We start from the raw sequence: 140,764 nt of genomic DNA on the forward strand, positions 1-140,764 counted from the left end.
TGTTGGCGGCAGTGTAATGAGAAAGTTTCCTACGTGAATCCGAGCAACGCTAGGCATACTACACAGATTTATGAAATCGGCGCGTCAAGCGGGGCGCCGAACTCTAGGATCAAAGTAGGCTTATTCATCATACATCTCGCCAGTTGATATATCCGTTTAGTCGCGATGGAATTTGAGGGACACATTCCCGTTTCCTTGAACAAACAAGAGAGGAACAACATTGGAAAGGCCTCGAAAAGGAAAGAAAGTATAGTTGGTAACTTTTTACAAGAGAAGTATTTCTGACCGTAAATCCACACGTCATCATTGTATGTTTTGCGTAAAGTACTCATTAATTAAAAAAATCGTGGGGTCAAAATTAATGACAGTATTATCAAACTGTCACCCTTGGAAATATAGCTTTCACTTTCTTGCAATTTGCCCACTGTCATGCAATTAGAGCTTTTTGTTCTCATGTTAATGTGTTTCTTGATCAAGTGGGGTTCATCTGTACACGGCTCCCCCAACTTGGGCTGCCCTTAAAATAAAAAAAAAATTGAACCGAGACACGAGCAGATGCCGACCACGAAAACAAGAAGACATCCCAAGTGTCATGTGAATTCCTGCCCATGTTCCACTGCTCCTCCACATGCAGCACCATCCTCCTCGCCATATCCGCCTCTGTCCGGACCGATAACAACAAACAGAAGACGAAGCGAGCAGCATTCGCAGATGGGTGGTGGCGATGCTGCCGTTGTTTTCTTGATGTACACACGAGGGGGTTCGTCTAGGGTTTCTGCATTTTCTTTTTTTTTAGACTTGCGGGTGTGTCTCTGTCTCTGTCTGTGCAGAGAGAGAGAGAGCTTTGGATCGTTTCAGCTGCTATTTCTGACTCTCTTTCCTGCTTCCTTAATTCAGGACGGATCCACATGGATCCCGAACATGTTCGCCCACGAACATCTCACTCGCCCGTTCATCGAACCCGTCTAGGGTTTTTCAGGTTCGGTCCCCCCCGTTCCACGTGTCCATCTTTTGCTTGCTCTGACGGCCATGCGGAAGATCAGTTAATACATTATTGTTCCGTGATTCCAAGTATATCCAAATTGAACGGATATAAAAGACTTTCGTGCATGTGGTGAAACGAAAGGCCAGGAGTCAAATATTCAACGCCATCGATATTAATTACCCTCAACGGTATCCTAAAAATTGGCCAAAACGAACATTAGAAGGGATGTCGAGTGTTAGGGTCAGTTGCACAACCACAACGGAATAGAGCATAGAGATGAGAAAGAAAAATTGAATTACTCTGGTCTATCTTTAGATTAGGACTACCTCAAATAGAGAATTCTATTATTATTAGCACATGCATCTTCTACATACAAATCTCAATTGACAAGAGAAGTAGATTATATATAAACAACCACAAAAAAAAAAACCCTAGGAGACAAGAAGGCCTTAGACCACTCGGTTATTATTCATGGGTCCAAATCCAAACTATCAATAAAATACGAATCAAAATTATAAAAGTTATATAGGGAGTATAAATCACACCTCGATATGATGGATTCGTGAGTTTATTTTATCTGTTAAAAGAATTGACATCGCCGTACGAGGGCAGGCGGGCATTTAGTTCGGCCTCTCTTGCTAGCCAACACAAATTAGTTCATGTTCGAGCTGTATTTGTTCGCATTTTAACTCGTATTTTTGCCCAGCACATGATATGGGGTAAGGTGTTTCATCGTTTTCGCGTCTCGAAAAGCATCGATGGGAGCGTGTCGTGTCGTGTCTGATCAAGGTGAATTAACCGTCGCAAATCATTGTCAAGATAAGCTGGAGGAGAAAGGAAAACGACAGAGGAACTGGGGGGAAAAACAGCAGAGAGGCATCATATGAAAGATCAACAGCGACGGAGATGAAAAATGACTCGGACCTCTTGGATTACAGCTATGTAGAACCTTGGACTGGAACAGAAACCTGCCCGGGTCAAAAGCCAAGGCGTGCGTCGCGGTCGGGTCGGGCCCCGCCAACCATGAAAGCGCGTGAGGTGGGACCCAGGAGATAACATGGGTGATTAGGATTAGGGTTTTAGAAACAAAGATAACTTGTCAAGCGGGTAGCGAGTTTCGTGGGAAACGAAAACTATAGACAGGTTTTTAAATTTCGCCGACGGGATAAGGAAAAAAAAATCAGTTGCATTGTTAAAAAAAAAATATTGCGATTTACTTATTTTAGTAGGATTGTATCACTGTTTTCTTAAAGAGTTTTTGTTTCGCCTTTGTCGGAGAAGACAACACATTTCGGCATATTTCTTGTACATTTATCTGTGACATGATCTTCCGTATGTACATTAATCTCATCGCAATCTCAAGACATACTTTTTACCAAAGTTCCAGTTAATATATTGATCTACTTTTAAAGCATGCCCTCTCAGGTGACGATGTTACGTAGAAGAATCGATATTCTTATGGAAGCAGATATATAGACAACCCAAAACATGACATAGATCTATGGTATATCGAATTTTTTTATAATTCGGGATAGGAGTGCAATGGGAGGCCATGAAATACCCCGCAAATTCCTATGAACCGATTAAGTTTAAGCCTTGATCTTAACTAATTTGCATGCAATTGGCCGACTTTGAACCCGAGCCGAAATTCCCCGAAACGTGTCAAACAACCATTTTTAGCATGTTCGACAAGGGAATAATGCAAATTCTCGGCACTAATCTTTTTCATAAATACTCTCTCTCTCTCTCTCTCTCTCTCTCTCTCTCTCTCTCTCTCTCTCTCTCTCTCTCTCTCTCTCTCTCTCTCTCTCTCTCTCTCAATCAAACCGTTTCATGCAAACCAAAGGACATGGGTCAGGTCGATTTCAATAGCACGGTCTCCTTCGTCGAACGCCCCACAAAAGTCTCGTCTGTGTTGGGATAAGTTTAAGAATTAGAGTTCATATCACTATCATGAACGTCATACCCATTTTTGTACATACTCATGCGCAGCTTGCATGCAACAACACTACACATGCTTTCGTGAAAGTATATATATAAAATCTCTAATTATCTTCTGATTTTACAGATGTTTACACACTTTGAAAGCTCCACCACCGTGTGAGAACCTCTCTCCTTCTTTTAGGGTTCCTTGATCTGCTTAAATTACGCTGGAGAGATTTTTGGAGATATACGCTTAGTTGTTTCCACTTCATTTTTGTGAAAATGACATTTGTTCGTAAGACTTTTCTGAGTTCAACATGTTGGCGCCCACGCATACACTTGGTTGAACGTTTGTACCTTGACGAGCGTGCCTTGAAGACTCGAGTTGGACAGATTGGAATATAGGTGGAATTAAATCCCATCCGGTAAAAAAAAATTCCACACAAAGTCTTGATATTTCTTTGCTAATGTAATTCGATTCTCGAATTGCCAACCCCAACCCGTGAAGCGAGACAAAACCGATCTTATTAAAGATTACTAGGAAGAAAATATCCCGAACTATTGTGGGGGAAGAATTAGATTCGAGAATGAAGATGTGTTGAGGAGGTTTCGATATTTATCCGATGATTTTGTAGTCGTTCACCAACTTTACAATAAAACGTTAATCGACGGGATCAAAGATGGGCCGAGCCCACGAACGCACATGGACGCATGGTGCTCGGAGTAATTTTTATTATTTTGTGTTATAATCTATACAGTTCTATGTACGTAATAAAATTGACCTAAAACCTTGTAATACTAGAACTTAGCTGTTTGTAAATACTAAATAGTATATAAATATGACGTTCTTAACTTTATATATTAACACGTCAAGATGAAGAACTAAACAATTCTTCTTGACGCGGTTTGGTCAGCAAAAAGGAAGCAAAACAAAGAAAGAGATGACTTAAGGGCCGGGGTTGATGTGATAGAAAATCTGTGTCTTTGAAGTTCCCCCCGCAGTCTATGGGATTTGCACAGCCTGGTCTCTTTTCAATATTCTCTTTTTTGCTTTCTGTTTTTATTTGATGAATTCATAATATCTATATTATATATTATATATGTATATATATGATATATATATATATAAATAGAGAGACCACACACCATTTCCTTATCATTGGCTTGCTAATTGAAAAGGATGGCGTCCCTTTCCGTTCCATGTGCATATGTTGTCCCCGTTTTGTCTCATTCTCCACATACGTAGCATCCAATGAAGACCAAGAACAACAGAAGATGACAAACTACATGACCCAACAACTACGTATCGATCAACATACGACGTTAATGATTTTGAAGAACAAATGGTTTTGGAGAAGTCGGGTGCCAACTGTGTTCGATTAGTTCCTAGATCGATGCAAATCATCATGTATATAAAAGGGATTTGAGAAACTAATAGTGTAATAGTGTAACAGTGCAATATTAACCATAAGTATTATAAATGGCAAAAAATGTATGGCAATTATGGCGGGACCCACATCTAATCTTATGCTTAGCATTCTACCGTTATATTGTCATACTGTCATGCTAGCATGATCCTATATAAAACCCTAAATCGCCTTTATAATCTGTTTGATTCAGTCTACTTGATATTCGTCGAACTCTCTAAAAAGCCCGAATTCGGCCTTACACAGGACTAGTCACATGGGCCTTGATTCGATTATCTTATGTCGAATTGAATCCCTTTATTTAAGGCAAACCCTACCACGGCTCATCGATCGCGTCACATCTGTATAAGCATATGACACGATTGATGAGCCATGGCCCAAGCGCCTCGGCAAACTTGTGAACGGCGGTTCTACGACTTTGTATGTCTACACCGGTCTTCACTGTTCATATCATGTTCTAGAGCCGACACCATCGCAACATAACAACGATCCATGTCGCAAATTATTTTCCTAATAAATCTTATTACCATGTATTCGCGAAATTCCTAAATCCCATTTTGTATGGAATTGATTGCGTCTCATGGTTGCAAAGATGGTGTATATTTTCTCGCATGAGGGTGATTGGCTACAATCGACTAGTTTGGTCAACATATGGTTAAGATATAGTAAATGCATGTGGGTGAATAATAGCGAGATCATTTAAAGGGACCCTTTGACAAAGCATATGTTGCAACGACCTCGGATGTTTTTTCCTTTTTTAATTTACTATTTTTGGTCCTAACCTAAAGCAAACTCCAAAATGCCAAATCCATGCCATGTGCACTCGATTTTAATAATGTTCAGTTCAAAAAATTAGGGTGATCTTTTCAAAGCCGCGTTGTGGCTTTGCTTTATACAAATTGGCCACTAATTTAGCATTAGCTCGAGAAATGATTCCTCGGAAGATTCTATGGACATGCAACTGAAAATATAGGCAACTAACCTAGCTAGTCCTTCCTGGTTGTTAGCCCAAACCAAAGCGAGATGAAATAGAAATAACATGGCAATAGGAATATACGCGCGAGGATATCAAAAAGCGATCGCCGAGATTCAAGTCGTCGCCTCGCCTAAGCCCCGATACTAAATTAGGCAAGTCTTTCGCTCTTTAAAATTTAACTTTTCGATAATCATCGGCACGTGCACATGCGAAACTTAGTGGCGGTCGTGAAAATTTTATGGCGACCTTCGAAAAGGCGGTCTAAGTTATAGTTCGGCATTATGGTTTCTTGGTACAATTGAAATTCAAGTGATGTGCAACGTGATGGTTTGACTACGATGACGATGGAGGGGAAGAGTCGTTGGTTTTTGCTGCATGTCTTGAGGCCTTGTCTTATGCGATCCATGATTGGTCGACATCATGGGTCCACTAAAGATGAGGCCCGTGAATTCACAGTAGAGGATAGGAATCTTGGGAAATTGTTTTCTCTTCTTACCTTCGGCCCAAAATCTTTGATGGGTTGCAAAACGTGCATGATGAGCTAGGAAAAGTTCCAATTTTAGGAGCAGAAGGTCCAAGCTGTTACCCTCCTCTCGACCGGACAATTTTCAGCCATAGCTTCGAAAAGCGAGTGATGCGACAAGGCACAGTGACGCGAATGATCTCTGAACTTTGACGTAATATATAATTTGACCTTTAATTATAAATTTGTTCAACGTGGTCCATAAACTTTAGCCTAATATGCAATGTCATCCATGATTTATTAATTTATTCAATGTAATCTTTGGGCTTTTAGTGCATGTTAAATTTAGTTTATAAACTGTATGAAAATATTCACTTTGTCCTTCTATTAATTCAAATTTAAAGACAATATTGAATATTTTCATGCCATCCAAGAACTAAATTGAACATGTACTAAAAGTCTATAAACTAAATAGAACAAATTAAACGTTCAAGGACGACATTACCATTAGGCTAATATTCAGAGGTCATATCGAACAAATTTAAAGTTTATGGACCACACTGTATATTGGGCCAAAATTCAGGAGCTTAAAATCCTAAGAAAACCCAACTTTAGGTACAATCTCAATTCTATCCTAAATTATCTCATGAAAAAACCCAACTTTAGGTCATGTTCCAATTCTACCAACCAATCACAACTTTGCTCTAAAATTTTTTCAGTATCTTAAAAAACCACTTACTTTTACTCGAGTCACAAATCTCCCCGTTAACCATCCGTTCAAAATTTATTATTGACAACCGAGAGATGGAAAACTTCGAAGCACGAACTGTTCGAGCGTCCCAAACCTATTGTCTCGAGGCAAGAGCTTTCCAACCATGAGAGATGGAACACAAGAGATTGAAGACCAAGCACAAAATTGAAGATTCACGAGCGAGATGGAAGGAAGACCCTCTTAAGAGTAAGAGCAATTCAAGAAAGTTAATATAAATTATTCTACTTTTTTACCAAAATTTTAAATCCAAGAATACATTGTTTGGGCCGATATAAAAACTCATCTCCAAAAGACATCTTCTTAGATATGAGATTTGGGGAGAAACTAGAGCAATGGCGGATGGTTAATGGGAGCAAATTTGGAACTCAAGTAAAATGAGATGATTTTTTACGAGACAAAAAAATAGGGTAAAATTGAAACGATTTTTATGAGACAAAGAAAAATTATGGAAGAATTGGAACTATACTTAATAGTTGTGAATTTTTTATGAGATATAAAATAAAAATTATGGTAGCAATGGGACTTGGGCTAAAGTTAAGAGCTTTTTAGGATATTAGATCAAAATTTAAGAACTATTTGTTAGGATACACGTGTGAGTTGTATTAGAGAAGTCCCACATCCGATAATTGATGTGGTGTGGAGCGGTTAATATATCTTAGTTGGCCCATAACTCATTGGCTTAAGCTTTTGAGTGAAGATGGGTCCAACTAGATATGTTGACGGGCTCGGACTTGAGCTCCCTCTTAGTGATCTCCCGGGCGAAAGTATCGAACTTCTGCGCGCGCGCCCTTCAAATGGTATCAGAGCCGATGGTTGATTGGTGGCCCATTCCCAATATATATCGGTGTTTGGTGAATATCTCAAGAAAGGAATCTAGTGGCCAACGCGGTTTCCGGGTCGGTAGGCGTTGTGGTGTAGCAATGCGGGCCCGATGGGCGTTGATGGAGATTCAAGTTGAGATAAGTCCCGATAGGTGTTGATGGAGAGCCGATGGTTGATTGGTGGCCCATTCCCAATATATATCGATGCTCGGTGAATATCTCAAGGAAGGAATCTGGTGGCCAACGCGGTTTCCGGGCCAGTAGGCGTTGTGGTGTAGCAATGCGGGCCCGATGGGCGTTGATGGAGATTCAAGTTGAGATAAGTTGGTGTGGAAAGATACTTGGATTAAGGGGGAGCAAAACCTAATATCGAAGCTCACACGTGAGGAGGAGATTGTTAGGATACACGTGTGAGTTGTATTAGAGAAGTCCCACATCGGATAATTGATGTGGTGTGGAGCGGTTAATATATCTTAGTTGGCCCATAACTCATTGGCTTAAGCTTTTGAGTGAAGATGGGTCCAACTAGATATATTGACGGGCTCGGACTTGGGCTCCCTCTTAGTGATCTCCCGGGCGAAAGTATCGAACTTCTGCTGCGCGCTCCCTTCACTATTTATGTCATTTAATCGGCAACTCCCGCTTATGAAAAGCCAGAGCATCTTATCAATGTCGACATAAACTTCGGAGAGAGAGAGAGAGAGGGAATATCGACATGGACCGAGATCGAGCCCGACCCAATCGGCCTTCGATCTGGTTCATGAGCAATGGCGACGGGCCAATGAGAATGATTTCTTCACGACGACGGAACGCGCTCTGATGGACCGACGCCCATTAGGCCCATGTACATATCGAGCGTCCGCGTTCCCCGCGTCTCTTCTCCTTCCTTCTGCTGCCGTTTTAGGGTTTTGGGTCTCTCTCGTCTCCACTCTCGCAGGACCTCGCGGCAGCTCATCAGGGACCAAAGATGGTCTCTCTCCCTCCCTCCTCTTTACCCTCTGAGTTTTCCATCGAGTTTAATTTCGTGCTTTTGGACTGTTGATTTTGGAAGAGATTGATTCCGGTTTTCTGAAAATGGTGCCTTTTGTATGACAGCCGTCGCACAAGTCGTTCATGATCAAGAAGAAGCTGGCGAAGAAGATGAGGCAGAACAGGCCCATCCCTCACTGGATTCGCAGGAGGACCGACAACACCATCAGGTTCGATCCATTCATTTCGTTGCCCCTGTTCATGTCTTGTTTCAAAAAAGCTGTCTTTTTTATTTTATTTTATTTTATTTGTGCCTAATTTGTCTCCCTTTTTTTTTTTTTTTTTTGCACCTAAATCGTTGTTCAGGTACAACGCGAAGCGCAGGCACTGGCGCCGCACCAAGCTTGGATTTTGAGGTGTTTGAATGGAAGATGCTTTTGCTTTGGTTAGAGCTGTAGTTGTTGCGAAAGACCTTGATGCTTTTCTTAATTATTCGCCATTTAAGACTTGTAAGGAAGCGAATGGCTGCTTAGATACGGTGCGGCTTTGTTACTCTAGAGCATTTTTTATACCAGATGATCTGCGAATTGTGGTAGTTTCTGTTACTTCATGTGGTTTTGATAGATAGTGTTAGGGATGGGATAGAGTATACTCTAGCGTTGATTCAATTTTAAGTCTTGTTTAGCTAATCCCCGTATCAACTTGGCACCTTTGATCGATTCTGCTAATGATTGGCATTATCTTCTTAGTTAGATGAAACTTCTAGGCTTGTGTTGGACCTGCTTTTCCCGTTCAGTGTTTGTTGAGGTCTTGGTGCTTGTCCTCATGGTGCAGTAGTGATCATTGGTGGTCATTCATCCAGACATTGGGGAGTTTCTAGTCTCGTCAATTTTGAAGAATCTTCACTTATGCGGGTAGCATATGGTCGTGATTGAAGTGCCCGGTTTCGCCTATTAGCTGGTTTACTTGTAATCAGTTCACTAAGATCTTTGGTAGCTCCAAATCAAGTCTGGATGCAAAGCGCGTTCTAGCATTCGGGTTCGGGATTTATGGCTGTGTGGTTATTCTTAGTGGAGATATGCTGTGATGGCAAGCGTTGTTTTAGTGTTGTTGGAATGAAAGTCTATTGCGACTTTGCATTCGTCTTGTATTTAACGATACTCCATGATTCACCATAGCGATTGTTCTGAACTACGAGAATCATTATTGCTTGCAGCTTCTGATCTATAACGGTCGTAGCTTTAGTTTGCAAGCTTGTTCATAGCGGAATGAAGATTCGATGGAGATGACTGTACCGAAAACTCTGTGAGAATCCTCATTGTTTTGATGAGTCTCAAGAGTTAGTAATGACAGGTCTACGAATGTTGAAATTCTCGACCTCGTGTTTCTACTATGACTATCGCACTCCAGGTAGTGATGATGTTATGTAATTGATTGTTGAATTTGGTTGCATTTCCTGAATGTACCACCATTCCTCCATGTTCCTTGTTATGTCTTTTGAATGCAGTCTGCTCCGTAGCTCTTGAAAATGGTCGTGTTCATTTCGACTGACTGATGGTTGTTTAACCATCAAATTGGGTATAGTGAGAAGAATTAAGTGGAGGTAAAGGGGTGACCTTGGCATGGACGCTCGATTTGGACAAGAGTGATTAACATGACTTCTCTTAATTGGGAGCAGGGTCCAATTCCTTTGGAAAGCACCAACTTTTAGATTGGGTTTTTTTTTTTTTTGCCCTGAATTTTGTTTTTGTTGTCTTGTAAAAAAGCTTTGATTTCCAGTTGGTATTCAAATTTGGATCCTGCCAAATTACTGTCGAATGATACTGTTGAAGTTTCTACGTCTCCTTTCATGTGTTCATCTTCATCCCAAGTTCGATGCCAAAAAACTTATTGATCGTGAAGAAGAGCGCCTATGTGCAGAGTCTAAAATTTGTGAGCTAAAACTCAAGCTCTACACTTATACCGAGCTCAGACCTCAAGCTTCTCCTTAGTGCAGCCACGAATCTCAAGGCCGCCATGGCTGCTCAAGCTTTGAGCATGCGGCCATAGACACATGGGGCTTCGAGCATGGGCGACTATTAGGGCTGGCAATATGGGCCGAGTGCCCATTTTCTAACTCAGATTTAAGGAGCCCAATTTTAAATGGGTGACTCGTTTTTTTGTAAAAATGGGCTAAAATGGATCGAGAAAATTTAAGGCCCAAATAACAGGTCAAATATGGGTCACTTAAGTGATCCATATTTTAACCCATTTTTTTGAAATAGAGAACACCCATGGCCACGAGTCCAACTCCATGAACGCGACCCTGACCCTCTTGACTTTCCTTCCTTTCGTTTCACTTCGTCTCCGTTTGCATCTTCTTCACCGAGGTCTGAGACTTAGAGCAACGAACACAGAAAGGAAGAACTGGTTTTGTGATCCGTGACTTCAATAAGTGGCTTCACTTCGTCTCCATTTCTCTTAGCTGTTATCAAATCTTCGATTGTTTGATTTCAAGGTGCGCGTGTTTGATTCTATAGGTTTCTGATTAGGGCGTGGGTTTCAATTGAGCTCACGCATATCTGAAATTGATTTTGGGCGTTTTTTGGTCGCAGACTCACGGGGGTTTGCTTTCGAGATATCGGACCCATTGGATCCATTTGTGAGGCCTTGTGAGTAGTGAAATTCTTACGATTTTTAAGTTCTTTTTCAATTTATAGACTTTTACATTTCTAATTTTATTTACTAATTTTTCTACTGTTTAATTTTTTTTTAAAAAAAATTGATGTGAAGGTTTTATTCGAATAATATATAAGCTTAAAGTGGGTTAAATGTGTGCGTATTGGTTTTCCTGGAATGTTAAAAGTGTTTTGGTAATATGGGTCGGATATGGGTCGGGTCGGATATGGGTCATTGATTTTGCATTAGATGAATATGGGTCAAAACACGTTAAATGGGTTAATATGGGTCGCACCATATTCGACCCGATTCAAATCCAATTCGATCTACCCATTTGACACCTCTAGCAACTATGGATATGTTAGCCCAAGCTTAGAGCTAGCTGCTGCCATGGCTACTCGATTTGAGCTTGTGGGCATATCGCTTGATTACAATGATTTGCGCTCGTGAGTGGGCACGAGTTTGAGCTCAAGGCTATGACCGCTCCAGTTTTGAGCTAGCCACGACTGCTCAAGCTTCGAGTGTCGAAACTCAAGCGGCGAACCCAACACCCAAGCAGCCACGGCCACAAGCTTGAGTGGCCATGGTTGACGCAATGAAGATGATTGAAGGTGAAAAAAAAATTGGGGGACCAGCAGATACGGCCGAGATATGAGCACCGACTAAAAGTTAGTGTTGTCTTATTAAGGGAAAACACCAACAAAAATCCTAAACTATGTACACTGTGACACATTTATCCTAATTTTTTTTTGTGATATCAAAAATTCCAAACTTGTACCCGTATTTTTATGACACAAAAAATTTCAAACTTATACCAAGGTGACACATTTACCTTAAATTATTTTTTTGCTACATAAAAAATCCAAACTTGTAGGCTTGTGACATATTTGCCCTAAATTTTGAGGTAAATATGTCATACGGATACAAGTTTAGGATTTTTAGTGTCACAAAAAAAGTTTGGGGTAAATGTATCATACTAATATAAGTTTGGGATAAATGTGTCACAAAGGATATAGTTTGGGATCTTTTATGGCTTTTTCCCTTTTCTTAAAAATGTGAAGTTTGCTGTCAGAATTATGACCAGACAACAACAACAACAAAAATGCGGGTGAATGTTTCGGGTCCCAAACGATGTCGCTCTGAGGTGCAGAGTTTCAAACTCGGATATGTAATAATCATAATTATTATGGCCTTCCTTTGATAGGCAAGGACAGCTTAGTTAGGTTGTGCTAAGATGTTGAACCCTCTTTTTTTTTGGGTCGAAATGTTTAACCTTATGATGTGAGGAAGGACTTACTGGCAGTTTCATGCTTGTCCAATCATTGAAAGAGTTCGACCCAAAAAAAAAAAAATCATTGAAAGGGAGTAGAAATATTACAAAGACCAAGAGGGAAAGATAGAAAACAGTGGGTCAAACTTCAAAGATAATATTAAAGAAAAATTTTAAATAAGGGCCTCAAGACCGTCATTTTTTTCAAATGAAAACTTGAAGTGAATCTTGTTACAAATAAGAATTTGAAGTACCTTCATTTTCTCAAATAAGTGCTTGAAGCGGCCGTATCGGTCTCAAAGAAAGGTACGACCTTGTCGGCCGAAGAGCATTTTTGTCCTCTAGTTTTTTTGAATTTTTTATTTTTTTATATTTTCTTTTTCCCCCTTCCCTCTGCTGGCCATGGCCAACCTTGAGCAACAATCGCCCTCGCGTGGGCTGGCGAGGATGAGGGTTGCCCTCACCTGAAGTAGGCGAGGTCGGCCCTCGCTTAATGTTGGCTAGGGCAACCCTTTCTCCGATGGTTAGAATAGTCACATGCTCGCCGACCGCCCAAAAGTTCTTATTTGATACTATTTGGCCACTTCGGACCTTTATTTGAAACGAAGTTCACTTCAAACCCTTATTTGAAAAAATGATAACATTTCATACTATTATTTAAAATTTTTCCTAATATTAATAGGGCCACAACACCAGGTCTACTTCCGTCTCACCCAACTTATAGTAATTTGAAAGACGAATCGTTTCCATACAAGAGTCATGCATTTGCGACATTGGGAATCATTACATTCTCATGGCGGTAAAACGGATGCAAACTCTATTAATCATCTAACTGGAGAGATTTGTGAACACGGTCGATATACTCATCCTCCACATGACACCGCAATCAGCCGGTAGCTCTTCAATGCTTGGAACCCGCCGGATTAGATACAAAATTGACTCTTATCATGCCTAGACTTTGCTAAAGACTAATGATCTAGGATAATCTAAGGGTAACCGATTTTAGGGTGAATACGATCAAGACTAAAATTCCAGGAACCGACCTGTTCCATGCTTCACTTGAGAGTCCGGCCTAATTTTAAGTAACATAACCATTATCTAAGTGGTGTTGTGGTTATTGGATTTCCTAGATTTCTTAAATTTGAAACCTACTTACATTATATCTTTTATATGACTTTTTAAATAAAGTATAAAAAAGCTATAAAAAAAAAAAGGGCCCGAAACTAATTCTACAAGGCCAATTTCAGGATAAAACCAATAATTCAGGGTATAAGAATGGGGAATTGAACCGGTCAAGGTCGATTCCCAAATTGTTTATCCAAGAACCTATTCAGTCCCCATTCGAATCAGCCAGTAACAGGTCGGATAAAGCCGGTTCGATTTGGTTCTTGGATTGAACCAGCTCAATTCCTCACTTTTTCAATGATCAATCGAGAGCCAACGCATCGAGCTTGTCTGTTTTGGTCAGAAGCAAAAATTCTCTTTATCCCCTGACTTTATGAAGGCATATCATTTGTCGGGGCAAACCGTGAACGAGTGGCCAACATTCACTTCTACAAATTGATGTGAAGTTGACTCTTCTGGGCCTAGCCTGCCCAAGAAAAAGAATGCTTCTCCATCAACAAGGCGTGCCATTTATGGAGCAATAGAGAACAGAGAACTACCATACGAGATTTGAACGACAACATTAATCCCCACAAAAGGTCTAATGAGTGGACAAGATTCGCTTATGGAAACGTTGTGCAGAACAAGAACACATACGAAATCGTATGCGTCGTATTCGTCCACGTGCGGTGTGTAGGTACAGTGTACAGTAGCGGCACTGACTGCTTCTATGAATGATCTCATGTCAATCCTATTGTGCCCGTGACAAAATCTAATTCCCACCTGCCTGTAAGCCAACTGAAGTTTTCTCCTGAAATACAGCAGGCTACTTGTTTTAGGAAGAAAGCAATTAATTATCAGGGTAAAAGCGGAACAAGAAAGGAACACCAACTAAATACTTAACCAGCGATTCAACCGAGTTTCGCCTGCCCATCCCGTCTTCGGTTTTGTCGTCTCTCTCCCTCTCTCCCCAGGTGGGCTCTTTGTTCTGGTCTTGATCCGTGGTTAAATGTCTCGAACTTTATCCGGTTCATTTCGTTTTTGCGCTCGGATTGCCGAGTCCTGAGTTGCACTGGTTAGATCTCTTGATCGCCATTTGATCGTGGCAGATCAATTGGGTAATCAACTGATCGGTCTGAATCCACATTTGTTGCAGCTTTTGCGCGAAACACATCGGTTTGGCTTCAGGGTTCGCAGTTCTTGAATCAGATGGCTTCCGCAATGCTCTCTTTCGCGTCAGCTGCCGCCTCCGCTTCAGCTTCACTGCCAGTGCATGAAAATCTCAAGGTACTTCTCATTTCATTTTAGTGAACATGGTGGTTTCATCTCGTAGATTTCTTTTCTGCTTTCTTTTGTGATGGTTGAAATCGGAATGCGTCGTTTTTGGTTTTTCTCTGTTTTTGCTGTTTTCAGTGTTGTGTGTGGTGGTTTCTCTGTATTATTTTCAATGCTTAATTTGGGTAAATCACACTGTTCTTGTTTGTCTTCATTAGGGGAAAACAAAGATTGGAAGTGTTAATTTCGGCAGTAGTGTGCAAGAGAGAAACCCATTTGGCAAAACTAAGGTATGGTGCTTGTGATCTCCTGTCATTCATCATCTCTCTAACTTTGCAATTCTCTTTCTTGGTGTTGCTCTAGTGACCTGGCTATGCGTTGACTATCAATTATGTGTCTTGAGCATGCTTTTGTTTGGCTGGATGAGTAGTATGATTGTGTTTATTCAGAGTGTCAATGTTGTCCTTGTTTCTCTTCCTCAATTTTGTGGATATCAAATATTTTATTAATTTCTCTATGTCTGAAGGTGGTGAAACCTGATTAATTCTTATTTCTGGTTTTGAAAGCAAGCCCGCTTTGGGAGAGTGATGATGAGTATAGATGTGTAGCATCACATCAGGATGATCATTAAGTCTCGTCTGATCATATCTCGTAATTTCGATTTCTTAGTTTGGATCATCTCTTCTATGCAGCATTTTGGTAGGGTATCTATGACTGTTGCAGTTAATGTTTCTCGATTTGAGGGCATAACAATGGCCCCTCCCGACCCGATTCTTGGGGTTTCTGAAGCCTTTAAAGCAGACACGGATGAAAAGAAGCTCAACCTTGGAGTCGGGGCATATCGGACTGAAGAATTGCAGCCTTACGTGCTTAAAGTTGTCAAGAAGGTGAGTTTTCTCGTTCTTAATTAGGCAGTGAATGATTCATTATTTTACCATGGTTCAATGCTCTCTGTCTTCTGTGAGCTTCATTTTTCTTGGAAACTAGACTTCAGTCTTAATGATTCAGAGCTTCTTGTATATTTTGGTTTTCCTTCTAGTCAAGTTGATTTAAGCATGGATTCTGCTACTTTGTAGGCTGAGAATCTCATGCTGGAGAGAGGGGAAAACAAAGAGGTACACAATTCTCTGACTTATATCAATCTTCTGGTTTCACTCTATCAGTCTGAGATTATTCTGATGTTATTTTGATCTGCAGTATCTCCCAATAGAAGGTTTAGCCGCATTCAATAAAGCAACTGCAGAGTTATTGTTTGGAGCAGAAAATCCAGTGATAAAGCAACAGAGAGTATGTCTGCATTTTGTCTTTCCCAACCTCTTTGCATGGAGTTTTCTTGTAAATCATCACCTCTTGCAATTTTTTTCCAGGTTGCAACTGTTCAAGGTCTTTCAGGGACCGGTTCCCTTAGGCTGGCTGCTGCTCTTATTGAGCGGTACTTTCCTGGAGCGAAGGTGTTGATATCATCTCCGACTTGGGGTATGTGCTATTGCCTCTTGAATTTTTTCTTTAATTATCTCGGTGGATAAAATGGTCATGTCAACTACAATTCTGCAGGAAACCACAAGAATATTTTCAATGATGCTAGAGTTCAGTGGTCTGAATACCGATATTATGACCCAAAAACAGTGGGATTGGATTTTGACGGGATGATTGCTGACATTAAGGTTAAGTCCCTATAGTGAATGCTGCCTGCTTAACCTCATATAGCTGAATAGCATATCCAAATGAAAACTTGACACCGGACATGGCCCTGTTTTTTTAGGCTGCGCCAGAAGGATCTTTTATCTTGCTCCATGGCTGTGCTCACAACCCAACTGGCATTGATCCAACCCCTGAACAGTGGGAAAAGATTGCCGATGTCATTCAAGAGAAGAATCATATACCTTTCTTTGATGTTGCTTATCAGGTATTAATCACTTGTGATTGAGATTTCAATTAATTGAGCGTCTTACATGCCCTCAGATGAGGGTGTTGCAACTCAAAGAAAGAGCTTCTTCTTTTCGAAGAGCTGAATCTTTCCACAGACTATGAACTAAGTTTAATTTTTCCCTTCTTGGAGGTTCTACTATTGATTTTACCTGGACTATCATATGCATTATAGGGATTTGCAAGTGGAAGCCTTGACGCTGATGCTGCATCAGTGAGACTGCTTTCTGCTCGAGGCATGGAGCTTCTGGTGGCTCAGTCTTACAGTAAGAATCTGGGTCTTTATGCAGAGAGAATTGGAGCAATCAATGTTGTCTGCTCATCTGCAGATGCAGCAACAAGGTACATGGATCTTTGCTTATCGCATGATGAAAGCATAGTTTGCCTGCTTATCCAACTTTTATGCCCATTCCTTGTTTTCAGGAATATACTCAGTAGATTTGTCCAAAATTTTCTCTGACCTCGACAAGTCCAATTTTATTCTTATGTTCCATTTCTTTGTCACAATCATTCTTTTACATTAACCGTTAGGGTCGGATGAAGTAAATGCAGCCTGTTTGTTCAGTGTGAAGTATGTGTTAAAATGATGGTGTTCCCTTTAAGAATGTGACAAGGTTTAAAAGCAACTTGAATGACAAGAATTTTTGGTAACACTGTAGGCAGCGATCTAACTCTAGATGTTGCTGTAGAAGGGTGTCGGTAGATTAGATGAGCTTCTTCGAGCACTTTATAGTTATTAACTGGCATATTGCTTCTTGATTAACTGCTAATGTGATGGCGCCCTACATTCTCAGGGTGAAGAGCCAACTGAAGCGGCTTGCTCGGCCAATGTATTCTAATCCTCCTGTCCATGGGGCTAAGATTGTTGCGAATATTGTCGGCGATCCAGCTCTATTCAATGAATGGAAGGCAGAAATGGAGATGATGGCCGGAAGGATCAAGAATGTGAGACAAAAGCTATATGACAGCCTCTCTGCCAAGGACAAGAGCGGGAAGGATTGGTCATTTATACTCAAGCAAATTGGCATGTTCTCATTTACAGGCTTGAGCAAAACTCAGGTAATTTCCCTTCACAAGTTGTTACACTCTGTGGAAATAATTCTCTTGTTTGTTGCACATTTCGAAGTGAATCGTGTCATCCTTCCTTGTCTCTATGTGATCCGATCAAAGGGGATCTAAGGGGATCTCGCTGACACTGGTCATCCTTCCCTGCCTTTTTACTTTAAAAAACAAAAAGGAAGTTCCTCGTATGATCCATCATGCTGTCATCATCCCAATAGTTATCTTTCATTGTTGCCCTTTCAGAGCGATAACATGACAAACAAGTGGCATGTCTACATGACAAAGGACGGAAGGATCTCCTTGGCTGGATTAAACTTGGCGAAGTGCGAGTATCTTGCAGATGCCATCGTGGATTCATATCACAACGTCAGTTGAGTCTCAGAGACAAGGAGGAGGTAATTGTATTAGGAACCTTCGAAAGTTTTGGTCATGGGATACGGCGTAGTGGAAAACTGGACAACAATAATTCAGCAAATAATGTAATCTTCAGCAACGCTTCAAAATAATTGTGCTTGAAGTCTCAATCTTTGATGGGGATTAAGCCCCTAGTTCAGAGGAAGTTCAATGAAAATTTTGAGTTCTCGTGACAAGGTTTTACACTGGTCTGAGTCCAGTTCAGTTGTTGCCTCTTTACAAATCTGCTTTTATGCCGATGATATAAGGACATAAACCTCATAGGCAGCACTTCGACATGCAAGTGCTTCTCTCTCTTTCCATCAGGCGAACTGCCCGTGAAGATGAGCTATGATGGGTTAACCATGTCGGCCAAGTTCTGCTGGTGGATACAAATGGGAAGAGGTGTACTTCTGGATACTGCCTGAATCTCCACGCTTAATATTATCTTGGTACTTCTCACAATTCCCTTGTCTGGGGATGGCATGGAACTGTTGCTTGAATGGAGTTGGAGATTTCAGATCCCCTCACTCACCACCTTTTGGTCACCACCACACCAGTAGTGACCACGTCTTAATGTCAATCCTGTGCTTTTCGACTATCATCCGCATAGGATACTGATTCGAATCTGTGCGACGGAACATTTCCTGGACTAATCATCAAAATGAGAGCAGACAGAAGCGCAAGCAGCTTACTAAATGTAACTAATCTACAGTCGCCTAGAACAAAAATTATTGTCCGCCTGACTAAGACTTTCTTCTGTACAGCGGCGTCTTGCTGATGATGTTAGAACGTTCATCTCTCTCTCTCCTATCAAACCAATTCTCTTTCAACATAAGCTGCTGAAGATTTCTTGACTAAGCCAGTACTTCCTTGAGAAGACCGTATCTCCAAGACTATTAATAATTCAGAAAGCGGGTAGCATGCTGATCGCTACAAGAGGAACGAGAGAGTGCAGTGGATCTGTTATCGGTGGCCGGTAGATCGGTTCTGGTTGCAGACACGAAACGGCAACAGCATCTGCCTGCTTATATTTTAAAGCCTGGGTTTTAATAATGCCAAAACAGTGATGATAAGCACATGGCTTTCTTACCTAGATGGTCAAGTTCTATATGAAGCAAGAAGCAGAATTCATCATCATAACATGTCGACAGCGGATTTCATGATTAATCAACAAGAAAAGGGCTGTATTATCACAACCTAAATCATCTTCTGTCCCCATGTTAATAGTGTGAAAATTCAAGATGGAAATTTGCAATATTTTACCAACTCCAGTTGTGAATTTTACCTTGGCATTGAAGTCAGCATCTAGGGGTATGTCACCTGATTTCAGATCTCTGTGGATGACTGGCGGGTTGCAGTGCTTATGCAGATACTCTAAGCCTCTGGTCAACACAACCCGAATTTTATCTGAGTGACCCTAGAGTCTCAGCAAGCTGTGTCTTTCTCCATCCGTACATGCCATGTCAATTCTTGACCCATTTGAAGACCCTGATGGACAATTACAACAACGAAAAAGAATCGCTTCCATCGTTATGACTGCAATCAACCTCTATTCAAATTGGACGACGAAAAGTTCTTTACCAGTAAGATTGTCCTGAAAAATTACGGGAGTCGTCATTGCTTGTGGCTTCTGACGAATAAAGGTTGCAGCTTAGTTTGCAAGCCGTGTTGTAGCGGAATGAGATTCACTAGAAGAAATAACTGTACCAGAAATTCGTGAGAATCCTCGTCAGTATGACAGGTTTGCAGCAGTCCAGGTTGTGATGATATTGTGTTGTGAATTGTTGAATTCGCTCGGATATCCTGGATGGACTACCATCCTTCATGTTCTGTTCATGTTTTTGGATGCTGGTCTGCTCTGTAGCACTCATCCAGTTTCACAATAGTCAGAGGAAAGGATTTCCATTTAGAATTGCTACTCTCAGGATCGCTCTATGCCACCGTCCGCAGGCCGATATTGTTCATAGCTCGCAATACGGTCAGGTCCGCCTTGTGTTTTCCTTCCAGGAGATCCTATGGACCTTCAAAATCGTTAAAAATGAGAACTGGGTGAAAGTAAGTATTCGGACAATAGTGATTCGTGCAACATCCTCTTAATCGGAGAATAGTAAGATTAATCGAGGGTAGATGTTTCCGGTCTCAAACGACATTGCTCTGAAACGGGGAGTTTCGATTCAGGAGGCTGCTTGGTCTGAGACGAACACTGAACAGGATTGCAAGTGCGGCGATCAGCATGAGCGACTGAGCGACGAAGCGGCAATTCATTCCTAGTGGCAAAGTCTGAAGAAGAATGATGGCTGGGCTGGTGATGGGTGTATGCAATGTTGAGCTGAAGCTTCATGCTTGAGTTCTCTTGCAGCTGAAGAATTTTTCATGAGTTAGTAATCGCTAAATACTACATTGCACATGCTAAGCAGTTATAGGAAGTTCAGAAACCAAAGTTTTCCCTTCTTTTATTGGTTGTCGTATTAAGTTGGCATTAAGGATATTTTTTGTGTGGGGAAAATCAACTAATCAAACCTAAACTTTTTCGTGAAATTCGATTCTAAATTAATTTAATGTTGTTAATGTGATCCTAAAATTTTTCGTGAAATTCTAATGTAATCATTCCGGCTAATTTTGGCTTGATAATGTTGACGTGGCAATCTTGTTATCACCAGTGATCCCGTTGAAACAAATGAGAAAGCGAATACAGAACACAAGGATTTACGTGGTTCGATCAAGGTAATCTACGTCCACGGGCGAGGCAAAATGAAATTCCACTATGATCAAAGAGAGTACATATTACGTAAGTCAGTCTTATCGACCGAACAAAAGTACACAGCTCACTAGTCTCTCACATAAGGAAAATCCTCAATACCAATCGAAAAGAAACCCTAACCGCAGTATAAAATAGAGCTCAAAAATTTTTCTTAGGGGCGTTGCCCCCGAACCCCCATACATATTTGTTCGCACTGCAAAGGAGATTTGTTTGCTTGCTCCGAGTTGGGCCTATCGGCCCAACTCTCCGCGTCACGAACTAAATCTCAATTTTTTCTCCACTTTTTGGGCCGCACAAAAATATGTCGGGTCGGGTGATAAACCGGACCAGGTACATAAAATTCAAGACATATTTAACATATCCTAAGTGGCACGGCTAGAGATTTGACATTGACAAAATGATGGGAAAATTACCAAAAAAATTCTTAAATCTATTGCAATTGTATCAATTCAGTCCTGAATTTTTTTTTATCAATTCAGTTCTAAACCTCTTTCATTCATGCCAATTCAATCCATCCAACCAATTTTAGCTGGCCGGCACTAACGTGGACTTTTTTAAATAACATTTTAATAATCTTTGAATTTTTTTGTGATTTTTTTCTTTTCTTTTCTTTTCTTTAAATTTTTTTTTTTACTTAGGGCCAACAAAGGTCACCGGTCAACCCTCACCAGAATTAGGCAAGGGCCGAGATGCCATCACCGGCCACAGGCAAGGGCTTCCCGGCCCTAAGTCCAGAAAAAAAAATAAAGAAAATAAAAGAAAAAATGGTAAAAAAATTTGAAGAATTATTAAAATATTATTAAAAAAAGTCAACGTCGGATTACCGGCGAACATGTTAGTGTTGAGGTCCTCCTTCCTCCTTCCGACTATCACACGAATTCGAGAAAAAAGTGTTAGAAAAATCTTAAACCTATTATATTAGTCCTAAATCTTTTAATGATGTTAATTTAGTTATAAACCTTTTGACCTAGAGCCAATTCAGTCATTCTACTAATTTTGGCGGGATATTGCCGACGTGGACATCGGACAGCCTACGTGGCACGGTCTGCGCTAACATAGACATTTCTCTAGCTCGACTTGGCGAGGTTGACCCTCACCCATGCGATGGCTGGCTCACCGGACACCGAAGGATCTTTAAAAAAAAAAAAAGATAGACAAAAAGAAAGACATATTAATAAAATATTATTTTAAAATGTCCTCGTCAAGATCGACCGTTCCACGTAGGCCGTCCGACGTTCACGTCAACAATATCCGGTCAAAATTATCTAGAAGGGCTGAATTGGCTATAGGTCAAAAGGTTTATGATTAAATTGGCATCATTAAAGATTTGAGATTAAATTGACACAATTGTAAAAGGTTTAAAACTTTTCTAACATTTACGACCCGACGTCGGTCGATAGCTCTTCAATGCTTGGAGTCCAACAAGTTAGATGCGAAATCGACTCTGGCATACCTTCCAAGTGATCGCGCAAGGCCCTATGCTTATAGACGAATCATTTCCTTATTTTGGTACCCATAGCTGATCAAGGCATACATTACTTCTTCGAGCAAAAACAATTACGTATTCTATCATTCATCTAACTGAAAATCTTGAGATCACGATCGATCTACTCAATGCGACAAATGCAATTCTGGTGGTCCTAGAGCCAACACATCAAACCAAAATCTTGAATCGAGCAATTTCTTGTTTTGGTAAGAAACAGAACTCTCTCTCTCTCTCTCTCTCTCTCTTCATGCGAAGCCATATTATTTGTCCGAATACACAGCGATCGTGTGGCCAATATTTACTTTGACAATAGACACTTGTGAAAAACTAACGAAGACGCTCCTATCATCCTCGGAATAAAATATTAGGATAAGTAAGGAAACTCGTCCAATTTGCCTTTAGACTTTACTAAATCTTCCGCTTATTTCACAAAAAATAAGTTATTTAAAAAATATTTTCCTAAAAAAATCACCCATATCGCATACCAAAACGAACAAACGAAATGTATTTTCATGGTCCGCGAAAATTTTGAGACAAAAATTGTTGCCGGTAACAAAAACATTTAGCGTTAACTAATTATTTCGACCGATATAAGCGATTAGTTTTAGGAAAATATTTTTTAAATATCTCGTTTTTTCCAAAACAAATGAAGCCTAAAAGACAAATCTTGCTCTTGCCCCTCTCACAAGACTATTTGTTTTTTTCAGCGCTGCTTCTTCCATACCCTCTCAAACAAACTTTTATTCATGTTTCTCTTCTTCTGAATTAGTTTTCATCGTTCAAAGAGTTTAACCACTCCTTGTAATCTGAGCAAGCGTTAAAATTACATCAAAGTAGAGAAATGTTAGTCTTAGTGGCACATTGTTCACTTTATTTCTCCTAGATTTTCTTGTGATCGTGAATTTTTCGACTTTGATTTCCAATACAAACAAATATACGAAAAATTACTCAAAAGATTGAATATTGCAGTTCGATGTATTTATTACATAAGATTCATATTCCACTGTCATTAGTCTGGACACTTTGATCCTTACAACTACATGGGTAAGTAGGAAAAGTCTAAATGTGCATGTTAATAATCAAACAATTGAATATCGGTCATTCTTAATGGTTAAAACTTTCAATCTAACTCTAGAGCTTTATTCACAATGGATTGAATTATTTTTTGTAGGGCAGTCACTATGGAATAATTTTTTAGGAAATGTTTTCTATTGAATGTGCATGGTGATAACGGATGTATAGAATTTTTAATATATTTAACTCTATCGTTATGACCAAACAAAGAAATGACTCTATCCCATTTTTAATTTCCGTTTTTTTCCTGAATATCTATTGGAAATCATGTGTCAAAAAATAAATAACAATTGGACTGAACAAAATGAAAGTTGAACAGTTAAAATACACCGACTTAACACGTGTTAAGTTTTTAATTAAACCAATATTCATTAAAAATAGTAGATTCTCTCCACTCTTACTTACATTTTGGTTTATTCTTGTAAGGATTAATATCACGAAAAAAAAACCCTAAACTGGTATGCATGTGACAAATTTACCCAAAATTAATTTTTTGACTATCAAAAATCTAGAACAGTACATTTGTAATAAATTTACTCTCTACTAGTTTAGTTTCCTTTAAATTGGGTTAATACCATGAAAAAAACTCTAAACTAGTACACATGTAATAATCGGAGGGTATAATCCCCAAATTGGTATATACCCATCAACTGTCACACGTCATCCAACTTAACAATTTGAAGGTAAAATTAAACGGAAACTAGTGGGGGGTAAATCAGTCATAGGTGTACCAGTTTAGAGTTTTTTATGGTCAAAAAATTAGTTTTCGGTAAATTTGTACAGGTGTACCATTTTGAGGTTTTTCATGGTGTTAACCATTTTCATAATAATATGTTTTGTATTACAGTTTAATATATATACACACAACTCATAAACACAATAAATAGTTGAATGTCTCCCAAATCAACTATTTTTTCTTTTTTTAGATAAAAGGACCAATTTCGTCCCAAATTGAAAAGAAAAGAAGAAGAAGAAGAAGAAGAAACCAAACAAAATGGGGGGTGTAAGGCAAGAAATAATTAAGCTTGCATCACGAATGGACCCCCATTTGACTTGGTTGTCCTTGTGCGGACGGAGTTGCAATTGAAAATTTTCTTAAATCCCAACAGCATAAGCTAAAGTGGGAGTCCGCAAGGGATGATACTGTCTATTCAAAAGTGGCAGGGATTCCTGCTGTCATATTTAGGCTTTAGATAACATGTAAAACCTATATAAGAGTATATGGTTCGTTTATTTCTTTTTCTTATGCTTTCGTAGATAGCGATGATCTCCATATTACTCAATCATTTTATGACGGAGAAATTACCAAAAAAGTCCTAAATCTATTACAATTGTGTCAATTTAGTCCTAAATGATTTTTTTTTTGTCGATTCAGTTTTAAACCTTTTGGAATTGTGTCAATTCAGTCCATCCGGAGCATTTTGGCCGGCCGGCGCTGACGTGGACGCCAAGCGGCTGATGGCCTAATATTTTAATAATTTTTTAAATTCATTTGATTTTTTTTTCCTTTTTTTATTTTCTTTTCCTTTTCTTAATTTTTTTTCTTTCCCCTTCCCTTCCCTTCCCTTCCCTGTTCCTCGGCTTCAACTTTCTCTTCGTCTGTCCATGGGCTTCAACTTCACCAGAACGCCTACAAGAAGGAGAGGCAACCGCTCAATCGCACCAAGCTACAGGCCACCCGCCATGCGACTGTCTACGCCCACGACCCCATCGTCTCTGCTTCTGCCCCACCGCCGTACCTCTTCACCGCAGCTGCCGCTGTGCCCCCGTCGTGGTCTATGTGTCGAGGGCCGCCGCACCGATCCACATCACACACAGCTGCATGTTCGTCGGATCTCGGCGAGGCTCTCGCCGGCCTCGCCATGGCCGGGCAAGGAGAGGCCGAGCCTCGCCAGATCAGATCTGGGCTAGCGAGGTTAGCCTTTGCCCGACCATGGCGAGGCCAGTGAGAGGCTCACCGGTCGTCCTCTGGCCAGTCGTCGGCTGCTGGAGTTAGAACGGGAAAGGGGAAGGGGGGAGGTAGAACGGGGAGGGGGAAGAGAAAAAAAAATGAAAAAAAAGGCAAAGCATAAAAAATTCATAAAAAATTAAAATATTAGGTTACCGGTGTCCACGTCAGCACCAGCCGGTCAAATTTACCGGATGGATTGAATTAGCACAATTACAAAAGGTTTAGAACTGAATCGGAAAAAAAAAAAAAGTTTATGACTGAATGACACAATTGTAATAGGTTTATGACTTTTTTGGTAATTTTCCCAATTTCCATTGTCCAAAGTGACGATGATGTTTGTAGTTTTGAAACATAAGAAGGGCATTTTATACGAACAGTGAAGTTGAAGTTCACGAAGTAAAACTTTTTCTCTTTAGTGAACGTCAAAACATTCTCAATAAAGAACTCTAGCGAACAGATCATGGTGAAATTCATTGCTTGCTTATACCGGAATAGAAATGGTTCGAACAGTTACTGACATGATCGTGATCAGCTTTAGCCAAAAAGAGAAAGGCAAGATCGTAATCAGGATGATGCAAATCTAAGTTTTTTCCATTTTCCCGACGAAAATTGCTATTGATGCTGACCATCCGAATTGTCAAGCTATTCTTCCGACTTTTATTTGTTTGCAGTAAATTGAGATGGACGTCTCTAGCTTCTTAACTTGGTAGCTCTTCAGACGTGGACATCCAATTTCTTGGCGGCCACTTCATACTGCATGCATCCGATGGAGACGGAGATCGAGATCGAGAGATAGTTTTAGGGTTTTGAATGAATTTTTAACAAACATGTGTTCTCTTCATTAAGGGTTTCGTACTTTATGATATGAACGTCGCTTTTCTTAACTTAAGAGAGTTTAAGATTTTGTATAAATCTCTAATAAACGTGCGAGGGTATTCTATCCAATTACGGTTTCGTCCTTCATGATACGAACGTCACATCTCTCAACTTCGCTCGCTTGCGGGACGAGAGCGCTTCTCGTCCCTCGTAAGATGACGACCTCCATTAATTGAGGGTCGTTGGCAGCTAAGGTTGCGCATGGTAACACTTCTGGTTCAAAAATCAACTTCCGGTTAGAAGTTGATTTTTCTATTTCTTCTCAAAAGCAAAAACTGATTTTTTTACTTCTATTCCGTAAGTCATTTCTTATCGGAGAAATTCGGCCGGTAACGATTGAAAATTTTTACTTTTGAAATATTATTAACACAAAATATTCTATGAAAAATTATTATCGGCAATCGAAAAATTTCCACTTCATTTTTTAAGTTTTAAATTTCTTTAAAAATAATTTTTATTATTAAAATATTATTTAATTTTAAAAAAAATTATTATTTATTTTTTACTATAGCAGCCGGAGGCGACTTAGCGGCGACGACCAATGCGGTGGTCGATGGTTGGCGGCAAGGGGTAGCGGTTGGCGGCGGTCGTGGCCGACGAAGATTGGCGATTGGCGGCCATCACGGCTGTCGAAGGTTGGCGGTGGGCGGTGGTCGGCAAGCGCGGGCAGCAATGGGCAGTGGCCGGCGGAGGTCGGTGGTGGTTGGCCATCGGGAACGGCCGGCGAGTGGCGACCGGCGGAGGTTTGCAGTGGGCGAGGGCATGCGATGGTCGGTGATTGGCCGTGGTCGTGGGCGACGCCCGGTGGAGGTCGGCGATGGGCGGCAACAGAGGTTGGCGGACGTGGGTATGATCAAAAAGATGGTGATGGCCTAATAAAAAGATTGTAAGGAGAGAAGTACTTCTTGAGTTGGAGAAGTAATTTTTTTTTTAACTTCTCAAATTGAGAGAAAAATAACTTCAGAAGTGGAAATTCACTTCAGAAGTGGAAATTTCTTTCAAAAGTAAAATTTTTTACCAAACAGATTTTTGCTTCAGAAATTACATTACTAAACGGATTTCTGCTCTAGAAGCACTTCCGGAGCAAAAATCCACTTCCAAAAATGTTATCATGCGCACCCCTAAGGTAGCTAAGCACATGCCGCTTCCCTCTCTTTGATAATTGCATCAATGCTCATCCTTTGCTTTTTTATTTCCATCTTCTCGCAACGCCCCAAAACTCTCCCATTGATGTGCCTCCCCCCGAAGTGGACGAGCAAGATCAAAGACTCGTCTCGTCTCGTCTCCTCTCGTCTTTCCTCTTCATCTAAACAAAGGGACTTACCATCTCATTTTTCTTGTCTTCACCGCCATAAAATTTGTAATTTAGCGCTTGTGGCCCATTGCGCAAAACCAAAATTTAACGCTGTGAGCTTTGGTACGCAGCACAATGTCCGAACTCACACGTCATAATAAACAAAGCATAGCTCATGCTACAAGAAATAATGAAACTTTGCACGAATGGCTAGGGTTGGTTCATCCAATTCCTCACAAACTGATCTTTCATCGTCATTTGCGGCGGGATACCTGATCGCCTTTGCAATTTAATCGTCGAGACTCCGGAACGAACTTGGTGGCGTGAAACCCTGGAGGTGAAGGAAGAGCACCATGACTTCCGAAGCCCTCATCAGGTGAGTTCGAAACGTTACTCACAAGTAAATTACACACCCTCACGTTTTTCCGAGTGGCCGTTCTTGGATTTGGCCGGCTTCGTACGGCATATGCAGTGGTTTGACAAAATGGACATTCGTGTTTCGTATCCTTTGTCATTTCGAGTTCAAGAAGCATTGTGGAGAGGAGATTGTCTTGAAATAACTCTAAGGACATGACATATATATCGGCAATTATTTTGCATATTCCACAAATCCATGCCCAAAGGCATTGAGATACCCGAACTCAATCATTGTCAAACTACGTGTAAAACAGAAAATATTGCCAGCTTTTGGGGCCAAGTCAAGATTGAACAGTCGGATAATAAGATGTCGGGCATCCATCGTCCTCGTAAGAATATCGGAGAAATTATTAAAAAAGTTCTAAATCTATTATAATTGTGCCAATTCAGTCTTAAATATTTTTTTTTACCGATTCAATCCTAAATCTTTTGTAATCATACCAATTCAGTCCATCCGGCGCATTTTGGCTGGCCGGCACTGACGTGGACGCCGGTCGGACAATGGCCTAATATTTTAATAATTTTTTAAATATCTTTGATTTTTTTTATTTTTTCCTTTTTTTTCTTTTTATTTTTTTTTTCTTTCCCTTTCCCTTCCCTTCCCTTCCCTTCCCTGTTCCTCGGCTTCAACTTTCCGTTCGTCTGTTCATGGGCTCCAACTTCACCAGAACGCCTACAAGAAGGAGCGGCAACAGCTCAAGCACACCCAACTTCAGGCCACTCGCCACGCGACCATCTACGCCCACAACCCCATCATCTCCGCCTCCGCCACACCTCTTCGCAGCCGCTGCCACACCCCCGCCGTGTTCCACGTGTCGAGGGCCGCCACACCGATCCACATCACACACGGTTGCGTGTTCGTCGGATCTCGGCAAGGCGAGGCCGAGCCTCGCCAGACCAGATCTGGCGAGGCTCGACCTCTCCAGATCTAGGCTGGCGAGGCTTGGCCTTGCCCGGCCAAACCATGGCGAGGCCGGCGAAAGGCTTGCCAGTCGTCCTCTGGCCGGTTGTCGACTGCTGGAGTAAGAACGGGAAAGGGGAAGGGGGGAGGTAGAACGGGGAGGGGGAAGATGGAGGGGAAGGGGAAGAGAAAAAAAAGAAAAGGTAAAGAATAAAAAATTCATAAATTTTTTTTTATTAAAATATTAGGTCGCCGGCCGGCTACATAAGATTGACTAATGGTGATTATGGATGGAAGGCTAACGATGATAAAAATTGGGATAAAAGTAACAATTGCAGGTTTTTTGTGAGACAAAAAAAAAGTTTTGGATATAATTGGGATATATGCTAAAGTTGAGAGTTTTTTTGGTACTAGGCCTGTATAATTGGGACAAAAATAAAAGTTTGGCGTAGAATTGGAACAAATGTAAAAGTTGAAGGTTTTTTATGAGATAAAAAAAAGTTTCGGGTAGAACTGTCACAAATAATAAAGTTGGAGGTTTTTTTTGGGTATTGGGCCAAATTTCAAGATAGAAACAATCAATCGTCAAGGAAAAGCAGAACAAGAAAGGGCCATCAACCCCTATTTAAACCAACGTTCCGGACGATCTTCGCATTCTCATCCCCTCTACGTTCTTGTCGTGCCTCTCTCTCGCTATCCAAAGTTAAGAGTCTTGAACTTTTTGGGTTCATTTGCTTTTACACTCGCGTTATGAAGCACTGATCTCCACTAGTTTCGTCTCTTGATCATCATTTGCACGTCGCAGACCAGTTGGTTAATCAACTGCTCTCTCTGAATCTGAATTTCTTGTAGCTTCATCAGTTTGGCTTCGTAGTTCATAGTTTCCTGAATCGGATGGCTTCCAAAATGCTGTCTCTCGCTTCCGCTCGCACCCCAGCTTTAGCTTCACTGTCAGTGCAGGAAAACCTCAAGGTACTTCCTATTTCAGATTTTGTTACCAGCAACTAATCATCGGTCAGATAACCGACGTGACGGATATTACAAACACATTCGAGTCGCGGACGGTGTTTAGCTATCGCAACTCGCAAAACAATCTATCAAACTCGTAAAAGGAATGACACGAGTCTTTCTTGCAAGATTTAATCGGCTTCGAACAACAACTCAGTTCTTTGTAGACCAAATTCCACGGAGAACAATCGCCTCGTATAAAACTTGATGCCGTGACACAAAAAATCATGCACACTATGAGTGTAAATCAACAGACCTCACAAAGAAGCATTCCTGCATACTTGCGCGCATTCATGAACAACCGCGCATTAAGACTCCCACAATCCGAATATATTCATATGCATCAATGTGAGCACCCTCTTCTCGTGCCGACTTCAAGTAGGGTTTGATTTCAGTGTATTCCCTTTTAGATCGAGCTCGAGATATATTTTAACAGTATTCATTAACATTGCATTTCCTCTCATAGTAGATCTCTCTTCTAATTCTTTTTTGCGATGGTTAAAACCAAAATGCGTGCTCCTGCCTTTTTCTAGGTTTTTTTGCTGTTTTCAGCGTGCCGTGTGGTGTGTGATGTCCTCTACTTGTTAATCCAATGCTTAATCTGGGTGAATCACACTGATTTTGTCTGTTTTCACTAGGGGAAAGCAAAGATTAGAAGTGTTAGTTTCAGCAATGGTGTGCAAGAGAGAAACCCATTTGCCAAAACAAAGGTATGGTGTTATGATCTCCTGTCTTTCATCAAGTTTCGATTTTGTCCTTCTTTCTTTTCCTTATATTATGGATTATAACCACAAAATTAGTTTCTTTTTCTTCTGAAGGTCGCATCTTTTGAGCGATGAAGTTCGATTCATTCTTGTTTCTAGTTTTGAATCCAAGCCCGCTTTGGGAGATTGGCTATAAGTATAGATGTGTAGGGTCACATCAGGATGGTTACTAGGTCTAACATTGTGATAACTTGTAATTTTGATTTCTGAGTTTGGATCATCTCTTATTCAGCATTTTGGCCGGGTATCTATGACTGTTGGTGTTAATGTTTCTCGATTTGAGGGCATTACGATGGCCCCTCCCGAACCGGTTCTTGTGGTTTCTGAGGCCTTTAAAGCCGACATGGATGAAAGGAAGATCGACCTCGCAGTCAGGTCGTATCTGACTGAAGAATTGCAGCCTTACGTGTTTAAAGTTGTCGGGAAGGCGAGTTTTCTCGATCTTCATTTGCCAGTGAAAGATTCATTATTTTACCATGGCTCAATGCTCTCTTTCTTCCGCGAACTTCACTTTCCTTGAAAGGACTTCATGCTTGATTCAAAGCTTCTTATTAGTTCTTTGATAAAAGTTTATCTAAGCATGGATTCTGCTACTTTGCAGGCCGAGAGTCTCATCTTGGAGAGAGGGGAAGACAAAGAGGTACACAGTTCTCTGAATTATATCAATCATCTGGTGTCGTTCTATCGATCCAAGATCATTCTGATGTACTTTTGATCTACAAGATCTGCCAATTGAAGGTTTGGCTGCGTTTACTAAAGCAACCGCCGAGTTATTGTTCGGAGCAGAAAACCCGGTGATAGAGCAACAGAGAGTATGTCTGCATTTTGGTATTAGCCGGCCGCTTCGCGTAGAGTTCCCGTGGAAAACTAAATCTGTTGCTCTTTTTTTCCAGGTTGCAACCATTCAAGGTCTTTCGGGGACCGGTTCGCTTAGGCTGGCCACTGCTCTCATTGAGCGGTATTTTCCCGGAGCGAACGTGTTGATATCATCTCCGACATGGGGTATGTGCTACTGCCTCTTAACTTATTCTTTAATGACCTCCGAAGATCAAATTGTTATTACAACCGCAATTCTGCAGGAAACCACAAGAGTATTTTAAATGATGCTAGGGTTCCATGGTCCGAATACCGATATTACGACCCGAAAACAATGGGATTGGATTTCAAGGGGATGATTGCTGACATTAAGGTTAAGTCCCTGTGATGAGTGATGCCTGAACCACCTCATGTTTACTAAGTTGAATGGCATGTCCAAATGAAAACATAACACGGAACATGGCCCGGCTTCTTGAGGCTGCCCCGGAAGGATCTTTTATCTTGCTCCATGGATGTGCTCACAACCCAACCGGCATCGATCCGACCCCCGAGCAGTGGGAAGAGATTGCTGACGTCATTCAAGAGAAGAATCATATACCTTTCGTCGACGTTGCTTACCGGGTATTAATCTCTTGTGATCGAGTTTTCCAACCGATTGCGCGTCTCGCATGCCCTCGGATGCGATGAGGGTGTTTGTAAATCGAAGAAAGAGCTGTTGCTTCTTTGGAAAGTGCTGAATCCTTGAACGGACTCTCTGAAACAAGTTTGATCTTGTCCTTCTTGAGGTTCCCTTTAAGAATTTTCATTTGGACTTCATCGTAAGCGTTCACGGGGTTTTGCAAGTGGAAGCCTCGACGCCGACGCCACATCGGTGAGGCTGTTTGCTGCTCGAGGCATGGAGCTTCCGGTGGCTTAGTCTTACAGCAAGAATCTGGGTCTTCATTCAGAGAGAATTGGAGCAATCAACGTTGTCCGCTCATCAGCTGATGCAGCAACAAGGTACCCGGATCTATGCTCTTCACATGATGAAGAGCGTAGTTTGCCCGCTTTATCTTCCGGTCCGTGCCAATTCCTGCTTCCAAGCATTAGCTGCGTAAGCTTGAATACTTTCCTTTCAAATTGTCCTTTGAGATAGACATAGCTCAATTCACAAATTAGAAGTTACAAACAAGTAGCTGCTTTAGATTATCAAAAGCTGTATCATTTATCGGGATTTTTAAGCATGGAAATACTACTTATCAATTGCTTTTGTTCCCTCTCTAAATAAATTTCTAGGTCCATCCATGCATGGAGCGCCGTCTTTGGAACTTCGAATTTATTTGCAACCATGCATGCAATCTTTGATTATATGGGGATTTAATTGGTTTTTGGGTATCAGATTGCCAAATACTATATTATTTTTGTTATAAATTACTTTTGATTTCACATATCTATTTATCCAAAATATAAAAAAAAATGTAAATTTATCAAGTTTCGGGCTCCCGCATATTTAATTAGGATGCGTTTACGATTCTTGTTTCGAAGCCCGACTCGGATTTGGGACGGGCGCAATTGTTATTCAGGACAATTTCAAGTTTAAAATAGGGTCAGGCCCCCCATATCTACTTTGTTGCGATCTCTAACTAAGATAAATTAGTAAAAGATTGTAGACATTTTATGCTAGAGGGAACTGAACTTAATATTGATGGATCCATATGAGACGACTTAGAGTCCATGTCGCAATTGCATATGACTAATTATTCTGAAGGAAAAGACAGAAAAAAATTTCATACCTATTAGTTTCAAAAGATGTAGAATGATTGCCGCCCTATTATGCCTCAAAATATTTTATCGGTAATGAGACACGTTATTGACAAGGAGCATTATTGTAATTTTGTGACATAGTTTGTTAATTTAATCAACTTTAAGCATAGTAATATTGCATTAATTTGCAAGTGTATTGGCCATGATCATTATGATCTTTTGTTTAAATAATTACACAGATATAGATCTAATAAAGTTTTTCCCCCCCCATTACAAGTATAGCTAACGAAGGATGTAGAACGCGACAATTAAATCAAATTTTTTTAGTATGCTTGTTTAAATGCGGCCTGTTTGTCTGGTTTGAAGCTTGTGTTCAATTTGAAAGTGTGCCCTTTAAGGATGTCATGAGGTTTTAAAGCAACTTGAATGACAAGATAGGTGTTGGTACTTGGTAGATTAGATGAAGCTCTTCAAGCACCACCTTGTAGTTTTTAAATGGCATTTTGCTCTTTGATTACCCGCCAATATCATGGCGCCCTACATTCTCAGGGTGAAGAGCCAGCTGAAGCGGTTTGCTCGAGCGATGTACTCTAATCCTCCCGCCCACGCGGCCAGGATCGTCGCTACCATTGTCGGCGATCCGGCTCTGTTCAACGGGTGGAAGGCAGAAAGGGAGATGATAGCTGGAAGGATCAAGAATGTTAGGCAAAAGCTATACGACGGCCTCTCTGCCAAGGACAAGAGCGGGAAGGATTGGTCATTCATACTCGAGCAGATTGGCATGTTCTCATTTACAGGCCTGAGCAAAGCTCAGGTAACAATCTTCCCGTATGACTATGTAGCATGTTTTCGAAATGAATCATGTCATCCTTCCTTATCTATACGGAACCCTTAATAGTATCGGCCAAAGGGGATCGCTCACTCCGGTCGCCCCTCTCCTGCCTTTTTACTCGTGTCATTCATCGTTCATCATTCATTGTTCCCTTCATAGTTATCTTCTTCTTTTTTTTTTTTTTTGCCCTCGAACAGGTCGAAAATATGACGAAGAAGTGGCACGTGCACATGACGGAGGACGGAAGGATCTCCGTGGCCGGATTATCTTCGGCCAAGTGCGAGTATCTTGCAGATGCCATCCTTGATTCGTATCACAACGTCGGCTGAGGCTCTCGGAGACGAGGATGAGGTAATTGTAGTAGGAACCTTAAAAAGTCTCGCCAAAGTCCAATGCTGCCATGGAATATGGCTTACCGATAATCGGGCAACAATAATTGGGCAATAAAGTAATTTCAGTACCGTTCGGAATAATTGTACTTGAAGTTTCAATTTCTGATGGGGATTAAGCACCTTAGTTCCCTGCCATGTTTAGGGTTGGAGAAGCCTAAATCAAAATAACATATAAGACATATGTAAGAGTGTATGGCTTGTTTTCCATGTGGTGTATCTCTATAATGTATAGTAGCATTGGCTACTTCTATGAAGTGATCTCTCTTTTATTTCTTTTCCTTTTTTTTTTTTTTGGGTAGATGGTGTTGATCTCATATTACTCAATCATTTTATGATTGCGTTAGCACCAAAAAAATACTCGACTAGGTATCAAGTTTGACCGATTCCAAATCAGGTGCGCCAATTCCTTTTCGAATATCGTGTGGTGTTTCTGATTCTGGCTATGGTGTTCACTAGGTGTGCCATTTTCGTGGCTTACACGTTACTTTATGAAATCTTTCATCTCCTTAGTACAATTTGCATTGCCGGCAACATTGTTCCAACAATTGCAAATTTAAGTTCTTTATCATTTTGCTTTTGTTTCGAAAATCAATGAAAGAATTCTTCACAATCTCTGTCGATTCACTGGAATCCATCAAAAAGGTTCGAAACTGAAAGATATTTCCCTCTCATGGTGAAATAGCTTGTGACCAGCCTAACTCCACCTGCCTAAAATGAAGCTAAAATACAGCATGCCACTCGTGAAAATTTAAATAAGGGAACAGTCAAATTATCAAGTAAAAGCAGAACAAGAAAGCACCATCAACTACTATTTAAATTTTAACCAACGTTCCGAACGAGCGAACTTCGCCTTCTCGTCCCCTCTATGTTCTTCTTCGTTAATCAATTAAGCGGTCGAATAAGCGACACAATGGAGATTATACAAGCACATTCAAGTGGCTGACAGTGTCTAGCTAGCTCGCAAAACTATCTGTCTATCCATCTCATAAAGGAATGACACGAATCTTACTTGCAAAGATTTAATCAGCTTTCAAACTTGATGCCATCATAAAGTCCTCCACTTTTGAGCGTAAATCAACAGACCTCACGAAGAAGCACTCCTGCACACTAGCACGAGCTTGTGAACAACCACGAATCAAGACTCCCACAATCCGAGCGTACTCATATGCATCAATGTGAGCACCCTAGTTCAGAGGAAGTTCAATGAAAATTTTGAGTTCTCGTGACAAGGTTTTACACTGGTCTGAGTCCAGTTCAGTTGTTGCCTCTTTACGAATCTGCTTTTATGCCGGTGATATAAGGACATAAACCTCATAAGCAGCGCTTCAACATGCAAGTGCTTCTCTCTTTTTCCATCAGGCGAACTGCCCGTGAAGATGAGCTATGACGGGTTAACCATGTCGGCCAAGTTCTGCTGGTGGATACAAATGGCAAGAGGTGTCCTTCTGGATACTGCCTGAATCTCCACGCTTAATATTATCTTGGTACTTCTCACGATTCCCTTGTCTGGGGCTGGCATGGAACTGTTGCTTGAGGATTTGAATGGAGTTGGAGATTTCAGATCCCCTCACTCACCACCTTTTGGTCACCACCACACCAGTAGCGACCACGTCTTAATGTCAATCCTGTACTTTTCGACTATCATCCGTGTTGCGCGGAACAAGCGATCGAACAATAAAATAGACAGAACAAGAAAATAAATCGGACACCGGATGTACGTGGTTCGGTCGAAGAAACCTACGTCCACGGGGAGAGCAGCAACGAATTCCACTATAGAACGAGCGATACACGGAGATTACAGAACCACACTCGAGTCACTCAAACACTCTCGGTGTTTTCCCAACCCCAATTACATTTAAGAATGCACACAGTATTTAGCCTCCAATTCCTAACGAAACAATCTCTCAAACTCGTAAAGGAATTACACAAATCTAACCTCAAGATTTAATCGGCTTCGACACTTGAATTCTTGACGTAATTCTGCGAACAAAAACTTCACTCGTCGGATGAACGGCACAAAAACATGCACAAGCACTCACATAAGCGGCGCTTCAAGACCTTCGTACGTTCCACTTCACCCGACTCTTGAGTATCTATTTATATACTGTTAACTTCTTGGACCCCTCAATCAGAAGAGAATCCGCGTCCAATATCTCCAAAGAATTCGGTCAACGAAAGTGCAAAGTCCAAGATTCCCTTTAATTTTATATTATTTCTTTTCCTTTTTCTTGGCTGGCGCATGTTGGCTTTCCTTATCCGACTTCTGCAACAAGCCAATTTGTTTTTTGACTAAAAAGTCAGACTCCAAGATACGAAGTCCAATATGGACTTTGCTAATTCACTCCACATCCGAATTAGCCCAAAAAATTTCAAACAAACTTTATCCAATCTTGATCGCACCTTCAAAATAATATCCGTTATCTTTAAGATAACTTTCACAATCAAGATAGATTTTCGCTTTGGGCTTAAACTCGAGACATATTTCAACAATCCGCATAGGATACTGATTTGAATCTGTGCGACGGAACATTTCCTGGACTAATCATCAAAATGAGAGCAGACAGAAGCGCAAGCAGCTTACTAAATGTAACTAATCTACAGTCGCCTAGAACAAAAATTATTGTCCGCCTGACTAAGACTTTCTTCTGTACAGCGGCGTCTTGCTGATGATGTTAGAACGTTCACCTCTCTCTCTCCTATCAAACCAATTCTCTTTCAACATAAGCTGCTGAAGATTTTTTGACTAAGCCAGTACTTCCTTGAGAAGACCGTATCTCCAAGATTATTAATAATTCAGAAAGCGGGTAGCATGCTGATCGCTACAAGAGGAACGAGAGAGTGCAGTGCATCTGTTAGCGGTGGCCGGTAGATCGGTTCTGGTTGCAGACACGAAACGGCAACAGCATCTGCCTGCTTATATTTTAAAGCCCGGGTTTTAATAATGCCAAAACAGTGATGATAAGCACATGGCTTTGTTACCTAGATGGTCAAGTTCTATATGAAGCAAGAAACAGAATTCATCATCATAACATGTCGACAGCGGATTTCACGATTAATCAACAAGAAAAGGGCTGTATTATCACAACCTAAATCATCTTCTGTCCCCATGTTAATTGTGTGAAAATTCAAGATGGAAATTTGAAATATTTTACCAACTCCAGTTGTGAATTTTACCTTGGCATTGAAGTCAGCATCTAAGGGTATGTTACCTGATTTCAGATCTCTGTGGATGACTGGCGGGTTGCAGTGCTTATACAGATACTCTAAGCCTCTGGTCAACACAACCCGAATTTTATCTGAGTGACCCTAGAGTCTCAGCAAGCTGTGTCTTTCTCCATCCGTACATGCCATGTCAATTCTTGACCCATTTGAAGACCCTGATGGACAATTACAACAACGAAAAAGAATCGCTTCCGTCGTTATGACCACACTCAACCTCTATTCAAATTGGATGACGAAAAGTTCTTTACCGGTAAGATTGTCCTGAAAAATTACGAGAATCGTCATTGCTTGTGGCTTCTGACGAATAAAGGTTGCAGCTTAGTTTGCAAGCCGTGTTGTAGCGGAATGAGATTCACTAGAAGAAATAACCGTACCAGAAATTCGTGAGAATCCTCGTCAGTATGACAGGTTTGCAGCAGTCCAGGTTGTGATGATATTGTGCTGTGAATTGTTGAATTCGCTTGGATATCCTGGATGTACTACCATCCTTCATGTTCTGTTTCATGTTTTTGGATGCTGGTCTGCTCTGTATCACTCATCCAGTTTCACAATAGTCAGAGGAAAAGATTCCCATTTAGAATTGCCACTCTCAGGATCGCTCTATGCCACCGTCCGCAGGCCCATATTGTTTGTAGCTCGCAATACGGTTAGGACCGCCTTGTGTTTTCCTTCCAGGAGATCCTATGGACCTTCAAAATCGTTAAAAATGAGAACTGGGTGAAAGTAAGTATTCGGACAATAGTGATTCGTACAACATTCTCTTAATAGGAGAATAGTAAGATTAATCACCGGTAGATGTTTCCGGTCTCAAACGACATTGCTCTGAAACGGAGAGTTTCGATTCAGGAGGCTGCTTGGTCTGAGACGAACACTGAACAGGATTGCAAGTGCGGCGATCAGCATGAGCGACTGAGCAATGAACCGGCGATTCATTCCTAGTGGAAAAGTCTGAAGAAGAATGATGGCTGGGCTGGTGACGGTTGTATGTAATGTTGAGCTGAAGTTTCATGGTTGAGTTCTCTTGCAGCTGAAGAATTTTTCATGAGTTAGTAATCGCTAAATACTACATAGCACATGCTAAACAGTTATAGGAAGTTCAGAAACCAAACTTTTCCCTTCTTCTATTGGTTGTCGTATTAAGGTGGCATTAAGGATATTTTTTCTATGGGGAAAATCAACGAATCAAACCTAAACTTTTTCGTGAAATTCGATTCTAAATTAATTTAATTTTGTTAATGTGATCCTAAACTTTTTCGTGAAATTATAATGTAATCATTCCGGCTAATTTTGGCTTTATAATGCTGCCGTGGCGATCTTGTTATCACTAGCGATCTTAAGTGACACGGCCAGAGATTTGACATTGACAAAATGATGGGAAAATTACCAAAAAAAAAACTCTTAAATTTATTACAATTGTGTCAATTTAGTCCTAATTTTTTTTTTGTCAATCGGTTCTAAACCTTTTTTCATTCATACCAATTCAATTCACCCGATCAATTTTGGCTGGCCGGCACTAACATGGACTTTTTTAAATAATATTTTAATAATTCTTTGAATTTTTTTGTGATTTTTTTCTTTTCTTTTCTTTTCTTTAAATTTATTTTTTGGACTTAGGGCCAACGAGGGTCACCGGCCAACCCTCGCCGGACCCAGGCAAGGGCCGAGATGCCCTCGTCGGCCACGAGCAAGGGCTTCCCGACCCTAAGTCCAAAAAAAAGAAAAATTGAAGAAAAGAAAAGAAATAATCATAAAAAAATTCAAAGAATTATTAAAATATTATTTAAAAAAATTCCACGTCAGATTACCGGGGCACATGGTAGTGTTGAGGTCCTCCTTCCTCCTTCCAACTATCACTCGAATTCAAGAAAGTAGTGTCAGAAAAGTCATAAACCTATTATATTAATCCTAAATCTTTTAACGGTATTAATTTAGTCCTAAACCTTTTGACCTAGAGCCAATTCAGTCATTCTATTAATTTTAATAGGATATTATTGACGTGGACGTCGAACAACCTACGTAGCACAGACCGCGCTAACGTAGACATTTCTCCGGCTTGGCTTGGCGAGGCGAGGCTGGCCCTCACCCATGCGATGGCTGGCTCGCCAGCCACCAAAGGATCTTAAAAAAAAAGATAGACAAAAAGAAAGCAATAATAATAAAATATCATTAGAATATTATTTAAAAATGTCCACATCAACGCCGACCTTCCCACACAGGCCGTCCGACATCCACGTCAACAATATCCGGCCAAAATTATCTAGAAGGACTAAATTAGCTATAGGTAAAAAGGTTTATGATTAAATTGGCACCATTAAAGATTTATGACTAAATTGACATCATTGCAATAAGTTTAGGGCTTTTTCGACATTTGCGACCCGACCTCGGTCGATAGCTCTTCAATGCTTGGAGTCCAACAAGTTAGATGCGAAATCGACTCTGGCATACCTTCCAAGTGATCGCTCAAGGCCCTATGCTTAGAGACAAATTATTTCCTTATTTTGGTACCCATAGCTGATCGAGGCATATATTACTTCTTAGAGTAAAAACAATTATGTATTCTATCATTCATCTAACTGAAAATCTTAAGATCACGATCGATCTACTCAATGCGACAAATGCAATTCTGGTGGTCCTAGAGCCAACACATGAAACCAAAATCATGAATCTAGTTTTGGTAAGAAACAGAGAAACAAAATTATCTCTCATCGAGGCATATATAACTTCTTTAAGTAGAAACAATTACGTGTTCTATCATTCATCTAACTGAAAATCTTGAGATCACGATCGATCTACTCAATACGACAAACGCAATTCCGGCGGTCCTGGAGACAACGCATCAAACCAAAATCATGAATCGAGCAATTTCTTGTTTTGGTAAGAAACAGCACTATCTCTCATCGAGGTATACGTCACTTCTTTGAGTAAAAACATTTACGTATCCTATCATTTGATGCGTTGGCGGTCCTAGAGCCAACACATCAAACCTAGATCTTGAATCGAGCAATTTCCCGTTTTGGTAAGAAACAGAACTCTCTCTCTCTCTCTCTCTCTCTCTCTCAGCCTTCATGCGAAGCCATATTATTTGTCCGAATACACAGCGATCGTGTGGCCAATATTTACTTTGACAATAGACACTTGTGAAAACTAACGAAGACGCTCCTATTATCCTCTGAATAAAATATTAGGATAAGTAAGGAAACTCCTCCAATTTACCTTTAGACTTTACTAAATCTTCCGCTTATTTCGCAAAAAATAAGTTATTTAAAAAATATTTTCTTAAAAAAATCGCCCATATCGCATACCAAAACTAACAAACGAAATGTATTTTGAGACAAAAATTGTTGCCGGTAACAAAAACATTTAGCGTTAACTAATTATTTCGACCGATATAAGCGATTAGTTTTAGGAAAATATTTTTTAAATATCTCGTTTTTTCCAAAACAAATGAAGCCTAAAAGACAAATCTTGCTCTTGCCCCTCTCACAAGACTATTTTTTTTTTTTCAGCGCTGCTTCTTCCATACCCTCTCAAACAAACTTTTATTCATGTTTCTCTTCTTCTGAATTAGTTTTCATCGTTCAAAGAGTTTAACCACTCCTTGTAATCTGAGCAAGCGTTAAAATTACATCAAAGTAGAGAAATGTTAGTCTTAGTGGCACATTGTTCACTTTAGTTCTCCTAGATTTTCTTGTGATCGTGAATTTTTCGACTTTGATTTCCAATACAAATAAATATACAAAAAATTACTCAAAAGATTGAATATTGCAGTTCGATGTATTTATTACATAAGATTCATATTCCACTGTCATTAGTCTGGACACTTTGATCCTTACAACTGCATGGGTAATCAGGAAAAGTCTAAATGTGCACGTTAATAATCAAACAATTGAATATCGGTCATTCTTAATGGTTAAAACTTTCAATCTAACTCTAGAGCTTTATTCACCTTCGATTGAATTATTTTTTGTAGGGGAGTCACTATGGAATAATTTTTTAGGAAATGTTTTCTATTGAATGTGCATGGTGATAACGGATGTTTAGAATTTTTAATATATTTAACTCTATCGTTATGACCAAACAAAGAAATGACTCTATCCCATTTTTAATTTCCGTTTTTTTCCTGAATATCTATTGGAAATCATGTGTCAAAAAATAAATAACAATTGGACTGAACAAAATGAAAGTTGAACAGTTAAAATACACGGACTTAACACGTGTTAAGGTTTTAATTAAACCAATATTCATTAAAAATAGTAGATTCTCTCCACTCTTACTTATATTTTGGTTTATTCCCGTAAGGGTTAATATCACGAAAAAAAAAACCTTAAATTGGTATGCATGTGAAAAATTTATCCAAAATTAATTTTTTGACTACAAAAAATCCAAAACAATACACATGTAACAAATTTACCCTCCACTAATTTAGTTTCCTTTAAATTGGGTTAATACCATGAAAAAAAACTCCAAATTAGTACACATGTAATAAACGGAGGGTATAATCCCCAAATTGGTATACCCATCAACTGTCACACGTCATCCAACTTAACAACTTGAAGGTAAAATTAAACGGAAACTAACGGGGGGTAAATCGGTCATAGGTGTACCAGTTTGGAGTTTTTTATGGTCAAAAAATTAGTTTTCGATAAATTTGTCACGGATATACCAGTTTGAGTTTTTTGTGGTATTAACCATTTTCATAATAATATGTTTCGTATCACGGTATAATAAATATACACACAACTCATAAACACAATAAATAGTTGAATGTCTCCCAAATCAACTATTTTTTTTTTTTGCCGATTCAATCCTAAACCTTTTGCAATTGTGTCAATTCAGTCCATCCGGAGCATTTTGGCCGGCCGGCGCTGACTTGGATGCCGCCCGCCCGCCCGTCCAATATTTTAATAATTTTTTAAATTTCTTTGATTTTTTTTATTTTTTTATTTTCTTTTCCTTTTCTTATTTTTTTCTTTCCCCTTCCCTTCCCTGTTCCTCGGCTTCAACTTTCTCTTCGTCTGTTCATGGGCTTCTACTTCACTAGAACGCCTACAAGAAGGAGCGGCAATAGCTCAAGCACACCCAGCTGCAGGCCACCTGCCACACGACCGTCTACGCCCACAACCCCATCGTCTCTGCCTCTGCCCCACCGCCGCACCTCTTTGCTGCAACCGCCGCTGCGTCCCCTCCATGGTCTACATGTTGAGGGCCACCGCACCGATCCACATCACGCACGGCTGCGTGTTCGTCCGATCTCGGCGAGGCTCTCGCCATGGCCGGGCGAGGCGAGGTCAGCCTTTGCCCTGCCATGGCAAGGCCGGCGAGAGGCTAGCGAGGTCATCCTCGGCCGATCGCCGGCCACTGGAGTTAGAACGGGAAAGGGGAAGGAGGGAGGTAGAACGGGGAGGGGGAAGATGGAGGGGAAGGGGAAGAGAAAAAAATGAAAAAAAGGCAAAGAATAAATATAAAAAAAATTATTGAAATATTAGGTCGCCACCCGGCCGGCCGGCGTTCACGTCAGCATCGGCCGGTCAAAATTTAGCGGATGGACTGAATTGACACAATTGTAAAATATTTAGGACTGAATCGGCATATAAAAAAAAGGTTTAAGACTGAATTGGCCAATTGCAATAAGTTTAGGATTTTTTTGGTAATTTTCCCGATTTCCATTGTCAAAAGTGACGATGATGTTTGTAGTTTTGAAACATAAAAAGGGCATTTTATACGAATAGTGAAGTTGAAGTTCATGAAGTAAAACTTTTTCTCTTTAGTGAACGTCAAAACTTTCTCAATAACGAACGCTAGTGAACACATCATAGTGAAATTCATTGCTTGCTTATACGGGAATCGAAATGGTTCGAACAGCTACTGACATGACCGTGATCAACTTTAGCCAAAAAAAGAAAGGCAAGATCGTAATCAGGATGATGCAAATCTAAGTTTTTTCCATTTTCCGCACGAAAATTGCGATTGATGCTGACCGTCCGAATTGACAAGCTATTCTTCCAACTTTTATTTGTTTGCAGTAAATTGAGATGGACGTCTCTAGCTTCTTAACTTGGTAGCTCTTCAGACGTGGACATCCAATTTCTTGGCGCCCACTTCATACTGCATGCATCCGATCGAGATCGAGAGATAGTTTTAGGGTTTTGAATGAATTTTTAACAAACATGTATTCTATTCATTAAGGGTTTCGTCCTTTATGATATGAACGTCTCTTTTCTTAACTTCAGAGAGTTTAGGATTTTGTATGAATCTTTAATAAACGTGTGAGGGTATTCTTTCCAATTAGGGTTTCGAGGGTATTCTTTCCAATTAGGGTTTCGTCCTTCGTGATATGAACGTCACACCTCTCAACTTCGCTCACTTGCAGGGCAAGACCGCTTCTTGTCCCCCGTAAGATGACGACCTCCATTAATTGAGGGTCGTTGGCAGCTAAAGGTGGCTAAGCACATGCCGCTTCGCTCTCTTTGATAATTACATCAATGCTCATCCTTTGCTTTTTATTTCCATCTTTCTCGCAACGCCCCAAAACTCTCTCATTGATGTGCCTCCCCCCAAGTGGACGAGCGAGATCAAAATCATCAAAGACTCGTCTCATCTCGTCTCTCCTCTTCATCGAAAGAAAGGGACTCGCCATCTCATTTTTCTTGTCTTCACCACCATAAAATTTATAATTCAGCGCCTATGGCCCATTGTGCAAAACCTAAATTTAACGCTGTGAGTTTTTTGGTACGCAGCACAATGTCCGAACTCACACGTCATAATAAACAAAGCATAGCTCATGCTACAAGAAATAATGAAACTTTGCACGAATGGCTAGGGTTGGTTCATCCGATTCAGCACAAACTGATCTTTCATCTACATTTGCGGCGGGATGCCTGATCGCCGAGGCAATTTAATCGTCGAGACTCGGGGAGCGAACTTGGTGGCGTGAAACCCTGGAGGTGAAGGAAGAGCGCCATGACTTCCGAGGTCCTCGTCAGGTGAGCTCGAAACGTTACTCGCAAGTAAATTACACACCCTCACGTTTTTCCGAAAGGCCGTTCTTGGATTTGGCCGGCTTCGTACGGCATATGCAGTGGTTTGACAAAATGGACATTCGCGTTTCTTATCCTTTCTCATTTCGAGTTCAAGAAGCATCATGGAGAGGAGATTGTCTTGAAATAACTCTAGGACATGACATATGTATATCAGCAATTATTTTGCATATTCCACAAATCCATGCCCAAAGGCATTGAGATACCTGAGCTCAATTATTGTCAAACTACGTGTAAAACAGAAAATATTGCCAGCTTTTGGGGCCAAGTCAAGATTGAACAGTCGGCTAATAAGATGTCGGGCATCCATTGAGCGAATTAAGAAAATGAAATTCTTCGTACTCGTAAGAATATCGGGAAAATTATCGAAAAAATCTTAAATTTATTGTAATTGCGTCAATTTAGTCCTAAACTTTTTTTTTCGATTCAATCCTAAACCTTTTGCAATTATGCTAATTCAGTCCATCCAGCGCATTTTGGTCGGTCGGCACCGACGTGGACGCCAGCCGGCCGACGGCTTAATATTTTAATAATTTTTAAATTTCTTTGATTTCTTTGATTTTTTTTATTTTTTTTGCCTTTTTTAATTTTTTTTTCTTTCCCTTCCCTTCCCTTCCCTGTTCCTCGGCTTCAACTTTCTCTTCGTATATTCATGGGCTTCAACTTCACCAGAACGCTTACAAGAAGGAGCGGTAACACCTCAAGCGCACCAAGCTGCAGGCCACCGGCCACAACCCCATCGTCTTTGCCTCTGCCCCACTGCCGTACCTCTTCGCCGCAGCCATCGCCGCGCCCTGGCTGTGATCTACGTGTCAAGGGCCGCCGCACCTATCTACATCACGCACGGCTGCGTGTTCGTCGGATCTCGGCGAGGCGAGGCTCGACCTCTCAAGATCTAGGCTGGCAAGGTCAGCCTTTGCCCGGCCATGGCGAGGCTCGGCCTCGCTCGGCCCGACCATGGTGAGGCCTACAAAAGGGTCGCTGGTCGTCCTCTGGCCAGTCGCCGGCTGCTGGAGTTAGAACGGGAAAGGGGAAGGGAGGGGTAGAACGGGGAGGGGAAGGGAAGAAAAAAAAAAGAAAAAAAAAAGGCAAAGAATAAAAAAGATCATTAAAAAATATTAAAATATTAGGAAGCCCACCGGCTAAAATTTTTCGGATGGATTAAATTGGTACATTTGCAAAAAGTTTAGGACTGAATGGATAAAAAAAAGTTTAGGATCGAATTGGCACAATTACAATAAATTTAGGATTTTTTTTAGTAATTTTCCCATTTTATGAATGTGTTAACACTAAAATAATAATAATAATAATAATTAACCTTTATGGCCGACGAGCAGAGCTCGGTGGAGTTAAATTGGTTGGCAAAGTTATGAACAACAAGGGCTTGCAAATCGTGACCGCGTGTTGAAGCGGAATGATCACGAATGGAAGGAAGAGCTGCTAGGATAGCCCGATTCATTAGACCCCGTCAAAACTAAAGAAATTTAACTCTCATGGTGAAATAGCCTGTGACCAACGCAACTCCACCTGCCTAAAATCAAACTAAAGTACGGCTGGCCACTTGTCTTGAAACAAAATTTCAAGGGTCTAATACCCAAAAAAACCTCCTAACTTCAGCATTTGTAACAATTATATCCAAAACTTTTTTTTGTCTCATAAAAAATCATCAACTTTTATTTTTGTCCCAATTCTACAGGTCTAATACCTAAAAACAAATCCTCAACTTTAGCATATGTCCCAATTATATCCAAACATTTTTTTTGTCTCATAAAAAATCTCAACTTTTATTTTTATACCAATTCTACCACCGTCACTCTTCCGTCCGTAATCACCATTAGTTAATCTTATGTGACTTGAGTTTTCTCGTCGAACTTACCAATGAATCTTCGAAATTTAGAAACAGTGGGTTTTAGGGATGATGAGGTTTTAGATCGTTAGTCCAAATATCTCCATGTCTAGCCATTTTTTTGGTCTTTGAGTGTCGAGAAAAATATGAAACGTGTTATCTTGAGTGACTCTATATCCCCCAGCAATATATAAGGGAAGCAAACTACAGAAGAGAAGTTCACGAGTTTTTTCATGTCGGCTTTACTCAAGTGTAATTCATTAATAACGTGAAAATGCCACATAGGATTAACTAATGGTAATTATAGATGGAAGGCTAACGAAGATAGAATTAGGACAAAAGTAGAAGTTGGAGGTTTTTTGTGAGACAAAAAAAATGGATATAATTGGGATATATGCTAAAGTTGAGAGTTTTTTTTTTTTTTGTACTAGGCCCGTATAATTGGAACAAAAATAAAAGTTTGGAGTAGAATTGGAACAAATGTAAAAGTTAAAGGTTTTTTTATGAGACAAAAAAAAGTATTGGTAGAGCTGTCACAAATACTAAAGTTGGAGGTTTTTTTTGGGTATTGGGCCAAATTTCAAGATAGAAACAATCAATCGTCAAGGAAAAGCAAAACAAGAAAGGGCCATCAACCCCTATTTAAACCAACGTTCCGTGTTGAATTATAACGCGCGGAAACTAATCAGGATCTTATAAATAAATCAATGCAAAAGCACAGAAAAATAACGATGAACGATAAAGGACACCAGAGATTACGTGGTTCGGTCCGAATATCGGTACCTACATCCACGGAAGAGCCAGCACGAATAATCTACTATAATTGAAGAATCGGAATTACAATCGCTCAATACGCTCATGTTTCTCACACCTAAATTATATCCAAACCCTAAGTGTTTATAAATAAAATAACTTATAAGTGGATATAATAAACTCACGAAGCATAAATCACGTTTTCGCGGCTCCTTCGTACGGTCCAAAAATAAGAACATCGTGGTACGTCCTCTTTTCCTCTTTGGCGACGCAGTGCTCTGTACCGAAGGAAAACCCACGTCTTTGTTGTGCGGCTCTTCTTTTTCTCGTGCGATAAGTGCAGGCTTTCAAATAAAAGCCAAGCCTAGACTTTTTTTCATTCTTTTACTTAGTGCTGGGCACACGCTTTTCTACCAAGCTGCCGTGAAATCTGCTTGTTTTCCTTTGAAGATGCTGGCCATGCCTCCCAATATATGATATAATATAGGAAACTAGTGGGCTCCCTTCTTTGTACGATTAAAGAAAGAAGTCCATCATCAGAAGTCTTCTCTTCTTTATCTTCTTGCATTTGTTCAAATTACCGAAAGCTCGAGTCATAATTAGCATTCCGGACGATCTTCGCATTCTCATCTCCTCTTCTTGTCGCCTCTCTCTCGCTCTCCAAACTAGTGGGCAGTTTTTTGGGCTGCTGAGTACCGAAAAGAATATGAAACGTGCCATCTTAAGTGACTCTCTACCCCCCAGCAATATATGAGGAAAGTAAACTACAAAAGAGAAGTTCATAAGTTTTTTCATGTCAGCTTTACTGAAGCGTAATTCATTAATAACATGAAAATGCCACATAGGATTAATTAATGGTGATTATGGACGGAATGCTAACGATGATAGAATTTGGACAAAAGTAGTAGTTGGAGGTTTTTTATGAGACAAAAAAAGAGTTTTGGATATAATTGGGATATATGATAAAGTTGAGGGTTCTTGTGGTATTAGGCCGGTATAATTGGGACAAAAATAAAAGTTTGGAGTAGAATTGGAACAAATGTAAAAGTTGAAGGTTTTTTGTGAGGAAAAAAAAAGTTTTGGATAGATACTAAAGTTGGAGGTTTTTTTTGGTAGTGGACCAAATTTCAAGATAAAAACAATCAATCGTCAAGGAAAAGCAGAACAAGAAAGGGCCATCAACCCCTATTTAAACCAACGTTCCAGACGATCTTCGCATTCTCATCCCCTCTACGTTCTTGTCGCGCCTCTCTCTCGCTCTCCAAAGTTAAGAGTCTTGAACTTTTTTGGGTTCATTTGCTTTTACACTCGTGTTATGAAGCACTGATCTCCACTAGTTTCGTCTCTTGATCATCATTTGCACGTCGCAGACCAGTTGGTTAATCAACTGATCTCTCTGAATCTGAATTTCTTGTAGCTTCATCAGTTTGGCTTCGTAGTTCATAGTTTCCTGAATCGGATGGCTTCCCAAATGCTGTCTCTCGCTTCCGCTCGCACCCCAGCGTTAGCTTCACTGTCAGTGCAGGAGAACCTCAAGGTACTTCCTATTTCAGATTTTGTTACCAGCAACTAATCATTGGGTCGAATAACCAACGTGACGGATATTACAAAACATTCGAGTCACGGACGGTGTTTAGCTATCGCAACTCGCAAAACAATCTATCAAACTCGTAAAAGGAATGACACGAATCTTTCTTGCAAGATTTAATCGGCTTCGAACACCAACTCAGCTCTTTGTAGACCAAATTCCACGGAGAACAATCGCCTCGTATAAAACTTGCTGCCGTGACACAAAAAATCCTGCACACTTTGAGTGTAAATCAACAGACCTCACAAAGAAGCATTCCTGCATACTTGCACGCATTCATGAACAACCACGCATTAAGACTCCCACAATCCGAATATATTCATATGCATCAATGTGAGCACCCTCTTCTTGTGCCGACTTCAAGTAGGGTTTGATTTCAGTGTATTCCCTTTTAGATCGAGCTCAAGATATATTTTAACAGTATTCATTAACATAGCATTTCCTCTCATAGTAGATCTCTCTTCTAATTCTTTTTTGCGATGGTTAAAACCAAAATGCGTGCTCCTGCCTTTTTCTAGGTTTTTTTGCTGTTTTCAGTGTGCCGTGTGGTGTGTGATGTCCTCTACTTGTTAATCCAATGCTTAATCTGGGTGAATCACACTGATTTTGTATGTTTTCACTAGGGGAAAGCAAAGATTAGAAGTGTTAATTTCAGCAATGGTGTGCAAGAGAGAAACCCATTTGCCAAAACAAAGGTATGGTGTTGTGATCTCCTGTCTTCCATCAAAGTTTCGATTTTGTCCTTCTTTCTTTTCCTTATATTATGGATTGTATCCACCAAATTAGTTTCTTTTTCTTCTGAAGGTCAAATCTTTTGACAGGTGAAATTCGGTTCATTCTTGTTCCCAGTTTTGAATCCAAGCCCGCTTTGGGAGATTGGCTATAAGTATAGATGTGTAGAGTCACATCAGGATGATTACTAGGTCTAACATTGTGATAACTTGCAATTTTGATTTCTAAGTTTGGATCATCTCTTATTCAGCATTTTGGCCGGGTATCTATGACTGTCGGTGTTAATGTTTCTCGATTTGAGGGCATTACCATGGCCCCTCCCGAACCGGTTCTCGTGGTTTCTCAAGCCTTTAAAGCCGACATGGATGAAAAGAAGATCGACCTCGGAGTCAGGTCGTTTAGGACTGAAGAATTGCAGCCTTACGTGTTTAAAGTTGTCGGGAAGGCGAGTTTTCTCGATCTTCATTTGGCAGTGAAACATTCATTATTTTACCATGGCTCAATGCTCTCTTTCTTCCGCGAACTTCATTTTCCTTGAAAGGACTTCATGCTTGATTCAGAGCTTCTTATTAGTTCTTTGATAAAAGTTTATCTAAGCATGGATTCTGCTACTTTGCAGGCCGAGAGTCTCATGCTGGAGAGAGGGGAAGACAAAGAGGTACACGGTTCTCTGAATTATATCAATCATCTGGTGTCGTTCTATCGATCCGAGATCACTCTGATGTACTTTTGATCTACGATATCCGCCAATTGAAGGTTTGGCTGCGTTTACGAAAGCAATCGCCGAGTTATTGTTCGGAGCAAACAACCCGGTGATAGAGCAACAGAGAGTATGTCTACATTTGGGTATTACCCGGCCGCTTCGCGTAGAGTTCCCTTGGAAAACTACATCCGTTGCTCTTTTTTTCCAGGTTGCAACCATTCAAGGTCTTTCGGGGACCGGTTCGCTTAGGCTGGCCGCTGCTCTAATTGAGCGGTATTTTCCCGGAGCGAAGGTGTTGATATCATCTCCGACATGGGGTATGTGCTACGGCCTCTTAACTAATTCTTTAATGACCTCTGAAGATCAAATTGTTATTACAAGCGCAATTCAGCAGGAAACCACAAGAGTATTTTAAATGATGCTAGGGTTCCATGGTCCGAATACCGATATTACGACCCGAAAACAATGGGATTGGATTTCAAGGGGATGATTGCTGACATTAAGGTTAAGTCCCTGTGATGAGTGACGCCTGAATCACCTCATGTTTACTAAGTTGAATGGCATGTCCAAATGAAAACATAACACGGAACATGGCCCGGCTTCTTCAGGCTGCCCTGGAAGGATCTTTTATCTTGCTCCATGGCTGTGCTCACAACCCAACCGGCATCGATCCGACCCCCGACCAGTGGGAAGAGATTGCCAACGTCATTCAAGAGAAGAATCATATACCTTTCGTCGACGTTGCTTACCAGGTATTAATCCCTTGTGATCGAGTTTTCCAACCGATTGCGCGTCTCGCATGCCCTCGGACGCGATGAGGGTGTTTGTAACTCGAAGAAAGAGCTGCTGCTTCTTTCGAAAGTGCTGAATCCTTAAACGGACTCTACGAAACAAGTTTGATCTTGTCCTTCATGAGGTTCCCTCTATGAATTTCCATTTGGACTTCATCGTAAGCCTTCACGGGGTTTTGCAAGTGGAAGCCTCGACGCCGACGCCGCATCGGTGAGGCTGTTTGCTGCTCGAGGGATGGAGCTTACGGTGGCTCGATCTTACAGCAAGAATCTGGGTCTTCATTCGTAGAGAATTGGAGCAATCAACGTTGTCCGCTCATCAGCTGATGCTGCAACAAGGTACCCGGATCTGCGCTCTTCACATGATGAAGAGCGTAGTTTGCCTGCTTTATCTTATGGTCTGTGCCAATTCCTGCTTTCAAGCATAAGTCGCGTAAACTTGAATACTTTCCTTTCAAATTGTCCTTTGAGATCGACATAGCTCAATTCACAAATTAGAAGTTACAAACAAATAGCTGCTTTAGATGATCAAAACTTGTATTGTTTATCGGGATTTTTAAGCATGGAAATACTACTTATCGATTGCTTTTGTTCCCTCTCTAAATAAATTTCTAGGTCCATCCATGTATGGAGCGCCGTCTTTGGAACTTCGAATTTATTTGCAACCATGCATGCAATCTTTGTAATAAATTACTTTTGATTTCACATATCTATTTATCCAAAATATAAAAAAAAAATGTAAATTTATCAAGTTTCGGGCTCCCGCATATTTAATTAGGATGCGTTTACGATTCTTGTTTCGAAACCCGACTTGGATTTGGGACGGGCGCAATTGTTATTCAGGACAATTTCAAGTTTAAAATAGGGTCCGGCCTCCCATATCTACTTCATTGCGATCTCTAACTAAGATAAATTAGTAAACGATTGTAGACATTTTATGCCAGAGGGAACTGAACGATTCAATTTAACTCGGAAACTTAATATTGATGGATCCGTATGAGACGACTTAGTGCCCATGTAGCAATAGCATATGAATAATTATTCTGAAGGAAAAGACATAAAAAATTTCATACCTATTAGTTTCAAAAGATGTAGAATGATTGCCGCCCTATTATGCCTCAAAATATTTTATCGGTAACGAGACACATTATTGACAAGGAGCATTATTGCAATTTTATGACATAATTTGTTAATTTTGATCAACTTTAAGCATAGTAATATTGCATTAATTACACAGATATAGATCTAACAAAGTTTTTTTCCCCCCGATTACAAGTATAGCTAACGAAGGATGTAGAACGTGACAATTAAATCAAATTTTTTTAGTATGCTTGTTTAAATGCAGCCTGTTTGTCTGGTTTGAAGCATGTGTCCAATTTGAAAGTGTGCCCTTTAAGGATGTGATAAGGTTTTAAAGCAACTTGAATGACAAGAAAGGTGTTGGTACTTGGTAGATTAGATGAGGTTCTTCAAGCACCACCTTGTAGTTTTTAAATGGCATTTTGCTCTTCGATTACCCGCCAATATCATGGCGCCATACATTCTCAGGGTGAAGAGCCAGCTGAAGCGGTTTGCTCGGGCGATGTACTCTAATCCTCCCGCCCACGGGGCCAGGATCGTCGCAACCATTGTCGGCGATCCGGCTCTGTTCAATGGGTGGAAGGCAGAAAGGGAGATGATAGCCGGAAGGATCAAGAATGTTAGGCAAAAGCTATACGACGGCCTATCTGCCAAGGACAAGAGCGGGAAGGATTGGTCATTCATACCCGAGCAGATTGGCTTGTTCTCATTTACAGGCCTGAGCAAAGCTCAGGTAACAATCTTCCCTGTATGACTATGTAGCATGTTTTCGAAATGAATCATGTCATCCTTCCTTATCTATACGGAACCCTTAATAGTATCGGCCAAAGGGGATCGCTCACTCCGGTCGCCCCTCTCCTGCCTTTTTACTCGTGTCATTCATCGTTCATCATTCATTGTTCCCTTCATAGTTATCTTCTTCTTTTTTTTTTTTTTTTGCCCTCGAACAGGTCGAAAATATGACGAAGAAGTGGCACGTGCACATGACGGAGGACGGAAGGATCTCCGTGGCCGGATTATCTTCGGCCAAGTGCGAGTATCTTGCAGATGCCATCCTTGATTCGTATCACAACGTCGGCTGAGGCTCTCGGAGACGAGGATGAGGTAATTGTAGTAGGAACCTTAAAAAGTCTCGCCAAAGTCCAATGCTGCCATGGAATATGGCTTACCGATAATCGGGCAACAATAATTGGGCAATAAAGTATTTTCAGTACCGTTCAGAATAATTGTACTTGAAGTTTCAAGTTCTGATGGGGATTAAGCACCTTAGTTCCCTGCCATGTTTAGGGTTGGAGAAGTCTAAATCAAAATAACATATAAGACATGTATAAGAGTGTATGGCTCGTTGTCCATGTGGTGTATCTCTATAATGTATAGTAGCATTGGCTACTTCTATGAAGTGATCTCTCTATTATTTTCTTTCCTCTTTTTTTTTTGGGTAGATAGTGTTGATCTCATATTACTCAATCATTTTATGATTGTGTTAGCACCCAAAAAAAAAAAAATACTCAACTAGGCATCAAGTTCGATCGATTCCAAATTAGGTGCGCCAATTCCTTTTCGAATATCGTGTAGTGTTTTCAATTCAGATTATGGCGTTTACTGGGTGTGCCATTTTCGTGACTTACACGTTGCTTTCTGAAATCTTTCATCTTCTAGTACAATTTACATTGCCGGCAACATTGTTCCAACAACCGCAAATTTAAATTCTTTATCATTTTGCTTTTGTTTCGAAAATCAATGAAAGAATTCTTCTCAATTCACTCGAATCCATAAAAAAGGTTCGAAACCGAAAGATATTTCCCTCTCATGGTGAAATAGATTGTGACCAACCTAACTCCACCTGCCTAAAATCAAGCTAAAATACAGCAGGCCACTCGTGAAAATTTAAATAAGGGAACAGTCAAATTATCAAGGAAAAGCAGAACAAGAAAGCACCGTCAACTACTATTTAAATTTTAACCAACGTTTCCGAACGAACGAACTTCGCCTTCTCATTCCCTCTATGTTATTCTTAGTTAATCAATTTAGCGGTCGAATAAGCGATACAATGGAGATTATACAAGCACATTCAAGTGGCTGACAGTGTCTAGCTAACTCGCAAAACTTTCTATCTATCCATCTCATAAAGGAATGACACGAATCTTACTTGCAAGATTTAATCAGCTTTCAAGCACAGACTCGCTCTTCGTGGACGAAATTCACGTCAAACTTGATGCCATGATAAAGTCCTCCACTTTTGAGCGTAAATCAACAGACCTCACGAAGAAGCACTCCTGCACACTTGCACGAGCTTGTGAACAACCACGCATCAAGACTCCCACAATCCGAACGTATTTATTTTACATGCATCAATGTGAGCACCCTCTTCTTGTGCCCACTTCAAGTAGCGTTTGATTCCAGTGTATTTCCTTTTAGATCGAGTTTGTTGACGGGTCCAACTCGAGACATGTTTTAACAATACTTCGTTAACACAGCGATTTCATGTTGTGGTAGGTCTCTCTTCTCAGTTATTTTGCGATGTCTGAAATCGAAATGCGTGTTTCTGCATTTTTCTCTATTTTTGCTGTTTTCAGTGTGGTGTGCGATGTTCTCTGCTTGTTATCCAATGCTTAATTTGGGTGGACCACACTGGTTTTGTCTGCTTTCATAAGGGGATAACAAAGATCAGAAGTGTCGATTTCAGCAATGGCGTGCAAGAGAGAAACCCATTTGCCAAAACCAAAGGTATGGTGCTGTGATCTCCTGTCTTTCATCGTCTCTTTAATTTTGCAATTCCTTTCTTGGGGTTGCTCAAGTGACCTGGCTATGCGTTGACTATGAATTATATGTCTTCAGCATGCTTTGTTTTGGATCATCTCTCATTCAGCATTTTGGCCGGGTATCTATGACCGTTGGTCTTAATGTTTCTCAATTTGAGGGCATTACGATGGCCCCTCCCGAACCGATTCTCGTGGTTCGAAACCCGCCAAAGGGGGATCGCTCACGCTGGTCGCCCCTCTCCGGCATTTTTACTATGAAGAAAAAAAGATGGTGTTCCTTATGTCATTCACCGCTCTGTCGTCCTTTTTGTTGCCTCCGAACAGAGCGAAAATATGACGAAGAAGTGGCATGTGCACATAACGAAGGATGGAAGGATCTCTGTGGCCAGATTATCTTCGGCCAAGTGCGAGTATCTTGCAGATGCCATCCTTGATTCGTATCACAACGTCGGCTGAGACTCTCGAAGACGAGGATGAGGTAATTGTATTAGGAACCTTAACAAGCCTCGGTGAGTACTATGCTGCCATGGAATAAGGCTTACCGGAAATCGGACAACAATAATTGGGCAATAAAGTATTTTCAGTACCGTCCGGAATAATTGTACTTGAAGTTTCAATTTCTGATAGGGATTAAGCCCCTAGTCCTCTGCAAGAGGAAGTTCAATGAAAACTTTTGAGTTGCAGTTTGGTTGTTGCCTCTTTATTTACATGGTAGATGGCCTACATTGCCAGAATGAAACCGGGCGAAAAGTTTTCGCCAAATGACGCTTTCTTACGTACAACTGCTTTTACGCCGGTGATACAAGGACATACACTTCGTAAGCACTTCGATATACGAATGACAGCAACAATATCCGGTGCTCTCTCTTCCATCAGGCAAACTGTGGTGGAGAAATTCTGCTACTGGATACTGATGAAATGGGTTGTTCTTCTTGACACAGCCTGAATCTCCCCACTAAAATAGTAAGTTGGTGCTTCTTGCAATTCCCTTTTCTTGTAATGACATGGAACTGTTAGTTGAAGATTCAACGGAGTCAGACGTTTCAGATCCCCTCATCCACCTATTTTAGTCACCGCCGCAACAGTGGCGACCCTGTCTTAATGTCAACCCTGTACATTCACCTGTCCCGGTTTTCGACTATAATCCGGATATGCCAAGACCAAAGTTGTCAAGAGTTGCCACAGCTAATGGAACTTATGAGTGAACCCCTCTTGCACACAAGGGATTTCACCAATGGTGGAATTCTGGATCCATGAAGGAAAAGGACAGCGTAAGCATCAAGTTACAATTGAGCTCTCGCAACAACAAAAACTAGGGAATACTGCCAATGACTGTTTGCTCCGAAAAGCTTCATGATTTGATTTCTTTCCTGGCCGTAATCATCCAAATGAGAAGAGAAGAAGCGCAAGCAATTAACTGAATGTACCTAATCTATATAGTCACCCAAACGAAGAACTGTTGTTTGCCTGTCTAAGAATTTCTCCTGTACAGCCGCATCTCGTCGATGATGTTAGAACACGCACCTCTTTCTCTTCTATCAGGCCAATTCTCTTTCAATATAAGCTGCGAATTGCCTGTTACTATATCTATGCAGAAACTCTTGTTGACGATCTTGACTAAACCGGTACCCTCTTGAGACCACCCGTATCTCCGAAATATATTATATGATCAGTAGGGTGCTGATCGCTCGGTCTTCAGTGTTCCCCCAAGCTCAACGGGTACAAGCGGAATGAGAGAGTGCAGTACATCCGTTATCAGTGGCCGGTAGATCGGTTCTGGTTGCAGACACAAAACAGCAACAGCAGCTGCCTACAAATATATCAAAACCCAGATCTTAGTAATGCCAAAACGATGATACTTAGCACATGGCTTTTTACTTAAACTGTCAAGTTCTATATAAAGCGTGAAGCAGATTTTATTAATCTTAACCTAGACCGTAATTTCAATGACTAGAAAATGCTGAATCATCGCGACCTAAATCATCTTCTGTCCATCAATACCAGCAACTTTCAACAGAGGAATTGGCTTGGAAGACCAGACAACTAATTAAAACAAATGAAGTTAATATAGGAACCTGGTATAAGTGCTTGACATCCATTGTATCTTTAATTACAGGATCCACAATATCTGGAAGCCTAGATCGGTCGGTCAGCTGAGGCATGGCCTGTGCATATTGAGACAAGACAAACCTTTCAACTGTAAAAATTTAATTCCTTACATGCATGAAAGAATCTATCAGACTTTATGGCACTAGCCATACCCATGCAACAACAGATTGGCACTGAGTGGGTGCTAGTTTCTCTAGAGGCCTTCTTCCCAAGAGGAGCTCCAAAAGCACAACTCCAAAAGCATAGACATCACTCTTATCAGTCAAGTTACCTGCACAGGGTAATCGAAGTTCAGTAAATTTTCAAGAAGGAAATGACGAACAAATTAACTCAGGTTCGCAAAACAGGAATCTTACTATCTAGCTATTCGAATAATAACTTCACGAGTTGAATTAAATGGAAAGATGAGCCAGAAGAATTATTCGCACATTCAACGGCATTAAAGCTAACCTCCACATGTACTTGGCCCAACGCATTATGCAGAAACAAGTAAAAGTGTGTCCTCCAATTTTCACCTTAATGAGAGCCATGTTAATGATGTTATACTCAATCTAGGAGTCAAACACATGGTGACTCTTCCAAGGAACTGTTTCCATATTTGGCTTTAATGACAAACAGCCGAAGTACTACAATGCTCAAAATTGGAGATATTAAGTAGCTCTTTCCAGCTGAAAATGCATGCACTAGATGGTTCTTGCCAATGGAGAACGTGATTATCCTAAACGTCACTTTCCTCAATTCCGCATCTACCATATTCTACCTTGCAATCCCCATAAAAACCCAAAACTGAAAGTTACTGTCAAAACCATGTATCAAGCAGACACTAGAAAGTCACCCATACATTGCAGTCACGGATAATGTTGCCTCACCGTCCAAAACATATTCTGGGGCTACATAACCCAAAGTGCCCGAAAGCTTTACCCTGTTTTTCTTCCGGGTCACCTCGGTCACAGCTAACCCAAAATCTGCAAGCTGAGAGAGAGAGAGAGAGAGAGAGAACCATAATAGAATGTGTGTGCATATGTTAGTATGATGAGTACTCAATACGGAGATTTGAAATATTCTGCCAAGTCTGGTTATTAATATTACCTTGGCATTGAAGTCAGCATCTAGAAGTATGTTAGCTGACTTCAGATCTCTGTGAATGACTGGGGGCTTGCAATGCTTATGCAGATACTCTAAGCCTCTGGTCAACACAGCCCAAATTATTTCTTACTACATATAACATTTGATGTACATAATGAACTTGAGTGACCCTAGAGTCTCACCTAGCCGTGTCAAGAGCTATTTTCATCCGTTTGTGCCATGTCAATGCTGAACCATTTGAAGACCCTGAGGGAAATAGTGTTAACAAAAAAGAATTGCTTCCTTCTTTAATATCCACACTCAACCTCTATTACAATTTTAAGTAAAATGATGGAAAAGTCCTTTACCATACAATTGAGTCTCCAAAGAACCATTTTGCATTAGTTCATAAACAATAAACCTCGCCTCACCATGGATACAGTAACCCAACAGCGAGATGATATTTTGGTGCTGCATTTTACTTAAGAAACCCACCTCAATCTGCAATCACAAGAAGCCTCCTTATAAAATACCAAAAACGCACTAACAAATTCTGACGATTAAAAATAAGAATGACAAGATGGCTTAAAGCTCACCTCATATACTTTGGAGGCATCTTGGCTTCCACAATCAAGCTTCTTGACAGCAATATGCATGTCATCATCCAACATCCCCTTGTAAACACAGCCGAATGCGCCTTGCCCCAATATGTTGCTCTCCTTAAAACCATTCGTCGCCTTTTCCAACATCTTTAAGTCCATCACTAGAATAGAGACGTTCCTGTTAACCATCTTCAAGGAACTGAATCTATCCAACAACGAAGGCACCGACAGCCCCATTGCTGCTTCCTCAGAATCTAACCACCACCGATGTACAATAATCCAAAGTAAGCATCACGTAGTGCTCTAGTCGATAACCATGCTATTAATTCGAATATGTTCAAACAGACAATCAACATTTTTTTACGGCCAAAGACAATCAATATTAGAAAGTACCTAAAACTGGATACTAGCATAAAATGAATACCTGAGCTCTGAGCACCATCTCTTTGTGCTCTGCGCTTACGCTTGCTGTGAAAGCTCCACCAACATACTGAAAAGAGCACACTTGCGCCCAGCGAAGAGCAAGCAACAATGAGCGCTATAAGTAACTTCTTTTGTGAGTCCATTGGACACTTCACACCTAAAAACCAAGGTCCTTGACTGAATGAGAACTGTAACTTATGAACTTTAGAAGCACAGAAATGAATCAGTTCACAAGGCTTTGATATATCCAAGCAGTTCGTTTGGAGAAACCAGAAGAAGATACAATTTCGGGCCAAACAAAATGGAAGTCGCCTGCCGATTGACTAACTGATTGAATGGATAACTTCAGCAATATAAGATGTCATTCGAGATTCTTCAACAAGCATAAATTTTGAGGGAGACAAGGGCCACAAGGCTGACTTTGGACACTCACCTGGAGAGAAACAGGACAAACAGGAGATAAAGCTGACAGTGAGCAAACAGGAGATGGAGAGAAGGACTGAGGAAGGTAAATCAAAGCATCAGTCCAAATGGGCACATGGAAAGGAAGCTGAAGCTTCATTCTTTCTCTTCTGTTCCTTCATAGGAAGAACCCATGAGGATGGAGGCATCTGAGAAATCAGAAACCCAGAAAGATTATGCTCCGGTAGCTGTCGGTTGAAGAACTTTTCTTCTTTTTTTCCTAAAGCCCCCTCCTTTTGTTCCTTTGAATGAACAGAAAAAGGGTGCAAAAGAGGAGAACTTTCAGAAAAGCAGAATCTTGTTGGGGCTGAGGGGTGACGACTTCTCTGCAACACAATTCTGTGAGCAGTCAATGAGCAGCAGCACAATCTGTTCCCATACCCACCAAGGAAAAAGCTGTGGAGGAGCAGATGGTACGTACAGACAGAATTTTTTTTGTTTTTGTTTTTTTTTGGACAGGCTTGGAAACTCGGTTTTGCTGAGCCAACACCCAAATGGAAGAGGTAGCTTAAAGCCTCCTCGTTCACAAAGAAGAAAAAGGGTAAAAATCTACTCGCCCAAATGAAAAAGAAAAGAATATTCTTTTATTTTGTTATGCAACCTGTGAAATTTATAGATTTTCTACCTATCCTTGTGGATGTATGATATGGTCTGAGTGACATGTACTCCACTAATCCATTAATTAGTCAATCAAGAACTTTTTACAAACATGTATCATACAGAAATGTATTGGGAAAAAAAAAAGCTAAATATAATTAACCATTACTAATTTTTCAATGTTGGAAGTTACGTGGGACATTGTCTTTTGTTTAAGATAATCATGCGGTGGGACTTTTAGCATCTCTTCGTTTGTCTGGGTCTCGCATTGCTGATGTGATGCTCTTACACATTTGAATAATCCTGCTTTAGCTTATTTAGTCTGGAGCCCAACACCATCTGCCCTCGTCTCTTGTTTTCATACAAGAGGTTGAAGAACCCACATGAATTCTAGACCTAAATCACTTGTCAATCCTTCGAGGAATCTTAATTTACTCCAAATGAGGCCGCTCGATAACGGGTATTATATATTTTTTATATTCATTGTTATCTATCTTCACGTGTCGGTTTAAACTTTTAGGTTGAAATTTCTAACAATTCACTTTGTGAATGTGTCAATTGTCCCCCCTCTTAATCAAATTTCACATGCCGCCGTTTGAAATCCGATTTTTATATTCAAGTGGTCTCCGCCTTTAAACTATCTAACAGTCATGATGTGTCAACAGCCGACAATCAATGCCGACCCATTTATCTACAAGGTTTTCCATATGCATGATAGAGAACTTTGGGGGGGGGTTAGTTGGACAGCATGCATCAGATGAATTCTTTTATTCAAAGTGAGATTGATTCCTTCGAATGAGAATGCTCTCCTACCCCAACATTATTTAGGAATAATCTCAAGGGGGGATGGTTTCACCAACTCTTGATCCCGAGAAGAAACATGTCACTTCTCTTTTCTTAAAGTTAAGTTAAACATGCAAAGTACAACCACTCTCAACCCTATCACTATGGTTCTGTCAACCAGAACCACCAATCTGGACAGTGAAGCTCGGACCACATGGCGAAAATAGCAACGGAGGAGGGCCCTCTTTCCTTGGTAGGTCATAAATGCTTGCGCGAATAAAGATAGCAAAGCTAGATAGGAAGTTAGGTCATCGAATCAATGAACGAAAGATAGAATAACCAGCGGCGTTGATCTCCAAAGTACCGATTTGTCGAGCAGCAAATATCGCCGGTCGTATCCCGGCGTCGGGCAGACCGCATGAGGTAAGCCGGTCGCTCGTTGAGTTATGACGCGAGATTAGGGGAGGACTTGCGGGTAGAGCTGGCAATATGGGTCAAGAATCCATATTTAAAAATGTAGGTCATAAATGAATTACTTAACAAATTTAAATGGGTTATAAATGAGTCACTTAATAATTTAATGGGTCTTAAATGAGTTTTAAATGAGTTATAAATGGGCTAGCTAACTATCTTAAGTGAGTCAATTTTTTTATTTTTTTGTGTCCATAATGTTTTGGTAATATAATTTTTTAATGTACAATAAGTTTTGCTAAATTGGATTGCATATGTAAGCGTTTTAGTAATTTAGGCCGAGTCGGGTATGAATTGTTAGATTTGTACTATATGAAAATGAGTCAAATCGTATTAAATTGGTCAATATGGGTCGGACCACATTCGACCCAATCAAATCCACCTATTCGACCCAAACACTCTACATTATATTATGTATCATTCAAAGATGACAATTGAGGCCGGCCCAGCCATCGACTAGGTGGTCTCAGCTCGAGATCAATCGAGCTGAAGCGGGCTTTGTGACAAAATGTCCTGATTCAGGGTTGGGTCGGGTCGGGTCTTAGTCGTCCAAAATTGAAGGTGGTTCGGAGAAGAGAACAAAGAGAAACCATGGCTGAACTGACCTTAAGTATTTAGCCTCTCTGGTTCACGGCGAAGTCAGCATAGTGGGCCCTTCACGGATACTAATCTCTCTTCTATCAGCCCGAGAGGCCCAATGTGCAGTGTCATGGGCCTACTAATTTCTCTTAGTTGGGCTTCAAATTCAAGTCAATTTGGCCGACCCGAAACTCCATTCTTGACCATTGGGAAGCTGACGAAACATCCAAGTCTGCCAACTGCCATCACATCACACCGTCAAAAAATTTGAATTCGGGACAAGACCATACTTAGCCGAAATTTGAATTTACGTTTTTGACCCCAAAACAATTGAATTAAGGATAAATTCAATTATGTGTTAATTATTAGTGGAGCCAGCAAAAGATTCTTTCTCTCCTAATTTCGAGGTAAATGGTAAATGTCTACGTCACTTGCACTCAACGGTAATACTCAAAATTCAGAATTATACAAACGATATGCTTTTTTAGGATGACAAGCATGTCGGGTCTTGGGTGCACCAAACTTGACCATATGATCCAATACTAAACAACATTCTTTGTTGCGGTCCAAATGAAGAAGGAACCTTTCGATGGTCAAAACTAAGCAGCCAAGAGAATCGTATACATCATCAACCAGAGGCAAAAACAACATGAATTCAATTTTTTTCCGGAAAAATTATCCTAAATCTATTACAATTTTACCAATTCATTCCTAAATCTCTTTTGTGCTAATTCAATTCTAACCTTTTCGTATCTGTGTCATTTCGATCCATTTGGTCGGCCGATGCTAACGTGACAAAATTTTAATAATATTTAATATTTCTATTTCTTTCTTTTTTTCTTTCTCATTTTCCCCTCTTTCCCCCGTGGCCGGCGAGCATCTCCGACCACTAGGCGAGGGCCATAAAACCCTCACTTGGCCTCGCCCACGACAACCGAGGCCATGTGCGCCTTCGCCGCGGCCCCGGCAAGGTTGGGCTCGCCTAGATCCGGGGAGGACATCGTGCCTCGCGATGCCCAGGCTTCGCAATGCTAAGTGAGGGTTGCAAAACCCAAGCCAATCACCGACGAGGGCTTCGGCCATAGCTCGCCAACCCAAGGGGGGATGGGAAAGGTGAAAATTGAGAAAGAAGAAAAAAATGAAACATTAAATTTGGAAAAAATCCAAAAAATGGCCCGAAGTCCTCGTGTTTTCCCAAATAAGAGCCCCAAGTGAATCTTGTTTCAAAAAAGGGCTCGAAATCTTCATATTTTTTCAAATAAGGGCCCCAAGTGAATACTGTTTCAAATAAGGACTTGAAATGATCATAAAATTTCAAAAAAGGGCCTGATTTAAGGGTATTTTAGTCTTTTTACTTATTTAATTTTTTTCTTTTTTATTATTCTTTTTGTTTTCTGTTTTCTCACCATCAAAAAAAAAAAAAAAGGAAAATTGGACATTCACAAGCGGGAGGGCTGCCCCTCCCGCCTTTGGCCGCCGACCCACCGCCGGTGGGGGGGTCGACGGGCAGAGCAAAGGCCGGCGGGGTCGCCGCCGACCCCGCCGGTCCGAGGCTAGGGCCTCCGGCCCTTGCCAAAATCGGGAGAGGGTCGGGCCCTCTCTCGGATCTAGGTGAGGGCCGACGGTCCCCGCCCATATTGGGGACCGCCACCTGCCGCCCCATCGCCGGTGGGGGTCGCCCGGTCAAGGCGACCCTTGGCCCGGCCCCGGGCGATGGCCGGCAGGGTCGCCGGCGACCCCGCCGGCCTTCGCCCCGCCCACCGACCCCCCACCGGTTGTGGGCCGGCAACCACAAGCGGGAGGGGCAGCCCTCTCGCCTGTGCATGAGTTTTTTTTTTTTTAATCAAAAAAAAGAAAAAAAATGAATAAAAAAATTAAAATGTGAAATGACGCAAACGCCCTTCGGGCCGGACCCTTTTTTGAAACATTGTGAATACTTCGGGCCCTTAATTGAAACATACCATGTCACTTTGGGCCCTTATTTGAAACATACCATGTCACTTTGGGCCCTTAATTGAAAAAACAAGAGGACTTCGGACCCTTTTTTAGATTTTTCCCATTAAATTTTAAATGTTATTAAAATTTTGCCAGCGCCCGCAATAGCATGTCAGCATCAATCGCCCAAATGGATTGAATTGCCACAAATGCAAAAGATGTATGACTGAATTAGTACAATTGCATCGGGTTTAAGACTTTTTTGGTAACGTTTTTCCTTTTTTCCTATATGTGAATAAATTTTAGAATTTGGGTTTCCACCTCCACATCCGAAAAAATGTTGTTGATTTTTCTCTTCTTTTATCGCTTCACTGTAAATCAAATTCTGGTCGCCGGCGAGAATTATCACTGTATTTTGAGATTGGCGTGCGGCTTACCCACTAATTCTTTTTAACAGGTCCGTCGCGATACGTTATGACAAGATCTTACCATGGGCCTAACGGCGAGATCAAGCGTGGCTGTCGCCGCTCCATGCTAATTATTAACTAACGACGACGCTTCGATAGCAAACACGCAATCGCGGGGAGGGCGGTCCAGAACTATTTATAAACGTGCACATCGAAAACGTGCACATCGATAACGTTGACCGTTCGAGTCAACTATTCAGGCCTTGGGTCCGGTTCCTGGTTGTCCAGAGGGGCAAAAGCGGAAAATAAAGTTAAACTTCTTTTCCCAGCGAATTTGCTGGCCAATCAATGGCGATGCCGTGCATGCTAAGCGATGTACCCGATTACAGCTCATCCAATGGCGGTTCCAATCCCAATCCTCCTCCCCGACAAAGTCGGCCGACCGATTCAAGCCGCGACGCGACACGTGCCCCAATCACGCTCCGCCAACGGTCCATCTCCCACGGGAGGCGACCGCCTTTCCATCTTTTTACCATACTGCCCCTCTCCATCGGTGGAAATCTGCTCGGCTTTTTCGGAATTACGAGGATTTATGAGGGGCAAATGAGTTAACGGCAGGTAAGGGATTATCGCGCCACGACAGGCCGTCGGTCACACGTCATGGATGCGGGGGTCCGCTCCGTCCGCGGCGCTTTCTTCGATGGGCCGACCTAACTTTTGGCACACGCGCTTTCCTCGTTGCTTCTCCACACCACGCGCCGTCGCTGTTGACCGTTGACCCTCAATTTTCCCCACATGCCCTTCTTTTTTTCTTTTTTTTTGCCCTTTTGGTGGCGAGATATCCAATTGAGGGTTGCGAGATTACGACACCTTGTAAGAATCCCCAACAAATAAAAATGCTAATTCGAAAACAGATTCTAGATATCATCTGATCATTTCGATTCATTCACAAAATTTTCTTTTCTCGCAAATTTCGAGTGATTACCGAATAATCACCTAACATTTCGAAAGTATTTTTGAACTATTCTTTTCCTTCGTTTGGGCCCCTACAAGAAATTAATATAATTTACTAACTTGTCGCAACATTAACAAAATATTGAAATACATGCCATTCGGCTAAAGAAAGGTAATGAAAAGTTGAACAAAATAAGTACTAAATACTTTTCGAGAGATCTCCTCCAAATTATTCGTATGATTTTCAAAATCGTGAGCATCAGCATGTAAGTTCCAGATCCAAGCACTATTGTTGGGGCCCTTGACTATTGTTCTTGAGAAATGAACTAATTTGGCCCATTCCTCGAAAGAAGTTTTTATGGAATTCCTTTTCAATCAAAAGTAATAATCTTGCTCATATTTATTTATTTTTTAATTGTTGTATGTAGGAAATGAGATTCAGTCTTTTTATTGCTAATTTTTAAGCTCTTTTCTTTCACTCGCATGATTGTCTGATTTAGGTCATTAAATTGAATTATGAGTAAAAATAGGACGTGTCATTTTCATGCGTTCAACGTTTCATAGTTCTATTTCGCCAAGACGAGGTCGGAGAAGGATTCCTAAATTCCATTTTAAAACGAGGGTTACGATGAGATAATCAGGCGCGTGACAACACGTCGTTTGACTCGAGACGGTTCCTAAACCTCCTCGTCTTGCCTCCCCCAACAAGTTACCAAATCCTCTTTAATTCTTTTTCCCAAAAAAGAAAAATTTGAAAATCCTTTCCATCTCTCTCTCTCCTCTCTCCAGAACAAATGCTCTTCGTCTTCCTTCCGAGCCCCCAATGCTATAAAACTATCCTCTTCAGCGTCCCCTTTGAGATCTGCCAGAGTAAGTTATTATCTGTTTGAGCTTCACCTCTCTCGACTCCATCAAAGTTGGCTCCTTTCTTCATCAAAGGTCGTAGCTTTCTCGAGCTTCAAACCTTCAGTTTCTTCCTTTGTTGATTCCGTCCCGATACAGAGAGATGGGTGTTGCGGTTTTACATCCCCAGAACCACTTCGTACCCGACCCTCTCTTTCCCAGGAAGCATAGGCTATCACAGCCGCCGGTGAAACCACCGACCAAGGCCAAGCCCAACTCTAACCGCGGCCATCCAAACCGCCGGAAGAAAAGCCCCGCCAAGTCCCTGGCGGCCTCACCGCCTCCTGCACCGCCGGCGAAGAACCTCGTCATTGGTCAAGTCAGGATTCTGAAGCGCGGCGAAGAGATTGCCGCGCCGACTACGGCTTTGGAGCCGAAAGTCGAAACCGAAGCTAGAAGAACAGAGGAAGGCGCGGGTAGCGTGAGTCCCGCTCCCGAATTGGCCCAAGCTCGGACCCAGAAGGCTGAGTCGGCCCGAGTCAGTCCCTGGTCAGGCCGAGTTCTGGCCGGGTTTTATGCGGGGTCGGCCTTTATCACGTCGCCGCCCCCGAGCTCCGTTCCGATGCCGGCGTTTTTTACCAGAAAGACCGGCGGTCTGGACGGATTTGCCGACCCGACGAGTGATCTGAGGCGGCTTTTGCGGCTGGATTAGCGTATGACAGTGAATTGGGCGTGGTTTGGCCGGTTTTCTATGCGAAAGTTGGGAACTTGATGGTGTTTCTGAGTCACGCTACACTCGATCTTCCCTTATTTTTTCAAGGGGGAGTGGCCGGGGTCGTGACTCAGTTTAGGCGATCGTTGTTGTGGTGACTACTACTACGGACTCTTTTTAAGGTTTATGTAGCTAGGCTCTAATTTGTGTACAGCTTCGTCGAAAAAGACCAACTTTTTCCTCACTTTGGTAGGATTCATCCGCGTCTTCTTGTTGGGTCAATCAAGTATTGTGTAGCCGAATTTAGGTTGGTGATCAGCTTTGATACTGTAATTTCCTTTTCTCTTTCTCTTTTTTCTGTTTGTTGGGTTGGGAAGATTGTAGCTTTGGATTGCGTTGAAGATCTAGTCTTGAGTTCTTTGTTAATAGAGTATGAAACGTCTGTGATGTAGTAGCAGCAGCAGCATCACCTTCAATGAAGTTATACAATCTTTTTGTTTGTGAAAGATCAGAGCTTTGAGCATTTTTTGCGTTTGTGTGTGGACGGCAAAACGATGGAGCGAATCGATTGACGTTCGAAGCGGTTGCTTCAAAGCAAGTCTGCATAAGAAATTTCCTACCTTTTTTATTTGTTTTGGTCTCCGGAGAGTTCATCAGTGGCGGAACCGATTTGACATTCGAAGCAGTTGCTGCTACGCAAGTCTGCGACAGAAATTTCCGACCTTGATGATTGTCTTGGTCTCTGGACAGTTCATCAATGGCGGTAACTGGTCGAAGTGCGCGTGTGTCAAGGTGATGGTGGAGGTAGGTGAGGAAAATTGATGGTCTGCAGATCCAGACCTGCTAGAAAATCAGGATAGCATTTAATTTGGGACGAAAACGTCTTTGAAGCGTAACTTTGGGTTGGTGACAAACAAGATGTCTACTATTTGGATCTTGATTGGGAACTTTGTAAGATTGGTTTTTTATGGAATCTTTTTAATTTTGGCTTGAAGGATGATATGATCTATCAACATACGATCTTACCAAAATGAGTCGGAGAAAATCAAGCAAGTTGCATTATAAAAATTTGCATGATCGGATCAAAGCATGATCTTTATGTTAAGAGGGGTAAGGGTAAGTCGATGTGTCGTTTTTTATTTAGAATTACCGCATAAGTCGATGAGTTTCTGATCAAAAAAAGAGATTGATGAGTTTAGGTCAGTCCTCTAATTAATTTTAGATTGATTGTCCCAACGAAAATCGATCAGCCATCGTTTGAGATCGACTGGTGGTTATAAGAATAGATCGAGGGACGAACACCATGATTGATCGAGGGGAATGACTATAAATTGAGGAGACATAGGCTTGACGGGAAAGTTACCAAAAAAGCTATTAACCTATTGCAATTATGTCAACAGTCCTAAATCATTTTTTTGGCCGATTCAGTCTCAAACCCATACCAAGCCTCATAATTTTATCCTTTGGCGTACATGTGGGCACCTTCCTTGGAGGTCACCCATCCTAGAAGTGCTCCGATTTAAACACGCTTAACTTTGGAGATCCAAAGCTAATTATTGCTATTACGTCAAAAGGTGCCTCTGTAAGTTAAATTCGGGGAGTCACAATATGGTATCAGAGATAATAATTTATGTAGATTTCTATATACATATTAACAAAGAATACACCAAGATACTCTATTATATGGTATCGGAGATAATAATTTATGTAGATTTCTATATATATTAACAAAGAATACACCAAGATACTTTATTGTATAATCATTCTAAGATAGTATCTCATCAATATGTGCACGATCAAAGGAGATCAATAGACTTTATTAGATAATAATTCTAAGATAGTATCTCCTTAAGATGTGCACAATCAAAGGAGATGTGCGTGCAATTTGGGTGCAATTTTGACAGATACTAATAATCGACGAGAAAATTACCAAAAAAACACTCAACCTATTGCAATTGTGTCAATCGGTCCTAAACTGTTTTTTCGATCGATTTAATCCCAAATCTTTTGCGGTTATGCCAATTCGATCCATCCGGGAATTTAAGTTATTAGGGTTCAACGGTACCTACCTTGTTGTGATGATCTTTGATGATGAAATTGAGCTACTTCGGCAAACTTTGGACTGAAGTATGTAGCTCAAACCGAAATTGAAGATATGTAAAACAAGGATTAGCTTCGGCTATAGTAATAACTCGAACAACTAGCGAAATATAGTGGAATAATAGAGGTGATCAATGGTTGATCGTGTGAGCTTCGGCCACTAGGACTTCAAGGATGGATCGAGGATGGCAGTCGCAACTCGAGGTTCGTAGTCGAACCATCGGTGGACACCAAAATGGCTATCGAAACCGGCTAGAGTGATCACCAGTGTACCCGCCGATAATCAAGTTGAGAAGGAAAACTCTCGGCAAAAAATAAAAAGAAAAGAAAATCGGGATTGATTGGCATAATTGTAATTGATTTAAGACTTCTTTTTTTTTTGTAATTTTCTCTGGGCTCGACCTATGTTGCTGGGATAGACAGGATATGGTTAGGGCATTAACCGCGACAATAAAAGATCGATCGTGACAAATCCGCATCCTACTTACGTAACCTTCGGTGCATAAGAGTCGTTAGATTCGATCACATGAAACCAATACTATGTGACGGCTCGCGTTAATCGAGCGACAGTTCTACGTTACAAGATTGGACTATGCACACACGAGCCTTCGGATGTTGGACGGGCGCTTCCACGATGAACGGCGCATCGTTTACCGAAATCAAAAGGCAAATGTTGCATGTCGTAGCCCCGCCCCCCACCGCTAAGGACAGTCCAAAACGATATTCGAAGAGGGAAATGTCATATTAACAAATAAAATAAGAGGGATAAATAAATACAAAAGTACGGCCGGTCGTCACGCACATTGCCATCTCTCACTCACCTTATCGCAACGAGGACAGTGGGATCGTAGGAGTGTGCATTCGGACAAGTTGAACCCGAGAACCGGTCCGAACCGGACTTACCCAACCGGTTCACACAGAGGACTGTTCGTTTCGAAGCCCTAAGGTAGAATTAGGATAGAACTAGTATTTGATCGGTCATCGATACTCACCCTTAATTAAGTTCTCTATTTTATTTTTGAGATGACTGCATTAAAAGTATTAAGATTTGTCACGAAAGTACAACTGAATGCTAAAACGTACAATACGTGCAATCCAATCGTAAATTAAATAAGTGAAATCGACTCTTTTCGTTAATTATGTCCAATTGGACTAATAGAAAATAATGACGTGATTTTTTTTTTAAATATCTCTCTTTCTCTGGTGGCATTACCTTATCAAAACATGAAATGCAATACTAAAACGATATCGCTTCGGCTTAAATTTTAATTTTTTTAACCAAAATCTTAATCAATTATATTTAAAAAATAAAAGGTATTCTAGAAAAACGAAAAAAGCAGATAAATATTTAAAAAAACCACGTCGGTATTTTTGGTTAGTTTAACTAGACAAAGTTAACAAAAAGAACTTGTTTAAATCAAATTGACTAGTTTTGAGACTTAATTATATTTTTTTGTAAATTTAATTACTCAACTGCACTTTAATTACAAATTTTAGAACTTTCCATGCACTTATTTCTTTAATTTTATGCTCTTACTTTGCTTCTCTCTCTCTCTCCTTAAGTCTCCTCCTCTCCTGTGTTCGAATCCACTCCGATGGCTCCGCTTGATACGACGACTCACTATAACATTCAGTCCGGCGACGCCCACTTGCGCCACCACTCACCGACTGCTCACCAACCGCCACTCCCGCATCTTGACGCGGCTTCGATCCTAGGTACCGTCAAAATTTTCCTCCCCGCTTTATTTTGCATTCCGTCCGATGACGGACCAAGGAGCGGTCCATTTTATTCTGAATTCTCTAGTAGGAACTTCCTCTTTTGTTTGTTAAGGAAGCCACTACATTCATGACTTATGGTGGATTATCTTGTTTAGCTCTTAACAAGTTGCATTTAGATCTGCAAGAGCTTCGTCCTTGTGATTGTCTCGTGTTCGTGAGCAAGGCTGGAAGAGCAAGAGGAATTTAAGAAGTCCTTCTGGTGATGAAACCTTGAAAAACGAAAAAAAAGAAAAAATACATCCGATTCCCGATTTTACTCCCGAACCAGCATGTTCGGTTTTATACATGTTCAAGAGTCCGCAAGGCCGGTTTTCCAGATTTCGAAATCAGGAAATTGGATCTGACATGGTATATTAGGAGCTGCATGATAACACTTTTGCTTCTAGATTTCTCTACCAAAAGTCAATCCGGCAGGGAAATCCGTTTGGTAAAAACCTTGCCGAAGTAGAAATCCGTTTGGTAAAAAAACTAACTTTTGGTAGGATTTTTAACTTTTGGTAGGATTTTCAACTTATGGCAGGATTTTCAACTTCCGGCAAGGTTTTTTCACCAACTTTAAGAAGTAAAAAAATTTTACTTCTCCGCTTTAGAATCACTTTTTCGATCACACCAACCTCCGCCCGCCCACCTCCACCCCCCCGGCTCGCCCGCCACCACTCCACCGGGCCGCGCCACCTCGCCGCCGGCCACCAAAGATTTTGTTAATGATGTTTTAAAAGTAGAAATTTTCAACTGTTACCAAACGAATTTCTCTTATCATAAGTCAATCTAGAGCGTAAGTAGAAAAATCAACTTTTATTTTTGAAGAGAAGTAGAAAAATCAACTTCTAATCACAAGTTGATTTCTGATAGAGAAGTGTTACCATGCGCGCCCTTACGGGTTTAAGGCCTGGAACGTGGAACCGATCTCCCTTAGGAGGTCATAATAAATCATATTCTTGACTCACATAAGCGTACAAGGTTGTAATGGTCAACTCTTCGGCTCTTTATATCACTAAAAGATATATAACCATATCAAATGTAAATATTTTCATTTTAATTCCCCATAAATTGATTAAAAAAACAAATGAATAATCTTGAAAATATAATTGTTCCAAACAAATAAAACCTATATAATATGAAAATCCCATAGTATTTTAGAGTGTACGAGCGATATATCTATTATTAAACTACTAACTAATCAAATTTCGCCCCCGCTCGGAGAAATTTCTAGATCTGTCCCTGCATTCATGTGTTTTTCTATCTATTTAATGAAGACTCCGTTAAAATTTGCTCTTGAAATTGGCAGAGGTTCATGTTCTACTTGTGATTAGTTGAATTACATCGTTTTAAAATACAATTTGTGCATAATCTTTCAAATAACGACCCTTTCGAATTTCGCAAGTTAAAATTGGTATGATTTTGAAAAGAAAAAAACCGGTGTCACCAGAGATTATCATCTTGTATTTACCTAGCTTTGAGAATATGGATTCAACGAGTATGTGACGAGCACTTATTAAGCAACCGATTGAGGAAATTATATCGGTTTTTAATAAATTGATTTGTCTCGTGTTATGGATAATCAGTGCATTACAAATTGGAGTTATTCCAAATAAAGTATATGCAGAATACTTAGCGGACATTCAATAGTTTCTCCATTTGCAATCGTACCAATTGATCATTTTTAGTTTTGAATTTTGATTGGAAAGAAAAATATTATATGTATATATGAGTATATATATATATATGTGTGTGTGTGTGTGTTTAGTTAAGCTAAAAAGCTCTTAATTTGGTGGAATTGTTGAAAGATTGACTTAATCTGAAAAATACTGGAAGCTTTAAGGATCTAGTTGCACAAAGTGCTAAAATTTGAGGACCTTGTCAGAAAAACAGTGTCAGTTTCGCAGGAGAAGCCCCGAAAGGCCAAAACAAAAGCGGAATAAAATAAAATTAAGACGAAGTAAAAGCAGAAATAAAGAAAAGGGAATTGAAAAAGAAATAAAAAAAAAAGGCCGGTATGCGAGTGCGAAGAAGCTCCTCGTTGGCTCTTCTTAACCCATCTCTTCTCTCTCTCTCTCTCTCTCTCGCATTTCCTCCTCCACCTTCTCCTCTGAACACAAGCCGCACAGAGAGACTCGTCACTTTACCTTCACGCTAACCCCACCCTCTCTCTCTCTCTCTCTCTCTCTCTCTCTCTCTGCCCGTTCAATTTCGCGGCGAGAATCTGGGTGTTGGGTTCTTGGTCCCGCCGGAAGAACACAGGCGACGATGGCGGCGAAGGACGACTGGGTGAAGACGGCGATGGCGGAGGACAGAATGGTCGCGGCGCTCCTGATGCGCCTCAAGCAGGAACCCCACCGCGCATCCGCTCTCCAGTCGTCGGCGTCGGCGTCGGCGTCGGCGGCGGCGGTTGACTCCCTGCCGCCGCCGAGGTGGGGGATCCGGCAGCCCCGGTCGAGGATTGCCTTCAGATGCGAGGTCGTGTCGCCGATGAAGAGGTGCGGCGACTCCGCGAGGAACAGCCCGACGACTCCCCTCTCGTGGAGCGCCGGGACCGCCTCCTCCTCCGGCACCGCCGACGGCTTCGACGACTCCAACTTGCAGGTCTGCGGCTCCTCCGCCTCCACATCTAAGGTATCCCCTCTCATCTGACTCGAGCTTGCAGGTGTCGGCATCATCGGTTGTGCGTGTTCTTCGATTCGGTCGTAGCTTGATTAGCAGATTATCAGCGACTCTGCATGTCAGATTTGAGTTCCTTCTCCTGAAATCCCTGTGTCCAGGTGCCTTTTTGAGCTTCATCGCCGTTCCTCTCTTTACCTCGCCTTTTTCGTTTTCTTCGTCATATCTCTCTCTCTCTCTCTCTCTCTCTCTCTCTCTCTCTCTCTGTGACCAACGTCACGTCCTTCTCTAACTTCCGAAATCGAAAGCATCATCATCTTCTGAGGTACTTAAAGATCAATTGTCGCTGTTTGGTCCCTCTTTCTTCGTATTATTACGGAAGTGCCATCGCCGGCGTCTGGCGACGGTCCGGCGGTTCGGTTTCCGTCTCTCCACAGCAAACGGGCGTGAGATCGGTGGCTCCAACCATCCGCGGTCCGTTACTCGTCAAGCACGAGCTGTTCGTGGAAGAGACGCACTTTCCTTTTCCGTTTCGCTCAATCCATTCCTCAACCACCTGTTTTTTTAACTTTCCCTTCCTTTTCTTTTTCGAAAAAAGAGAGAAAAATCACGAGCTCTTGGAAAACACATTTCGTTTCTCCAACGGACCCCAAACGCCGCTGGATCCGGCGGCGAAATGTCCGCCGCCCTCCGGCACGGCGACGATTTCGCCGGGCGGGCCAGTGGGGGAAACTTCCCCTCACGCGATCTTCGCGTCCTCGTCTCCCTTTTTTTTTTTTGGGCTCTTCCCTGAAAGTACCCCCGTCTCTGAATTTCTTGGGGGGTCAAAAAGGCTCGGGGGGTCATTTACGTCATTCGCCGCGGCCTGATCCCTCGGGTGGGGCCCGAGAGGAGGAGCGATAGGCCTGAGGCGATCCCTGTTCGTGTTCGGTGCGATGTTGCTGAGGGGGACGGGGGAATGGGCTAACTGAGTGAGGGGCGGCTATCCTCTGCGCGCGCGTGCACGGCTTTTCTCCGTGCACCTTCTTTCTCGATGCTCTCTTTATTTTTCCCATTCTTTGGTCTTTTGGGTAGTCGTGGAAGATCGGATTCGTTGTTTTTAGGCGGGCGTGATTATTCTTTTGCGCCCCCGACCCTTTGTCGAGTCAGAAGAGAGGAGAGAGAGAGAGAGTATCTTGAAACGCGAAGCCGGGCTTTGACATTGCCAATCCAGATGGGGACCCACAGGCGGCCACGATTGGGTGTTTTGTCTCGTTGTTTTATTTTTTTCCTTCTTTTAAAAAAATGGAATTTTGGTGGGGTCATTTAGGGAATAAGGTGGAGCTTTCTTTTGAACGACGACTCTGGTCAGAAACGCACGGAATCGAGTGAATTTGAAGTGCGAAGGTAGCGGCTGTGAGTTTGGCGAAGCCGTGCGGTGTTTGGAACCCTCTGGGTGGGGAACAAGTCCAAAAAAAAGGCTCACGGCTCGTCACGTGAGCCGGGTCACGTGCGAGGAGCGGTCGACGCTTGACACGTGACACGTGGCGCGCGAGCCCCGATTCGTTCGGTTGGTCTACGTCGCTGGTTCGTCTATTGGGTTCCCCCCGTTGAAAATTTCTTCGTTTTGCTTGAGGCATTTATTTTCTCCTTTGTTGTTATGCGCTCGGGAAGCAAGAACTTGGTCGAAGGGCCTTTTTCTAGTCCTTGGCGCGTTTAGTTCAGGGTCGCGTGCGGTTCTTCATCGTTAGTGGTCGGGATGGCCGGTTGTATTTATGTGTGGAACGATTTGAAGTGATTGCTGAATGAGGTGGCTGTTTCTTTTTTGGTGTGGCTGTTCCGCCTGCGCATTATTGCGATCGTGATGCTCCAAGATACGAGCTTTCTTCAATGGATGCCTGTCTGTTGAAGTTTGGATTTGGGTGAGTCGGTGGGACATGTAGAAACAAGGGATTGCTTCACTTTTCTTACTTTCTGAGGAAAACGAGCCAACGAGCTACAATGGGTATCCTGCGTAGGAGTTCTGACCTTCTTCCCTTCTCGAATTGTTGTAGCAATCGAGCTTTCTCGTCCATTTTCCAGGAATTAGTTCCACCATTAGTCGTCTTGTTAATGCATCTCGTGGCTATTTTGAACGTTGTTTTGAATGATAAGAGTGTGATAACATTCCCCCAGAAGTTTTGACACTGATTTGAATTTTTTGTTGGTTTGCAGGGCATTGTGTCGACCGATTCTGGGACGCTAGATATTAAGAAGTCAAGGAAAAGGAAGGTACTTACCCTGCGATTCATACCTGCCCCCATTACCAGTTAAACTTACACATTATTTAAAGCGGAACAGTATTTTTGTTTGTGAATATACAATTTGATTAAGCTTCTCAAATCAATCATGAATGTTTCTGCCATTTATCAGTGAAGAAATAAAGGTTAACATCTTTTGATTTCTTGTTCTTAGACTTTTGCTGAACTTAAAGAGGAGGAGGGCCTGCTTTTGAAGGAAAGGGTGCACTTAGAGAAGGTATATTGACATTTTCTTTCCTCCGTCACCCATTTTGATCACATTTCCTTCATTTTTCTCATCTCTGATTTCTTATTTTCTGAGCAGGAGATAGCAACTTTGAGTGCAACTTTCAAAGAGCAGAGAACAAGAAACAAGAGCTTGAAGCAAATGAAGGTGATTTGCATGTCTTCTGGCTTCAAAAGATCATCAATTTCCTCCCTTCTTCTCTGATGATTTCTGCTTCCGTGAATTAACAGTAGAATGACATTACTTTAATTTGTAGTTTCAGAAATGCTAGAAAGGCATTGGCAGATGACTTTGTTGGATTAATTAATTTTGTTAATAGAACTTACAATTTGTTCCAATTCGTCAGTACCGAAAATGCGAATTTTTGCTTTAGTTCTAATTGGTCACCCATCCCGCTTGGTCGATCAAAGTGCGTTTGCATGTACGAAATTCCTTGTTGGGAGATCAATTGAAAGTGCTTCGCATAGGAAAGAAGTTCAATCATGTAAAGTGGATCTGAAAAGTACATAGAACTTCCCTCCGGTGTAGGATTTGTTTTGCCTAGGTCTTTTCCACATAGTTTCTTCGAAACTGCAGCAGCTCCTACCTTTTTGTTTACTCTTTTGGTAATGAGCAGCAGCGTAAGTTTTCTATTATGGCACTCACTTTGCAGGTTGATGTGGATATGAACACAACAAAGATCACCATCAGTGCCACCCACGAACCAGAAAAAGCGAATTCTAACTTGCATGGCCTTGAAGGTCCCCTCACTGCAGATCATGCTGCTTCGACATTGCTAACACGGGTCGCAAGCCCTAGTCGATCCTCAGATTCTCATCAAAGCCGCGGGTCTCCCGAGAAGCAAAACACTTCTTTCCTACTTCCAGATCTCAACATGGTGCCATCTGAAGAGGATCCATTTTCTGAAGCGTTAAATGGCGTGAGTAGCGGAGAAACACTCCGGGTGTCTGTCAACTGAAGCAAGCGGTTACCGTTGTACTCGCTGCCAAACTCGTGTATGCTGGTTGATGATGCATTATAGGAAAGAGGATCTAATCCAAACAGCCTTATCTGGACAATCTTGGCAAGAAAAGCAGGGGATCGTAAGTCAATGACATCTCCTCGCAGTTGGTAGCGGCAGTCGACAAGTAACGGCGAAGGTTTTCGAGGGTAGTGTAGGGATCGCAGGCCATCCGATATGCAACGTTGGCAGCAGGTAGGCAGAGCGCCTTTGGAATTCTTTTTCTGGTAATTCCTCGTTACTTCTTTATTCCTTTTAAAATGTAGGGTCGCGGACTCGATTCTTTCCTCTATGTAAAGAGCTGATGGATTCTGAGAGTGCCTTAATATTTTCTCTCTTTATTGATTCAATCTCGTCTTCCTCGTTTCTGCACTTTGTTCGTCTAATCCGGTATTGCTTCTCAAAGAAATCGATACCGAACTTTGGGCTGGCCACGCATTAAGCGGTACGAGTTTTTTTTTTTTTTTTAATCGCTTCAGAAAGCCTAGTCTGGAGCTTACCACGGTTGTTGTGCATGTTTGATGAACTTGGTGAACTGGCAATACGAGTGAATTTGATGTCAATTTTTGAAAAACCCTAAATTACTATACTTGTGATAAATTTATTTCAATTTTTTTTTTACCATTAAAAACTTTAATGGGTATATTTGTGATAAATTTATTCCAAACTGGTATATTTGTGATAAATTTATCTTTCGTTAATTTTTATTAAATCTAATCATTAGATTGTTGAGTTGGATGATATATGACAATTAACGAGTATTAGGTTAGGGTTTTTATCCTATGTTTGTACAAGTGTATCGATTTGGGGTTTTTCGTGATATTAAATCAATTTAACGGATGGTAAATTTATCACAAATATATTAGTTTGATATTTTTTTAGGTCAAAATAATTAATGTAGGGTAAATTCAGTTTAGGTTTTTCGGTGGTCAACAAAATAGTTTGTGGTAAATTTGTCACAAGAGTATCAATTTAAAATTTTTCTTGTTCAAAAAAATAATTTAGAATAAATTTGTTATATGTATATTAATTTGGAGTTTTTCGTGATGTTAATCCTTTTTTCAATGGAAGTCAAGCAATTCAAGGATGAATATAGGGCAAGGAGATTCAGTGCTCATGGAACTAACCGAGTGCATGGGCCGTTGGATCGGATCGGTTCTTCACGGGCTGGTTGGCCCGATGGCTCGTGGGTGGATGGTACATCGGGCCTCGAGTGTTCAGATCTTTGGATCATACAAGGCTATAAAAAAAACATTATTGCCGTGGTGGCCTGGCCCACCGATTTTATGCATTCAGGCCAAATCCTCAAAGTCACCGGAGTGTCATGAATTGAAATCTAACTACCATTTGTTAACATGATACGAATTATGATTTGTGTAAGCGCACAAATTATTTTTCGATTCACAAAAAGAATGCCAAATCGGAGAAAAAAACTATCACTTAAATGTCAATTCTGGCGAAACAATACGTGACATTGTTTTTATTAATTTCTTAATATTATGTGGAATTTTTTTAAAAAAGTCTGTCCACATAATGTCCACGTGGCAATTTTTCTTTTAAAATTCAGTCTACGTGGACGCGTAGGCTTTTAAACTAAAAATAAAGCTAATTTTTAAAAAAATTAAAACTAAACAGAAAAATAACTTAAAAAAAAAAACACATACTTATAGTTGCGGGTGAGGGTTGTGAGCTCTCATCCCTGCTGCCCTCGCCAACCCCAAGCGAGGCCTCGGTGGGGGTCGCCGAGCCCCCCCGGGCACCCCCCCTCGCCGCTGCAACTTAATTTTTTTTAAATATTTTTTTAGCTTATTTTTATTTTTTTATTAATATTATATGGCTATTTTTTTATTGACTTTTAATTTTTTTTCTGATCCAGCGAAGCTCAGCGGGGTTGACACTAAAATAACTATTTTTCAGAAAAATTGGCATTTAAGTGATTTAAAAAAAATATTAGCACTAAAGTGAGCACTATACACAAATATTACATTCATAGTGTACTTTTGCCAAAAAAGAGAAAATAATGTACTTGGATAAAGAGTTCCGAACCGGTCCAGGGAAAACATCTTATCCCAAGCGAAAGCTCACACTCCTCCCGCATCCAAACAGTCCCAATCGTCCTTCCTGATGCAAAAAATGCAACTGCCGATCCAGTGAGCTCAGCTTCTGCAACTCTTTAACACTGCTGTTTCTCAATCTCGATCTCCTCCAACGCTGATCTCCTCCTCGTTCGCATCACCGCCAATCTCCGGCCCGGGTCGCCGAAGATGGAGCCCGACGTCAGCATCGAGACGAGCGCCATGATCCGGGTCGCCGTCCTCCCGATCGGCCACATCCCCACGCCGCTGCTGCGGGACTACACCTCCATGCTCCTCCGCCACGACGCTGTCTCCCTCTCCGCCATCAGCTCCTTCTACACCGAGCACCAGAAGTCCCCCTTCGCCCACCAGCCCTGGGACTCAGGCTCCCTCCGCTTCAAGTTCGTGATCGGAGGCTCCCCACCGAGCCCCTGGGAGGACTTCCAGTCGAACCGCAAGATCCTGGCCGTCGTTGGCATCTGCCATTGCCCTTCGTCGCCCGATCTCGACGACGTGATTGAGCAGTTCGGTGTCAAGTGCAAGGGGTGCGCGTCGGCGCTTGTTCGGAGGTGCTTCGCGTTTTGCCCCAGCGATACCCAGGTTCGATCCTTTCCATTTTGTGGATAGAGTTTGGTTGAGTATAATTGATGCTGAAATGATTCTTTCGTTTGGCTATGATACCTGAGGTCTTTAAGGTGCGAAAGAAACTGTAGCTTTATGATTCGCTTAGTTAATAGTTTAGGCATCTTGTTGGCTTGCAGTTATCACTGCTTCAAGACTGTTAGTATTATGGCTCACTTAGCGCTTCTGTGTTGCCACACCTGCTTGGAATATACATGCTGTAATTTCTGGTTTAAATTTTCAAGTTGCAAATATTTAGTTACCAGAAAAAATTTGAATTATTCCTTTTGAAACCCTTCTGTATTAAATTAACATAGTAGTAGAAAGAATACCATGCTACGTTTAAACTTCAAAAGATTTAGCTTTCGATCGACAGCAGTTCGGTGTAGACTTTGTTTCCAAAAAAATTGTGGAGGTTATATCTAATTTTTTGGTTGCTGCAGCTAGAGGATGGAAGTAAGAAGGACTCGAATTTCAAGTTGTTCCCCCCTGCTGATCGTCAGACGCAAGAGTTCCATTTGCAAACTATGATGCAGGACATAGCAGCTTCATTACTAATGGAATTTGAAAAGTGGGTTCTTCAGGCCGAATCTGCCGGAACTATCCTGAAGACGCCTCTTGATTCTCAAGCGAACTTTAATTCAGAGGAGGTTTATGTTTAGGTGTCCTAAGAATTTGCAATTTCCTTTTTCGAGATTCTGTTTGCGCTTTTATTTGGAAAACTATGTTGAATGCTGTTCCGTAACCTTAACTGACTTCATGTAATGCAGTTGATTAAGGCAAAAAAGCGAAGACTTGGTCGAGCACAGAAGACCATTGGGGACTACTGTTTATTGGCAGGGTCCCCTGTTGATGCCAATGCCCATTATTCTACAGCGTTAGAACTCGCCAGGTTGACGGGAGATTATTTTTGGTATGCTGGAGCACTAGAGGGCAGTGTGTGCGCATTGTTGGTAAGCTATTTCAAATTATGTGAATTCATTTACTTGATGATATGATACTATTCCTGTCTCTGAAGCTTTTGCCCTTCCTATGAAACTTTCAAGAAGGTGAATGTTGACCACCTTAAGATACTTCTAGGCATGTATGCCCGGTTATTTATATGGATACCTTGAGCTGGACAATGTTTAGTCAAACTACTACGGAGAATAGGCTGTGAATAGTCCTCAGTGTGCCTTATAAACAGAAATCGATATAATATGCATAGTTAAGGGCTTGGGATTCCTTTAGCTTTATTTTCCATTTGATTTACTTTTTTGACTTATTATCAGTTAGATCGGATGGGACACATGGATCCAGAATTAGTGGATGAGGTGAAGTATCGGTACAGCAGTGTCATCTTGCATTACAGAAAGTCATCCATTCAGGATAATGCACAGAGGTAACTAATGCTTGTTTTTTGGCTATGGGTAATTACCTCCTATATTTTCATTGGAAGATGTTTCCCACACTTCCCTTTTCTTCTTGGTTCAGTTATTTGTGGTAAGCTATAAGAATTTGCAGCATCCAGGTGATTGCGCTGATAACGCCCTTTTATTTTGTATACAGAGTATCACCTTTGAGCTTTGAGCTTGAGGCTACCTTGAAATTAGCAAGGTTCCTTTGCAGGTAACTTCTAAAATAAGTGTATCGGTTTGAACTTGGTTGATGTCCCCTTTTATCAAATGAATTTAACTAAGATAGCTGTATACCCTTTGTTGGCCACTCCAGATATTACACTGCTGGACGAGAGGATAGTAACATGACACTTTGTGCTACCAAGAGATTATATCAATATATATACCAACATGCACCATATTGTCAGATGGTGGTGTATATGCAGTTAAACCATTGATTGGTTATTTTAGCATATAGCAACAACCTGGATATCGTTCAGTAGGAGACTTCTCTCTGTAAAGCTGGATCAAAAGTTGGCAGTATTGCACAATCACTTATTTTTCCTTACCTACTAGATTAATGCCAGCCATACATGTAAACTTGAACGAGGTGTTTTAAAAATGACGTGAGTGGCATATGACATGGGCACTTCATGGGGGTTCCTCTTACAATTAGCAATTTTGTAAATGGAACGAATTTGTGGTCTTTAATGTCAATCATCTTGAGGTTGACAATAATTGCTAAACGAGTTACTATGGTGGAAATAATTTTGATAGTGGTGTGGCTTATCACTTGAAAAGACCAGTAGTTCAGTGGCATACAATTCCAGAGAATAAGATCTTACAGTTTTGTTCAAGATTATTTTTTGTCAAAACACGGAGGAGCCGAGGGTTATGAGTCCTTTCATTATACGCTTGCAGTTGGTTTTTGATGTGGTAGATGCTGTTGAATGGGATTATTACCTCCATTGCTCTTGAGACTTTGTACGCAGAGAAAATGGGTGGCCTATTGTAGGCTCTGTAGTTGTCGTTATATGTACTCGACTTCCCTTTGTGGTCATACTTATGCCCCTTCCTGCCTTTAATCTGTCTGAAATAAGCAGCTTCAAGTGATTGCTTCTTTTAACTTTTACTTTAGAGCTAAATTTCTAGATATGCATTTACAAGTCTGACTGTGATGCAATGCCTCTGGTAAAATGGTATCATGATATGACCCTCAGAATCTTAATTGTTTGCTCGGCCTTTCATTTTTAATGTTGCAGAAGAGATCTGGCTAAGGATGTGGCTGAATTGTTGACAAGTGCTGCTGATGGTGCAAAATCTTTGATTGATGCGAGCGACAGACTCATATTATTTGTCGAAATAGCTCGCCTCTATGGGAAAATCAATTATCAAAGGAAAGCTGCCTTCTTTTCAAGGCAAGTAGCTCAGCTGTACTTGCAACAAGAAAACAGATTGGCCGCTCTTAGTGCCATGCAAGTTTTGGCAATGACAACAAAAGCATATCGTGTTCAAAGTAGAGCATCTGTGTCCGAGCATACTCTTGACGATGTGAGTGAAGATAATGAAACTTTGGTTAATCTTGCATATTCGACTCTGCATAAATTCAACTGTTGATGCCATTACAAATTTTGGTACTTCAGACATTTAGTGTTGTGAGGAATAAAGTTAATGCGAAATCGTTGAAATTTCTTTAATATATGTGTCACACTGAGTTCGACATAAAGAATTATTTGCTAGTATGTATTTGAACTCATCAGTTGCTTCAAGACTTGTTTTTTCCTTCCATGTAATCTTCTGCTCGTTCTTCATCTGAGCCTGTCAAACCACATTACTGGGAAGTAAACTTTCTTAAGTACTATGACCAATGTACTCTGGCATCATCTTACTGCATATGTCATACTTCTGGTGTCTGCTGTTTTCAACTTCTGTGCCATTCAACTAACGCATTGGGACAGACATCGAATGAGTTCTTTATTTCACATTTATCATCTATCTTGGTTTAAGCTCCTACGAGGTTCTTTCCTAGATCCCATGTTCACGCAGTACCCCTTGCTTTCTTGTCTATGCATTAAGAAGGTCAATGGTTAGACACCCCATTCTAAGAGCTCATTAGTTTCACAGGAAAATTTTGTTAAGCAAGCTTTTCTGACGAGTGGTTTTTCGATAACTGTTTTCAGAAGCTTACCTTTTCCAGGAATACCGGAAAATTACTTTCAGATAACTTAAAGGACCACTAAGAATTTTTGTGATTAGATAAGGACTTCTACAAGCCTAACTGCCCATTTACTTTGGCCAGAAATGGTTGTTTTTGCGGATAGTCGCATATACTGCGCAGAGAGGTACAAAGTTAACTAAAGCGGTAAAACTTATGGGCAAACCAAATTGTTGGACAATAATTTCTTTTTTGTCAATCTCACCAAGCATAAAAAATACTACAATATGCTTTTGATGAATAGGATGTTGGACAGGGTTCTGCCAATGGTGGAAAGGTGCTGCACCAGTCAATAGTTTCCCTTTTTGAGTGTCAATGGAGCACTCTGCAGATGGTTGTGCTGCGAGAGATACTACTTTCTGCTGTTCGCGCAGGGGATCCCCTGGCTGCTTGGAGTGCAGCAGCTCGTCTGCTACGATCATATTACCCCCTAATTACTCCTGTCGGACAGAATGGTCTTGCTAATGCTCTTGCAAATTCAGCAGAGAGGCTTCCATCAGGAACTAGATGTGCCGATCCTGCTTTACCATTTATAAGGTACATATAATACAAAGATTAACTTCCATATCTAGAATCTCCACAATGCAAAGCCTTTACTGAGAAAAGTAATTGATGAGGGGACAGTGCTGCAATTGCTTCTTTTAGTTTCCCTGCAAATGCTGATATTTTTTCTGGTACAATGGGCTTCTCCTGCCAAAGGTTTTTATGGTTTCCTTTGCCATCTCCGAGATGTTTCCATATTGAAAATTTTCAGATTAATGCAGTCACCTCTCGAGTCTTTGGGACTGATTGTGAAAATTTGGTGACTTCTCTTCCAGTTTATATAAAAGCTTAATCTCCATTATTCTTCTATTTGATCATTCATGTGGACATTCTGCCTTCAGTTTCTTTTGTTGGTTGGTTGGTGGGAGATTTTTTTTTTCTTCCCTCTCTTCTTGAGGGGAGGGGGTACACTGAAGGTCGTGTAATTTTTTCATGCTTTGCAGACTATACTCATTCCCTCTGCTCTCTTCACAAGTTGACATTGTGAAACGCAACCCATCTAGAGAAGATTGGTGGATGGGATCAGCTTCATCAGGGCCTTTCATATATACACCATTTAGCAAGGGTGATCAGAATGATAGTGGCAAGCAGGAGGTAATATGGATTGTTGGAGAACCGGTCCATGTCTTGGTTGAACTGGCTAATCCTTGTGGTTTTGATCTACGGGTTGATAGTATATATCTATCCGTGCATTCTGGAAACGTCGATCCTTTTCCAGTTAGTGTAAATCTTCCGCCTAACTCATCAAAAGTGATAACTTTGTCTGGGATCCCAGCATCAGTGGGGCAGGTCACTATACCAGGGTGCATGGTTCATTGCTATGGGGTAGTTACTGAACACCTTTTCAGGGATGTTGAAAATTTGCTTCTTGGAGCTGCACAAGGTCTTGTTCTTTCTGACCCATTCCGATGTTGTGGATCTGCAAAGTTGCGAAATGTTTCTGTTCCAAATATATCTGTAGTACCCCAGCTTCCACTTTTGGTGCCGCACATTATAGGGGGTGATGGTGCCATAATTCTGTACGAAGGAGAAATTCGTGATGTGTGGATAAGTCTGTCTAATGCTGGTACAGTTCCAGTCGAACAGGCTCATATATCTTTGTCTGGAAAGAACCAAGATTCTGTTGTTTCAGTTGCATATGAAGCCATAAGAGGTTCTCTTCCTCTGAAACCTGGTGCCGAAGTTACTCTACCTGTTACTTTGAAAGCGTGGCAGCTTGCTTTGGTGGATCCTGATAATGCTGGCAAGAGTGGATCGGGTATCACAGGCAGGCATCATAAGGATGGGAACAGCCCTATGTTGGTAATCCATTATGCAGGTGCTCTCTCTCTCTCTCTCTCTCTCATATCATGGCCTGCACTTGTGTAGTAATTGTGCTTTTCCACTTCATTATCTACTGGTTAACTTTGATAGTCTAAAGCAAATGCCTGTGCTTACATCTGGTTTCCTTTGTGGACAATGATGAAGAATAATTCTAGTCGGTGGTGGTGAATGAATTCCAGAGAAAAAAGAACATAATGTTTGTCGTTGGATAAATCATGGGACATCTCAGAACTGGGGTTTCTAGAGTGTATTCTCTCAATATGTTGTGGCATTTCTAGCCAGGTCACAATTTCTCATGCTTATTTCCAATCACGAGAGCACCTGATGGCCAATTTGACTTGATCTGGTGAGTCTTACTTAACATTAATTAGGGAGGCAATGTGATTGTTTTGTTCACCTCCTTTAAATCAATCTGTTGCATGACACTTTTGCTCTAGCCCATTTTGCTGTCTTCAGCTGTATAACATGTTTATGACCCCTACATGCCACTCATTTTCATGTTTATGTTGTGCATTACTGAGAACTTCTAGCATGCAAACTGGTGATCTGTATATAGCCAGAATGAGTTGGTGATATTCATGCTGAATGCTTTTTGCTGATGAAATTACATCCAATTTCTACGGCTTACTTTGTTCATTTCCATTCTCAGGGCCACTTACAAATTCTGGAGATCCCACAGCTAATGGATCTGCTGTAACCCCTGGCCGACGACTGGTGGTCCCATTACCAGTTTGTGTGCTACAAGGCCTGTCTTTTGTCAAGGCTCGTTTGCTTTCCATGGAAATTCCAGCGCATGTCAGTGAAAGCAGTCCTATACCAGCTTTCGGAGACTGCAATTCTACTAAAGAAGCTCTGTCTTCTGAGTGTAAGTTGGAGAGACTGGTAAAGATTGATCCTTTCAGAGGGAGCTGGGGACTACGTTTTTTGGAGCTTGAGCTGTCTAATCCTACAGACGTAGTTTTTGAAATAAGCGTGTTGGTTCAGTTGGAAAATCCTATTGCTGATAATAACAATGCAATAGATCATGATGCCGTTGAATATTCTTGTCCTAAAACTAGAATAGACCGTGATTACTCTGCAAGGGTACTCATTCCACTGGAGCATTTCAAATTACCCGTTCTTGATGACTCCTTTTTCCTGCGAGATACTCATTCCAATGGGGTTAGTACAAGTAGAAGTTCAAGCTTCTCAGAGAAGAATGCTAAAGCTGAATTAAATGCCTCTATTGAAAAGTTGATTTCAAAAATCAAAGTTAAATGGCATTCAGGCCGGAACAGCTCAGGAGAATTAAATATCAAGGACACTGTACAGAAAGCCCTCCAGGAATCCGTTATGGATGTATTGTTACCAGATCCATTGACATTCGGCTTCAGACTGGTCAGAGATGGTTCTAGTGATGCTGCAGGACGGGACATGCCAACTTTATCTATGATTCAGGTGGAAAAAACTGCATCCAAAGGCTCTATGATGGCTAATGAGGTCACTCCCATGGAAGTTCTGGTGCGTAATAACACAAAGGAGACAATCAGGATGTGCCTAAGTATTACGTGTCGGGATGTAGCTGGGGAAAATTGTACTGAAGGAGCCAATGCTACTGTACTATGGTCAGGTAATGCTCTTTTGTTCTTTCCCCTAACATTTTCAGACAGAAATGTAGTTCAATTTGCGCTGGCTTCTCTGTCCTATTTTCCTAGATTTCTCCTTTTTATGAAAGAATTTGCACTGTCCTAAGTTAGCATCTTCATTAGTCTCCTGTTCCTCTATGTTTCTTGGTCATATATTTGTGACGAAAATAGTCTTCTTGAGTAGCGGATTTGGTCCTGAGTGATTTCTAATCTGAGCCTTATATGCAGGTGTTTTGAATGGGATCACCATGGAGGTTCCCCCACTTAAAGAAACTAAGCACTCGTTCTCCCTCTACTTTCTCGTTCCTGGGGAGTACACGTTGGTGGCTGCTTCAGTGATTGAGGATGCTAATGACATCCTGAGGGCTCGTGCCAAAGCAGATTCGCCCGATGAGCCTATATGCTGTCGTGGGCCCCCGTTTCATGTCTGTGTCATAGGCACTGCTTGACCTGTCCTGGCGTTTTGAGCATCAGCTAGTGGTACCGTCTGACGTCTGGTTTCTTCCCTGATCGGAAATGCATCAATCGCAAAAATTCTTCCTCTTGAGAGGTCTCTGCTAGATATGTTGCGCTTCCGGTACTGGCTCTTCCAGGAGAGGGCCAATGTGCATGTCAATGTCATTTTGGCTGATATCAGGATCTGGACGATCGGTTCGATCGTGGAAATTTGTGCATTTGTGTATAACCTGTGACAACGCGGGATGCGTGATTTTGTACAATGTATTAGGAAATCGCGAGGAAAATGAGTAGTTTACGCAATGTCATGCATCCATTTCTTACGAATAATAAATGATCCGAAATGTGAGGACATAAGTTTTGTGCCGAGTGAAACTGTCCGTAACGAAGACATACCCAAGATCTGTTTGACATTGTATTAGAGCTTTTCGTTGGTCGTGGTGGTCGGGCCTCCATCTTGCCCGTTTCGTGGGAAAACTTATTGGCTTTCCATTTGTTTGAAAGCCCCTTCGATGTACGAATCGACCTTTCCTTGCATATCTAGTGACTTCGCTGGATATTGTATCAAGGAGTCGAACCTTGTCCCCTCTTTGTTCATAACTAAGGCCTTGAACCATTGCATCACCTCATATAGGAATAGAGCTTATCAATCATCGTAGACTTAGGGCCTGCATGGTAACCATTCTCATTTTCTGATTCTCATCCCAGAACAGTAAAAAATGAGAATGCTGTTTGGTAACGTAAATAATTCTGATTCTGATTCCGTTCTCGGAATTAGTTTTGGAGAATCGGAATCAGTTTTAGAGTAAAATTCGGAAGCAAAAAAAAGTTGCTTCTGGAAAAAGAATGACTTTTGAAAATAGCAAACAGAATGAAATTTCACATCTCTCACTTTTTTATTGTAATTTTCTCGTCATTTTTTCCCCTCTACCTAATAAAAATAAAAGAAAATAAAATAAAACAAAAATAAAAAATAATTTTTTAAAAAAATAACAAAAAATTTAGAAAATCCTAAAAAATAGAAAGAGCTTAGATTATGCTAGTTTGACCTTATTTTCATGAAGTTGGGCCTAAATTTCATAAATTTCATAGATTTCACTCTCCTACAAAGAATATTGCAGAGGATGAGAGCATCCAACATGCATACTGGTAGCCGTGCGTCACGAGATGTTTCTATGTATTTAGAAAATGCAACATTTAAAGAACTTTAAACATCATGTATTAAAATTTGTATTTCATTCATGACATGCTAAAAAATAATGTATTTTAAATTATTTGAGTGTGCATTGAAAATTAGTCTTTAATTTAGGATGAAATTTTATAAATTAATTGCATAGTTATTTGACTTAAATGAAAAAAATAGGGAAAGAATCATTTTTTTGAAACATAAATTTTGTGCGGTTATCAAACACGTTTCGATTCTCTAAAACTCATTCAAGAATGGAATCAAAAAATTCATTTGAACCAGAATCGCTTTTTCTTGATCAGAATGAGAATCGGAGAATGAGAATGGTTACCATGCAGGCCCTTAATGGCCCAGCGGATCGGTCCAGGCCTGCCGAGTCCGATGCCGCTTTCTCCTTATGCGGAACCCACCCATGAAGTGAAAATGAAGAACAATTTGCAAGGCTTGGCATCAGGGAAAAGACCATTTTAAGGTAAAAACAAAATAGACAAAGCCTCGATCAACATTAGCAAAAGCATCCTCTTGAGGAGCATTCCTTAGTCTGAGCTTTTTGCCAGGGAATAATTTCCTCCTAAATTATTGATGAAGTGAATAACCATGGTGGGGTTCCTCCATTTAATCATCACCAAGGAACAGACATGGTCCTCTAGAAAACCCATTCAATGTTGGGTCGATTCGTGTGGTCCTAGGAAACCAAATTGCAAGGTGGAACATCCTGAGAAGTTTGGTTTGTGTAGCTGTTAACATTCACTCTCGCTGATATTTTGTTTTGTGTTCCTGCTTTCTTGACGAATCAAATCACTCATCGGTGGATTTCAGTCATCCATCGTTCTTAATGTTCGAGGACGTGCTTTTATCCTGAGGATGTTGAACTCGTCTCGTTAGACATTGTCGTCTTCGCTTTAAACATCTTGGTTGCCTCATTGCTGCTTCTTTCGACATGTTATCTAACGGTCTTCTCGTCCTTCGTAGGCTCGTGAGAAGAAACCCTAGGAGGCGGAGTCAAAACAGGGAAACGCTACTAAAGTTTCTATCGAAAATATATTTGCTTATTCCTCCACCACGATAATTCTAATGGGGTGTTTTACAATAGGATGCGAGGAAGAAAACGTCGTATATACATGCTATTTTGCACCGATGAAGCAAAGCGTACATAGGTCTGTCCCGAGCCCATAAAATACCCACCTAACTTTATGGGCGAGCATCAAAATGGATGTCCTAATTAACAAGGGCTATACTTTGCTCTTCCTATGATGTCGTTGGTGACTAAATCAAAATGAACGAGTTAGAGAATTGGTGAGAATTCATAATATATCTAGTTGAGGTCAAATATGATTTGCTTTGTCAAATAGAATGAGTCTAGGTAATGATCATTTTCATTGTGCCCAGAGAACAAAATGGTAAAAAGTTGGTTTCAACGTTATGGTCAATCTAATGCTTATAAGCACAATAAAAATGATTTGAAACCCTAGGTGAGACCTAATTTGATGAAACCTAACGACCTAAACTCAGAACCAACGAAGTTTCACCTAAACTCTTCAAGCAAAATTTGATGCAATACCATCCTTTCCTTGTTTCGACCCCCGAAAGCGTAAAACCACAGATATGTTTCAACAAGCCTGTCTACGTGCTAACAAAATACTCTTGAAAAATCCAACTGAAGAAGAAAATGACGTTCGACTTGTTGTACTTTGCATCTAAGAGATCCCGCCTTTGTAATGATGCCACAACTTGAAGGTATGGTTGACAAAGTTGCTACTCTGTACAAGATTTCTGCTCTTTGTTTACCCAATCTGCTGGTGCAGAGTCGCTTTTTCACCCCCTTAATAATTTTTCAATCAACGATTAATCTTTGATTCTAAACAAGTGGTTTGAAAGAATTTCATCTATCGATTCGCCATAAAAATCTAACATCCGGTCATGATGCTTGACACAGAAGATTTGAAGAGAAAAAAGAACTCTAGTTGGAGAATGTCTATTCCACAAAGTATATATCGACGGCTTCGAATGGGACACTGTTACTAACGTACGTGTCTTATATACAGACTATGGTTTCTATTTGAATTGACAATATTATCATTTATGTCTTTGGTTGAACAATAATTGTTTGTGTCGCCTGATATTCATCAATAACTCCTTCAAAACATTAGAAATTTAAATATGCAAAGTCTTCGGTCAATGGAAGAAGTCATTCTTCTCATGCTTCTCATACCAAAGATCCACTTTCTGTGCCATTTTTGTGATTCGTGTAGCAATCAGTGTGATGCCAATGTTTCCTCACTTCCTTGTAAACTGTCCTACATCAAGCTTTCACAAAAATCTCCATCTGCATCAGACAATGCCCTCACATTCTTCCAATGTGCCGAATTGACATGTTTGTGCAAAAGCAAACATACCCAACAATTCTCCATCTCTTGTACTCGCAGCACCTTCCTTGGTCTCTCTCTCTCTCTCTCTCTCTCTCAAGAAATATCTACATGAAACATCAGTATCAAGCAAACTGAGTGTATGTATGTAACATCAGTATCATGCAAACAGGAAATGTTTTCTCTTCAATTCCTTCAAGCAAACCCCAGCACTGTCGGTTTGATATGTCATGGAGCAAAACAGACAGAAAAAAATGATCGAAACCACTCCATGTGCAGTATGAAATACAGCCCATATGTCTTGTCCTTTGCCTTTTTCCTCATCTGTCATGTCACAAGAACAAACACCCACCGTTTCATTTGGTATATAGAGTACCCTTAAAAGCTCATCTTGTTTGGTTTGTCCTGAAAGTCGCTGTTTGAGCAAGTCTCATTGCATGCAAAAAAAAAAAAAAAAACTCATGCAAACCCTTTTGATTAGCATGCGAATTAACAACTTCTGATCATACCCATTTGACGAATTCAAAGGTTGCACACATGCAAACCCCCCTCCCGCATCAGTATGATGACCTCCATAGTTTTTCATCTGTATTTTGGACCCACGTGCTTGGACACCTTACATTGGATGCAGCTTTTATTTCTGCAATTATGGTGCTCAAAAAGAGGAGAGCGAAAACATATAGGACCTGTCATCACCACCTAAAAACAATGCCCTAGAGGCTTTTTCACCGATACTGTTAAAAGGCTAGCATGCTACATGCAATTCAAAGGCCTGTGATGGAGATCAGGAATATGGTATATAGGTATAGACCATTTTAGGGCAATGATCAAAGCAGCAAGAAATGTACAGTTTTAGGGCTTTCTTGGACACCCGCATTATGAATTCCATTTTCTATCCTGCTTTTTGGGCATCTGTGGTATAGGGCAAGAGATTCTGATTATTTAAGAGGGAGGTAAAAGGAAAGCAAGGAGACAAGTGCATATGTGGTCCTAGAGAGAGAGAAGTGTTTTGCCTTGGAAGTGGTTTTGTGGTCCATCCAATGAAGAAAGCCTGATTTGAGGGAGAAAAGGAAGAACAGAACAAGGGGTAGGAATCAAGGGGTGCGGGCTAAAAAAATGCCACTAAATACATGCGACAGTCTCAGCCAAATTCGCGCACAGAAACCCTCCTCATCCTATCAAAGGTTCCAAAATAGACACCCAAAAAAGTTTTTTTGAGTGGATAATGTGACATGATGTAATTTAGTACTCTCTCTGTCTTGTCATTCAATCTAATTCATCTGCACAATTCTTTGCGATGACTTGATTCATTGGAGTCGTACGTTGAAGGCATCTTTTTTTTTCGGATAGCATATTAGTGAAGCAAAGCAAGAGGGGATGTCCCTATTATCCCCTAAGAACATTTCAACAAGTTATTCCCTCCATAATTGATGCAAGAGAAAGACACCACCAGCTTCTCTCCCCTCTCCCCCCCTCCTCCCCCCAATTTGGTTACAGTTGTTCCACACATAATGTGTGCTGCAAAACGCAAATCAAACCGATCTAGAATACTGAAAAACGATTACGTTTTTGTTAGCTCTCTTCGCATAAGGGAGACCGGGCGACCCCAAGTGGGGCGCACCACACCGCCTTCACGCGTGAAGTGACTTTGAATGATTCGATGCAAACGTACCGAAATGTCAAAAGGAGTTTGGGCAAAATCAATCTCTACATAGCTCAAGTAATTGGGGTAGCAAAAGTTTGTGATTGCTACCAATTTGTCCACATCATCTCTTGCTCTAAATGCATGGAAAAAAGGCTTCACAATAAAAAGCCAAGCTTCCCTCCCTTGTTGCTGGACCCCTGTGGAACATACAATTGATCAAAAGCATCATCAAGCTTTTTCCAGACAGAGCCAAACATTATCCTCAAATGAAAGCTCAATCACTATCGACCGTTTGGCATGCGCCATTCAAAGAATGACTTTTTAGTTGGGTCTTCAAGAAGACGTTCGTGACTGTAGTTATCATTTTCCATGTCATAATTAGATAGGGTATGCCTTGAGAGCATAGTTGTTCCTTTTTCAAAAGTATAGTCAGCTAAAAATAATGACTGAAAAATTGGGGTGAGGGGCAACAATGGAAAATTTCATCAGTGGTAGAATAGTTGCACCATAATGGATAGTTCTTTGGTCAAATGATGTGGTGAAGGGATCTGGATGAAAGGCTTTCTCTTTTCCTACTAATTGCTAAGTTGTGCCATGGGGGAAAACTGTGCTCATGACATTAATGCCAACCCCACATTTTGTCGTTGAACTCTGCTATTTAGGAAGACCCCAAACCAACGCAAATAGACCCTTTTTTTTCCCAACAATTTATAGGTGAAATTACAAACAAAAAAGTCAAGTCATGAGAGAAAGATCACATCAAGATGAAGTCTTTCACTTGAGGCTAAAGAGAAAGGACTAAACTAGTTCCGTGGATGATCTCACCAATAATTTGAAATATGTGGATAGATTCATTAACAGAAAGTTTGCCCTAATGTCAAAATCTTGTTTTCTACTTGTATATGTAGAATTATATAATATTGTCTTCCCATGCATCATTCGTGCAGAAGGGCTTGAACTTAACTCGCTCAAAAGATGTATTTCGTGGCAAAGAAGTTAGCTCAATCTAACCCAACATGAATATGACCCATAAAAAATGAAATACATGTTAACCCGATCACAAGAATAGCGATTAAAGTACCTATTATCTAACGAAAATCCTTTTTAGTAATATTGACCACTTTTCCCCTTTCCTCCATTATTTGGGTGCGTGTGGTCGTCCAAATTTCTAGTCATGATAGGACTAGATAAGATAAGATAAGAAAAGAAATCTAAGAATTTTGTCATATATGTGTAGATAATTGGAGGCAATGTTTTGTTGAAACATCAAAATATTTTAAAAATTATTCAGTGATAAGTTCTAATGATTAAGTTATTGTTCCAAATTTGGGCAAGACATCAATCGAGTAGATCCAGTAGAATTAGCCCTCTTGATTTGGAGTCAAATCCTTTGAGAATGACTAGCTGGCCTTGCTTGTTGTCTTGTTGAATGAGTAAACAAGTGATAGTTAAGGATGCAATCATACAGGTCATTTAAGAGAGCTGCCTTGAAAGCCGATAATTAACCTTGAGTTCTTCATAACACGTCGAGACTCATTTCAAATGTTGAAAAATTTCAAGCCATTAAAGATCGAGAGATACGATCTCATATCACGGCAACCTATTGATTAAAGAATGAGATTGTGGAGATACATGGCTTTGCTATTGAAGATCCTATCCTAGCCTAGCCAAAGAAGCAACCACAATTGACAGTCGCCACTGCCAAATAGGTGGTTTGGCTTGGAGGAGAGGTGATTGTTGTGGAAAAAACATAACTCTCTTCGTGTCCGCTCTCTTGAGAAATTCTATCGGGATCTATTCCATCCCCTCCCCTAGGGTATTTTTATCTGGGCTAAATTCTATCCCGAACATATACTAAACACAAGATAAGGCAAAATATATCACATCCTGATTTTTTTATCCAAAACGCATTTATTTTATCAAGTTGATCATGCTAAAGGCACAAACAACCATAGATAATTATGAGATGTGATCCTTCCCGTATTCAACTTTGGATTGCACTATAGTAGTTTGAAACTCGAATCGGCAAGTTTTGGCATCTAATTTTCCCGATGAGAAACCCCTTCTTTGGTCATCGTATTTCGTGATAAAAATGGTCAATCATTCTTACATTTCTAACAAACTATGTGACATCCGATTCGTTATTAGGTAAGATATAAATATCATTTAGTCTACATTAGATTATATAAATTATATGTCATCCACATTGAGAGAGAGAGAGAGAGAGAGAGAGAGAGAGAGAGAGAGAGAGAGAGAGAGAGAGAAAAGGTTATTGAGTCACTAATCACCAACCAAAGACCTAATTAAGTAAGATTGGGTAAAAAGACAAGGACAAAACCTTCATCGCTAGACTTTTGGGGGCTTCATTGGAGACATCTTTTTTGTCCTAATTCCATAATTTAATTATATAAACAAAAGTCGACCTCCTTTCCCCCCTCGAATTACGAAAACCAAAATAAATATAAAAAAATTAAGCACCCCTCCAAACCCACCCGCCAAGCATTAAGACAAACGCCACTCGTATAATGCAAATCACCCTCATCAACCTTTGCTAAACAATGCATCATTATCGTATCAATGGAAATCAAATTAGTTGATTAGTGTTTTGTTAATTAATCTAATCTCTATCAACTAACTAAGAGAAAGGTGTACCGAATTGGGGGGGGGGCATCCATCCTATGCATTGTCGGCTCGTGTTAAAACGTGTTGGGGGCCATCACAACCGTCCAAAGAACGGGGGGGAATTAGGGGTGGGCCCGGACTGCGATTGGTCAGCGGTCGACAGCTCGGCGCAGATCGCACGTCGGAAAGGGAGGTGGGGGCTGGGCCCACCGGGGACAGATAGAAGTAGCGGACGCTCCACGAAACCTTAGACCCGGTTTCAGCGGATTCTTAAGGCCTTCGAACTCGACAAGTGTCCCCTCATCATCCCTCACCAACTTTTTTTTTTTTTTTTTGGGGTCCCCCGTTTTTTGCCCGATTGTTTATGTTTGTTTTAAATTCGATATTATTATTCTTATTAACGTGGTGAAATAGTCCACTCCCACTCTCTTCCACCTCGCGTGGGCGGCACTCTCCTTCTCCGAAAGTTGTCCAAAAAGGCATTGAACTTTTTATTCGACGATTAATTTAATCGTAAACCTTTCAATTCGTTTCTATCGAGCCTCTTTGATGTCTAGCGAAGGTCGCCCACTTTAGGCAAGGTTCGCCCTCGTCACCCCATGGCGAGGATTGCCCTAGCTTTGTCGGTCATCCCTCGCTTGAGGCCGGCAAGGGCGATCCTCACGAGGGCAAAAGGGAAAATAAAATTCATAAATTGAAAAATATAAATTGCAATAGTTATCTATGTCAACGTCGGTTGTACCATGTCGGATGGTTAGCGCCGATTAGACCGTTACGTTGGCGATTTCCCGCCAGAATTAGTCGGAATGACTAAATTTTGACAAATCATCAAAAGATTTATGATAAAATTAACATAATTAAATATGACCAAAAAAATTAGCACAATTAAAATGTTTAGAACTGAAATGGTATTCATATAATAGGGTTAAGACTTTTGGACAATCTTCCCCTCTCCTTCTCGTGTGGTTAACTAAATTTCATCTTAATATCAAACATAAAACATAGATTTTCCGATTTTGAAATATGATAAAAATCAACTTGAACCATAGTGGGTCGTGATACACAATGGATTTAGAGTGACACACGATGTTCATGGATTTAGTCAAATGAGTAACTTCAAATGAGTTTGATAATGGACGAGAGATTATTCTATATTCATATTCACTATACTTGATTATATTTGCAATTCTTGCCGAGCAATTCGTGCATAGAGCACCGACATAATTCGAATACACGTTGTCATTGTTCCAACAAAAAATAATCAAGTGACACATTCGAAATTAACGAAATAGGTCGAACGGAGAAGAGTGTTTGACGTTCGGCGAACAGGCACTCTCCCAACCCATTTCGATTCCGAAAAAGATCAAACACCACACTCGCATCTTTTTCTTTTCTTGAAACAGTACCAACAACATATAATCAAAAATTAATCGAATAGGGAAATTGTTCCTAATAAGTTAGTAACAAAGGCCCACAAATATGAATTGTGATTCATGTGAGAACCAATTCGCTTCGGTCAAACGGGTCTAAAAGTCAATGGTCCTCGTTGCGTGCCATTCGTCCCAATTTTATCATTTGTGGAGGTCCAATTCGTAATTAATAATAGGATTTGATGTGTCGCGGGGCCGGACCGGTCTTGTCTCGATTAAATTTTTTCGACCCGTGCTCTAAGTCGTAGTCAAATTATGTTCCTCGCCTCCGTTTTACACGCAAAGTCCTACCCCTACCTACATTTTCCAATCATATAAATGCTCGTGTCGGGTCGACCCGCTATTACTATACATATGACCGTTATCACGATGCCCGCTTCACACATTAATCCGACCGTATAAAATTGTCCGATTGAACTTCATCAATGGGCGAGAAAAATGTCCAATCAGTCCTCTCGGCTAGTTCTCACCAGAGTCCCTAATGTGGAGGTCCAATCAATCGATGGCCGTCTTACGTGGCGCTCCGCCGATCGGACGAAAATTAAACGAAAGAATTATGTTGAAATTTTCTGAAAAATGTTCAGGACTCGATCTTGCGAAACTGTTAAATTTAAGACCGAACTGACATTCGCACAATATGTTTAGGATTGATGGGACAATCCTCCCGTCAATGGACCACATCCGTATCTACAAAACCATCGGTTCGGCAATTGGGAAAATCAATGTACAAAATTACTTGAGAAGGACAGGAATTGTTCTTTATATTGAAAAAATTTTCGTGCGCGGGTATATAATTTTAACTTGAGAGGGACCAGAGCGTGTACTCTTTCAATGCAATTCTTGTCAGCAACCTAGACGTTAAGGCGACCGTTTCGGAGTAGAATATGCTTCATCGAATTTTAATTATTCTTGGGATTTATCTTAAATTAATAAAAATCCCGACTTAATTAAATAATTATTTTGGTTGTCTGCAGGCACAGCTCTCTCTCTCTCTCTCTCTCTCGTTCTTGTCTCGGTTGTTTCTTCTTTTTCAGTTTTTAACATAAATTATTGTCTGGTTTTGGAGACATCCACAAAGAATGGAAAGTTCTGTCTCCGTTACCAAAGGAAGCAAAATCTCTTGGGATCATCATTTGCGTTCCCCGCATTGGATAGCGAATCTCGTAGCATCAATTGATTTATTCATAGGATATATATATATATATATATATATATATATATATATATATATATATATATATATATATATATATATATGGGGGCTAGTTCTTGTTGACGCCTAAATTTTGACTAATCTATTTTTTTTGCATAAAAATTATAAAAATCATCTCACATATTTATTTGTTAGCATACATTGCATTGTCATATAATTGACCGTGAGAACATTTGAGCTTAATTTAACGGGCATCTGGACTTGACATGGGGTGAAAAATGTAGCAAGAATATTTGGACTTGAAAGAAATATTTTCTCAAGGACTGTATTGCAAATACTTAGAACCTCGGGGATCGTATTGCAAATACCAAGAGAAGGGGATATGGAGAAGGGAAGATGATGAAGGGAAGGTGATGAAGAGAAGATGAAGAAGGGAAGGTGATGAAGGGCAAGTGAAGAAGGGAAGATGATGAAGGGCAAGTGAAGAAGGGAAGATGATGAAGGGAAGGTGGTGAAAAGAAGATGAAGAAGAGAAGATGGAGAAGGGAAGATGGTAAAAGAGGATGGAGAAATTTGGCTATAAAAGAGGGAGAGTTCTTGAGAATTGAGGAGGGGAATTTTTTTGTGATAGAGAATTTAGAGAGCTCTTGAGAGGAATTTTAGAGAGAAAATTAGAGGGGGGTGGAAGAGAATTGAGAGAGTTTTGAGAGAGTTTTTGAGAGGAATTTTTAGAGAGGAAAAAGAGAGTTCTTGAGAAAAATCGAAGAGAAAATTCGAGAGTGAAGAAAGAGTTTTAGTCGAGCATCATCTTCGACGAGTCCCGACACATATTTCGCCCTCTCGCAACCCAACAACGCCATTGCTTGCCATTTTCGACGACAAACGCGTTCTTCCAACTCCGAGATCTTGAAGGGAACTATAACGTGTATGTGAGTAAGATTTTGTGTAATAGAAGGTAATCCTTTCCATCTTGATCTATAAAAATGTAATCGTTTGGTTTGAACATTTGTTTGTTTATTTTAGACATGCCACGTGTTCCAAATTTTAGCATTATTACATGTTAATTTATTTTCGTAAATACTCGTGCTTGGCTGCGTTTTCTTTCTTTCTAAATCATCCATGGTGTATATCGCACAAAGTTCAATGTTTTACATTCTCATAAAAAAGAAGAGAAAAAACCAAAAAATTGCATCTTTGAATTTCAAGTAAAATTCATCAAAATTGCCAAATCAAATATTTTTCATGAAAATGGTACCGAAAGGGCGTTAGAGAAATCTGACGTAACCAAATCCCCGAATTCAAAATCTCCGGTTCGCGGAAATAAGATAGTTTTCTCCCGCTATTTTATTTAGGTTTCTAATCAACCTACCGAAAATGATTAGTGGCGACTCCAAATTCAAATCACATTGCATGTTAATTATTTGAACCTTAAGTTGCGATTTGGTATGGACTTGGGAGAGTCCGAGTTAGGTTAGTTAATTAATTAACCTGATAATCCATTAGCCCGAAAATTAACTTGTCTATTTTTTTTAGAAGGTCGCGACGACTTGGCGACTCCACTGGGGACTTTAAGAGGACTTAGGCCGGATAATTTCATGAAAAAGGAATCACTTGATTTGGCAAACTTTGGTTGAATTCTCATTCTTAGGTGTTAAATGTTTTTGCAGATTGGGAGTTATAAGGGAAAGAGTGATTGGCTAACCCTTTGTTTTGCGGGCTTGGTGAATTGGAATTGTGATTTAACTTTTGAATCATTGAAGCAGTGTTTGCTTTTAATTGTTGTGCATGATCTATCGTCTTTGCACTACACCGCACACAACCCGTGACCGAACCTGGGTCATACTAATAGTTTTAAGATGGTATTTAGATGGTCCTTTAACCTTGGCGGTAAGGCTTCGCTAAAGGTTATCCCATCTGGATCCCGAAATTTTTTTCAAAAAATGGCTCAAGGGTCGTTCTTATGCACGTGAGGCTACGATGCATGAGAATTGCCCTTGTCGACCGACCCAAGCCGAAGTGATTGAACCCGACTAGTCATGACTATTGTACGCGAGGCTGCGACTAGTCATGATGATTGCGCGCGAGGCTGCGACATGTCGTTTCGTTCATCATTTCACTTTGCAAAAGCCTTTTAGATAGATAGAATAAGATTTAAACTCACGATTCATGCGCATGTCTTTGTGATTGACATTTTCTTCGTATGAGAGGTAATTTCTTGTCTCTTGTACCCTGTTATCTCATTTTTATTTTGGGCCGGTCCATGGTTTAGGTTGATTGTTTAGAAGTTTCATTGTCTTATTTCCAATTTCGCACTTTGCTTCCGTAGCTTTTACAATTTCATCGGTTGTCCTCAATTCTGATTTGGCTTATTCCTGTTGTGCGATTTTTACTAAATTCTACGATCGAGCTTCGAGTAAGTGCCAAACACGAAAGTTGTAGACCTATGTTTCAACTAATATCTTGCAAAATTTCAGAATTAAATTCATAATTTAAGATGGCCCTTCGTTTTTTCAACAACATGCGGTTATAACAGTTTTCTGAACGTGATTTTTTTGGAAAGACACATTAAACTGATTTGATCCGTGCATTTCTAGTCTGATTGGCCAACATAAAAGTTGTTCATCACCTTCTCAACTATAAGCTCGTAAAATTTGGACATATTTTGATCAACGTACGAATTAATACGAATTTTTTTCGTAAAAGCGGACAAACTGAAAATTACATGTTTCAATCCTTTGGTCATAATCACTTTGTTCGTTTGAGTCTAGAGGGATGTCATGGGCCGGCTCGCTATTCTTGCTGACTGTACTCATATTGGTTTGTTACTATGTGCAGGTAATTTGTCACGGATCCTCTACACATTACTCGATCTGCCGCAAAGAGGATGGCCGACATCAACGCTATCGTCGGTCTTGCCCTAGACGAGAAACTTGGCTCCTTGACCGAGCGCTTTGAAGGGATGATGTCCCGAAAGATGGAAGAAATGATGGCCACCTTCACCGCCAAACTTCAATCATCCGTCGCGAGCCCGCCGCTTCCTGCTCTAGTTCTTCCTACGGACAACTTCGGTAAAGCCCCGGAAGCTACTCCCTATCCGACAATGCCGGTAGAGGATGTGATCATCACGGGCGTGAGCTCGAGCACGCCGCCCGTAGTCCCAATCCCTCAAGCCAGCCCCGTGGCCCCCTGGATTGAATGGTGATACGGCCAAGTTTTGGCCCGGATGGTTCTGTAACCCGGAAAGATAACATCCCGGACATACAATCCGATCCGGATGAGTTGATCTTTTCAATTCAAAGTTCACAAGAAATTCGTACAAGGGTAAAGCGGTATCGTTTCAACTCGTTTAGAACATGAGGACATACATTGACGCTTTCCCTTTTGATTTTTACAGGGGTCACTGCCTTTCCAGATAGGGAAGTATCCATTCTCCCCGAAAAATTAATGAAATAAGAAATTCCTGGAGCCTTTGACAATCTCATGTCTCGAACCAGATAATGAAGTTTTGCAACTTATTTGCATGAGCGGGGGCAACTCATAATCCACGCCCCTAAGAAGTTTCTTATGTGCTTGCGAATTCTGTCCACCAAGATAAAAAGTTGCTGCATTTTAGATGCTCAAAAACACTCATACATTGCATAGTTTGCGCATGATTGTTCCTCATGTTTAATTTACCAACTCTGAATAAGGAACATGAACTACATAAGATACATCGAATGTATGGAATGGGGCAGGGCGGGATGATGAAAGGCAATCCTTTCCCAAACACGTCCCATTTTTTCGGGAGAGTTGAACGATGGCTAAATTCCGCATTCCCCGAGGTAAAGAGTTTTCTCGCGAAAGGTACGATAGCCGAAATGACAGAGGCATTCAGTTCTCTATCCCAAACACTACGGGTGATCCATTGATTACCCCTTTTGAGCGGTGGTTTCATTTCTTTACCCCTGTCAAGAACCACCCCACATCGGGGTCCAGACGAGTTAATTCCAAAGAACAACACGAGGTAAATGGTTAGAAATTTTCTTGCTGGGACTAACATTAATCTTCGGGTGTTTCTTTGCATTTATACTCGAATTTTAATTCAAGTGCCTTAGGATGATGAAGAGCATTCATTTCTCTATCCTATACACCTCATTCTTTGCATAGCCCACTTGAGCCCGCAAATTCATTTCTTAAACCCCTGTTGGTGATCATTTGCTCATTCCAAAGACGAAGATAGCATTTTCCAAAGGATTAGAATTGGAGATGGTCGGGTCAACGAGAGAATTCCCGAATGGACTCATTTCTTGTATGCTAGATTTTTATGTTTACATAATTTTTCTTTGTAAATGTTTATGTTTGTTGTAATTCCTGGTTCAAAATCATGGGATTGTAAAAAAAGGGAGAGGCAAACTCGGCTTAAAGGAGAAGGGCCCGCTCTCGAAAAAAAGAAGAAAGAAAAAAAAAAAAAACAAAACAAAAAAAAACAAAAAAAAGCAAAATAAAGAGATGTCGAAGAGCTCTCAAAGAAAAAGGAAAAGAAATCTCTTCTCGAAAAAAAAAAGAAGAAAAAAAGAAAAATGAGAGTCGGGAGTAAGAAAAGCAAAGGCCGATCTCATACGAAAATTTCAAGCATAGGAAAAGCAAAGTGCCTACCAAAAGTAAGGCCAATGCACATTCATTTGTAAAGTACTTCTGAATTTTGAATGTACATTTTTGCATGTTAAGTTGTAAATTCCATGTACATGTTTGCATTGTGTCTCTTGCAAATCCTTGACAGACACTTGTTGTGAAGAAGACTCCCCAAGAAATCGGTTTGCAAAGTGCAATTTTCAGTAGAAATCTACCATCCCTCATTCAATGATGGTATTCTTTCTCAAGACATTTCCGTAAGACCAAGATCGGTGACTAGTCGACGATGATCACCAACGTCGAGCCCCTTCTCATTTAATTTCTGAGCCAAAACGAGCCTTTTCGTTCCTCGGTCCCCAATCCTAGCCTACGTTATAACCCTCCAAAGTCTCTTCCGATTAGGGCACTTGAGTTAACATAGAGTTAAATGATTTTAAGCATCACTCGAAGAGGTTCGAGCAAGATTATTTCTCTCTCATTTTTGCGGGGTTCTTGACTTGTAAATCCGGAGCAGATGATGAAGAAATTCATTTCAGCAGCTTTGACTCAACGAGAGTCCCATTTGTAAACCTTTGACCTAGCCCTCATTACGGTCCTAATCAAGACCTCCAGATCGGCTCGGTCGTATCAATTGCGAGATTACTTGGATCCTTATCGAATGTGATGATGGAAAGATTGAGTGATTTCTTTTGAATCCCGCAAACAGGATAAATAGCTTTTCTTGAGAGTGAGTGAAAGCCATTTCGGATTGAAGTCCCCCCATTCAGCTCACATTCGAGGTATTTGTAATGTGAGAACCTCCCTGGACAGAATTGGTAATGCAAACTTGACAGAATGGTTATGCATGAACCATAGTATGAGTGATTGCATTATACTCATTGTTGAATATGTTTGTGTGTGTTACCTCTGACATTCTATGATAGGTAATACATTCCCGATGTTCGAGTTCCCTCCCAAGGTCTCGAAATTCATCCAAGGATTATTGAATGAGCAAGTTTTTTGGCAAATGCCTACCGTGTACGATACGAGCAATCATTTCGTTCCTTGATTAATCGTTTGGAGAACCCGGGTAAGTTTTCTGAACCCCTTTTCAAATTAACAACTCTTCGATGATAGTTGTTATGATTCAATTCGAGGCAATATGCCCCTTTTGTACTTATCGATTCCATTCGATGGTGCTCCTATCAAATATTGTTCAATTCGGGCAATATGCCTCTTCTTCGTCAGTCGTGAAGACATATGCACTCGGCGATCTTGACATCTTATCAAATCATAACGACGTAGCTCTTATGATTTCGGTCTCGAATCACGAAGACGTATGCACCGGTGATCTTGACCTTTAGTCGACTCATAATGACATAGCTCTTATGATTTTCGGCTCCTTTATCAAATCATGAAGACATAAGCACCCATGGTTTTGATCCAAACCAAATCATAATGACGTAGCTCTTATGATTTTGTTTCCCCTTTGTCGAATCGTGAAGACATATGCACTGGCGATTTCAACATTTAATCAACTCACAACGACGTAGCTCTTGTGAACTTGATTTCACTTCTTTCGACTCACAACGACGTAGCTCTTGTGATCTCAAACGACACACATATCTTGCGATGTCTTGCATTAGGGAGAAGTCTCTGATAAGAGATAGGCCAAATACCTTAAAATCCTTGCATTTGCAAAAAGAAGCTTGGAAATTAAGAGAACCATTAGCTTACGAGAAATTTGATAAAACAGGTATTCTTGTATGCGATCCATGTGCAGATTTCTCTAACATGAAAAAGGGAAATTATGACACATGTTATTTACGATCTTGCATATCATGCATCACTTCATAAAAATGGGATTAAAACTCCCGCCAAAAAGTTCATCCATAATTTGCACTGTCAAAATTTAGGATTCAATTTTGTCTTTGAGCGGAACCTCTACGAGCCTCCACTCAAAGAGGGGCAGCTGTTGACGCCTAAATTTTGACTAATCTATTTTTTTTGCATAAAAATTATAAAAATCATCTCACATATTTATTTGTTAGCATACATTGCATTGTCATATAATTGGAGTTGCAGAACATTTGAGCTTAATTTAACGGGCATCTGGACTTGACATGGGGTGAAAAATGTAGCAAGAATATTTGGACTTGAAAGAAATATTTTCTCAAGGACTGTATTGCAAATACTTAGAACCTCGAGGACTGTATTGCAAATACCAAGAGAAGGGGATATGGAGAAGGGAAGATGATGAAGGGAAGGTGATGAAGAGAAGATGAAGAAGGGAAGGTGATGAAGGGCAAGTGAAGAAGGGAAGATGATGAAGGGCAAGTGAAGAAGGGAAGATGATGAAGGGAAGGTGGTGAAAAGAAGATGAAGAAGAGAAGATGGAGAAGGGAAGATGGTAAAAAGAGGATGGAGAAATTTGGCTATAAAAGAGGGAGAGTTCTTGAGAATTGAGGAGGGGAATTTTTTTTGTGATAGAGAATTTAGAGAGCTCTTGAGAGGAATTTTAGAGAGAAAATTAGAGGGGGGAGTGGAAGAGAATTGAGAGAGTTTTGAGAGAGTTTTTGAGAGGAATTTTTAGAGAGGAAAAAGAGAGTTCTTGAGAAAAATCAGAAGAGAAAATTCGAGAGTGAAGAAAAGAGTTTTAGTCGAGCATCATCTTCGACGAGTCCCGACACATATTTCGCCCTCTCGCAACCCAACAACGCCATTGCTTGCCATTTTCGACGACAGCCGCGTTCTTCCAACTCCGAGATCTTGAAGGGAACTATAACGTGTATGTGAGTAAGATTTTGTGTAATAGAAGGTAATCCTTTCCATCTTGATCTATAAAAATGTAATCGTTTGGTTTGAACATTTGTTTGTTTATTTTAGACATGCCACGTGTTCCAAATTTTAGCATTATTACATGTTAATTTATTTTCGTAAATACTCGTGCTTGGCTGCGTTTTCTTTCTTTCTAAATCATCCATGGTGTATATCGCACAAAGTTCAATGTTTTACATTCTCATAAAAAAGAAGAGAAAAAACCAAAAAATTGCATTTTTGAATTTCAAGTAAAATTCATCAAAATTGCCAAATCAAATATTTTTCATGAAAATGGTACCGAAAGGGCGTTAGAGAAATCTGACGTAACCAAATCCCCGAATTCAAAATCTCCGGTTCGCGGAAATAAGATAGTTTTCTCCCGCTATTTTATTTAGGTTTCTAATCAACCTACCGAAAATGATTAGTGGCGACTCCAAATTCAAATCACATTGCATGTTAATTATTTGAACCTTAAGTTGCGATTTGGTATGGACTTGGGAGAGTCCGAGTTAGGTTAGTTAATTAATTAACCTGATAATCCATTAGCCCGAAAATTAACTTGTCTATTTTTTTTAGAAGGTCGCGACAGTTCTCCGAAAAAAAAAAAAAAATCAACTTTACTTTCAATCTCAAAGGTATCTCGAACTTTTTTTTTAGCTCAAACAAAAAGCTCAACTTTAAGTCCAATTCCAAATCTAACCCGAGCTTTTTTTTTTCTCGAAAAAAATCATAAACTTTAGGTCCAGTCCCAAATTTATAATTTGGTTGATTGTGTTACATTATCTGAAAATTAGATGGTCTCGAGATCATTTGAGAGAACTCTGCATTAGCATTGACATCATTTGTGCTTTGAATAGATGTCTATTAGATAAGCTATTTGAAGATCACTTCGTCGGTGCATGTGCCGTGGGGAAAATTACCATAAAAGTTATATATCTATTGCAATTGTGCTAATTCAGTCATAAACCTTTTGCATTTGTCCGGCCGAAAATCAATGATGTGGCACGGCCAAAGCTGACTTTGCATTAGCATTGACATCAATTGTGCTCTTAATAGATGACTATTAGATAAGCTAATTAAAGATCACCTCATCGTTGCACGTGTCATGGGGAAAATTATCAAAAAAGTCATATACCTATTGTAATCGTGTCAATTTAGTCTAAAACATTTTGTATTTGTCTAGCCGAAAATCAATGATGTGGCGCGGCCGAAGCTGATGTGGCCAGTTCTTGATATTATTTTAATATTTTCTATTTTTTTATTTTTTATTTTTCTTTCATTTTTTTCTCTTCTTCTTCGTCCTCCGGTTGGCCGCTAGCTCGAAAAAAAGAAAAAAAATTAAATAAAAAATCAAAAATATTGAAAAGTTATTAAGAATTGGTTACATCAGCAATTTTTAATATTAAATCCAAAAGACATATTAAACATCTTAAGCAACTTGGGTTTAGGCTTAGATTTATATTTAGATTTTTTTTTAAAAAAAATCTGCCTTGTTTTCCTTGGAACTTGGAACCGGACCAATCGCAACCGGTTCCAATTTAATAGAATCGAGAACCAAACCGAATCGGTGGGTTTGGTCCAGCCCAAACGATTCCCAGTTTGGTCGGTCTATTATGCTCAGCCCTAATGCACGGTATATAATTACTTGAGAGAATGTGAGTCAATGGTTTTGACATTTTCATTTTTTTGTTGTTGTTGCTATTAGTGTTTTTCTTAACCTTTAGTCGATTGAAGAAAAGAAAAAAAATACTAAATCGCGACTCCGTTAGTGTGGGAAACATTTCTAATGACATCTCATTACCGTGACTTCATCGAGACAAGAGAATGCGTTGGTCGTACCCAATTATAATTCTTATTGTCAAATGAATGAATTATGGTTTAGGAACCTTATTTTAAATAAGGGCCTGAAGTGCCTTGATTATGTTAAAGGAGAGCATGAAGTGGTTGTAGTTGTTTCAAATAAGGGGCTGGCCTTATCGCCGGCCGGTTGGTCAAATTTTCCGGCGGTCGAGAGTATTTTCGTAAAAATATAAAGTTAATCTAATTGTTTATTAAATTAAATTAAAACAAAAAACAAAAACAAAAAATAAAATAAAAAAACAAGAACACAGCCGGCCAGTTGGCCAAATCTTCCTTTTGTTAAATTTTTTTTTTCAAAATTTCTTCAAAAATAGAAAAATGGAAAAATAAAATAAAATCGTAAATGACCAAAATGTCCCTAGCTAAAATGACTCAAGCCTTTTTTTTTTATACTAATATAGTCACTTTATGCTCTTGTTGAAACAATATGCACTTTAGGCCCTCATTTGATACAATCAAGGCACTTCAGGCCATCCTTTGACACAATTAGGGCACTTGAGGCTATTATTTGAAATAAAGTTTATTTCATACCCCTATTTGAGAAAATGAGGGCACTTGGTATCTTTTTCTGGAGTTTTTTCATATAAAGATTTTACCCGAATTTGAGATAATTACCATCTTATAACACTATTACGTGTTTTGTGGATGCGGCATGGGAAAAATTACAAAAAAAAAAAAATCAATCGGAAAAATAAATCTAAGCCTAAACCTACGATGCTTAGAATATTTAGTACGTCTTCTAGGTTTAGCGACAACACGATATAATTAACAAGAAATGATTTGATAAATATTTTAACGAAAAAAATTTAAACATAAATCACAAAAAAAATGTGACCGATCCAATAATTGGATCATTTAGGAATCAGATTGGACCAATCTCAATACTGGTTGGTCCGGTTCTCAATCCATGAAATTATGAACCGGTCCTCCTGATTCGATTCTCAACTCCAAAGTGAGATCAGACCGGATCAGATACCGATCATCGCTACCGTGCATAACACGGGTCTCATCCTAATTCTGTGAAAGAAAATAGAGTTCAAAATCGTAGAAAAATCCAATTAAGAAAGAGAAGAAAGAGAGGAAGAGTGGGGAGGGGGGACCGTCGGGGGCGTTTTGGTCTTTTCAGCGCCATAAACACCAAAAAGCAGTACAAACTACGAAAAAAACACGCGCGGGTCCCACTCGGCCCCTTATCTTTGCCGCTGGGCCCCACCCTCCCTTTCAGGACCACCTCTTGCCCCAACTTGCATTGATGTTAAGCCGGCGGCTGTCAGAGAAAGTCAAAAAGACTATTTTTTTCAAAAAACCAAAAAAAAAAACCACAATCCCAGGTGGTCCCCACTGCCCCGTCCCGAATCCACATGTACGGCCCGGATTCGCCGTCTCCCCACCCCAACCCACCCCTCCCCGGACGCGTGCTTCCGGGCTGCGGTCCCCCCACCGGAGCGGTCCCAAGCCGCCTGCGACTTACACGCGTCGGGCCGATCGTCGCCCCGTGAGTGGCGGAGCGATAGGAGCAGCGGACGTTAATTATTCGCCGGGTTCTCGATTGGTCCTCTCAGTTATTGTCGTGTCCTCCCCCCCAAAAAAAAATCTCCTAATCACGAAACGGATTAGCTATTGTGTAATTGATTGAACATAAGGCCCTACTAATATAACAGTATAATGGTTGAATGCTACGCATAAAATCAAAGATAGATCTATCATGATTGCTATATATTTTTTTTTGTTATTCATAATAATTATGGTTGAAATTACATTGTTATATTATTACATTGTCAACTTTTCAAATTCTTTAAACTTACACAAAAAAATCAGTGTAAAAGGTCGTGGAATCTCTTGATTCTACTGGCTTATCTTAGATATTTTCGTCCTCTTCGTGCCATTTGGTCATCGACAAAGATTGTTGGAGACGCGCACACTGCGGCGTCATCCAAATCGTAAGGTATCGGGAGTATTGGGTTATCTACGCTTTGCTCGTTACTCTTGTGGTGCTCACGGAATCGTGCATACCAGCGAAATATTAATAGCGAATTTGTCGGGATTTCCACCTTATTCCGCGACCCATATAGAAATCGTAAGGTATCGGGAGTATTGGGTTATCTACGCTTTGCTCGTTACTCTTCCGGTGCTCACGGAATCGTGCATACCAATGAAATATTGATAGCGAATTTGTCGGGATTTCCACCTTATTCCGCGACCCATATAGAAAGGTAAGCGGAATCCCTAGGAGCCGGTATGAGTTTCAACTCGATGAATGCGTAGAATTTCTGATTTTCGTCTTGAAATTTACCCTCAGCATTTGTCCTAATTTTTCTTCTTTTTCTTTTTTGGGCTGGCGTATAAAAACAGCTGGATGACGTGGAGGACACGCTCCAAGGTTCTAGGGGGTGTTCCCCAATCATACGTAGAAAAGAGTTTCCTAGATACGACGATGTACTCTTCTTCTCCTCCTCATTCAATAAAAGATTTAACTGATTTTATATATATATATATATATATATATATATATATATATGTATTCGCAAAAAAAAAAAATGGAAATAAGAACTTTACGCGTGCATGATGATGCTACCCACAACTTTTTGTCAGTGTGTGGTGAAAAAGGCCGAAAGGGAGGCACGTGTGTCGTGTCACGTGCGACTGAGTTTTGGTGCTTTGATCGATCTATCTAGCACCAAAAAACGTTTAAAGTTACATCCTCGTGGTGGGCCTTTAATTCTAAGATATTTGTCCTTTTTTTTTTTTAAATTGGATTTTTTAGGAGGCGAATAGCTTGTGATTTAACAAATTTAATGGATTGAGATGGAGCGAACACAAGTTTAGATACATCGACTAGAATCGGATTACTTTTATAGAATCGAGACTTTTTTGCTTTCATGAATTTTATGAGCTCAAATGTAAGAAAGACAGCACAAAAAAATAAATAAATCAAAACTACACTGTGTTCGTAATCACTTCAACGGCCACCTGCTCATAAATGCATGTAGAGTGTTAAAATCAAGAAATTAGTTTATAACTAAAGACTTCGGGAATAAACAAATCCTAACTAGTCGAGGTAACACAATACCAGAGCCTTTACACCTTATTATATCAGGAAACCGACACCGTTTTTATTTAACGCGAAACACATGAAACACATGTATAAATTTGCGGACATGTACAACATATACAAATTGTTTTGTAATATTTCAACCCTTTTTTCATCTATATATATAATGCAAAATTTTGGCAATGCACGCTTTAATTCACTTAGAATATTGATTTAGCATGCTTAATTTTTTTTTAATTTTTTTATTATTCTGAAATACCATATTTATCAAAATTCAAGAGATCCTCACGACAGCTATTATGAATATTGTTTATTCTTACATTCAATTACCAAAAAGATTACAAAAAAAAAAAAAGAGAGAATGCTTACTTTTTGACCGTGCGTCAATTGTCTTAATTACCAGCTAAATAAGAAACGAGAACTCCTGGGATGCATGTGGAAAGACCTCCCGGGGGGTTGACCTGTACTGTCCTAATACAACATAGGATGACGTCACTAACAGCGATGACGACGGTAATAATTGCGTATTATAATACTCGCTAATTAACCCGGACGAAAAGGAGGAAAAAAAAAAGAGATATTTCGTCATTGGACGGACGGAGCTGTTTCCCGACCATTCTGTCGCCGGAAAACCGCCATTCAAAACCACCTCCCTCTCTCTAACAACTCTCTTGTTCGCTTCATTTGTAGTAAGTCGTTCTCTGCAACTCGAAGAGAGCTCTCTCTCTCTCTCTTCTCTCTCCCCTTTCTCTCTCTAAAAGCGAAAGTATGAACACGAGATAAGCGTCGTCATCAACATCAGCAACAGATTTCGTCAGCTCTCCTCTCTCACGCATGGCCTTCCACAACCACCTCTCCCACCAAGACCTCTCCTCGCTGCACCACTTCGCCGCCGACCAGCAGCAGGCGCCCCAGCCGACGCAGCAGCAGCAGCACCTGCCGGAATCCTCCGCCGCCTCCTCCGTCCACCACCAGCTCCACGCCGCCGCTCCCAGCTGGCTCAACACCGCCCTCCTCCGCTCCGACGCGGCAGCGGCCGCGGCGGCTGCCGCGAGCAGCAACAGCTTCCTCAACCTCCACACCTCCTCCGACTCCGCCGCGTCGTCGCAGCCGCCGTCCACCCCCGCCTCCGCCGCGGCGGCGACGGGCCACCACCAGTGGCTGTCTCGGCAGCACTCCTCCCTCCTGCAGCGCAACCACAGCGAGGTCATCGACGCGGACTCGATCATCGAGTCGGCGGATTTGAAGGAGAGCGTGAGCAAGGGCGACGCCGGGGGTGGCGCTGCCGTGGAGAGTAATTGGGAGAATGCGAAGAACAAGGCGGAGATATTGGCGCACCCGTTGTATGAACAGCTGCTGTCTGCTCACGTGGCTTGCCTGAGGATTGCCACGCCGGTTGACCAGTTGCCGAGGATCGACGCTCAGCTGGCTCAGTCGCAGCATGTGGTGGCTAAGTACTCCGCGATGAGTCAAGGATTGGTTGGGGATGATAAAGAGCTTGATCAGTTCATGGTATATTCACCACTCTCTCTCTCTCTCTCTCTCTCTCTCTCTCTCTGTGCGTGTTCCTGAACGTTGTCCATGTGTCTGATCTTGTCTGCCGGATTTTGGTTGAATTCAGCGGTGTTTGTTGTCATCGCCGTTAAGGTTTGTGGTGATACTGGGAATTGCGAAGTGAAATTGCAGTACTATCTGTATGCTCTGCATTTTTCGTGTTTTGATTCGAAATTTACTACTATATACACGAATTGGGATGAAAGAGAAACAAGAAATACTTCTGCCTACAGAGTGGTGCAAATTTAATCCACTCTTGAGCATGCAACAAATGTTCGAAGGTTGCTTGTTGAGTGGGGTTGACTTTCTGATATGAAATGGTCTTGGCCTGATCTTCGAGAATTGGGACCTGGAATCGCCCAAAGATTACTATGGGAACTTGAAGCATACGGCCTTTTGATTCTGAGATTTATCCGGCAGATTTTCGTGGTGGTTTGCTGCTTCTGATGGATTACTTTATTGGGGACAATAAGAAAAGACAGCGTCTTTGCGCGTAACTTCAGCCAAACCAAATCGGGCAGTGATTGTGTGGTTCTTGCAAGAAACTAAGTTGGAAGAATGAGACTACACTTACATGCTCCACTTTACTGGTTCAGAACTATGAAATTGCCATGTTCTTTTGTTCAGAAACTTTGACATGGTTTTTGCAGCTTCATTTCCTGACCTGGTGTAGAGCCTCTAGATCTCAAGTGTTCGTGTGAATGGAAATTAGTATATAGCCAATATGAAGCAGAGGCTCAATAAGAACTTTTAAGAATCCAACAAGAAGATTAGTGGTCACGCAAAAAAAGTTCAGTGGAAAATGGAAACTGTTCTTTGTTTGGTTTTCTTCGTCTTCTTTTGCTTTCAGCGGATTCTTGAATTCGAGTTTAGGTCAGCATACATACGAAGGATTTCATGTCTTGTTCTCCTCTTAGAAGGGATACTTTTCTAAAACTAGTGAGATGCAGACGCACTAGGGAGAGCATCCAAGCACAGATTTATCATTATATTAGTCAAATAGATACGGGAAGAAATTGAGATGAGTTTGAGCGCAAACAAAATGACTTTAGCTCTACGAATTATTGAGGCTTCTTTCTTATGTCTACAACTTGTTAAGAGTACTTCTGTTTATTCTTCAAAGTTTCTCGGATGGTTTCCGAGGCAAAGACAGCTGAGGAAGAACTGCTCAAACTTTTATCCATTACAACATGTAACTGTTTCAACCTGTCCTGGTTTCATTTAGAAAACTTCTATCTGCATGGTTAGTACTCTGCGTAATTTCTGAGTTCTCATTTTCATCCGCTTCCGTGATTAGTTATTAATGTGCCTATTTAGTCAATTTCTCTACCTGAGCCGTAGAAAAGAATTTTCTCTCGTCTTCTTATCTCTTCGGAGCTCAAGTCAACCTAGTTTCGGATTGTTACAGGCTAATCTTCTTATCTATGTTACCTTTCCTTCTCATATCTTTGTATTGTTATTGTAATTGCTTGCCAAATCTGTTGGTTATTGGGATGGTTTTGGTATCAGGAATGCAACACTGGGGGTTGTAGTGGCTGCTGGTTCATGTTTTGTTCGCATGCCGAAGCATTAAACTGCTTTTACTGCTTGATTTACTTGTATTGCTGGGGATACAAATGGGGAAGGTTCTGGTTTGTTAAGTAGTAGAACCAATGCAAGAATAGAGGAAACATACTTTTTTGGATGGCATCTTCATCTTGACCTTCAACGGTGGGAAGTTTTGCAGAGTTGTTGGTTGCCAAAATGAATGGGATTTCCACATTCTACTAGCGGATTTTGCCCCAGGCCGGGGTTATTCTAAGGTGTTGAAGAACAAAATATCTTGAACTTAATCAAGTGAAGTTGAAAGATGACTTCTCAACTTCCCTGATGCTTCTTAAATTGAAATCACCTTTCACTACATGATTATATGCTTTCATGTTGTTATGTTTTCCCTCTTTCAGGAGTTTTTGCTTTGATTCATACACGTGCTGTACGTTTAAGTGAGAAAATGTCTAGTAGCGTCCATGCATCATGAGTTGCCTTCTAAGCAACACATGTTCTGTGCACTTTCATCAAAGGATGGAGAAAACACATGTTGATTGTCTGAGATCTTTACTGCTGCTTGCAATGATTGTCAACTATAAGATTAGAAATTGGCCAGACAAATGCGTCTATACTCAGCAGGCCATAACTTAAATTTTCCTTTCTTGACGTGACAGACACATTATGTCCTCTTGCTTTGCTCTTTTAAAGAACAACTGCAGCAACATGTCCGTGTCCATGCCATGGAAGCTGTAATGGCATGCTGGGAGATTGAGCAATCCCTGCAAAGTTTGACAGGTGATGTTTGTGATTCCTTTCTAATCTTGCTTAAGTTCTCACTGGATTGTCAAGTTGCAACCTTCCCTGCCACTGTATGTTCTCTCTTTCCTTGCTGATCAAGAAACCTATACCTCTAATACTGAGTTGTAATCAATAGATACTTTGGTAGCAATCATTGTAACGGAGTACAGATTTTGCAGTTTTCTCATGGGAGAGAACGCTGAGCATAAGTTGAGCCTTAAATCCATATTTTGGCTGTTTGGTGAAAACTATAAATAAAATGGAGAATCAAATGAAAAATATTTTTTGTGGTGGAAGTAAGTATAACCCAAGAAGGCTGATGCACCCTGCTTGCTCATACCTTGAAGCCACTGAATGTACACACTGCATGATACCTGCATGTTCTCACCTCAATTATGAAACTTAACAACTACTTCACATTTTATCTCCTTGTACTGCATGGGCAGGTGTTTCTCCTGGTGAAGGTACTGGGGCAACAATGTCAGATGACGAAGATGATCAAGTAGATAGCGATGCCAACTTGTTTGATGGAAGTTTAGATGGTACAGATAGTTTGGGATTTGGTCCTCTCATTCCAACTGAGACTGAGAGATCATTAATGGAGCGTGTGAGGCAAGAGTTGAAGCATGAATTGAAACAGGTAAGAAGTTATTTTAGCACCTTTGAAAGGCATTCCTAAATTTTGGCATTGACCAACTGCTATCTTTTCATGTAGGGGTATAAGGAAAAGATAATTGATATACGAGAAGAGATTCTTCGTAAGCGAAGAGCAGGAAAACTTCCTGGTGACACCACATCGGTTTTGAAATCATGGTGGCAATCGCACTCAAAGTGGCCATATCCAACGGTAAGTTTTGGCTTTCAAGATTTCCAAGTGATAAGATGATTCTTCATTGCGTCTGATGACTTCAAAATCACCATCTTCCTCTGTTATGATCTTCTAGGAGGAGGACAAGGCAAGGTTGGTGCAGGAAACTGGCTTGCAATTAAAGCAGATAAACAACTGGTTTATCAACCAGAGGAAGAGGAACTGGCACAGTAACCCGTCCACCTCTACAGTATTGAAGAGCAAGCGCAAAAGGTAATTAAATTAAGCCAGTGAGTGAATTAACTTGATTCTTCTAGAGCTTCTCACCAACTAAAATTTGAAAATTAAGCCAGTGAGTGAATTAACTTGATTCTTCTAGAGCTTCTCACCAACTAAAATTTGAAATGAAGTAATGCAGGTGAAAATAGCAGCGACCGCTTCATGTAGATGAAGGAAAATCTTAAGCTAAACTCCTGTCGAGTCGTGCACGTGCTCATGATCCAGCGGCACATATGGTTGGTGGCAAATCAAGCGCAACTTCCTTTTCATTCCATAGAGGAAGAGCCTAACATAGGTGAAAAAAATCTGCCCACTTTCTGCTTCTGTAAGAGAACCGCAAAGTGAATCCAGAGGGCAGATTCGAAACTATTCCCGCATCACTTGGAAGTCCTGGAATAAAGATTGCTGTCTCATAAATTATGTGAACAGATTCCGCTGCATCGGCTGATGGGTGTAATTTTTGTTTATTGTATTGATATATGTGAATAAGTACAGAGAAGGGTTGTGGGTTTATAGTAGGATAGCTTTTGCTTAGTTCCATACACGTATAATAGAGATTATAGCTTCTTAGGTGTTTGTCATTTCTCCTGTAGTGTACACTGTGAAGCAAATGTAGCTTGGTTTTGCTTACACAAATCTGTCTGGGCTGGCTGATGTATCAACCAACGGACAAAATAAAGTCGTGCGGCATTTTGGAGCGAGAACCCATTAGTTTTAATGTGTACTTAGATGCCTAGGACATGGTATTTTAATAAGTTTTCGAGGGAAGAAACTGTCTTCCTCAGGTTGTTCCTGAGTTGGATCTTGCAGGTTCCTGAATATTGACATATGATGAGTCTTACAATTTGACATGAAGATATCGGCAAGTGTACCTTCCGTCGGATCATGATGTGTGATGATCCTTGTTGGTTAGGTAAGCTTGAAATCTGGCTTCGATCCGGGGTTGTGTTGTCCAGTCTTCGCGAAGGTGCACCTTAGGGAGGGAAAGTAGAACTTATATTGAGGAAATGTATTAACTGAAGTAATAGTTTTTTCTGAACCATTTGAACCGTGTACAATGTAGACGGTTAACAATCACCCGAATTTTTCGAGTTTGCGCATCATTGATCAAAAGTTAATAATGTGTCCCACCCCAGTTACCGACGATGCCTTCGAAAAAAAGAAAAAAGATGAAGCATATGTAAATTATCATCCAAGGCGCAAGCCGAATACGCAGACTCCGTCATCTTGTGTTTGCTTGGGGGCGATAAAACAAGAGTATGCATGTACATTTCTCGAACTAAAATGTCGAATTTCTGGAATTTTTGAAGATATATAAACATAAAAACTTAAGACTCATTGGGATTATTTGAAAGCCGGCGGCAAAACCGCAATGACAAGGAAGCTGGGATGCGAAAATCCCACTAAGGGAAAGATTTACTTGGCTTCTACATGTAAATGGAAAGATTGTTCATTCCTAGTCCTAGAATAGGCTTCAAATGGGTCAAGTACATGCACATTCCACTGCTTCATCTTATTGACCAAAGATGACAAAATTTGTGTTCCCGGTCATTTGATCATCATCTTCATTTAAACAATCTTTCCACACGATACGAAAAATCAACCAAGCTGTGCACAAGCACCAAAAGAATTTTCACAAGATGGTAGAGAATCAACACAAACAGTTATCTCAATCTCAGAATCTGGGATGCAAGCTTTCTTCTCTCTCGAGCCCGTCGTCGAAATTAAGCGCGTAGCTGCGCGGGTCGTAGCGAAACAGGGTCTTCCTCTTCTGGCCGACCCCTCTCGGACCGGAGCTCCTGATGAAATTCTTCCACTTTGGCCCTCCCAAAACCTCCGAGACATGCTGCACCTCCTTCATGCTTCGCGTGAACCAAGTCTCTCTCGTTTCTTCCAGTCGATGCGCCAACAGGCTGTCCATGGACTCGTCTCTCTTCGTGCTCCATCCGAAGCACAGCTTCTCGAAGCACCCACAACTTGACGGAGTGTTGGTTTCTTCGAAGTCTCCCATGTTCTCATTCCTCTTCAGGGGCAAAGTCTCAGATAATGAGGCCATTTTCTCATTTGGGTCCACCATATGAGAGAGAGAGAGAGAGAGAGAGAGAGAGAGAGAGGATGTTGTCTATGAGTTCTGGAATGAAAACTGAAGGACGTGCAGGCTTGAAAGGCCGTTCATAGATTTTGGGGAGACAGATTCCTAGAAGAAGAACACGAGTAGGACTGTCCAGAAGCTGGATTTATATAATAAACTTTGTAAGTAGTACTTTCATCAAATCCCAAATGGACTATATCCTGACAAATTGATGAAACAATAATTTCTTTGTTGGAGAGAGAATTAAGATTCATGGATTATAGCAGCGCAATGCCGGCCAGACTTAGATCAGCTGTTTCTCTTAATTGACAGTTCAAGGGCTAAGCATAATTTCTTGTCTTTAAGCATATTGGTGTTTCGATGACTCAAAATTTGGTGTGCAACTATGCTCATCTGTATTCACTCCAGCCAATTTGATTTCATCTTGCATTCATCTCTGCCAGATGCTCCGCAAATGCAAATCCCCGTGAAAAAACAAAAGATTTAAGGAAGTCAGGAAGTAATTCGAGAATGAAATTCTTTGTAATCGCCCTACGATATCTTATCAAATTTTGAACACTTCTAAATTGCTAGCTAGCTCTGCTAACAGACATCTCGATGCCTTAAACTAAGAACAACACCGCGAAGATTACAAAGCATTTGACAGTCAAAGAGTATGTCAGCCTCATAGACTTTTGGATTCCTCTAAAAGAGTAGGCAACTGGCTCTCCTAGGTAGCCCTCTTGTGTATGAATAGTCTTAAATTCTCTTCAAGCAAACACCTCGGGCACATATTACCCATAGTTGCGTCCATAGTAAACATGAAAAGCACCTTTGAGTCAATAGCAGAACTTGAACTGTAACACAATCCATTCATGAAAATTCAAAACAAGTCTCCCATGTAGACCCGCAAAATTGAACCTAACATTACTCCCGCAGATAAGCTTCAATGGAAGAACTGCGGCGCTACCCTTACATCCCGGCAAATGCCTTCTTCCCGCCTCCACCTGATGACCCAGCTGGGATCACTTTCAAGACATTGAACCTCACCGTTTTTGACAGCGGCCTATAACAAGGTTCGTCACAGTAGTCAGGCGAAAGAACTGTGCAAGTATAGAAAGCTCGAGGAAGTGAAAGCGAAAAGTCTTGGAATTAACCTGCACTGGCCGATAATAACATGGTCACCCTCCTTCACACGAAAGCATGGAGAAATGTGCGCCGGAATGTTGGAATGCCTCTTTTCATATCTGAAATCAGTTCACTGATCAGTATTATCACAGGAGGTCAGATGAATAAAAGATATAATCACTTGCGTAGTCTCTGACCTTTGGTACTTCTTGACAAAGTGAAGGTAGTTTCGGCGGACAATGATGGTCCTCATCATCTTAGCACTGTGGCAAGTGCCAGCAAGAATACGACCCCTGATGGATACATTGCCAGTAAATGGGCACTTCTTGTCAATGTACGTGCCTGCAACCAAGTCGAATATACACCAGTCTAAGTTTATGTGGTCATTTAACTTTGCTGCTAACAGAAAGAGAATCACTTGCAAGAAGAAACCGCGCACCCAGCAATGTGACTAATTAAGTAGCCATAGCTGTGATTCTACAACCACACCATAAACTAACTTCCACACACATCATACTCATTTCAGGTAACTAATGACATGATGCTACATTACTTTTAACAGGTCCTTGATCTAGGCTTTTTTTTAATCACACGTCTACATAACAAACAGGGACTGTGGTAACAGACAGTACTTGCAACTCAAAGCCTCAGCCACTCTGGATGTACTTTATCACTTCAAATTACAAAATTTCAACTTCCACCTAATAAAGAACTCAACCTGGACATACCTTCAGTTGCCTCTCTAGGGGTCTTGAAGCCCAAGCCAACGCTCTTAAAATACCTGTTCCCTCCCTTACCGGGTCTCTTGCCCTTGCCAGACTTCTTCGAGCTGAAAATTCCGACAATCACAATTATATTACCTCGCGGAAAAAGAAACCCATGTACATCCCCCTCCATCCGATTTGTTTAACATTTGTTCAAACAAAGTGCCAGTTTTTATTGAGCTTCAGACTAGGTTCAGCGCCAGCCTATGGCAGTCCCCAGATCCACGATTTGCTCAATTCCCCCGCACACATCAAAAGATTTGGAGCAGCAACTCTACGCATAATATACCAAAAATAGCTACAGAAAACCCCTGAAATAATTTCCCATCACCACTAAGCACCTCAGCTGATCACTGTAAATCACTTTTGCTCATTTCCACTCTCCACCAGATGCAATGTAAGCAGCTAAAAAGCAGCTCGGCCAGAGACACGGCACTCTCGACTGAAGCTTAAATCTTTTACCCTAATCACGATCGACCCAACAAATAAGGACCCGATTAGATCGCAAAGAGAAAAGTTTCCGAATCTCACCAGAGGAAAACCTTGGGCTGCTTCAGAAACGCCTTCTCAGTCTGCAGAAGCACACAATCACTTCAAATCACACGAGAAACGGTTCACGAGATGGGATCATAAGCAGGGGAAAGTTTCGCAGCTTCACCTGAGCATCCATGGCGGTTCAGCGCTTGAGGTCGAGCCGACAGGAGGAGGCTGAAGAAAAGAGAGGAAACCCTAATTTTTGGAGGCACGGAGCGAGCGAGAGGCGATGAGGTAGAAGGCTTATGACTTATGAGAGGAGTGGGTTTCCCTAGCTTCGAAATGACGGAAATACCCACCTCTAGCGAGTACGGGCTTCTGAGAGCCCGCCCATTAGAACAGCCCAATGATGGAGCCCGTTATTGCATCCGAGTCTAATTGGGCCGATCCTGGGCGGGCTATTACTTGGGCCGTATGAAAATTTGAGGCCCGAATGCTAATCCTTTGTTTTGCGCCTAGCAGACCGGGTCGGGCCCCTTCTGGGGGGAGCCGTTTGCTCCGGGACCATATTGCCAGGACGATGAAAACTCGGGGCTAGTACAAGCTCGGCTAGACGGGCCAACAAGCTTCTCGAAGCCTATCCCAAACGTCGGCCGACCCGTGCCGTTCCGCGGGTCGTCATGTCCACGAACAATTCCGACATCCAGGAGGATTTTTCAACTGGCGTACCTTTTGTTGCGAAAATAGCCTTGCCGCCAAAATTTGAAAAAAGAAGGAGAGGGATCAAAGCCCACTGCGAGTGCAAGCTTTTGGGACAAAGTGGAGGCGTTTGGTTCTTTATCCCCAAATGCCTTTGAGTTTGAAGTCAGCATTTCCAAAGGCCTTTTAACTCTCAATAGCATTAGCATTCGGCATTTTCGAAATTCCTGCTTTCAAGGGTTGATGACTTCCTTCCTTCCATCCAAATTTGCCCTCACTTGTATTTCCATATTCCAGCTCTGCCGTTACAATCAATGTTCGTCTCCCTGTCCGGAACCGACCCTTTTTAGATCCGAATCCGGATTGCCGGTTCGACGCTCGGCCCAGAGTTGGACGAGGCTGGCCGATGATCGCTGGAGGACGGCTGAGGGTCGCATGACCTTGGCATTGCCTCGACCGGCCTTTTCGATGGTTCGACATCTTCCTTTCTCCAATAGCCATTCCCTCTGTTTTTTTTTTTTTTCCATTTCTTCTTCTATTTTGCCCTCCTTCAAAGCTACTGTGCAAAAGATTTACCAAAAAGTTGCTCAACCAAATGAATATTCACTTTGAACAAAATGTACCTTGAATCAGAAAAACCTTTGTGAAATACACTTTTCATCATCATCATCATCATCATGATCGTCATCATCGAGCGGCATCCATCCGATGAGGACTCCTGTGGGAATGAGCGAGCGGGGAGAGTGGGAGCCAGTTATGGGAGCCGGAGATCAAGGCTCCCGAGGGCACAAAAAGTCAAAGAAACAATAGTAATGTTGTCCAAAAAGTAAAAATTTTCTCGATCAAAGAGCCCCTGAAAAGTAGACATGTTTATGTCCTTCCCGCGTTGGATTCCTCTGCCTCCCATGTTTTTCGACTTTCCCATAATGCCCCCCTTGAATTTTTCTTTTCCTCTCTTTTTTTTACTCATGAAAATTATTAGTGCTCGCATGTTAATTCTTCCAAACAAAAAGAAACACAAAAACAAGAAAAAGGGAAAGCAATGTTCATTCTTCTCGTGATCGTCCCTTACAACGCTGCTAGTCCCCAGGAGACTCTTAAGTCGATAGGAAGCTATACTTTAAGTCGTCGAGATATGTTCCGAGAGATAAATAAAATATTAAATTTATCATGTTATTGATGATGGAACGTTTGGAATATATCGGTATGAGAAGTATTGTCTCTCGAATGATCGATTTTGAGATGCAATTAACTTATTTTTTATCTTGATATTCATGGCGGTTAATACTTTTCGCAGTCATTTTATGCGGAAAAAAAGAAACTGTAATCTCGCCCAAAGTGCCTTCTGGATAAGAACATTAGGAGCACAAATCATGTTTTCAATGGCTTAAATCCCCAAAACAGAAAGTGAAAGAATAAGGTATTTCCAAGGGTATTGTTGGAAACAGGAGCAAACGTTTCTGCAGGAAGGTTAATTCTGAATGATGGCTACCACTGAACTCAGCTTCTTCAACCTTTTGTTTGCAACTGTTAACCCCCTCGCTTTGTCCGTGAGGGCGAACCACAAACCAGTAGAGAGCTCAGGGCTTTCTCTCACCATGGCTCTAAAACTCTTTCTTGTCCCCACTTTGTTCCTTCTTGTTTCCTCAGCTTTCGCCTCTTCCTCGCATGGAGACTCTCTCTTTCGACCCTTTGAAGCACCATCACCTACAGGTACTACTACTACTACTACTCTCTCTCTCTCTCTCTCTCTCTCTCTCTCTCTCTCTCTCTCCTGGGTTCTGTCGTCACTGCATTTACGTTTGTTCGCAGCAAAAGAAAAAGAAAGTTTGAGCGAAGAAGCTTCACAGCTCACTCTTCTTGTCCTAGCTCTACTCTCTGTTTGAAGTTTTCGGTTAAACCCATTTCAAGATGTTTGTTTTCCCTAAGTCTAAGCATCTTCTGTTAGTGGATGGCTCGTAAAGTTTCAATCTTTTTGGCCCGCATTGTGGTCCTGTTGTAGGAACTATTCACGGCTGGTGTTCTGGTGATGAGCTTTCTCTTGCATTTTTCAGGGTGGGACTGGGAAAGCAAAGCGAAGTTACTGGGGACGACCGCGCGAGAATATGTTATAGGCCCGAGTACTGATCTCTTTGAGAACTCGATGTCTGCTTTGGCCGCACAGAGGACTTACAGGAGAGACCCTCTCGATGGGTTCAAAAGATACACAGAGGGGTGGAATCTGAAAGACCATCACTACTGGGCTGTGAGTAGTATTGTTGCCTCGATTGTGCATTTCTTTTCTTGTTATGGCAATGCTGAAGCTAATTCAGACTTGGACTATTGGGCAAAATTAATGTAGTGTCAGCTGACTTGAAAGAAGACCCATCAAAGGTTCATGATTTTTAGTGAAACCTGTGCAGTGCGTGCCAATCACTGTCCAATAGCATGACTTTTTAGTGTATTCTGTTCATGGCATATGAACGATATAGCAGACGCCTGGAGGATGCTGCTGTGCTGCTTACCCAATGAACTTATTTGGGGAAGCTAAGACGGCTGTACAAGTTTGAAATGAGAGCGTTGAAGCTGTTTTGTCTGGGAGATCTTACTTTAGTTTGCACGTTCAGTCATAGGATTTCCAAGACTCTGCTTGTTGACTCATAAATTGTGAAACATATCCTGTTATCATTGATTTGAATACTCAAGTTCTCCTGAAATTGGATTGGATTGCTAACACTGTCTTTCCTCCAATTTTGTCTGAATGCAGTCTGTGGGTTTTACTGCGGCTCCATTGCTTGTCATCGCAGCAATGTGGTTCCTTGGCTTCGGTGTTTGCTTGTTGGTCATGGTTTGTTGTTCTTGCAGTAGAAAGCAGCCTGATGGACAAAAGAGTGCTGCTGCTTATCAACTCTCTCTTATTTTTCTTGTCATTTTCGGCATTGCTTCAATGTACATCTCTCTCTCTCTCTCTCTCTCTCTCTCAGTAGACAAATCAAGTCAAGAAAACTGACTTTACATTGTGCAACAGCATTGGATGCCTTGTTCTCTATACAGGCCAGGGAAGGTTCCACAGAACCACAAGCGGAGCATTGGAGTATGTTGTGAATCAGGCTGATCTCACTGTAGGGAAACTGAAAGGTGTGTCGGATATTATTGCCCAAGCCAAGCAGGTTGGAGTCGATAAAGTTTTTGTGCCTCCTAGTGTTCAGACTGATATTGACCAGATTGAAGCAAAAATAGACTCATCAACCAGTGCTCTTGCTGGCCAAACTGTAGAGAACTCCGACGACATGCGGCATCTCCTGGATTCAGTGTAAGAGGGATGATCTGGCTCGCTTCTGTATATCGCAGTGCTTTCGACAGTTTATTTACTCGAGCACTAAGCTAAGACTGATTCAATTCGTTGCAGGAGACTGGCACTTATCTTAACAGCTGCAGTCATGCTTTCCTTGACACTGACCGGACTCTGTAAGGCCTTCTTCTCCATGATCATGATGCCTTTTTGTGTTAAGTATATGGCCTTATTTGATTCCATTTTAATATCAGTATTGTTCTATATATTCAATTTGTGATGCAGTGCTATCGGTCATTCGGATGCAATTTCTCTTGTACATGTAAGTGAAGAGTGACTTGTAGAAGTTGCTTCCACATGGGGATCAAATCAGCCTTTTCTCTTGTGGTTCTCTTGGGGCATTTGGATTGCTAGCTTATAGTCAATTAGTTATAATCAACAATTAACCATATGCTTGGAAACTTATTGCAGCCTAGTGATCGTTGGATGGCTACTTGTTTCTGGCAGTTTTATCTTATCCGGCACATTTCTGGTCCTCCATAAGTAAGTCTTCATCTGTGTATCGAAATTCAAATCCTTTCTGTTTGAGTTATCTGAAGTAAATTGCATTATCATGTCATCCATCGGATACTGGAAGTAACTATAACTATAAGTACTCATCCATAAGATGAAAAATTTCGTGATGCTACTGCCCTTTTATTTATATTGACATATCTTATTCTCAAAGAGCAAACTCCTCTTTTTTTTTGTTCGAAATATCTCGCATCCATTTTGTCATTATCCCCCTTTTTTCCTCTGTCGACAACGACACCAGCGGATGCAGATGTTGCATAAGAAGGCCTAATTCTAAGTTGTCACTATGTTAGTGTGGCTGGAGACACTTGTGTAGCGATGGATGAATGGGTTCAATACCCTTCAGCACACACTGCTTTAGATGAAATACTTCCGTGCATGGATGACGTGACTGTCCAAGAAACACAACAGCGAAGCAAGGAAGTAACTTATCAACTGGCTGAGGTGGTCAACCAGGTCATAACCAACGTGTCGAATCTAAATTTCTCGCCCAACTTCCCAACAATGTACATCAATCAGTCAGGTCCGCCAGTGCCGATCCTCTGTAATCCTTTCCACTCCGATCTGACTGATCGAGCTTGCTCATCTGGTGAAGTAGACCTCAACAATGCAAGAGAGGTATTCTCTCTCTGCCCAGTGCATATCCAATGAACCTTGAAGAAAGAGTATTAGTGCTTGCATTGAAGGAATACTGTGATATAGGCTTTGGAAATCAAAAAGTAAATTGCCTTCCTTTTTCTGGAATCTAGTTATTGTTAACAAATTTATGCAGGTCTGGAGGGGCTTTGTCTGTCAGGCTTCAGCGACAGGAATCTGCATGACGACAGGACGCTTGACACCATCCTTCTATGACCAGATGTCTTCTGCGGTGAATGCGAGCTACGGGCTGTACTACGACACTCCTTCCCTAACTGACCTACAAGACTGCACATTCGTCCGCCAAACATTCAGCGAAGTACATGCGAAGTATTGTCCTGGTTTGCAGCGATACAGCAAATGGGTGTACGTCGGTTTAGTGATCGTCTCCGTTTCGGTGATGCTCTCTCTCATCTTGTGCCTTCTGTATAGGCGGGAGCATGACGGGTATGTCTATACAAAGGAATTCGAAGAGCACAAACATTCTCAGTGAAACTGCAGGGTGTGGACCGATGATGTCGATAACAGTAGCTCTGAATTCAACTTGGAGTTTCGAGTTCGGACGGTTTGGTGTTGTGTCCCTGTGATGTGGAATCTCCAATGATCAGTTCTTCTGGACCTTGTAACTGTACTCTTTAATGCCTGTAGCTAAATGTGGGAAATTGTAAGATTTCTGGTCTGAATGCACAATCATATTGTGTTATGCAGATCTCAAAATTATGGTACTAAATCAAGTCAATCATATGTCGGAAGACAATCCCTGTACCCCTCAAAGTTTCGTTTAATAAAAGATTGTACTATAATTAGGACATTTTATTTCTCTGTTATTACTCTTAATTTCAAGAGATGTATTATAATTAGCACATTTTATTTCTCTGTTATAACTCTTAATTTCAAGAGAAAGATATCGTATATAATAATAATTGTTCATGGACCTAAATTTTAATTACCAATAAAATACGGACTCAAACTAGAAAAGTTTTCTGGCGTTTTGGGTGTGTTGCCTCTTGCAACCCCGGGTAGGGTGGCCCTTTCGAATCCCGCTCACTCATGTAGGAGCGGGACTCTCATGCCTTTCGATCGATGAAAAGTATGAACCGTATCCCCCAACACTTCTTTCCAATAATGCATTCATAGTCCTTCATTCTCAAAGCGGGCATCGACATGCCCATGATGCTCCAATGATTCAATGTCCGGTTGAGGCAATGCATGTCTCGAGCTGGCCTGCCCGGTTGGCGACCACAATTACAAGCGTCCACGTGAACCGAATGCTTCCAAAGTTGAGCTTCAATTTCCACGAACATGCGTTCAATCAATGAGTAATTTTCTCCACAGCGCATTGCAACAAACTTCATCTGATGCATCTTGAACGAGAGAGAGAGAGAGAGAGAGAGAGAGAGAGAGTAGGCAACATCATGGTCTCGCAAGTCATATTCCGGGTTGAGTTGATGTTATAATCCATCGACATGGACCAAATGCATCTCTTATCTTATGATTGAATCTAAGATGACCGCGTCCGGATTCGCGAACTCGCGACACAGCCACCTTCCTCTTCATGCGACTTTAGAATCTGGGTCGAACGAAGAAAAATAAAGATCAAACTCGAGACTTCAAGGAAAGGCCACCGCGCCCTGCATTCGCGACGCTAAGTTTTCAAGGGCGCCGGACACATCGGCTCCCTATCTCGACCCTACACGCACCCGGCCATCCCCGAAACCCCGAGGCAAAGCGACCCCAATAAAAACAACAACAACAACAAAAACGTGTCTTTTCCCCCATTCGGACCGAATCTTAGACACACTATTTGATCAGGGTTTCTTCTCTGCCGAATCAAAGTAGGCTGCAATGCAAGTGCAACTGCCGACAGACCAGACGAGTAAACATGTTTGATGAGAACAGCATGAGAAGCGCCCGCCCCATGAGACAAAAAGGATCGTGGTAATAACAAGGGAGCCTGCTTCTTATCTCAAAGACCCACCATCTCCACCTCAACTTTTTGCTTCGTCTTCAAACCAAAAATCACAGATAATTTAATTTTAAAAAAAATTGTTGTATTTGTTTTATTTATTTATTTATTTATTTATGGCATAAAATGAGGATTGGATGTAGCAAAAGATCATTTTGAAGTCGCTTTCACTTATCCACGCCACAGCTGTCCTAACACCTCCGATTAAATTACGAAACATTAGCCCGTGATTTGTATTTGCCTCTTACCATCGTCGGTTCTTTCGACGCCATTGTACCAAATTTGGAGAAGATCTTTTGCGGGGGTGGCATTTTCTATACGTTGGGATAAACATTTCTTTATTCATGGTCTCGTCTTGCGAGCACAATTAAAAAAGATAATCAAGGGTCAACGAAAATGTTTGAGATTTCGCCGGGCGGCGAACATTTTCTTCTTCTTCTTTCTTTCCTTCAAAATTTTGTTAGTTCAGCGAAAAATAAATAATTGAAAAAAATGTTATTTTAAGATAACCATTTGTGTCGTTCAAATTAATTAGCTAGAGGAAAAATCTTTCCAACTATCGATAACAATTTATGCCGAGATATTTTCGTTGATGATGAAAATATTGTTCGCTCATTTAATTTTATGAGTTACGCAAAGAGTCATTTTAACAATTTTTTTTTAACTAATCATTCATTTTCCCCGAAATAAATGATGACTAAGTCAAAATATTAATCTATTTTCTATTTATGCTCTTCGACGAAGAAGAACGAATTAGTCCAGGTGTAGCTGACAATAATTTAGGAATATGCGACGGATAAACTCAATAAAAAAGAAAAGAAAAGAAAAGAAAATGAAATGGCGGCATGACATAAACGAGGGGCATTGGAATTTCAAGTTGTGATTGGTTGGTGTCGAAGAATTAGAAAATACATATTAACATCGTAGTCATTATCTTATGAATGGTCTGTGTGCCACGGTTGATACGTCTTAAATGAGACAAATTAGAGATGGGATCGACTATTTAATTTCGATTACTAGGCGGAATGCGTCATATAACGCAAGTTAAGTTGTTAACTCCATTTGGAACAACCGTGATCGCGCCGTGATTTCTGCTGTCCACAATGTATTGGAATATTTTTTCGCAAATTGCAATTTGGGGAATCAAGACATCGATTGGGATAACAATTTTTCAAACACCTTATAATAATTCGTAGCACTTCCTCTTTTTCGAAATTGTAATTGTGTGGGGACGCTATGCCTAACACCGCACATGATGTTAAGATAAAATTAAGTAGAAGTAGTACGCAAACTTAAAAAAGAAAAGGACCCAAAATGAAAATTTCTGGTTCATTATTCATAAGTATAATCTAGACTTTGGAAAAGTATGACAATTTAATTTCAGTCTGCCTGAGTTTTAATTTTTCTCAAACTACAGATGAATAAAGAGAAAAAGGAAATCCATATGTTATCTGTACATATTCCTTACACGTGATTTCCATTATTTTCTTGAGCGCACGTGTGGAGATTGCTTTTGCATGATTCCAAAGTAGGTGTCTGTCTGGAATTGCTATAGTTGAGTAAAAAACTTGTGTGTTTGGTATCACATGTCGTGAGACTGCAGCATCTTAAAAACTAAGCTAACTTCCTTAAAGCCGTTACAAACTATTTATAGCTTTGAGGGTGAAGTGATCATTGAGCGGGTGATCGGCATTCTTCGAAAGCTTCCGTGTCGTGTCGTGTCGTGTCGTGTCCGACACTCTCCGATCTCCCGACACTCTTCGACATGCTACCGACACGTGGTCGGGTCTCCGGACACGCCGGCGACACGCGAATCCAGCATCTTGACACGCCATTTTGACACGCAAGGGATCACTTTTAAGCATTTTCAGTAGATTAAGGGTCAAAATATGAATTTATAATATATATATATATATATGTACATACTTCGGTCATATACCTAGCCACTTCAAAATTAATAAACATAGCTAGCATAATAATAATAATAATAATAATAATAATAATAATCATGAATTCCTTACGGAAGAAGAAGAAACTCAACGATATTTTTATATGTATACAATAATTTATCATGTTATATACATTTAATATATAACGTGTTTTAACGTGTCGAAAATCTCTATTGTTAGCATGTTTCGTTGTGTCTCATATCACGTATCGATGTCGATGCTACTAAAGTGTGAGTTGGGCCCAACCTTAAGTCTCGGACCAAAGGTTGAGCCGAGCGTGATTTTTTTTCTCACTAGATGCTTTTGTCAAGCACACCCAAAGATGTTTTTCGGATCCTCGTGGCTCGACCGGCGCTAGGTCCGTGATCAAGTCTCACGAGGAGTTTATACCAAACACTTAAAAAATTTGTAACGCACAATTGCAAATGCTGACGAGGCCCGAGGGAAACGGAGAATAGGTTGGTTTATATATATTAAATTTGACTGGGCGATGAACAGTACGATGATGATATGACATGGCCAACATTAAAAAGACAGTTCTGACTCTTCTTACCGGTTTGTGAATTTCAAAAGCAAAGTTAAAGTGCTTTAAACCTTGAAGTTCATTGTTAACTCCCACATCCATGATTCATTCATGGCAAAAAGGATCATAATTTGGCATGCTGCATTTTAAAAAGTCATTATCGCTGTACACATCAACTGATGAAAGATGTATTTATTTGGGGAGAAGAACATTATATGTGTCAAAAATTGTGCACGACGCTCGTTTTAATGTCAAAAGCTTCAAAATGATCACTTAAGTGCCAACTCCGATTTGCTTGCCGAAAATCCCACATGGCCTTTTATTTATTTATTTATTAATATCTTAGCAAACGTGACTCGCCGTAAGTCCACGTGGACTTAAACTTAAAAATTAACTAAAACAATTAAAATATAATAAATTAAATAAAAAAAATAAGTTAAAACCTTAAAGGGAGGGGCTTGTTCAAGTGGCGAGGGCTTGCATGGCCCTTGCCTCCGCCGCCCAACCATCATCGGCAATGGCCGATGAGGGTGGGGATGGCCGACGGCTAGCTACTAGTCAGGACTTGGTGACCCCCACCGACCATCCCCTACTCTTGCCGCCCGTACAATCCCTTCCTCTTTTTTCTTTTTTAATTTAGCTTATTTTTATATTAAATATATATTTTAAATTTTTTAGCTTAGAAGTCTAGTGGAAGTCCACATAGTCAGAGTTTTTTAAAAAAATTGCCACATCAGATAAAATTTTTATTGTAACGGAAACATAATTAATTTGGCTATAATTTTTTCGATTTGACACTTAAGTGATTTTTTTTAACAGTTAAATAATTGTTTCGAAACTTTTGTCACTAAATTAAGCGTCATACATAACTTTTGACACTTTTAATGTACTTCTACGCATTTATTGGGGTTCCAACATTAGCCACGTCAGTAAAATGACAAAACTATTTTCTAATTTGTGGCGTTCACCATTGGTGAATTTAACTAATAAAAAATCCATTTTCATAGATGTTAATAACAATACCAGGCCAATACATTCCCCATTTTCTTGCCCCCACACCATTTTGGACAAGAAGCAACACGAGAATTGGTAATTAAATATTGTCACCATCCATTGCGTCCTCAAGTCTAATTTATCTGTTATATATATATATATATATATATATATATATATATATATTTGATAAACTAATATCACATTAGTAATACGATGTACTAGAGATGTTTATCAGTTCGTCATTGCTCTTTAAGTGATTAAAGATAAGTACAATGCCATTATTTAGCCTTAAAAAAAAAAACTAGTACGTTACGGGTATCGATTCATTCGTTTGCCAAGTCATTAATTCCACGCATGGCACGATTCTCATTTTGATAAATGAGTAAATAGGCATCTCGCCAGTCGCCACGCATATCAATCGGTCGCTTGGAGCGGGATTGAAATTAAATTTCACTTCCATTGGATGCACAAGCTCTTGCTCACCTCTGTACTTTTTTTTTGGGTTGGGGGGGGTCAGTTATGTGCTTTGATCAGTTGCAAATTTTAAACATAAGCCTCAAGTCCCCTCGATCACTTGCATATCGTTAATCGATTACATGACCAATTTACATGAAGTCAATATATGACTCTTCCTTAGAATTTGCTCGCTAAACTCCCGCAGCCCTTTTTAGATCTGCCACAAACTTTATAGCGTATCGGTATCAAGTTGTAGTCCCCAATAAAAACAAAAATGCATGTGGACCGTTGATTGGATGGATTATAATAGATCCGATCTGACTAAATTTTTTTTTTGCTAATTTCGGAGGGAGCAAGATTGCGGGATGCAGACCGCTTCCTCGCCCGAGTTCCCCATACGTGGCAGCTTCTTTGAGGCGCCTCGAGAAGCAGTTGCTCAAACGGCACGTTCTCTTGTCGTTTTGTTCCAGAATGCCCCCTGCCCCATCGAGCCAGCCGTTGGGATTATCCGGATGGGCACCCACCCTAACCTCAGTGCTAACCATGGTTGGGTCAAATGAACCCACGCGTTACTCCAGTAACGCCACCCCACTCCCACCTATAAATTCGCCCTTCGCTTTTCGCTAGGTTTGCCGAACCAGCCTCCTAAGTCTCCCTCTCAAGGGAGGCCCCACCCCTTACCCCCTCTCTCTAGTCTCCGGAGCCGCTTTCTCTATCTAGAGTTTCTCTCACTACGGCGGCGATGGCGATGTCCTCGAGAAACGACAGGCCGAGCGGTCCGGTCCTTCGATCTCTCTCGCCCGGCAGATTCCACTCGCTCACCACGAGAGCGTCGACGGCCATCGAGTCGTCGGCCTCGTCGCTCTCGGCCATGGCTTCCGATTTCGCGATGAGCTCCGGCTTCTACTCTGGATCCTCCACCTTCTTCAGCCGGAGGGCGTCCTCCCCCACGCGCGTCAACCTCTCCACCTCGCCGCCGCCGCTCTCCTCCTCATCCGTCCGTTTCTCCATCGACCGGCCGGTTTCCCCCAAGCGGTCGTTCGCCGCCTCGCCTCGCCATCCTGTAATCAACCGCCGGGGCAACTCGATTAAGAAGAAGTGCTCGTGCTCGCCGACGACGCATCCCGGCTCGTTCCGCTGCGGCTTGCACAGGCACTCGGGGAGCGGCGGCGGCGGCGGAGGAGGGAACAATCACTCGGACTCGTTCGTACCGAACCGGCTGATCATGCTGCGATCGGCGATGAGGAACAGGATCGTCAGCATCGGAGGCGTCGAGGGAGACCTGATGATGAGAGCTCTGACGGCCCTGATTCGTCCGTCGTCGCACCAGCAGAAGCGCCAAGCCGCATTCCAGCCGAGGCCGAGTCGGCTATCAGCGATGTCCAAGGCAGAGGATCCCTAATCAGGTTGGATTTGCGTGAACTCCGGGACCGAGCCAACTCAAGGCGAGCTCGACTACGACTGCGAGCTGCTGAATCAGCTCTTGACGATCGATCAGTTTCATCTCTGGCTTCGAAGAAGCGGCGGAGTTCGCCGCGAGGGCTGACTCTACTTGTACATAATAATTTTGCAGGCCGTTGGCGGCCGTTGAGGAAGAAAGTTTTGGACATTGCCTTTGCCGTGAATTAAAAACCCTCACGAATCCAAAGCAAATCCCGCAACTTCGACTCTAACCTGAATCCGGGTCACTATTAATCTAATTAAACCAACCTGCTAAAAAGCTAATTAGGTTTGAAACCGTTGGCAAGAGAGTCGTGACGTCCGGTCGGTTTGTTTGTGATTGCAGCGTCTCGTCTCGCCCACCGTGCGACTTTGATCCCGTCGTCCCCGTTGACATTCGCCGTTGTGGCCCGTCACCTGCTCTGTTGACTTCTCCGCCACGTTCCGTCGTCGTCCTGCCCAAGGAAGGTATATCCAATTCATTCCCTTTTTTTTTTTTTTTGTCTCTCATTTAATTTCGCTTACCATTATTATAATTGTTAATATTTTCAAGGTCTTTTTGCTGGTGCAGGTATGATGCCATTACGTAGAACTTGGCCACCAAGATTAACGGCCCGATTAGATTTAATAAGATATGAATTTATAAAGAAACGGAGACAACTAAGGGAGAGTTTCCCCACTTGGCAATAATGAGACAAAATAAATTGAATCCCGATTCGCCGACCATCTGGAGGCCCAATGAAGCCAGCTGGCTTCGCATTGAATTGATCAACCCGAGGAGAGGATTCATACCCGAACGCTCCACCCGTTTTGAGGGTCCATCGTAGAACGTATAATTACATCGAGAGGGCAAATGATGAAGAGAGATCAGGCTTTGGACCGTACGTTGTGGGGAGGAGCCACGATTCTTCTTGACCCTCCAATTTGATGAGATCTGGATATTAGACAACAAAATTCGATTGTGCGAAGTTTATAAACTATACCAATTACGTCCATCAAATTGTACGGGGTTTCGATGGGCGAGGACAGCGAATAGCTAAATTGCGATCCAAATCACAACGATGACGTCGATCTTAAAAACTCTATGCGAAAGCAACTATTAAGTGGCTGCTAGGGCAAAGTCAGAAGGGAGACTTTGAGGTCATGCGATGCTTTTATTCGGTCCAATGCTTTAGAATATATGCTCTATTCGTTTAGCAAAAATTGAATAATTTAAAAAATATTTTTCTAAAAATGATCATTTTTATCACTTGAAATTAATATTCAATGAATAATGTTCTCACTACTAACGACAATCTGTGTCTAATTATTTTCGTGAACGATAATATCGATTTTTATTCGCTTATTTTTGTAAGGACAAAAGAAAATCATAAAAAAATTAATTTTTTTTAAAATAATTTATTTTTCACGAGATAAATAAATGGTTAGATATGATTTGACTAGGCATTAGAAATTCGAAAGCGTGGGAGCGGCAAAGGCGGAGAAAGCCCGAAGGGGAATAGGAAAATGGGCCCGGGCCGAACATGGTCAGCGATTGGTGCAGGGGATTGCGGGGGACGATTGGGACCCAATGACCATGGGCCCACTTGTAACCTCAGGTCAAAAAGGTGGCTCCAATCTCCATGGCCCTGGTGATCCGACGGACCAAATGTATTGATTCTAAATACCAGTTTCTCAAGCTTGGATTAAAGTACGGATGCAAAATGAGAGAGGGATTCGAAAACCCCGACAAAATCCGACCGAACGAAACCGAAACTTCTCGGCTTAGGTAAGTTCATTTGGACATGGTTGTCAGATTGAAGTGTGAATTGTGAATCGGAATCTCAAATTCAAAATATCGTGACTCGAGAATCGAATCGGATTTAGTGGATTCTAGCCACATGCCTAAGTTTAAAATTTCAGGCATATTGAAAAACTTAATATTGTAACTTCTTCGCGTGATATTTCCAGATCAAGTAACAACAATTGCAAAATTAGGAGCTCTCGGTGAGCTTTGTTTTTGAAAGTGATATATGTTGGATTTCCAAGTGCGTGTTACGACCATGGCCCGAGATGTTGCAGCGCGATATTTGTCTTCCACACTTAAACGTAGAAAGGAAAGTTCACCAGCCATTGTAATTTCACAGGTTTTTCTTTTTATTGTTGTGAGAATGTCATTAATCTAATGTACAACGCTATTTAGAACGAGAGCTACATCTTTTCATAATGCAATGAGCTATAAAATTGATAAAGTCGTTTTGTACGTGCTGAATTGGTAGATTCAGCGATTGAATTTTCTTAGAAGCATATTATGATTTAGACTTAAATTGAATTATAAGATGAGAGTCGAGAAAGGATCGGTTTTAGTAATTATGGGCTCATGAGCTTTCGGTTACGAGGCAAAGAGACCGCGTTCTTATCATGGGAAATTGCTTCAAATATTCGTCACGCCAATCACGAATTATTCACATTTCAAAAAATCTCTATTAGTCTAGCTGGAGTGATTTTAATGTTTCACTTTTTACTTAATCGAAAACTTGTGATCACACGCTTTAACATTTTATAAATTCGATAGACTCGAAGCTTTCATCAAATGTAAACATTAGCAAGTGAATTAATGATAATTTTTTCGTGAACATTTTTAAATTTGAATAGTATTTCCAAAAAGAAAAATAGTTTCTGCTGTCAATGAATCTTGTACAAATCGAATCTGTTGTATTTTTGAAAAAAACACGTCAAATTTTCGGACCATATTTTTTCCACATGTTTTTATCTAAAAACTTTTTCAAGGATCATTTCAATTTTTTTCCACCCAGTGGTGGACTAAAAAAGAAGAAAAGAAAGGGGAAGCTCAATTGGCCTCCAGTCCGCAACTGGTAATTTCCATTGGTCAACGTTGACCGACGATCCCCGTTCGAAAGTCGTCTCGATCCCTACGTTTCCAAAAATACCAGAACGACGCCACTTTATCCCCTCTCTCTCTCTCTCTCTCTCTCTCTCTCTCTCTATCTCTGACCATAGTCGCCATCCCCATCTCACCCGCGACGATCTCGATCTCGATCTCCAGCTCAGTCTCACTATGCTCGCCTCGCGATCCTTCAAGCGCCGGCCTCCAGCCTCCTCCCCCCTCATCCGCCGCCTCTCAGCTCGCCGCTTCTCTACCCAACCGCAGCCCGATCCTTCCCCTCCTCCGCCTCCACCGGTCCCCATCATCGCCGCGGCTGATCGGCGCCGCGCAGGCCTTGCCTCCGGCTCGCTCTTGCAGTTCCTCTCCAGCATTGCCTTGGGCTCCGGCCTCGGGGTCGCGTACTGGCACTGCGCTTCCGAGGGCGACGGTTTGAAGCCGTTCGTGGCCTTCGCCGACTCGTCGACGACGCCCGCTGCTGAATCTGCGGTCGACGATCGCCGGTCGCGGTCGCGGTCGCTGTTCCGGAAATTGTCTTTTCCTGATTATAGCCCCAAGTATCTTTTTGGAGGTACTCGTTTTGTTAACTGTTGAGCGTCTGATGGCTTATCCTCGCGGTTTGAGTGGAATTTGTTAAATATCGAGCTAACGGTGGAATTCAAATCACGTTTAGCTGAATTGAACCAATTGATTCAGCTAAGGTTAGTTGTTTTTTTAGCTTGATTGATCTTCAGGCACAAGATTATTTCCGTCATTCATCTGATTGCTCGCCAGGATTGTTTTATCTTTTTTCCTTCATCAACCTGGTTTAATAAGCGGGAATTTTGGAGCATGTTAGCTCCTTCCTCGACCTTTGAGCTTGGAAATTTAATGCGCAATTTCAAATTTCGCATCTGCAATCTCCATGTCCATAATGCAATTTATATGTTGATTGTGCGGCTTCTTGTTTAATTCTGTGGTACAGATGAGTATAGGAGGAGGGTCTTCTTCAACTATGAGAAGCGAATCCGGTTGCGAAGTCCTCCTGAGAAGGTGATGCTTCTGTCTTGATTATGCACATTTTCATTGGTTGCACTGTAATATTTCTATACCCCAATTGTTTTGCTGAATATGCGTGGTATAATGCATGACCTTATGGCTATTTAAATGCTTAATGCATGAGAAACTAATGACTGCATCAGGAGAGCCAGGATTTACCTTAGCTGATAAATTTGTTTTAATGCATAGTTTAGTTTGATAAACTAATGACTGCACTGTTATGGCTTGACTCGTAGCTGTTATCTGGGTTTCCTCTTATTGTTTTTCGGTGATGTGAAATGAAATCAATTTTTGCACCATAATGCTGGATCCAAGTTCATAAAATAGGTCTTGTTAACGAGTGTCCCCAGGGGCACTTGTTAAATACAGAGATTGTGCAGAACATAAGGACAGACAGTGCATTGGAAACTGTGAAGTTTCCTTAGTTGGTCGCTGGAGGCACTTCTATCAAAATCCTTGTTAAATTGCTAAATTCGCAGCTATTTGCTACCATATATGGCCTTTATCTTATATTTTGGATAATTGGGCCGATGAATTCTTTACATTTGGGGTCTTGGATACGTCACTAGTCTATGCATAAAATCACTATGTACAATTTCGGTGCGTATATTCGGACATCATTGTCAAGGGATGTTGATTCGACAATTAAATGGTGCTGGCTTTTTTGTGTAGGTTTTTGAATATTTTGCATCTTTCCGAACCCCAGAAGGAGAAACACTCATGAAACCAGCAGATTTAATGCGTGCAGTTGTTCCTGTTTTCCCTCCTTCTGAATCACACCTGGTTCGAGAGGGGTATTTGATAGGAGAGAGGAATCCTGGGGAGCTACGATGTGCTCCATCGGAATTCTTTATGCTTTTTGATGTCAACAATGATGGACTCATATCGTTTAAAGAGTGAGTTGCCCCACTTAAGCTGATGTTTTGCTGTTATATCTTATTTGCTTTCTGGAATATAATTTTCTTCCAATGTTTTTTTATCAGGTACATATTTTTTGTAACACTACTCAGTATCCCAGAATCAAGCTTCTCAGTCGCATTCAAAATGTTTGACATAGACCATAGCAGGTTTGTATACGGCATCCTTTTCTTTCCCTGTGCCTATTCTCAAAAGTCAGTTGCTTGTAAACACTAAGTTTTTACTGCTTCTGCTTTCCGGATGCCGACTCAGAAATATGTTGGATCATCCATGGTCAAGTTTGACTTGTATGCATTGTTTCTTAACTCTCTCAACATATTTGTTCATATTCGTAATGTCATAGTTTAATGCTTAAGTACTGCCGTTGCTTATACCTTAATCTGTAGCTACAATATTTAAAATCTAGAAATTTGTGGTGTGATTGCATTTATATGTGTTGCTTTTCGATTTGAATGGACTCCCTTGTTTGCCACTGCCTATCTTTCTAGACATTTTTTTGTTGCTGATTCTATCAACTGCTGGTAACTTTATCATTCTACAGGGAGATAGACAAGCAAGAATTTAAGAAAGTGATGTCTCTGATGCGAGCTCACAACCGACAAGGGGCACAACATAGGGATGGACGTCGAACTGGATTAAAAGCTAGGGGTTCTGTTGACGATGGTGGCCTGGTTGAGTACTTCTTTGGCAAAGATGGGAAGGAATGTCTTCAGCATGATAAATTTGTCCAGTTCATGAGAGATTTGCATGATGAGGTAATTCAGCACTTCCAATTTTCTCAACAAATAGCAGGTCACCTCTCTGTGGACACTCAGAATCTGAAACTTGAATTGTTATGGAGCTTTCTTCTTCACACAATTGATTTTGAATTGAGGAACTTTTGTTACTTTTGATATGTGCGGTGGTTATCTTGTCTCTTATAATTAGCTCATCTCATGTAATGCCTTATACTTTACCAGCAGAAGTCCAGGTTTCATAGTGGCCCAGATAGAATATTTCTGCTTGTTGAACTTTGTTCTTTTTCCCATTGCAAGTTTAATATCATAGTCTTAACATTAGCATATAGAGCACATCATTGATATATAAGCTTAACAAGACCAGTTGGTTGTTTATCTCTGCATTTGCTATCCTTGGTTAAATTTTTGTATCACATTGTTGGTTTTTTGTGCGGAGACTGCCTTGATCCGTTTTCTCTCTCACAGTACTTTAGGTTAAATGGAACCTACTTAGATCAGAAGTAAACTTGCTAATTTCGCCTGTTTTGATTTATTTTGGTTTGCATTATCTAATATGAGCAATCTCTCTTCATCTTACAGATGCTTAATTTGGAGTTCGCTCATTATGACTACAAACAGAGGGGAACCATATCTGCTAAAGATTTCGCATTGTCCATGGTTGCTTCTGCTGACATGAAACATTTGCACCGTTTGCTGGATCGAGTTGATCTATTAGACAAAGAACCGCATCTTACAAATTTGCGTATTTCACTAGAGGAATTTAAGAAGTTTGCAGACCTACGCAAAAAATTGCAGCCATTTTCCTTGGCCCTTTTCACTTACGGAGAAGTAAATGGTTTACTCACTAGAAAAGACTTTCAGCGAGCTGCCTCTCATGTAAGACATGTTTCTCTTCTCCATACCTTAACAAACTTCTTGTCCATGTTTTATTCATGGTATGACCGGATATGTTACTAATTGCTCACGTTTGCATCTGAAAAGCCAGTCAAGCTATTTGCCTATTTTGCATTGGAAGTTTCTTTTGTTGCTTAATTTTGGCATTCAGGACTAGCAAGTGCCGTAGCTTGTAGCACATCAGCAGATATCTTGGCATTAACTTTTAACGCGACATCGGCACACACAATTTGATGGAAACAGTTTTGGTTTACACGAATTCACGTTACCAAATAGCAGTGAGAGAAGCAATTCTATTTCATCAATGTTGTTCTATGTGATTCTGCTATTTTGTCGTGCAAACCTTCAGATTTTCCATGGAAATGGTTAATGAATGCGTGCTTCTCTTAAACCACATGACTCCCTATGTTATTACTATTTGCAATGAATCCTGTCTAAATTGTTTTGTGGGAATTTTGACTCAAAATCAGGTTTGTGGCATCTCGCTCACGGATAATGTCGTTGAGCTCATTTTCCACGTGTTCGACTTAAATCAGGATGGAAACTTAAGTGCAGAGGAATTTGTTAGAGTTCTTCGCAGACGGGAAAAGGACATTGCAAAGCCAGAAGGCGATGGTCTCATGGGGTTGCTGTCTTGTTGCCACCAGTGTGGAAACAAATACACGATCGAGCGCGTGCTTTCTTGAGTGTTGTCTCAGGTGCATGGTCCCGTATAATTAATCTTATGTTACGACTTCTCTGTGTTACTGGTTGCTGGAAGTGTTGGCGAGATTCAATGATCCCATGACTCCTTTCGGAGTGGAGAGAAATCTCGAACTGCTTAGCAGCTCCAGTGATCTGATGCTGAAGAGTGTTGCCTAGCAGCGAGATACTCATGAAGGCAAGCAGCAGCTTCCCATTCTGGATCCATTGGGCGTGTCTAAATAGGAGAGTAGCGGTTCTCAACCGGCACTAGTAGGTGTTAAGTCGATGACAGCTGGCACGTTTACCCAGGCTTATGACAGCAAACTGATACGGTTCACTTCAAATGTACAAAAATATAATCGAGTATAACTTCAGACATTATACGGATTTGTTTGAGTTCATTGGCCTCGCAAACTTTGGAGTAACCATTGAGATAAGATGTGGGCTTGTGAAGCGTTGTGTTGTAGATATGTAGGTTTTCTTTTGACGTGATTGGAGGATTCTTCTTCCTTTCTTGTGATGCAAGCATTCGGCGAACATGTGCTAAGATTTTTGCTTTTGTATATAGTAGTGATATTGTTAACAAGTGTTGCCAAGATACTCGTTAAGTTAAATAGAAAAGGAATTGACACTTTCTAAGACATATTGAAAATAGAAGAGTTGCACACTTTAGTAGAATCATTTCTTTCGAATAGTAAATTTTAAATCCCCAAATAATAGTTAATAGGTTTTATTGTTTGGGTCAGAATAGTTAATAAGGTTTAACGAGTGTTCAAGGGGACTAGACATGTGATGGAATGGCCAGTTGTATACAATTGATCTCTCTCTTTTGCCTTGGTGATATTTTCCGTTACTTTTTAGTAAGACCTTTGTGGGGACATCGGACATGTGAGCTCGAACTGTTGGAGAAGCTATGAGCCAATGCTAGAAACGTGACCAAGTTAAGGTACTCGCAAGTAGTTCGGACTTGGCTCGATGACTGCTGAAGACCGGCTTCTTTAATTTCAGGTCAAACTACTCGAGTATATCATGTCAGATCGAGCTAGAGCTCCAGCTCGAGCTCGCCAATATTAACCTCGACAAGGGATCCTAATCGAATTCCTTTTTACCTTTTTATTTTATGAAAATTATATCTTATAGAAAGGAGAAGAAGCCCTTCAATTATATGATGTTCCCACAAACATATAAATTCACGAAAAATAATCGAGTTTATAAAAGCTTGTGCTCGAGTTTACACATAACTTTGTTGAAATCGAGTCGGGTTTGAACATGGCACCGTATCAGCTTGACTCTACTCGATCAAACTTCCAGTCAAATGAACTGGTCGCGAAGAGCAAGCAGACCCTTAATTCTCAAAAACCTCTTCTTCAGAACATGGCATTGACTTTGACTTTCCCGTCACAGAAACCTCATTTGGCACATTGAAAAAGACGGGTTAAAAAAAAAAAAATCGGAGCTAATCAATTTCGTATCATGCCGCATCGAAGCAATTGATCCCAAGGATGAATCATTTAGCACCCCGGAAAACGAACCCCATGTGGTTGGGCGGTCAATTTCCAACCTCCTTGATCATGGAGTTGTTAAACAAAAGCTCAATTAGCCTAAAATGATCTCTTTTCCACTACTCTTTTTGCCATATCATTGTTCCCCACTTGCAGCTAATTTTACGTCTAAATGATTATTACTATTTCCCTTTTTCTTTTTAGGGTTTATTGAATTCTTGGTGGGCCCGACATGCCATATAAAAAGACGTGTATATAATGAATATAACTAAGGGGATCAATTTATAATCATTATTAACAAAAGGGAAGATACAGAAGGGTTTCCTCAATTCAATGATTGGAGGGAAGGGAACGGTGGCCAAGTGGCCAGCCCATTACAGAACATAATTACTCCAGCTTAGTCCAACATAATTACCGATTTTCCTCCCCTTTTTTCCCGATTTCTTTCCCCAAGGAA

At 40.9% G+C, this 140,764-nt stretch overlaps 11 protein-coding genes, 3 long non-coding RNA genes and 2 pseudogenes across 20 annotated transcripts; 11 read left to right on the top strand and 5 right to left on the bottom strand.

The window, feature by feature from the left end:
- Positions 1–8,200: 8,200 nt before the first annotated feature.
- Positions 8,201–10,180, top strand: LOC115726370 (60S ribosomal protein L39-1-like). 2 transcript variants are annotated; one of them, XM_048277935.1, is made up of 4 exons: positions 8,201–8,337; positions 8,463–8,566; positions 8,703–8,752; positions 9,921–10,180. In XM_048277935.1, the coding sequence occupies exons 1-3, from the start codon at positions 8,335–8,337 to the stop codon at positions 8,749–8,751; spliced, it is 156 nt and encodes a 51-aa protein (XP_048133892.1). In that variant the 5' UTR covers positions 8,201–8,334; the 3' UTR covers position 8,752; positions 9,921–10,180. The 2 variants fall into 2 exon arrangements, with proteins under 2 accessions (XP_048133892.1, XP_030512076.1); XM_030656216.2 differs by lacking the exon at positions 9,921–10,180 and adding an exon at positions 9,553–9,812.
- A 3,942-nt stretch (positions 10,181–14,122) lies between these two features.
- Positions 14,123–55,550, top strand: LOC115726367 (aspartate aminotransferase, chloroplastic). 2 transcript variants are annotated; one of them, XM_048277932.1, is made up of 14 exons: positions 14,124–14,337; positions 14,522–14,655; positions 14,862–14,933; positions 15,336–15,530; positions 15,720–15,758; positions 15,841–15,930; positions 16,011–16,119; positions 16,198–16,307; positions 16,406–16,549; positions 16,745–16,911; positions 17,364–17,628; positions 55,181–55,307; positions 55,393–55,413; positions 55,451–55,550. In XM_048277932.1, exons 2-14 carry the CDS (start codon positions 14,578–14,580, stop codon positions 55,453–55,455), a joined length of 1,422 nt encoding a protein of 473 aa, XP_048133889.1. In that variant the 5' UTR covers positions 14,124–14,337; positions 14,522–14,577; the 3' UTR covers positions 55,456–55,550. The 2 variants fall into 2 exon arrangements, with proteins under 2 accessions (XP_048133890.1, XP_048133889.1); XM_048277933.1 differs by lacking the exons at positions 55,181–55,307; positions 55,393–55,413; positions 55,451–55,550 and adding an exon at positions 17,875–18,214 and having other exon boundaries at positions 14,123–14,337.
- LOC125314792 lies at positions 16,923–33,726 on the bottom strand. Its single transcript, XR_007198220.1, has 3 exons — positions 33,597–33,726; positions 17,654–17,656; positions 16,923–17,294 (listed from the first exon to the last, which is right to left on the bottom strand). It is a non-coding gene; the product is annotated as an uncharacterized LOC125314792 (long non-coding RNA).
- On the top strand, positions 29,615–34,311 carry LOC115732287 (annotated as a pseudogene).
- LOC125312472 lies at positions 48,600–53,370 on the top strand (annotated as a pseudogene).
- A 492-nt stretch (positions 55,551–56,042) lies between the features above and the next one.
- LOC115726369 (probable receptor-like protein kinase At1g80640) lies at positions 56,043–59,968 on the bottom strand. Of its 2 annotated transcripts, none has more exons than XM_030656213.2 (10): positions 59,489–59,968; positions 59,057–59,212; positions 58,627–58,886; positions 58,399–58,531; positions 58,234–58,297; positions 58,055–58,151; positions 57,835–57,937; positions 57,118–57,236; positions 56,932–57,021; positions 56,043–56,666 (listed from the first exon to the last, which is right to left on the bottom strand). In XM_030656213.2, exons 2-10 carry the CDS (start codon positions 59,196–59,198, stop codon positions 56,526–56,528), a joined length of 1,149 nt encoding a protein of 382 aa, XP_030512073.1. In that variant the 5' UTR covers positions 59,199–59,212; positions 59,489–59,968; the 3' UTR covers positions 56,043–56,525. The 2 variants fall into 2 exon arrangements, with proteins under 2 accessions (XP_030512073.1, XP_048133891.1); XM_048277934.1 differs by having other exon boundaries at positions 59,057–59,232.
- A 6,111-nt stretch (positions 59,969–66,079) lies between these two features.
- LOC115726380 lies at positions 66,080–67,304 on the top strand. Its single transcript, XM_030656228.2, has one exon. The coding sequence runs from the start codon at positions 66,250–66,252 to the stop codon at positions 66,796–66,798; it is 549 nt and encodes a 182-aa protein (XP_030512088.1). The 5' UTR covers positions 66,080–66,249; the 3' UTR covers positions 66,799–67,304.
- A 5,377-nt stretch (positions 67,305–72,681) lies between these two features.
- Positions 72,682–77,130, top strand: LOC115726381. Its single transcript, XM_030656229.2, has 5 exons — positions 72,682–73,290; positions 75,469–75,525; positions 75,709–75,771; positions 75,859–75,927; positions 76,433–77,130. Exons 1-5 carry the CDS (start codon positions 72,925–72,927, stop codon positions 76,736–76,738), a joined length of 861 nt encoding a protein of 286 aa, XP_030512089.1. The 5' UTR covers positions 72,682–72,924; the 3' UTR covers positions 76,739–77,130.
- Positions 77,131–78,869: 1,739 nt separating this feature from the next.
- Positions 78,870–87,389, top strand: LOC115726372 (trafficking protein particle complex II-specific subunit 120 homolog). 2 transcript variants are annotated; one of them, XM_030656217.2, is made up of 10 exons: positions 78,870–79,455; positions 79,920–80,126; positions 80,247–80,429; positions 80,748–80,857; positions 81,025–81,084; positions 82,115–82,403; positions 83,312–83,604; positions 84,054–84,928; positions 85,583–86,542; positions 86,787–87,389. In XM_030656217.2, the coding sequence occupies exons 1-10, from the start codon at positions 79,045–79,047 to the stop codon at positions 87,005–87,007; spliced, it is 3,609 nt and encodes a 1,202-aa protein (XP_030512077.1). In that variant the 5' UTR covers positions 78,870–79,044; the 3' UTR covers positions 87,008–87,389. The 2 variants fall into 2 exon arrangements, with proteins under 2 accessions (XP_030512077.1, XP_030512078.1); XM_030656218.2 differs by having other exon boundaries at positions 78,871–79,455; positions 83,324–83,604.
- A 3,342-nt stretch (positions 87,390–90,731) lies between these two features.
- Positions 90,732–91,257, bottom strand: LOC125314736. Its single transcript, XR_007198172.1, has 2 exons — positions 91,076–91,257; positions 90,732–90,890 (listed from the first exon to the last, which is right to left on the bottom strand). It is a non-coding gene; the product is annotated as an uncharacterized LOC125314736 (long non-coding RNA).
- Positions 91,258–110,388: 19,131 nt separating this feature from the next.
- On the top strand, positions 110,389–115,405 carry LOC115753720 (homeobox protein knotted-1-like 3). 3 transcript variants are annotated; one of them, XM_030692482.2, is made up of 6 exons: positions 110,389–111,250; positions 113,494–113,614; positions 114,064–114,257; positions 114,333–114,464; positions 114,562–114,729; positions 114,794–115,405. In XM_030692482.2, exons 1-5 carry the CDS (start codon positions 110,573–110,575, stop codon positions 114,700–114,702), a joined length of 1,266 nt encoding a protein of 421 aa, XP_030548342.1. In that variant the 5' UTR covers positions 110,389–110,572; the 3' UTR covers positions 114,703–114,729; positions 114,794–115,405. The 3 variants fall into 3 exon arrangements, with proteins under 3 accessions (XP_030548342.1, XP_030548341.1, XP_030548340.1); XM_030692481.2 differs by having other exon boundaries at positions 110,390–111,250; positions 114,562–114,698; positions 114,844–115,405; XM_030692480.2 differs by having other exon boundaries at positions 110,392–111,250; positions 114,562–114,698; positions 114,836–115,405.
- A 974-nt stretch (positions 115,406–116,379) lies between these two features.
- Positions 116,380–116,760, bottom strand: LOC115753735. Its single transcript, XM_030692498.1, has one exon. The coding sequence runs from the start codon at positions 116,758–116,760 to the stop codon at positions 116,380–116,382; it is 381 nt and encodes a 126-aa protein (XP_030548358.1).
- A 789-nt stretch (positions 116,761–117,549) lies between these two features.
- LOC115753755 (40S ribosomal protein S11-like) lies at positions 117,550–119,472 on the bottom strand. The gene is made up of 6 exons (XM_030692530.2): positions 119,326–119,472; positions 119,199–119,239; positions 118,632–118,732; positions 118,101–118,245; positions 117,933–118,022; positions 117,550–117,841 (listed from the first exon to the last, which is right to left on the bottom strand). The coding sequence occupies exons 1-6, from the start codon at positions 119,335–119,337 to the stop codon at positions 117,748–117,750; spliced, it is 483 nt and encodes a 160-aa protein (XP_030548390.1). The 5' UTR covers positions 119,338–119,472; the 3' UTR covers positions 117,550–117,747.
- On the top strand, positions 118,290–133,553 carry LOC125314907. Its single transcript, XR_007198253.1, has 3 exons — positions 118,290–118,429; positions 119,461–119,462; positions 133,540–133,553. It is a non-coding gene; the product is annotated as an uncharacterized LOC125314907 (long non-coding RNA).
- On the top strand, positions 121,310–125,029 carry LOC115753751. The gene is made up of 9 exons (XM_030692525.2): positions 121,310–121,553; positions 121,895–122,085; positions 122,587–122,768; positions 122,848–123,132; positions 123,229–123,287; positions 123,397–123,433; positions 123,583–123,654; positions 123,978–124,302; positions 124,457–125,029. The coding sequence occupies exons 1-9, from the start codon at positions 121,322–121,324 to the stop codon at positions 124,811–124,813; spliced, it is 1,740 nt and encodes a 579-aa protein (XP_030548385.2). The 5' UTR covers positions 121,310–121,321; the 3' UTR covers positions 124,814–125,029.
- Positions 133,554–134,619: 1,066 nt separating the features above from the next.
- LOC115753752 (calcium uptake protein, mitochondrial-like) lies at positions 134,620–139,318 on the top strand. The gene is made up of 7 exons (XM_030692526.2): positions 134,620–135,105; positions 135,499–135,566; positions 136,245–136,468; positions 136,556–136,639; positions 137,032–137,245; positions 137,807–138,103; positions 138,592–139,318. The coding sequence occupies exons 1-7, from the start codon at positions 134,709–134,711 to the stop codon at positions 138,805–138,807; spliced, it is 1,500 nt and encodes a 499-aa protein (XP_030548386.1). The 5' UTR covers positions 134,620–134,708; the 3' UTR covers positions 138,808–139,318.
- The last annotated feature ends 1,446 nt before the right edge of the window (positions 139,319–140,764 follow it).

This window comes from Rhodamnia argentea, chromosome 4, assembly GCF_020921035.1.
Source record: "Rhodamnia argentea isolate NSW1041297 chromosome 4, ASM2092103v1, whole genome shotgun sequence".
Taxonomy (NCBI): Eukaryota; Viridiplantae; Streptophyta; class Magnoliopsida; order Myrtales; family Myrtaceae; genus Rhodamnia; species Rhodamnia argentea.

Coding starts and splice junctions, on each gene's coding strand:
- LOC115753751 (XM_030692525.2), top strand. CDS start 121,322: ATGATGGCTACCACTGAACTCAGCTTCTTCAACCTTTTGTTTGCAACT. Junction 122,086..122,586: donor AAGACCATCACTACTGGGCT/GTGAGTAGTATT, acceptor GTCTGAATGCAG/TCTGTGGGTTTTACTGCGGC. Junction 123,288..123,396: donor CTTGACACTGACCGGACTCT/GTAAGGCCTTCT, acceptor TTTGTGATGCAG/TGCTATCGGTCATTCGGATG.
- LOC115753720 (XM_030692480.2), top strand. CDS start 110,573: ATGGCCTTCCACAACCACCTCTCCCACCAAGACCTCTCCTCGCTGCAC. Junction 114,258..114,332: donor TGAAGCATGAATTGAAACAG/GTAAGAAGTTAT, acceptor CTTTTCATGTAG/GGGTATAAGGAAAAGATAAT. Junction 114,699..114,835: donor TTGAAGAGCAAGCGCAAAAG/GTAATTAAATTA, acceptor TTTGAAATGAAG/TAATGCAGGTGAAAATAGCA.
- LOC115726372 (XM_030656217.2), top strand. CDS start 79,045: ATGGAGCCCGACGTCAGCATCGAGACGAGCGCCATGATCCGGGTCGCC. Junction 81,085..82,114: donor TTAGCAAGGTTCCTTTGCAG/GTAACTTCTAAA, acceptor TTAATGTTGCAG/AAGAGATCTGGCTAAGGATG. Junction 86,543..86,786: donor TGCTACTGTACTATGGTCAG/GTAATGCTCTTT, acceptor CCTTATATGCAG/GTGTTTTGAATGGGATCACC.
- LOC115753752 (XM_030692526.2), top strand. CDS start 134,709: ATGCTCGCCTCGCGATCCTTCAAGCGCCGGCCTCCAGCCTCCTCCCCC. Junction 137,246..137,806: donor TGAGAGATTTGCATGATGAG/GTAATTCAGCAC, acceptor TTCATCTTACAG/ATGCTTAATTTGGAGTTCGC. Junction 138,104..138,591: donor TTCAGCGAGCTGCCTCTCAT/GTAAGACATGTT, acceptor ACTCAAAATCAG/GTTTGTGGCATCTCGCTCAC.
- LOC115726367 (XM_048277932.1), top strand. CDS start 14,578: ATGGCTTCCGCAATGCTCTCTTTCGCGTCAGCTGCCGCCTCCGCTTCA. Junction 16,308..16,405: donor GGATGATTGCTGACATTAAG/GTTAAGTCCCTA, acceptor CTGTTTTTTTAG/GCTGCGCCAGAAGGATCTTT. Junction 16,550..16,744: donor TCTTTGATGTTGCTTATCAG/GTATTAATCACT, acceptor TATGCATTATAG/GGATTTGCAAGTGGAAGCCT.
- LOC115753755 (XM_030692530.2), bottom strand. Junction 118,733..119,198: donor CAGCCCAAGGTTTTCCTCTG/GTGAGATTCGGA, acceptor CGGAATTTTCAG/CTCGAAGAAGTCTGGCAAGG. Junction 118,246..118,631: donor CCCTAGAGAGGCAACTGAAG/GTATGTCCAGGT, acceptor ACTTGGTTGCAG/GCACGTACATTGACAAGAAG.
- LOC115726380 (XM_030656228.2), top strand. CDS start 66,250: ATGGGTGTTGCGGTTTTACATCCCCAGAACCACTTCGTACCCGACCCT.
- LOC115726369 (XM_030656213.2), bottom strand. CDS start 59,198: ATGGACTCACAAAAGAAGTTACTTATAGCGCTCATTGTTGCTTGCTCT. Junction 57,237..57,834: donor CCCAGAATATGTTTTGGACG/GTGAGGCAACAT, acceptor TACCCTGTGCAG/GTAACTTGACTGATAAGAGT. Junction 56,667..56,931: donor ATGTCAAGCACTTATACCAG/GTTCCTATATTA, acceptor ATATATTTGTAG/GCAGCTGCTGTTGCTGTTTT.
- LOC115726381 (XM_030656229.2), top strand. CDS start 72,925: ATGGCGGCGAAGGACGACTGGGTGAAGACGGCGATGGCGGAGGACAGA. Junction 75,526..75,708: donor AGAAGTCAAGGAAAAGGAAG/GTACTTACCCTG, acceptor TCTTGTTCTTAG/ACTTTTGCTGAACTTAAAGA. Junction 75,928..76,432: donor AGAGCTTGAAGCAAATGAAG/GTGATTTGCATG, acceptor CTCACTTTGCAG/GTTGATGTGGATATGAACAC.
- LOC115726370 (XM_048277935.1), top strand. Junction 8,567..8,702: donor AGGACCGACAACACCATCAG/GTTCGATCCATT, acceptor ATCGTTGTTCAG/GTACAACGCGAAGCGCAGGC.
- LOC115753735 (XM_030692498.1), bottom strand. CDS start 116,760: ATGGCCTCATTATCTGAGACTTTGCCCCTGAAGAGGAATGAGAACATG.